This window comes from Salminus brasiliensis, chromosome 16, assembly GCF_030463535.1.
Source record: "Salminus brasiliensis chromosome 16, fSalBra1.hap2, whole genome shotgun sequence".
Lineage (NCBI taxonomy): Eukaryota > Metazoa > Chordata > Actinopteri > Characiformes > Bryconidae > Salminus > Salminus brasiliensis.
Window position 1 is genome coordinate 30,779,848 of NC_132893.1, and position 129,434 is coordinate 30,909,281.

Sequence of the window (129,434 nt, forward strand, 5' to 3'; positions counted from 1 at the left end):
CGAAAGAGAGAGAAAGTCTGAGAGAGAGAGAGAGAGAGAGAGAAGGAAAGTGGAAGAGTAAAAGAGAGTGTGAGAGAGTAAAAGAAAGAGTGACAGAAGGAAAGAGGAAGAATAACAGAGAAATAAAGGAAGAGAGGAAAAAGACAGGAGAGGAAAAGAAATAAAGTGGACGAGTGTAGCAATGGAAGACAACAATGGAAAAGAGTGAAAGAAACAGGCAGGACAAAAGAGAGACAGAGGAGGTGAGAGGAAGGAAGAAAGACAGAGAGAGAGAGAGAGTGAAAGAAAGAGGGGGCAAAAAAGAAAAGAAAAAAAAGGACAAAATAAATGAAGAAAGAAAGAAAGTAAGAAAGAAATGAAGGAAGACAGAAATAAAGAGGAAAAGAAAGGAAGGAAGAAAGAAAGAAAGATAGAAAGGAAAAAGAGGAGGAAAGAAAGGAAGGAAGAAAGAAATGAATGAAGAAAGAAAGAATAAACAATAAAGGAGGAAAGAAAGAAAGAAGAAAAAGAGGAGGAAAGAAAGTAAGGAAGAAATGAAGAAATGAAGGAAGAAAGAAAGGAAGAAAGAAAGAAAGAAAGAAAGAAAGTAAGGAAGAAACGAAGAAAGGAAGAAATAAAGAAAGGAAGAAATGGAGGGGGAAAGAAAGGAGGAAAGAAAGACATTCTTTAATTAAAAATTCTGAGACCCAAGGAAGAGAGAGTGAGGGTGAGAGTGAGGCAGTGAACCCCCCTGCTTTAATGCAGAGTTATGGAGGTGAAGTGGGCCCTGTGTGTTGGAGTTTTCCGTTTTCCTCTCCTGTTTTGTAGGTGGTGTATTGAGCGGAGGAATGTGGAGCCGTCTCATACCTTCACTGCTCTGGCAGCCCACCAGAAAGTGTTCCTCTGAACAAAGCTGCTCCCTCCTGCGAAGGCCCATTCTCCACCGCCGCTCATGTTTAAGAAGAGTGTTTACAACAGCCTCAATCAGCGCCCTCTCGGATTACTTGCCGCGCCATTTCTGTGGCCGTGTGACCCCGGGGACTGACGGAGAGAGAGAGGGGAGCGCTGCTGCCAAGAAACGATGCGAATGAATGGCTTTTTAATGCTCAGAACCTCAAACGAAACGGCCATATTTAATACTGCAGCATAACTCCAAAACAACCGTAGTTTAACTAATGGTCTCATGTACTTGGCAGGACTCAAACAATCAAAACCACACAGAAACTTTGTGGTTTTGATATTTTCCGGAATCCACTGGAATGTTATTTAGTTTGGATTTGACTGATCTGGATTTTGGAGCTCATTGATGGCCAATAACTCACTCCTGCCTGGAGGGTTAAGTGTTATGTCATGAACATCAGTTGGTATGAGGTAGAGAATAGCAATGCTGGAGATTTGTCATTCACACTTATGCAGCATTTCACCTTAAATTAGCAGCTTCCAAATTAGGTTGAATCTCCACTGACTTAGTTGTCTGTCCATGACAATGTATGCCTCTTGTCAAAGATACTCAGATTATCACGTCTTCTTACCACAGTGGGGTGCCAAAAATGTGGGTTGCCAAAACCTTTGCCCAAAAGAAGCTCAGCCAATACATTTGGCTAAAAGCTGTGTCCATAAACTTTTGACTAACTTGTGGGGTGCCAAAACCTCTGCACAAAAGATGGTTCATCCAAAAGCTCATCCAATATGTTTGGCTTAAAGAGCTGTGTCCACAAACTTGTGTCTAAAAAGTGGGTTGCCAAAACCTTTGCCCAAAAGATGGTTGGTGGAAAATCTCATCCAAAACATTTAGCTAATAGAGCTGTGTCCATAAACTTTTGTCTAAAATGGGGGTTGAGAAAACCTTTGCCCAAAAGATGTTTGGTCCAAAAGCTCACATGGGTGGAACATGGGCTAAGTGTGTTCCAGGTGGTCGTGGGCTTTCAGTGGATTTGTGCATACTTGTGCATACTGGGCTTTCCAAACAGGCCCCATCATTCTTTACAGCAGAATTCTTTATATCTCACATAGGTCCCATGTAGGCCCCGTATTCAGTGTACAACACTGGTGGGCATCCATATGTGGGGCCAACAAGGACCCAAGGACAAAATGTTCTTGTTCACAGTTGGACTTCCCATACAGACCCCACATGGACATTTAAGCTGGGCAGATAAGGAGCTTTCACAGGTGCCTAAAATGCCTGCACAGTACTGTATACCCGGGACCTTGTCCTGCACCATTGTTAGATAAAGAGATAATCAACAGGGGGCTCAGCGGTCTAATGAGCTTCCACTCTGGCTGGGGTGGGGGTTGCGAGTTTCAATCTCGAGTCATGGTGCTTTGCCATCATCAGCTAGAGTCTGAGAGAGCACAACTGGCTGTGCTCTCTCCAGGTGTGTAGATGGCGCTCTCTCCCCTCATCACTCTTAAGCGACGTGTTGGTCGCCACAGGCGTTTGTTAGCTGGTGCGGTGAAGCTGGGGACCCTACACATGAGCTTTCCTCCGAAAGTGTCAATTGCCTAGCAGTTTGAAAAGAGGCGGTGGCTGGATTCATGTGTATTCATGGCTGGATTCATGTGTATCGGAGGAGACGTGTGTTAAGTCCTTATAGTTACGAAGCTACGAGACATTATTTTTTTATGAGTGGTCATAATGTTTTGGCTTATCTGCATTTGTCTCAATTATATGGACAACAGGCCCGTTAAAGATCTTTGGCCCATCGTCCACAGTACCGATGCCCTGCTGAACCAGTGTGCAGAGCGCAGATGTGATGGCTGGCATTAGGCGCCTCCTGGATAGATAAATAAATAAATAAATAAATAAAAATAGTAAATAAACAACCTCCTCAAACCTGCTGACTTCACACTTTACTAACTGTTAAACGCGTAGCCTCTTATATCCGAGAGAACGAGAGCGGGCCAGTGAAAGAGAGAGAGAGAGAGAAAGAGAGACAGGTGGCTAGGCCCGTCTTCCCTTGCCCTCCTCTCCTTTTTGAACTTTCTTTCATTCTTTCACTCCATTCTGCTCTTTTTCTCGCACACCCATTCACTCCCTCCATTCTTCTCCCCTCTCCTCTTTTGTCCGCCCTGCTGAGCTTCGCCCTCCGCTCTATTCAGCTCCCAGACAGCCTCCATTGACTAGAGCCCCCTGCTCCCCCCTACATACACACACACACACCAGCCTGTCCCCACCTCACACACCCTGCACTAAGCAGCTGCTATGCTAATTACCCACTGATGGAGGGATGGGGGAATGAGAAAGAGAGAAAGAGAGAGAGAGGGAGGACTCGACTTCCTCATCTCCATATCATACTGCAATGGCAAAGCAGGAGAGTACGCATCTAGGCATACAAGGAGCACCACACACACACATACACCCACCCACAGGCTGCTTGGGGTTGTGTGTTGAGATTAAGCTTCTCTTTTGCCCTCTAGGCAAACTGTGTGTGTGTGTGGGTGGGTGTGTTTCACAGGAAGCCTAGCCACATACCTTCACTCTACCTGCCGACTAACACCTGCTGTCCTGAGCAGCTATTGAAGGGGAATTCCACCAAATTTCACAATTTTCACCTTTATTTCTTGGCTTGAGCATAAAAGTCATGGAGGGTAACTTGATGGGCACCATTCTGTAGGCATTTCCAGGCACTACAATCTCCCACGATACACTGGGAGATTGGAACATTTCAACCCCTTCATGACAGCCGTCTTTAGTACTTAGTAGAGCGCCCTTTGTTGTTGTGACCTTCTGCAAACATGATGCATAGCCAGACACCAGCATTCCTGAGCAATCTCAGCCCATTCCTCATTGGCAGTTTCCTTGGGTTTGCTGTTGGAACCGCCTTCTTCAAATCTTCAAATAATTTTCTATGGTTCAAGTCAGACGAATGTGATAACCACTCCCGAATCTTCCAGGACTTCTTCTAAAACCGGTCCTTGGTGGACTTTGAGGTATGTTTGAAGGTCCAATGATGCAGCTTCAAACTTCAGCCTCCTCACAGAAGGCATGACCTTTCCTTTTAGGCTTTCCTGATACTTCAGTGAATCAATCTTGCCTCCACATGCTGAAGGTTTCCATTGCCAAAGGAAGCAAAGTAGCCCCAGAGCATCACCGAGCTCTTTCGCTCCACAGAACAGAATCCCAAAACTTCTGTGGAGAAATGAAACCAAACTGGAGCTTTCCGAGCCCATGGATCAGCAGTATGTCTGGAGGGGGAACAATAATAAACCTAATTTGCAATAGAGGTTGAATCATTTCAGCAACAGTACACAAGCTAAATGTGGATCAAAATGCTTTCCCGAATATTTTTGTTATCAAGTAACAGACAGTAAAACGCAATGGAATTGGCAACGGCAACTCTGCTCATATAGGCAAATGATAGTTTTAAGCCACTGGATGCCGTGGGTTAGTTGAACAGTTGGTATAGGTTACTCAGCAACACAACAGACTGACTATCATTCAGGATTTAGTTCATGTGTTTATAGAGATTTTATACAATGGCTTTGAACATGACCACTTATGTTTATATTTGTTTATGTGACCCGTTCTGATGCATGTTGATGATGAGAAAGTGTCTGAATTCATTTGAATTCCTGCCGCTACTTAGCGAAGTAAACATGTCCTTAATATGTACATCATAAATATAGCAATTTTATTTACCAGCCAGAACCTCCTAATATTGTTGCTGTGAATCAAAAACTTTGTATATCTTTTTTTTTTTTTTACTTTTTGACATAATCTGCCAACTGTTCTGTACATTGTATCAGAATTACATGAATGGACCAATAGAATTGCTGTGACTTCTTTTTACACTGCCTCCTATTGAAAGTTAATGTGTTTTTCTTCTTTTTCTCCTGTAAAGCTGCAGGAATTGTGCACAACAGCGATCATATATAACGTCCAAGATGGTGAAATTGTGGCGAATCCAGATTTGACCATCTCTGTATGAGTGGTTTGGTGTAAAATGCTGCCTTCCAGAGTCGGAACTGTTTACAGTGGTGGGTGACTGGATCCAGTCGTCTGAAGAGTGTAATGCCTAAGACAGGTATTACACCAAATGGTCTGATTACACTGCCTGATGACTGCATGTGTGTGAATGTGAATGGGCAGCTTGTACCCTTTACTAGTCTACAATCTTCACTTTGTACTACTGTTTATATTTGCACTGACCATACCCAGATTTGTAATCTGCTGCATATGTCACTATATGTTTTAGGTCATTTCAGGGATCCATATACTTTCATTTTATACACTTAATAAGAACACTGCTGCATATGACACTTTACTTCTGATGTCAAAAATGTCTAAATGTCTAAATAGCTTAATAACACTTCAACTCCTACCTTCATCCAAATGAGTAAATTATCATTTCTTGCTTCATGTTATTTCATGTTTAATGTTTATTTAAACGTTTGGTGTCTATTTTGTGGCACCATGGAGCCAGGAGCTTTCTTGAAGGTTCCTCAAAGCACCTTAAGAAAGAGGTTCCTCCAAAAATTCAGTGACTGCTGAATGTTGCACCTTTATAAGTCACTCTTTACCTTTACCTCAACCAATCACAGGCCTCCACCTGTCTTTAAAACACCTTTACCTACACACCTATTTAGTTGCTTTCAGATGCTGACGTTTCGTCTTTTCCCTCTGTCCTCCCCACCGCCACCAGTTTGGTCCCTCTGACCTGTTGCCCAGGGGTTTGACTCAGCCCATGCCTTCTTTACCTTCTAAAGCTGCTTCCATATCTCTCAGCTTGTTAACAAATGCATGTGCACAGCTGCCCATGATTTGTCAAAGCCTGATGTGTATTTACTGCAGCGGAGTAAAAGTGAATTACACCCTTCCCACCTGTAGGGGGAGCCCAGGAGCAAAAATACAAGTGTTGCATAATGCTGCTTTACTGAAGTAGCCCTTTACAGGGTTTACAGGGTTTATAAATGCAATGTTTGTATTAAAAAGCTGCGGTCAGGAGTTGCTGCTGCAGCAGCAGGACTGCAGCCAGGCTATAGGGCTGCTTGGCCTCCATCCACACTGTACAGATCAGCGGTCAGACTGGAAGCGTCTGGTGTGTTTACTGTTCCTGCTTTACTAGATAAAGTGATTTACTGCAACCCGTGGTGGGGTCATAGCTCAGCATAGACAAACCGCTGACTAACAACATACACACACACACACACAAACACACACGCACGCAAATTCACACTCCCACACATATCTCAGCCACTGCAAAGTGTGAAGCTCAATGAGAGAAGCAGACACACACACCATGCCTTCATGCTCACTTCCCTTTTTAGGCTAGTATGTGTGTGTGTGTGTGTGTGTGTGTGTGTGTATGTGTGTGTGAAAGAGAGAGGGAGAGTTGCAAACAAAAGACTGGAACAGATCCGGGACTCAGCGTGAGAGAAGCGGGTGCATCAGTGTATGATTATGTGTGAGTGTGTGTGTGTGTGTGTGTGTGTGTGTGTGTGCTTGTGCGTGTGCAGCAGGCAGCTGGGGAGAAGACTCCTGTTCAGTTATTTAGTGACCCAGTGGCCCGCAGGGTGGGGCCACCCATGTGACATCTGCCTTTCTGTGTGAGGAGGGAGCTCCCATATGGAATACACACACACACAAACATATATGGTCTTGTAAGACTGTCATTGTGGAGTATTTCCACTGTAATACTGCAGCTAAATGATCCTCTGTTTAGCTCAGCAAACAAAAAGGAAATGTTGACAGTTTAAAAACAAACAAACAAACAAACATAAAATAAACTAAAAAAAAAAAAAATCATTTTAATAACATTTATTCATTAACAGACACTTTGATCTGAGGCGTACAGTACAAACAAATAAATAAACTCATTTAAATCCAATTATCTCCATGAAGACTAGTGGTCTCCATAGCAACAATCACAAAAAAGTCATGTTTCACAATCATGTTGGGGATGTTTGGTCCCCAGAAAGCGTTAAATACCTGCCCCAACACACACACACACACACACACACACACACACACACACACACACACACACACACACACACACACCCCATCACATGAGTGCACCCTCCTGCTGCCGGCTGCTTTTGTTTAGCCATTGTGTGTCTCACTCCGTCACTGTTAGCCTCATTCCTATACAGCCCATTAAGAGTGCATGTGTGTGTGTGTGTGTGTGTGCTTGTGTGTTCACAGGGCCAGTCTGGTCAGCGACGCGTTCGTGCAACAGGCTAAGATACTCCCCCATGATCATGCATAAATAATCAAACACACACACACACAAACACACACAGGCGTGTGGTTGGGGAGCAGGGTGCTTGTCACTGGGTCAGATTTTCTACACATGTCTATGACCTCTCCCAGCTGGACACACCAGTGTGTGTGTGTGTGTGTGGAGCATCTTATTTGTGGACACCATTCTAATAAATGCACTGGGCTAGTTTAAGCAGAACCCAAATGCACACACACACACACACACACACACACACACACAGCTCGTAGTCCCTATAGAGAAGTACTGCCAATAGAGTAGGACTCTCTGGAGCACCTAATACCAGACATGGGTATATATATATAATAGGCAACACCCCCTCATGGACAGCTATACATATGCATTTCTGGACAATCTGAGAGATCCAGAAGCAGCATCTGAAGGTAGAGAAGTATGTGGACTGAGGCGGTGGAGTAATGCTACAGGATTTTACAGTAATATGACTTGGGTTACACACGGTTCTGGAGAGAGAATGCAGTAGCAGTGTTCCGGCCCGGAGTGGGAATGACAGGGACATCATTCTTCCTGTTACAGTCAGTGGAGCATCAGCAGGAACTCCTCAGACTGTGAAAACTATGAAGACGCAATCTCAGCTTCCTACCAATGGAGGATATTTTAATATTATTAATATTGAGTAAATGAAAGCAGATTTTTTATGATCTGTCAGTAATAACACTCTTCTTTATCAGTGCTGAGTGTAATATGGGATCATGGCAGCATTAGAGAGACTCCTTCAGCTCCTTCAGCTCCTTCAGCTCTGTTCTCAAGCTGTGCAGAAGTGCTTCTCCAGCAGCAGCATCTACACACTGCAGTCACCCACGTTTCCCACCATGAGCACTGTACATCCCCCTGCTGCTCCACCTGTTGTGTGTGTGTGTGTGTGTACGTGTGTGTGTTGGGGAGTAATTATAGGGAATAAAGCGCTGCTTGTTGGGAGTGAAACTCTGGGTTTGAAATGAGAGGAGGATGAGTGTGTCTGACTGAACACTCTGAATAGAGCCATTCAACAAAGGCCTTACTGCAAGACTCTCACTCCTTATTGTCATCTCTCTCTCTCTCTCTCTCTTCATTTTTTTGCCTCTTTCTTTTCTCTCTCTTTACTCTTTTCATCTCCACTGCTTTCCATCTTTCTTTTCTCCCTGTTTGCCTCTCTCATTATTCTTTACTCTGTCATTTATACCTCCCCCCCCTCTCCCTCTCTCTCTCTCTCTCTCTCTCTCTCTCTCTCTCTCTCCCTCTTTCTATCTTTATTTTTTCTATTTTTCTATTATTCTATATTCCTACTTCCTTATACATGGTCCTCTTTGGTCTCACTCTCTTTCTCTTTCTTTTCATCTATACCTCTCTCTCTCTCTCTCTCTCTCTCTCTCTCTCTCTCTCTCTCTCTCTCCTCTTTCTTTTCATCTCTCTCTCTCTCTCTCTCTCTCTCTCTCTCTCTCTCTACCCTTTTGTCTCTCTCCTTTTTTCTTTCTAATCTCTCTTTCCTCTATACCCCTCTCTCACTTTCTCTTCCTCTCCCCACCTCGTCAAAAGGTGTGAGATGTCTGAGGGTAAGAGTGTATGTGAGTATGTTTGTGAGTGTGTGTGTGTGTGTGTGTCTGTGCGTGTGTTGGGGGGTCTGAAGTGAGGGATCCTAAAAGAGAACAAGGAGGGCAGGAGGAGAAAAGACCACCCCCCCCACACACCCTCTTTCTCTCTCCCCTCCCCCTCTCAGTCCTCCTCGTTCCAGCCAGTTGAAGATGAGGATGTTAACTGCTTGTGGGTTTTTGTGGATGGTGTTTAAGGGAAGCCGAACTGGCCGAACAGGCTGCGTAACCGACCGTGCAGCTCAACACAGCCCACTGAGGACATTTAGGACATTTCCCACCCTCTTTTCCACAGCCCTCCGCCACACCAGTGCAGTTCACTCTTTCCCTCTCAGCAGGCAGCGTAAATGCTCTCTTCTCAAGCAGCCCGAACGCCTGCCCCACTTTACTGCAGCTCGAGCACTCAGTGGTTACAGTGAAAGGAAGTCCCATAACCCGCAAAAGTCCCATGCTAAGAAATGAAAATTCATCTTGGCATTAGGTGTTTTTTGTTTATGAAATATTGTGTAATATTAGAATAATGATGACTAAAGTACCGTAATTATTGCAAATGGAGCTAGACTGCCTGATAAGTGGTATTTTGGGTGGAAATGGCTGGAAAAACATAGGTTTGATTCTTCCTCTTCTCAAAGCAGCTCAGCAACTGCATTAAAGGGCCCAAATAAGCTCTTGAGAACTGCACAACTGCTTAGTCTGAGTCACATTCATTTTTTAAAATAATTTCTTGCTTATTTTACCCCAGTTGGGAAGGTCAATTACCCAATCCTCGTTCATGTGAACTCCCTGTGCACACCTGTGCTGACCAACATCACACTAGGAGTGATGTGGGGAGGAAGTACCATCAACCCACCGCTGATAAAGCAAGGCCAATTGTGCTCTTTCAGACTCCAGCTGCTGATGACAAGCAGCATGACCCGGGATTCGAAGCAGCAATCTTCGGATCATAGAGGTAGAGCCTTAGTGCACTGGACCTTTTCCACAAATGAACATGTACAGCTGTCAATCAGGGGGCGCTCCAAGTGTAATTTGTATTTACAGCAGTGGAGTAAAAGCGGATCACATGCCCCGCCTGTAGGGGGAGCCCATGATGTAGCAACTGTACCTTAAAATAGCAGTTTAAGCGTCATGTTGATGCTCCATTGACTGTAACAGGGAGAATAGGAGCTATGGCATTCCCACTCCAGGCCGGAACGCCGCTACTGCACTATGGAACTTTGGTGGAGCTGAACGAGACCTCTCTCCAGAACTGTCATATTAGAGACATCTCTGCTCTGACCTCCCCCGAATCTGATCCATTCGTAATCTGATCACAATGTGTCCTGGCAGTGTTTACACCGGGCTTTTCATGCGGTCAAGTGAAATCCGAGCGTGATCCGATCACCACAAATGCATGTTTATCCCGGGTGTAAACAGGCTGTTTTCCTGGATCACCAGCACCATAAAGCAGTCTGAGCTATTCCGTTTCTCTACATTGAGCCATTTCACACCAAACTTCAACTCAGAATTCTTTTTTTTTTTTTTCTCGCATGTAATTGGTGAAATTCCACTTTTCTCAGGTGGCCTAAAACATCTGCAGATTTCGGCTCTGTGCACTCGTACTACCCTGATCCCAGCCGCGCACCTACAGAGGCTCCATCACCTCGATCTTATCAGCATGTACACACATACAATCACTACTGTCTCTGAAGCCCAATTCGGAGGGGATTAGTGTTATATGGAGAGGTGGGGTGATGTAGTTATGACCAGAGGTTCTTAGTGATTTTAGTCACTGTGTGCTCCCACGTCCCGATTCTAGTGTCTTGACCATAGGATCACTAGTTCGAATCCCGGTCATGCGGCCAGCCATTGACAGCCGGGGCCCTGAGAGAATGCAACTGGCCTTGCTCTCTCCTGGGCAGGTAGATGGCACATTGCTTGGTTTCTTAAAGGGACTGTCTACAAATGTCATTGCTTGGCTTCGTAAAGGGACTGTCTACAAATTACATTCATTGGTATCAGAGAGGGACCGTCTACTAAGTGATTTTGCTTGGATCATCTATGACCTGCATCAAAAAAGCAGTGTGTGGTGTGGTGTCAGAAACCACATAAGCAAGTGCATTAGAGATTACTGCCAGCAGCTATCTTTATGTGAATGTGTAGAGCTTAGTGGAGAAACCATGTGCTGTAGGTGTATCACCATATAAGCATTTCTTAAAAGGGAAATTCTGAGGCTGAGATGTTCCATGGAAATGCGTGTGTGTGAGAGTGTGTGTGTCTGTGTGTGTGTATTTGAAGGAGAAGTGAACCCTTCAATGAGCTGACGCACTTTGATCCTATCCAGTGGTCTGAATCTGTTTGAGTTACCAACCAACCCAATACACACACACACACACACACACACACACACACACACATACATACATTCCCCCTTGGCTCTCTACATATTTACACACCAGCCTTCTTCCCACAGCAAAGACGTACCACTAACCAGTCCCAGTCTCTCACACACACACACACACACACACACACACACACACACACACCAAAGACACTTTCGTTTCATTTACCCAAACCACAGCGCTGTGGGAACGGCCTACATTGCAGATTTGCAGGAGCTTCGTCCAGCTGGTAACTTCATCCAACCACACACGGCCTGTGAGAACTCAATTATGTTTTAACGCATTTGTGCTGGGTGTCTGAGTAATGGACAGACCACTGGAGTCACGCCTAATTTTTCCAGGAAACCCAAACATTGGGCTGGTTTGCCGTACCTGTGTGTGATTGTTGGGAGGGTTTCAGAACCGTCGCGCCAATTCAAAACCATGCACTTGGCTCGTCACTTCTTTAACACTGCATTACAGAACTCACCGCCAGAGTTCACCTTCTGCTTGCTGGGGAGTGTTAGGCTGGACTGTAGGAAGTAAAGGTAGCAGTGATGTTCCACAGTTTCACAAACTCTCCTGATCTCATGCTGATGCTCCACTGACTGTAACAGGGAGAATGGCATTTCTGTCAATCCCACTCCAGGCCTGAACACTGCTACTGCACTATGAGACTTTAGTGGAGCTGCACGAGACCTCTCTCCAGAACGGTGTAGCACTGTAATCAAGACATAATCAAGACATCCCACCTAGCAAACATTCATTTCAGGAAGGTTGCACCAAGCAACATCAATGGAGCAGCAAACTAGCAAACTAGTTCCTATATAACATTAGCTATGCTAATGAAAGAACGGCAGCTGGTAACTCGCCTCAGCTCGTCATGGGCAATAGAAAACTCACTGTAGTAAACACAGCAGCAGCACTGTCAGATTTTCGACCCTATAGGCCGGGTCTGTAGACAGGGGGATAGTGTTATTTCCTGTACTGAACACTCTGCCATGGAGCTGCAGGACACCACTTGGAACTGATGCACAATGAACGAAAACAGTCACCTGTACATCCCCCCTACAGAGAACTCTGATAGGTCTACCGGGCAAAAAGAGAGCCCAATCAGGATGCTCGCTACTGTCACACCTCCCTCCGTATCCATCGACCAGCTGAGCTCCAATTCTCAGAATCCCCCGTCTCATGATATCACCATCACGCTATCCAACTCAGCCAATTGCAGATCTGTCTCATCTGTTTGTAATCACTGTGTTTGTGTAAATAGCTGTTCGGCTACTTTCCTACTTTGCGAAGTATTGCCAGCCTTCCGTTGCTTACCGAGCATTTATCTGAGTTGACTGCCATCTCGTGTACTGACCTCTGCCTGTCTAGTCGCTCTCCATTTGTCCACTCTCTCTGTTTCTCTGGTTTTGACTCATTTGGCAAAACATTTCTTGGTTTCTGTCTTTGCCTGGCTTATGTCTTCCCTGTTAGCGCTGCGTTTTGATCTTTGCTTAGTTTGCATCTGGTTCATTTTCCAATTATCTTTATTGTCTCAAAAGGGTGCACAAGCGAGCCTGATATGCAGAATTCTCATTTCCCGTGATACCGTATGTATTTTTTTTTTTGCGGGTGTCAGGGTGTCATATCAATATGCGCGAGAACCCCGCGAGTTGCAGGAGAGGTGGGATGTTTGGTAACCCAGATCATATTTGTGTAAAATCCTGTAACATGTAATCTCTCCCTTCAGATGCCACTTCTGTATCTCTTAGTTTCTCTACGTGTGCAGCTGTCCATGAGGGGGTATTTATGGCAGTGGTGTAAAAGTGGATTACACTCCACACCTGTAGGGGGAGCCCAGCAGCAAAAAATACCAATTCTCACATAATGTAGGTAGATAGGGCTGCACAAACAATTTCTTCAGTGTGTCGAAGGCCCGTAGCCCAGTGCCTAAGGTGACAAGAAGACCTATTTATAGGCTTGACTGGCCCCAGTAGCACCGGGATATCGATAACAGGGTTGTGGGTTCGATTCCCGGGCTCTGCAAGCTGCCATTGTTGGGCCCTTGAGCTCCCCGGGCGCTGGAATCGGCTGCCCACCGCTCTGGGTGCGTGTGTACTCACTGCCCCTAGTTCACTAGTGTGTGTGTGTATGTGTTCACTACCACAGATGGGTTAAATGCGGAGGACACAGTGACAAATATGTGCACCTTTACCTTTACACTAGGAGGGCCCAAGTACTGTACACTGACAGACCCCAGGTGTATTTCCTCCCATTTTAACCAGGAACCGTGTTGTTAATTTTAGTTTTGTGGGAAAACACTTTAAGTGATGCTTTTGATGGTGTGGGTTTTTATACTTTGACTGATTTTCAAAAAAATATAAAACAAATTGCAATATATAGAATCATAAGCCCTGTAAGCTAATACACAGCATTACTAAAAACATGTGTGTTCTCTTACTGGGTGAGGGGGTGGGCTTAAGATAACCTTCTGGCCAAATTGAACAACCTCATTTACCAACTTTGGCCTGTGGGCCACACTGTGGGCAGCCCAGTTCTAATGCATCGCTCCATAGAACCACTTTTGCCATCCTTTTTAAAGAGAGGAGACTCAATCGTCTGGGACATGCTGGCTCTTTCTGCAAAGCCAAATGTTTGGAGTAAGACACTGAGTACACTCTATGTGTGTTTGTGTGTGTGTGTGTGTGTGTGTGTGTATTTGAGGTGAAGCATGGACAGAACTCTGCAGTGATTTCTATGTGCCTTAGTGGCTGAAGCAGTCTCTCAGCGTTAGTGTACGTGCAAGGATGAGGGTCCTGTTGGCGTCTGTCATTTTCTAGCCGTGCGTCTTTCACTGCTTTGTGCCGCTTTAGGAGAGAGTGTGTGAGTGTGTGTGTGTGTGTGTGAGCAGGTGATGTGGCCCTGGCCGGAAGGTCACAGAAAGCCGTCAGTTCCTTTTTCCTCTCCGGATATTCCCAGCATTCTCTTGCCAGTATCGGCGGCCGAGAACGCTGGGAATCTGCGGGGCAGGAAGCTGGACTGGGCCGCTGGGGCTCGGGGCAGAATCTCCCCCGTTTGCCCTGGTCTGGGAACAGTTGCCCTTACCCAAATCCTGACCTTAACCATTAGTGCACCAAACACTCAAGTGGTCTCAGATCAACAGCCTGAACCAGGGAGAGGAAAAGAGGAGGACAGAGGGCAGTTCTCGATTCAGTCAACACTGACCCCCGCTGGACACTGCTGCTATTACCATAACACTGAATGCAGCCTAGATTACCATAAAGTGTAGTGGATCACCTGGGACATACACTACATGGACAAAAGTATTGGGACACCTACTCATTCATTTCTTCTCAAATCAAGGGTATTAAAAAAAGAGTTTGTCCTGCTTTTGTTGGAGTAACTGTCTCTACTGCCCAGGGAAGATGACTTCCCACTAGATTTTGGAGGAGCATTGCTGTGAGGATTTGACTGCATTCAGCAACAAGAGCCTTAGTGAGGTCAGGATGTTGAATGATCACCACCAACGCCTCATCCCCAACTCATCCCAACCCGGTCAGGATTGTGGTAGGTCCAGAGTTGACCTGGAATCATTGGCCACAACCAACCTGGACAGGGTGCCAGTCCACCACATGGTACCACACCCATCCATTCACTCAGACGCTCACAGCTTGGGCCAATTTAGCGAAGCCAGTTCACCTACCTTGTGTTTTTGGGAGGTGGGACGTCCACACAGTCACAGGGAGAACACACGAAAGTCCTCAGAGACAGGGACTGGAGCAAGGAGCGAACCCATGACCCTAAACCTCTGGAGCTGCACTATGGTTCTTTGAGTGACACCATAGGAGAACCTCTATTGGTTCTGTAGAGAACTGTTGAGAGGTGTATATGTGACAAGCCTTTAAATGAAAGTGATGGTTCTTTAAACTTTTAGAAGATTCTTCAAATACCTCGGTCACATCTCTATGGCAGACATGGTTCTTTATGGAACCAAAAGAGGTTTTTCTACATCAAGAACTATTGCATGTAGCACGAGGGCACTGACACTTTCATATTATACAATTCCCTGAATCTTATATTCGCATATCAGGGGGTTTCTGATACAGTGAGAAGCATGTGGAGAATGTGGGTCTCTGTTTATTAGACCTTTGAATTATTGCAGAATTGCAGTTGCAATTGAATCAACAGAAATGGACATACAGCTCGGCTCCTGAATGAAGCTAATGAAGGTATCTGCTGTGTTCTGCTCGGTTTACTGGGAATGTTCTCCTGTGCTTTTAGTTCACCTTGAGAAAATCTTCATCACCTGAAATAACAGGAAAAACATCAGGGCATTAATGCACTCTATATGATCTTACTGTAGGACAATATGACACTTATTGGCCTTATATTGTTAAAAGGACCTTTTTCTTCAGACTTCAGATCACTCCCACCAGTGTTAAGCTGAACTGCATCACACAAGGCTATGTTGGGGTCTACCGGACCTACTGTCAGAATTTCCTCCACTCTCCACGTGACTTTTGATGGTTTAGGAAACTGTCCTCACTGACAGCCTGGCTTTATCTGCAGCATCTCTAGAGGAAAGACCTGCACTTTGAAGGGATATGCTGGTTGTCTGATTGCCTTCCTTTGTTATTAGCCTTACTCTGCTCATTACCTATTACTGCTTGAATGCACAGAGGGCTTTGAAGTGATCAGCAGAAATTAGGACGTCTGAATTCTTTGTACCAACTTTCAAAGCTTAATTGACTTCCTTTATTACTGAACAGCTGCAGGTTGTTAAGCAGTTAACCTGTTCAGAACTCTGGAACTGACAGTAATGTTTACCCATGGCAGTTCATCAGGTTCACTGGACTGGTAGCTTGTGTATCAGATAGAATATAGGCGTGTGTATGAGTGATCGGGTGGTCTGTTAGTGTGCATGCATTTACCGTTTTTCATCACTCCACAGTACTCCTCACACTCCTTCTGGGTGTAGAACTTGTTGCCGTTGCCCTTGCAGCCTCCATATTTAAAGGACACGCACTTGCCGCTGGACGAGTCAAAAGCCCACAGTTCTTGAGGAGTGTTGCAGGGGCCGGCATCCATCGGGAGTCTGCAGGCGGCTATGGTAGAAAGAACAGGAGTAAATGTCATATGTTACAAATACACACACTACATACACACACACACGCTCCTAATATTGCAATGGTCACAGAATAGACACACTAATGCCATGTCTCCCTCACCCTCAGTGCGGCAGGTCTGCAGACACTCCTTCTCTGTCTCAAAGTTGTTCTGGTTGCCCATACAGCCTCCAAACACGAACTGCTGGCAGGCCATGAGGGAGGAGTTATAGTGATAACGATGGATCATCCCGAAACATGGGCCTGAGTCTGGCTCAGCTGTGCAGGACTCTACACACACACACACACACACACACAGTACATACAGTAGTTGAATGTACAAATAATGTATTATATTATTATTTTACACATATACTATATATATATATTAGTACCTAGTTGTAATAATAATAATATATCCCACATGTATTATATGTTGAGGAGAAGGAGAACCATTCACCTGCTCCTCTAAACATGGGTGTATCATCAGCCGAACCTTCCTCTGGTGCTGGCAGAGCTGCTTCCCTCCTTGCCCTGGCCTTCACACACAGAGAATTATGGGATTGAGAGGTGAAAATGTGACTTCAGGAAAAACAGCTGACAGTTCAGTGAATAAAAGCCCTAGTCAGGGGTCATTAAAACTATAGCAATAAATACATCAGTCCCTGTGCATTACTGTGTTATTACCTGAGGCTGTGGGGCGGCCTGCTCCCCTGGAACACATTCACCTTAAAGAGAGAGGGAGAGAGGGAGAGAGAGAGAGAGAGAGAGAGAGGGGAGAAATAAAAAGATTGAAAGGCAGAGTGGTAATTTGTGTTTATAGGTCCTCTGTGTGTGTGTGTGTGTGTGTGTGTGTGTGTGTGTGTGTGTGTGTGCGTGCGCACCTTGGTTTATTTTAATGGAGATGGTGTCTGCACTCATTCCCTGCTCAGCCACCAGGGTCCTAAAATCATCTAATAGAGTGGGCCGCAGTTCCATTTTTCGACCTGCAGGGGGCGACAACAGAGCACAATAGAACAGAATTGAACAGAATAGAGCAGAATAGAACAGAATAGAGTAGAATAGAGCAGAATAGAACAGAATAGAGCAGAATAAAACAGAATAGAGTAGAATAGAACAGAATAGAACAGAATAGAGCAGAATAGAACAGAATAGAACAGAATAGATCAGAATAGAACAGAATAGAGTAGAATAGAACATAATAGAACAGAATAGAACATAATAGAGCAGAATAGAACAGAATAGAACAGAATTGAACAGAATAGAGCAGAATAGAACAGAATAGAGTAGAATAGAACAGAATAGAACAGAATAGAGCAGAATAGAACAGAATAGAGTAGAATAGAACAGAATAGAACAGAATAGAGTAGAATAGAACAGAATAGAGCAGAATAGAACAGAATAGAGCAGAATAGAGTAGAATAGAACAGAATAGAGCAGAATAGAACAGAATAGAACAGAATAGAGCAGAATAAAACAGAATAGAGTAGAATAGAACAGAATAGAACAGAATAGAGCAGAATAAAACAGAATAGAGTAGAATAGAACAGAATAAAACAGAATAGAGTAGAATAGAACAGAATAGAGTAGAATAGAACAGAATAAAACAGAATAGAGTAGAATAGAACAGAATAGAGCAGAATAGAACAGAATAGAACAGAATAGAACAGAATAGAGCAGAATAGAACAGAATAGAGTAGAATAGAACAGAATAGAACAGAATAGAGTAGAATAGAACAGAATAAAACAGAATAGAACAGAATAGAACAGAATAGAGTAGAATAGAACAGAATAAAACAGAATAGAGTAGAATAGAACAGAATAGAGCAGAATAGAACAGAATAGAACAGAATAGAACAGAATAGAGTAGAATAGAGCAGAATAGAACAGAATAGAACAGAATAGAACAGAATAGAGCAGAATAGAACAGAATAGAACAGAATAGAGTAGAATAGAACAGAATAGAACAGAATAGAGTAGAATAGAACAGAATAAAACAGAATAGAGTAGAATAGAACAGAATAGAGCAGAATAGAACAGAATAGAACAGAATAGAGTAGAATAGAACAGTGTAGAACAGAATAGAGCAGAATAGAACAGAATAGAACAGAATAGAGTAGAATAGAACAGAATAGAACAGAATAGAGCAGAATAGAACAGAATAGAACAGAATAGAGCAGAATAGAACAGAATAGAGTAGAATAGAACATAATAGAACAGAATAGAACATAATAGAACAGAATAGAACAGAATAGAGCAGAATAGAACAGAATAGAGCAGAATAGAACAGAATAGAGTAGAATAGAACAGAATAGAGTAGAATAGAGCAGAATAGAACATAATAGAGCAGAATAGAACAGAATAGAACATAATAGAGCAGAATAGAACAGAATAGAACATAATAGAACAGAATAGAACATAATAGAGCAGAATAGAGCAGATCAGAGCAAAATAGAGCATAATAGAACAGAATAGAACATAATAGAGCAGAATAGAGCAGATCAGAGCAAAATAGAGCATAATAGAAAAGAATAGAACAGAGTAGCGCAGAATAGAGTACAATAGAGCAGAACAGAATAAATCAGAACAGAATAGAGCAGAATAGAACAAAATAGAGCAGAATAGAATAAATCAGAATAGAATAAATCAGAATAAAATAGAGCGGAATAGAATAGATCAGAATAGAATAGATCAGAATAGAATAAATCAGAATAAAATAGAGCGGAATAGAATAGATCAGAATAGAATAGAGCAGAATAAAACAGAATAGAACATAACAGTAGAGTGGAATAGAGCAGAATAGATCGGAGTAGTGCAGAATAGAGTAGAATAGAATAGGTCAGAACAGAATAGAATAGAGAAGAAAAGAACATAATAGAGCAGAATATAAGTTAAATAGAGCAGAATAGAACATAATAGAATAGAATAGAGCATAATAGAACATAGTAGAGCAGAATAGAAGAGAGCAGGACAGAACTGAATACTGTAGAATGGAAATAAATAGAACTGCATGCTGTAGAATAGAACCAGGGAAAACAGGGGAGTATTGTTTAGTTCTCAGAGCAGTTCATACTGCACAAACCTGAGGAACAGCCTGTGAACAGAAATCTGCAGAACTGGAACCCAGAACTGAGACTGGACACCAGTGACCTGACACTGACCTTCACTACTACAACAGATTTGATCCCACCACAAACTGGAGCATCTCTGTAGAAAATCCCCCTGTGTGTGAACTGTATCTCTCACCGTAGAGTTTGATGGAGGTGGTCTTGTTCCCGCCTCGCTGCTGTTTCAGCATCACCACCAGAGCATACTCATCATAGTTGGTGTGAACTACATAGGCATCCACATCAGCTGACCACTCTGTATGGAAACAGGGCCAGCTGGGGTCAATAGCTCATTCAGTGCTTCTGCATTTCAGTTCATTTTGATCTATAAGGTAATTTTTGTTGCATTTTCAGCTTTTTTTTCCAAGTAGTTTTGGAGTGTATGGGAGAAAAGAGCTGCTTCAGCACTGCAGTATCTGACGGCTGTGCACTCACTGAGACTGTGGTAGTAGAATCGCCCTGGAGTCTCAGTCAGCTCGTAGTTACCAGTGATCAACTTGCACACTCCGTGCCTGCAAAAGAGAGTGCATTCAGTCTCACTGTCAGGGTGCAAGGACATAAGCTATAAAAAACAGGAAATGGTAAAATACAGGAAAAATATTAAATGAAAAATAAAGAGAATAAAATATATACAGACAATGCAGAAAATAAATAAAATGCAAATAAAATGAAAAAAATTATAAAACTTATAATAAATATAAAAATTTATAAATATTATAACTTATAAAAATAAAACTTATACAATTCTAAAATATATCAAATATATTTATATTTGATATATATAATATATTATACAATAAATAAATTATATATATAATCAACAATTTAAAAGCCAAAATATATCAAGACAAAGGCAGAAATTATAGGTAAAACAAAAACTTGTAACACAATATATAAAAAATATATAAAATTAAAAACAGAAAAATGCAGAAATTAATATAATTAAGATAATATACACACACACACACACACACACACACACATATATATATATATATATATATATATATATATATATATATATATATAATTAATAGAAATGAATACTATAATAAATAAATAATAATAATAAAAATATACTAAGAAAAAAAAATATATTACTGCAAAAAACATTTGTTTTTTTGAAAATAAAACTTGATTTGTCCTGCCTCACTTCACAGTCTTCATCTAAATAATTAAAACGCTTTAGAATAAAAAATGAAAACTTTATTAATAATGACGATGAGATGTAGAGATGAACCTCTTATCTTAAAAGGTTGAGAAGACAATATATTGATCACAATATATGATACTAACAGCATTATAGTCATGCAATTACTTATCCTCAATACTCTCCTGCTTTCAAAACATGAAATAAATATATATATTACATATTTGTTATTATTATTCATTTATATAAATATTAGTTTATAGTATTTACACACTGTATCTGTATTGCTGCATTATTACATTACTACTTTATGTATTATTGTTTTATTCAAATTAAATCCAGAAAATTGATTGATCTACAAGATATGCAAACTTTTTGTAGCTCGTCCACACAGTGTACTGGTGGTGTACATCTGATGCAATGAGTGTGTCCATGTCTGTGTGTATGAAAGAGAGAGAGTGAGCGAGAGAGGTGTACCTGGACATAATCCGCTTCATGCTGAGAGTGTTTGTGGAGGGGGTGCGCTGCAGCTCCAGGGAGCCGATGGGAGAATCTCCTTTGTACTTCTTCCTCCATGGGCAGTTGGAGGCCGAGGCAATGTCATACCACTTCCCCAAAAACTGCAGCAACACCAACCAACAAGTTTAGGGTTAGGAGGAGGGAGGGAGAAAGAGGGAAGACTCTTAACTGAGCCTCAGTCTAATGACTGAATCCTTCAGAGCAGCCTTTAAACCTAAGTCCAGCTCATTACTGTAGACCCAGAATGTACTTGTATGTGCGTATGTGTGTGTGTGTGTGTGTGTGTGTGTGTGTGTTGTGAAATTTTGGTGAGTGAACAGACACAGCCAGCGCTCTTTGATCGAGAGGTAAACTCTGCTGCTGTTTAGATACACACTGCTGGGGAAAAGAGCAGCTATTGATTAACGTGAAGATCAGATCCAGAATTTCTCCACAGAGGAAAGAGTCAATCAGGCACTCAGATCAGTGTTGTGTCAGACAGTGACGGCTTTGAAGGACTGTCGTTTGATTTGAACAGATAAAAGATTCACACACTCAGAAAAGGCCTAACAGTAAACAAACAGGACTGTATTAATCCCATTACGCCCCATTGCTCTCTACTACACACTGACTTAACTGTAACTGAACAGGAATTCTCAAGGTTGAGAAGTTGTTGTTCATGTGTTCAGCTTAGCAATTTATTAGCAATGTAATAAAAATGTAAAAATATACAGTTCATTGTCTGAGTGGACAAAGTGAACAAATTCTCTATAAATAAATCTAAACTGTTATAAAGATTTTAGCGCAAAAATTAAAAAGCATGATTCTCAGCATGACCATTACTTTTTAAGACATTAAATTAAGCAAATAAACAATATTATTGTTGTGTTTTTAATGTGACGTATGTACAATGTCTTTTTTTAATATTTTAATTCAATATTTGTGTAATTTTGTATAAATTGACATTGATATTAACATTTATTCTCTTTTCTTTCTATTTGTGTAATTCCTTCATTTTTTAGGCTTTTAACTTTTATAAATAGACAATATGGACAACAAACAAACAAACAAACAAAAAACAATGAAGTATAAAAAAACGTATTTTTACATTTTGAAAATATTTTTTGTAATTTATTTTCGGTTTATTTATTTCTTTTTTATGGTTTACCACAGTAACCATACACACAACAAAACAATAAATAATAATAAAAATCAATAACTTTATTAAAGTCTAAAGAACCCCCGCACAGTGTAAAGCTTCTATATTGATTGTGTTTCTTTTCCTTGAACACAAGCAAGCCAGAAAACCAGTGAAAAAGCTTTTATTAAGAGTGTTTAAAAGGTGTGATGAGCAAAGTTACTATCATTATTATTATTATTATTATGATAACTAGTTGTTATATAAAAATTAAAAAAAAAAATTTAATCTGCATGCAGGTTCTTACCCGGCTGAGGTCGAAGTTCTCCTGGGTTTGGAGGACCGGTTGTGAGGGCAGCGGACTGGCCTGTAACAGAGCCGCGCCAGCCAGCAAGAGAAACACCAGCACCCTCTTCATGTCTGTCTGACTCAGATCACACTGAGGCTGCAGTCTGCTTCAGTCAGCAGCACTATCCTCCCTCTCCTCCTCCACCTCCTCTTCTTCTTCTCGCAAAGGACATCGACCTGAGGGGCATGTGTGCTTTGGCCCCACCGAAAACGCCATCTAGAATCAGTCCCAGCAACCAAACAGAGCAAAGGTCTCCTTATCTATGTATCGACCGCTCTCTTCTGTGCCTTATTTGGCTGTTTATTTGGAGAACACTGGAGAAAACTGGTCACAAACTCAACATGCTTTACATAAACCCACCAGAGAGTGACGGGGTGAATCGAAGCGAAATGAGGCCCATTCTGTTGCTTTTGAGTTTACTGTATCTGCAATTGCACACAAATCTTAAAAAGCTCCAAAACAGCAACTTTACAGGAGAAGGAAAAAAACTTCCTAACTTTTAATGGAGGTCAATGTAAAAAGGTTTTATTCCAGGTCAGTCTGGAGCATTTCTATTGGTCCATTCCAGTAAAGGACAACCTTCAGATTGGCATCATGTCAAAAAGTGAAAAATGACAAAAATAGAGATATAAGGATATGAAGAGCTATGAAAGGGTCACATGATCAGCTGTAATAAAAAAGTTAACCCCTAGATTTTGATTGTTTTGATCGGAGGGAAGAGTGTCCTAGGTATGGATGCAGATTTTTATGTTACCGTGTATCTTTGCAGTTTGCTTCCACAAAAACTAAAACAGGGACAGTAATCTCACACAGTTTCAATCACAAATCCACCCTTACCCACTTCTTCTTGGTCAGGGTCACGGTGGGCCCAGGGCCTATCTGGAATCATTGGGCACAAGGCAGGGCACCAGGCCATCACAGGGAGTTTTAATCATATATAGAATTAGTCCAATTTAAAGACCATAAGAGTCTCATTGAGTTTCACAGCACAGAAGATCACTGATGGGTTTCATAGTTCAGTCGCAGTGGCTTATGTTCAGAAAGGTGGAACGTAGGTGGAATATAGGCTGAGTGGGATTATACGGCCCCCATTGTTACAGCCCAGTTTAGGACGCCATCTAAGACCCTTGTGTGCAACCCAGGTGGGGCCCAGGTTGAACCTATCCTGGTCCCATCACTGACCCTAATGGGCTTCCATATGTACAACCAACATGGAACCCATGGCTAACCATACAGGTCCCACATGAACATGTTCGTGGGGTTATTTTTGCCCCTGATGTAACAGCACTGCTACTGGAGTATGACACTAGGGTGCTGGAGTGGCCATTGTGTTAATCTGAGAGGGGACTGTGAGGAAGCGGTTATGATGTCTAAACAGCAACATTAGAGAGGGAAAAAGACTTCTTAACTTTCAGTGGAAGTCAATGGAAAATGATTTTATTCCAAGTCATTTTGAAGCATTTCTATTGGTCATCTTAAAATATCGATACAATGGAAATAACAACAGATTCACATTATGTCAAAACGTGAGTTTTTGCAAAAAGCTTCTCAGTTTCAAATTTTTCCAGTAAAGTATTTGCGAATCTTTTCAAAAAAATGCAGTTCTGCCTGTTTTTATCATTTGACTGTTTTAAAAATGACATTTTCCCAATTAATCTTCAAGCTTAGGGCTGTATCGCGAAGCTCATTGCTATCTTACACCCCTCCAACAGTCTATTTACATGTCTTCCACCTGCGTCATTTAAACAGCAATGCTGCTTGCAAATATGTCTACGCCGATGGGCGTGGTGGTCTCGAAATGAGGTGTGTTCAGGTACATTTTTGGCCTAGGTGCGCCAATTGCACACAAATCTTAAAAAGCTCCAAAACAGCAACTTTACAGGAGAAGGAAAAAACCTTCTTAACTTTTAATGGAGGTCAGTGTAAAAAGGTTTTATTCCAGGTCAGTCTGGAGCATTTCTATTGGTCCATTTATCATGAAATTCTAATACAAGCAGACGTCAACAGTCAGACATTCGTTGCTATCTTGGCAGTGAATTGTCAACACAGGTGCGTGCTGCCCAGCGCTCGTACACCCCTGCTTATTAAGTACACATGGGCACGCAGCAGTGCACAAACCCATAGCGCGGCCGGTCAGCAGCCATGCAAATGTTTACATCAATAATAAATAATATATCAGTAATATTAACAACATTATTCTAGCTCCAGCACGCCTTCCCAGACCATGCATCATTGTGCCATTGAAATAGCAATCCGCCAAAGTCAGCTCTTAAAGGTAATGGCAAGTGACATGCTGATTGGTTTATTGCAAAAACACATCCATGATTAATTAAGAGACTTCGTACATGCCATTTGTGTGCTTCGAGCCGTGTAAGGTGTACTTTTCCTCGTTACCATAGCAAAGACACCCCGACACGCCCGAAATCAAGCTGGACGGTGTGCGGTTGGTGGCTCACCAAAAGATCGCTAAAATAGGGCTTCTAAACTAAAAGGCCAAAAACGGGTTTAAGATATTTTCCCTTAACTCCCTTGCATAACAAATAATACACAAGCTGACACACACACACACACACACACTTATATACAGAAATCAAATAAAAAGAAATCCACACCAGTCAGAGGAACAATCAACTGTAATCAAACTCTTTCATTAGAAACAATCAGAAACTGATGATAAAACATGATATCATCAGCAGGGTTAGAGGACAATCCTAAGGATGTCAACTGATTATTAACTGATTATTAATGTGCATTTTTTAATTTTCTTTCATGATTATTTAGGACAAGAAAGCGTGAGCAGGGAAATTCCTTGCTGTAAAGTTGATTCGGGCTATTTAGCGTAGCATGTTTTCCAGATCAGCTGATGCACGGTGAGCTGCACCGCAATTCCGTAAGAATAACCTCAGGATAAACATGATCTTGCCCTGAAAAGATACACAACAAAGAATATTAGCACATTATCTGTATCTATGATGTGTTCAGGGTTATTGGGGACTGTGTGTATTAGCATGACTGAATATCAAATTTACCAGATTTACCAAAAATCGATCAATTCAATTCCCACACTTTGTTGCAGTTGAACCCTTTAGTATGTATTGTCTGTGCAATTGTCTGTGATTTTTTATATGTAATGTACTCTTAAAAATAAGCTGCAAACCTATGGAAAGTCTCAGTCAAGAAAAAAAAAAAAAAAAACAGTGATAAAGATTTTGCTCCCGATCATCCACACACCAAAGCTAAGTGACTTTAACCCTTACAAAGACCTGGATCTGATTTGAGGGAGCTGAAAGAAGCGTGTGGGCCCGAGTTTACAGAATGTATGATGACTATTGAGTTCTAGTGTTTGCTAGCAATGATAGCATTGTAGCTCCAGAACAATTTGGCCACCATATCTTGGCTGATCATCAGAGTCAGGATATTCATATTGGTCAGGTCTTCATATCTACTTGGCAATTAGGTAGAATTTGAACGATGTGTCTAGACGTGTGTAAAGAGTTTGTACTCACCTACTGGGCTGAGAGAGGACAGGTGTCTATAAAAACAGAAAAGAAAAAGGGGGGTTGAAGGGGTTAAATATAAGATATTACATACTATATTTGTTATATATGTATATATATATATATATATATATAAAATATATAAGACGTGTGTCCTCTCTTACCTGCCGGCGGTGGGGTCACAATGGACTCCTCAGGGAACCCCTGCTGCAGGGCGTACTTTTTGAACTTCTCAATCAGCTCTGGTCTCAGCTTCTGGGTACGGCCTAGAAAAGGATCGCAGGCATCAGAGTAGAGTTCACCACCTACTCACTATACACAAATATACCCCAATCAGCCATAACATTAATACCACTTCATCTACAGTCAAGGGGTCAAGGGGTGGGATTCAGTCAATTTTTGCAGGTGATGTGTTGGAAGCAGGTTAAAAGGGCAAGCGTATCTCCAAACATCAGACAGGTCTAGTGGGGTGTTACCGGTATGCAGTGGTCAGTACCTACCAAAATCTTTTTAAGAAAGGAACCACCTGTGAACCAGCAAAAGGGTCATGGGCATCTAAGGCTCCTTGATGTGATCAACGTAGGCCGCACCTCACACCTTACAGGGCTTAACGGATCTGCTACTAATGTCTTGGTGCTGCCACATACTACGGGACACCTTCAGAGGTCCTGTGGAGTCCAGGCCTGGAATGGGGGCCTACTCAATATTATGCAGGTGGTGTTAATGTAATGGCGTATGATTGGTGCAGGCAGCCTTTAGTGTCCATGCAGTGTCCACAGCCCTTGTAGAGCAGTAGACAGACACAGCTAACACTTCTGCATCCTTCTGGAAACGATTAGCTTACCGTACAGAGACACTTGGGAATATTCCCTGTTCATCTTCTTGTACTTGAAAAGCAAAGCATACTCGGTGTAGTTAGTCTCCACCACCGTCACATCCTTTATTATGTTGTGACCTGCAATAAAGCAACATCAGATTAACTACAGGTTCGGACTGGATCAGGCGTTGCCCTTCAACCACTTTCAGACTGACTGAGATTTTGATAGATTTTGTATGAGGTTCCTACAGATCCTGGAGACAGCATATCAGTATTGCAGTGTTTGGTGTGGCGTAGTGAGTAGTCAAGAAGTGTGAGCTGTCTTTACAGCAGTGGTGCAAAAGTGTACTACACTTCCTAACAGTAGAGGAAGCCAAATAGGGAAAAAAAAATACCAATTCTTACAGAATGTTGCTTTAGTCTTATACTAGATTCCCATCTCTACTCAAAAATATTACAATAAAAGTTGCTTCCAAACTTCCATATAACTCCTATTCTAGCTTTTCCATCTGTTGTGTTTTTTTGAGGTTCCACAAGTCTCAATTCTAGGGCCGCTCAAAAGGCAGATTAGTACTGACGTGTGCTGAAGTAGGTGAACACTCCAGGCACAGAAGTCTTCATATACGAGTACAGCTTGCTCTTGCAGCCATTGGATCTGCAGACAGACAGACAGACAGACAGACAAATGTTTACACACGTTTATGGCAGACAGGACAGTCAGCAGCACTGCAAATGCTGCAACAGCAGTCTTCAACTGCTTATGAGAGCACAAAGCTCCAATTCCACAAGTTGATCCGCCTACTGCGACCATTGTGGACATGCATGTGTCATAACTGCTCAGGTAGCCATATCTTCTGAACGCATCACCAGTAAGTCGTTTACCTGAACAGGACTGATCTCAAGACTTCAGTAGCTATAATCTAAGCTTCTACACTGTACTGAAAATGGGTTAATTGACAAGGTTCTCAAATCATAGAGAAGAACCTACAGGCATTCAGATGGTTCTTTAAGTTGAAATGGGTCTGTATAGAACTGTTGCCTTTTCAAATGAACACTCAAAGAACCCCCTCTTCTTAAAGGATTTTTTGGCACATCAATAATTCCTTTGAGAGCTGAAGAAGTGTGGGCCATATTCAGAATTCAGGGGTTTAGATCATGGATTAACATCGTATTAAAAAGGCTGACGCAATGTCTTGCTAAATAAATGTGGAATAAAACAAACAAACAGAAAAACACTCACTTCATTCTCCACACCGTCATATTGGCATCACCGTTCTCCTTAGGATCCACTCTTCCCATAATGACTCTGAGCGTGCTTTTGTACAGAACAAACGAGGGGGAATCATAGGCCAGGCCGACGCGGTACCACCTACCTCCAAACTGAAAACACACGCACACAGATGTTCAAAATACATACAGCTGTTTGCAATAAACCAATCAATCAAACAAGACTCATTTAAATAGCAAAGAGAGAATTCAACACAGAATATCACTTATAATGACGACGGCAATCTCAGAATTATTCAACTCCTTCATGACCAGAGTCTTTACTACTCAGTGAAGCTCCCTTCTGCGGTTATGACCTGTATATGTATGTCATTCATAGCCATACACCAGCTTCTGGCAGCGTTCCTGAGGAATTTTAGCCCATTCCTCATAGGCAGTTGCCTCCAGTTTACTAATATTCTTAGGTTTGCTGTGGCAACTGCCTTCTTCAAATCCCACCAGTGATTTTCTATGGAGTTCAAGTCAGACTCCAGAATCTTCCAGGACTTCTTAAAACCAAGTCTTGGTGGACTTTGAGGTATGCTTGGGATCACTGTCCTGAAAGAAGGTCCAATGACGTCCAAGCTTCAGCTTCCTTACAGAAGCTGGCATGACCTTTGAGCAGCATCACAGAGACACTGCCATGCTTCACTGTAGACAGGGTGTTCTTTTCATCTCCTCCAGACATACCGCTGATCCATAGGCCTGAAAAGTTCCAGAGAAGTTTTTTGGGATTCTGTTCTGTGGAGCGAGGAAACAAACCGGTGGTTGGTATGGCGCAACAGATAACACCACCACCTGCCATTGAGTTACAACAACACCATGTGGGAGACCAGGGTTCGATTCCCGGTCTGGGTGACTATGCTGCGTTACACCAATAAGAGTCCATGGGCAAGACTCTTAACACTACATTGGCCCTCCTCTGTAATACGAGTAACCTTGTCAGTCGCTCTGGATAAGAGCGTCAGCTAAATGCCATAAATGTAAATGTAAACCAAGAACTGTTCGGGCCTGTGGATCAGCGGTGTGTCTGGAAGAGGAGCCCATCTTTCCAGTCATGTAAAGATCTATCTACCTACTGTTCCTGTCCGCCCATCCATCTGTGCATCTGTCCATCCAGGTCTCTCTTACTGCATAAACCATTATGCATCTCACGATGATGGTTCAGTGGACCAGGGCTGGAGTTTGGACTCAGCGCTGTAGAAGTTTAGTGAAGCTCCAAGCAATCCAAACCTAACCTTACCTCATTTTCAACCTTGACCTTGACCATGAGGCGCCCCATGCTATGTAAAGGCCTTGTGTCTGTCTAGGCCTGAGAAACCTGCCGGAGAACCATCATCTCATTGTTGCAAAGCCACCTTTAGCCTGGCCCTCAGTTTAACTCTGTTTCTACTCCAACTGCAGCTGAAGCTTTCCTAATGTTCCACGACTAAAGATGGATTATTCCCAAATATGTGAAAATCAGAGGTCATTCTGTGGGAGAGGAAAATGACATCATATCTGTAATGCAACACTGCGTGAAAAACAGAACATGATAATGGCTTCCCAGCAGTTCTTGCTGAAGTTTCTCACACACACACATTTTGATGTCTTCATTATAATTTGACTCTCCACACTAGCCGCATAAACAACGACTCAGCAAAAAATTGCTGCCCTGTTCCAGACGGGCATGTCCAACAAGAAATAAACAAAAACAGACAAACAACTTTTCCGTGGGAAAGTCATTAAAATGACATTTTCTGTTCACATCCCCTTTGTAGAGGTGGAATGATAGACAATCTCAAGCTCAATATATTAATTGTATATTCGTTTTGGGATTATATATATATATATATATATATATATATATATATATATATATATATATATATATATATTTATATAATTTGTCAATTTTTTCTTTTTTTCTCCCAATTTGGTACTGCCAATTAACTCACCTGCTCATAACCACGGCACTAGCAATGCTCCCGACACTAGGAGCGTAAGAACCTAACCCATGTCTCCTCTGATACATGCAAAGCCAGTCACCAGGTAGCTGACGCACTCTGAGGAGAGCGCCGGGTCCCCAGCTCTACCGCTCCAGCTAACAGACGCCTCAACAACGCTTAACATTGATGAGGACAGAGAGCGTCATCTACCCACCTTTTAAAAAGGTGCACGTATTTGTCACGGCACTATGCACAGCGAAATGTGTCCTCCGCATTTTACCCATGTGTGGTAGTGAACACACACACACACCATAGCGGTGGGCAGTCAACTCCAGCACCCAGGGAGCAGAAAGGGTGAAGGACCTTGCTCAAGGGCCCAACAGTGGCAGCTTGCCAAGCCCAGGTTTCGAACCCACAACCCTGTCATCAATAGCTTGGAGCGCCAACACTGAGCCACCACTGCCCCGAGGAGTGCACCATGGAAAAGCAGCATGGCTCGGGATTTGAAGTCATGACCCCGGGTCATAGTGGCAGCGCACTGACCGCTGATATTTGTATGATGATTTTTATTATGAGTTCAAATGTCTTCATTCTTCTATAGAGCTCTAATTGTGTACTAAACAGCTCCCACCTTCCAAAAGCTCGACCTCTTAGGTATCATTTCTGAGCTGAGATGCTTCAGGAAACCGAACCCATTACTGGTTTGGCTCCGAAATATCTGAATCCGAATTTATCTCAAAGCTAAATATTGCAGTAGCATGTCCTGGCCCAGGTCCACACTGAGCAGTACTCTTAGAAAACAGTGACATTAACTTGTACAGTGACATGCAAAAGTTTGGGTGCAAAAGTTATGGTGAACAGTAGACGATGAAATGAAATGATTTCCAAATGGAGTTAATTTCACCACCGTTAGTTCAGATCTCACAATGTGATTGGCGTCAGGATTCCTGGTCTTGCTTCCCACATGGTTTATTGATCATGGTGAAGAAGCAGAGCTTTTTTTTCCTCTTTTAAATCAGACATCATGACAGCTGCCCGAGGGTCCTTGGGGAGGGAAATCAAGACAGGGGCTGTGGCTGAAACAGATCCCTACTCCCTTATTGAATTATGTTGTTGCACTTGATAGGGAGGGACTTTTTAGGTTAACAAGTAGTGGCAGAAACAAATATGAATTCTGAATCAGTGAAACATTTGAGCTAATAATAATAACAATAATAATAATATTAATATTATATCATCATACTACACAACATAAGCCTCCCATTAACAAACTACATGGGAAAATAAGCAGAATTACGGTGTCCGGTGGCTCGTAATCATCACTGTCTTATATGAGTCTTATCGCCTATATGGGATTATATGCTTCTATATGTGAGCTACAATGTTTACTATAAATTGTGAGTGCATTGTGGGAGATTATAGTGCCCTCAAAGCCAGTAGTGAGATAGTGCTCTAAAATGTGAATAGGGAGCCACATAGTCACAGCCACACTCCCAACACACTCCGTAAATATCAGTCCACCTGTAACCTAGCAACAACCAGGATACTTTTAATCTTGCCATAGGTGACAGTCACAGGCAACGAGAAGGAACGTCCAAAGAACTAGAACCACCTCCTAACAACTCGCAACGCAAGTGAGTGAACAGTGCAGCTGGTGGCGTGTGTGGACAGACCTACAGAGTGCAGGTTTGGAGGGATGACCCGTTTCTGTTTGGTGCTGATGTTCCACCTCAACAGAAACACCGTGGTGAAGACAGACATGGAGAATGAGGAGAAACGGAGCCGAAGAACAGAGAGCTGCATGGATCTCAGTGTTTTTGTTCTTGGGTTAGAGGAACCTTTTTTCTTCAGTGGTTTTTGTGTCTTTGATGTCTAAACATAAAAAAAATCAGGACGAGCAGAACTGTGGTATAGTAACACACTTGGTTATAGGCAAGAAAGGCGAACTGATATTTAGAGAGGGTCTGGTGAGCCGTTATAGTGAGATATTGGAACTCATAGAACGTCTCTCAGCCAATCACACTGCAAGGCTGGAACTAACTGTGGTAGAGTTATGCAAAAGTACATGAGAAGTTGTGCTAGACTGTGGATATAGGACCACAGCACATCTGCACAAATATCTCATGGTATACCACGACTTCTGGTGTATTATTGTGTAAACAGGAAACTATCTATCTATCTACACATAGATAGATAGATAGACAGACAGACAGACAGACAGACAGACAGACAGTAATTATTTTTATTATTTAATTAATATATATATATATATATATATATATATATATATATATATATATATATATATATATATATATATATATATATATATATATATATATATATTTTTTTTTTTTTTTTATAACTTATCTGGATATTTACTAACTAAATGGAGCAAACAGGAAAATACAAATTCAACAGAAATTACTTTACAAGATTTAATTGACAATATTTAAATACAGTAACGTCTAAAAAAGTCTATAAACTTTTTGAACTGTATCCCTGATAGACTCTTATTGTCTTATTGGTGAAAAGTCGTACAAAACAAAAATAATACGCCAATAAAAAAATAATATATATATATATATATTATTTACTATTATGGTCTCCATATTGACTTATGTTTAGTCGTATCTAAGCTTAGAGGTATCTTTTGAATTTTAGTCTATTTAAACTAGCTAAGGATATTTTTCTGAGGAAACAGTGAAGCATTTTTGTAAGCTGCTCTGGAATTTAGTTACTAAATTTTCAATAAAAATAAAAATTCTGCCTTTTTGGTTCAGCTAGCATGCTTTGTTTTTTTTGAGGTTTATCATTCGATTACACCCCACAATTATGTCCAAAAGAGAAGACCAGAGTCTAGTAAACTTCAGATTGGTAAATGTTGAAGACACTAAGAAGTTCCACTGCAGTTATTTGAGTTGCTTAATAGACTACAGTGAATTTTTGAGTGATTACCTCTGTACTTCTGCTAATTGTGAAAAGACCATTTTTTAGTTGAAGCAACAATCCTATTGATTAAGTGCAGGCTTAGACTATTCTTCCCTGCTTTCCAATGACCCCTTAAACCTTTAACCATCTAAAAAAAAAAGAGCATCAAGAAGCAGAAGTGACTAACAGAAGAGGGCACAATTTCACCCCCAGCATTTCTACACCAACACACAGATGAAGCTGAGGCTCCTCTCACCCGCTTGAGGTCAAAGTTCTTCTGCGCCTGGACGTTTCCATAGGAATCTCTCAGGAGCGCAGCCAAGGTGACGGTCACCAGGATGATCTTCATGTTGACAGGAGACATGCAGGAACCGAGCCAGGAAAACAGGCCTGATTGACTGGACTGAGCTCTGAGAGAGCTTGTGTAAGATGGTGCCAGGCTGAACAGCTCCGCCCCTGACCTGACTGGCCAATCAGAGACACGGACAGGCATCTAACAAGGTTACTTTTCATGGAAAGGTTGGTCAACATGGAAAAAGAAATGACTGTTCAAAGCACACTCAGCGGGTTTCCAGCATGTACTACTCATATTTCACCTTTCAGACACCTGTAGGTGATGGTCTGTTCAAGACAAGATGAACAACCACCAAAAAAACAATAAACACACACCCACCCGACGCCTTGTTTAAATTTTTTTTTATTAATATTGAAGTTCAGATGCCATGTCTTTTTTTTTTCTTCTCCAGAGCATGATTTACAGCTAAGTCTTCGAGACAAGAGGACTTCAGTGTGACACAGCACACCTCACACACCTCCCCCCCTACACACACACACACACACACACACATACACACATACACACACAGTGCACTATTTACTAACTGAGCCACCGGCCCAACACACTTTTTCCCTTCTCTGATCTACAACGGCATAAAGATGTTCCTGAGTACCAAACAGAAAACGAGGAATGGCCAACAAAAAAAAGGTGCATTAATGACCAGCAGACTGACTAGATGGTTCCCCTTTGAGAACTTTGAGACGATGCAGAAGGTTCTCGCTGGTTTGACTGCTTAGTACCTCACAAGCGGCTACCATGTAGAGTGCATAATTAGTCAGTGTCTGAATTAACCATCAATAAAGCAAGCCCTTCCTGTGACACCCCCTCAAAAATCAAGGGCTGATGATAGAACCACCACTTTCGGTTTCATAAGCGAACCAAAGTCTGCCGAAGAAGCTTTTACGAGTCTTAGGAAGCTTTACTCGATGCAAAGCTCTCCTTCTACTCACACATCTCCATTACCAACAGGGTTCTTTATGAAACCAAAAGTGGTTCTTCTAGGACATCCCTCAAAGAACCATTTGAAGCCCCCTATTTTGTGGAGTATGCGAAAAGGGGGAGTGCACAACAGCTGATTTCACTGGTGAATTTTCTTAAACGAAAACAAAAGATCTCCGTCTGCTACCTGAAAGGGACACTCCAGACAGACTAGGAAACCTCCTGCCCACCATCTCTTGATGTTTCCTGAAGGTGAGAGGAGGAACTTTTGGAAAACTAGCAAAGTAAAAATAAACGTTGGCTGAACAGGATAGTGTGGGGGTGTGTTGGGGGCTTGGGGTGGCACCAAACTCCACAACATGTGATTGGCCACCACAGAGGCGTCCCTACTGCAGCTTATTAAGATCAAGATGAAGATTAAGATCATCCAACAGTGCAACATACACATTTACACTAGCGACTAGGGGCTGTCAGATACAGTTAAATGAGGCCTCTGAACAAAAACAGTGTTTAACAGCCACAATTTGAGCCACAAAAAGTCACCTTTCAACACCCAGACAGGCTACATGTCTGGAAGGAAGCTGTAAGGAACAGCCTGGCCCCCCAAAATCCACCTCAAAGCAAACCAACCCAGTCTGATCAGAGTGTCCCTTTAGGTAGATGTCAAAAGTGAGCTTACTAAGCTCTGAATGCAGCTTCAGCAAGTCAATCCCTCCTTGGTCCTTAGCAAATAAAGCTAATATAAAAGAAAATACAGTGTCTTCTCAGAGCAAAACATAAATGTTGAGATGTAAATTACGTTTAAAATATCAAATACGACACAAATCAAACACCACCACATCGATACATCAGACTGAACTGAGAGCGAAGCAGCCATTCTGAGCTGTCAGTGTTAATGTGGTTTTGGTCAAATGAGGGGGAAACGGTACCCTCTGCAGGGTGACAGTGGTAACTGCACCCTGTTTTTTTTTCCCTTGGCCCACAGGTCCATTAAAAACACAGAACAGAAAAAGAAAAACACAGAAAAATACACACACACGTTCACACACACACTTATAGGCAGTCATACACAGCATCCTTCAGCCTAAAAGCAGTGGACTTGCAGCTGACAGTCTTAACATTCAGACAAATACAGTACTTACTGTAGAATATTTGAAATGTTGACAACTGAATGAGATGTGCGAACAGCTTATACAGTCTTTATTTCTGCAGCTTATGTTCACAGTTACATAAAGAAGAGAGGGGGGGGGGCGCAGCTGCAAGACTACTTCCTCTAAGACTTCATTTGTTGTTTAAACTGGATATCTGCGTAGGAGCTGCGCATCACTGCCACAGTCTTATCAACCCTCTTCAACTGCGTAAACGCTTCATAGGGAACGGACCAGCAGAAACGGTTTAACGGACAGCAAAGTCAATCACCATCCCATAAAAGCCTCCACTCCAGAAATACAGGATTTTGAGATATGTGGGTCTGGAGGGGAGCAAGCGTGTGCTTCTCAATAACCACGAGCCTCTGTCTGGAGTCAGGAGGTACGCTCAGAAGAGAGAGGCCTCAGCAAAGTCGCCAGGCATTGACTACTTGCCGTCATAGGACCGCATGTGCCCAGAAATGCACACAGGCATGTGCAAACACACACACACACACCCAGCTGAGGATGATGCTGATTAAACAGGCAGCAAACTGATGGCTCAGCATTCGGCCTCAAATCTACCTCAGGTGAGTTCATGAGTGTTTGCCCCCTCTCTGTTTCTCACACACACCCACAACAAATACAAGAGCAAGCCTAGAAACAAAAATGAGAGAGGAAAAAAAGGACAAACCAAGACACACTTAAGCAGAGCAATATAGGTCAACCCATTCCAGTGAGGAAGAACAAATCTTTTATAAAACAATTAAAATTACAAACTGAAAAACTGAAAAAAAAAAAAATCCTGCAAAATGCAGCGGAGTGTGCTAGGGGGATGGATACACTGGCTAAAACTAGGACTCGCTGGATATGAAAAAAGGACTGCTACCAATTGTAAGGGCCTAAAAATATAGATCTGATATCATCATGCCAAATATTTCCCATTTAATATTTCTATTTTAATTAAAATGTTAGAATTTTAGGCTATTTTAGGTTTTTCTGACGGATTGGGTCACATTTCTAACACTCAAACTCACAAAGTCTTAAAACAAATACACGTTTTCCACTTTTCCCCTCATTTTAATCAATAATTTCCATTGATTTTGCAGGTTATCTTCATATAGGGTGAATGAAACCTTTTTTTTAGTCCTTAAAAGTGAGCTTTAAAAGATGAGCCAAATTCCCAGTATTTTATGGCTGGGAATTCTGTTCACAGAACCTCAATATCAGCCGATATCATCAGCCATCAGGGATCTACTAAAGACAACACGTTCCAACTTAACGACCAGCGCATCTGCAGCCCTTGCTGGCCTTAAGTGCGAGGGCAAAGTATCAAAAAGCAGCCCTCTGGGCTCCTCCTGCTCACACAGAAACAACATAGCCAACCATCCTCTCTTTGTACTGAACTCTGAGTTAAATAAGAGCTCTGAACAAAAACAGTGACTCAGACTAACACCTAAGAGCAGTCACAAGAAGCCATTTCCTTACATGTGCACACACTCACACACACACACACACACAAACCCTCATACACATACAGATATAAATAAATTAACAACAGGCGTCATTATTGGAAACGGGGGAAAAGAAAAAAAAGGGGGGGGGGCAGATCAGGTCCGCTGCTTCTGCTCTCTTGGACAAATTCAGCTATCCATGTTTTCAGTCCCACAGTCTCTAATAAACACATGATCTTTTGGCTAATGAGAAGAGTAGCTTCTGGTTTCTAAATGGAGCTTTGGAGTAGGAGACAGACTGGATGGTGGACAGACTGAAAGTCTAGAGTGCTGATGGGAGAGAAAGGTGGGTTCTAATTACAATGAATAGAGCGGTCACACACCATGGGGTGGGGGGGGTGAGCGAAATTTGTGGATTAGGGGATTTGGAGAAATGCTGGGAGAGGAAATAAGACACAGAGTCCAAATGGAAAAATGCCAAAGGAAGGGGCTCAGCCAAACATGCGCAAACAATGACTCGGCATGTTTCCGACAAGCAGAGGGGACCTAGGAAGTGGACAAAGCAAGTGGGCAGAAGCTAGGAAGGATGGAAATGAGAAGCGAGGGGGTTTTGGAGAAGTGGATTGGGACCAGGCCTGTAAGACCAGGTGCTGAGCTCACAGTAAGGCACAGTGCTCTGTTTGTGTTGATCATTCATGATGCTGCAATTAAAACACAAAGATAAGTTGGGGTGGTCAGAATGACGGAGCAATTGTGTTCCCTTTCTTTGCTCTTTTTTGTTGTTGTTGTTGTTGTTTTCCTCGCCTTCGCTTTTTTCCAGAGTTTCGAGCTTGTTCAGCTAGGAGGGGATGCTGCTACGAAGATGGTGGAGGTGGTGTTCTTTAGCACCGGAGCGCTGCGCTTGTCTCGTGAGCCTCCATGCAAAGACATCGAGGAAAAATCCAGCACAAAAACAAAAGCGGCGTCTCCGAACGGACCGGAAGCCGACTCTCCGAGCCCACTCTGCACAATGCTACTGTACACCGCACGCACAATCCACAGTCCATGTGCTGCCTTACACGCCTCCAGATGCAGTGATTTCACACCGGAAAAAAGGAGAAGAACTGCCCTCTATGGCCAGGCACAGATTTGGCAAGCATACAACACATGATGTAGCACAGAGGCTCGATGTCATACAACACACACTGACTCATAAATAGATGGTAAGCTATTCTACAACTTAAATATATTTGGTGCACATACAGAAGTAAATAAATAGCATCGCCTGTGTCATTTTATGGCTGTCTACTGCTCTGCCAGGGCTGGATTGCTATTGCACGATAACCCATGCACTTTTGGTTACATCCTCAAACTCCGATGCTGAGCAGAAGCAGGGCTTTGAGGTGCCTTCAAGAAGACACTTGCTTTGAAACCCACATACTGAGTGGAAGTGAAGCGCCCTTTTTGTTCTTCGGTTGCTTATTTACCTTTTTTCCCCTCAAATCAACCACACGTTTTTGCGGGCCAGCAGCCATTGTGCAGATTAGGCAGAGGAGGAAAAGCTTCAGCGATTGACAAAAGTGTCCTTGTGCCGCTCCTTGTGATGCGCTCCCGGGTGCCAGAACGGATGAGCGGGACGGGGAACTTGAATGTGAGCTTGAATGCAGTCCTGCTGCCCCTCACTGTGGATGCTGAGGTAACGAGGGGCTGGGGCAGTGGAGGGGGGAGTTTTTTTCTCTTTGAGGGTGGGGTTGGGGGGGGTGGGCAGGGTTTTATATGATGGCGCGGGCGGGGCGGCAGTGGCCTCTCTCACAGTTTTTGCTTTCCTGAGACGATGGAGCGGTGGAGTTCTGCATTCAGCTTCACGAAGCATCCCTTAGTGCAGTCCAGGAAATACAGCCTGTCGGACACCACGGACGGGTCAAAGCCCTCCCGACGCATTTCCGTCTTCTGGAACTTGAAGGTCCCTGAGAGGGAGAGAGAGAGGGAGAGAGAGAGAGACGATGAGGTAAGGGCTTTGTAAGGGGACACGCCTTCAAAGTCAAACAGACAGACGAAAGGCTCATTTATGCTTAGTGTTAAATACGGATACGGACAAGGTTTCTGTCCGTACCTGGTGTTAATTTTGCCTGTATTTTATTCTATTAAATCTATATGAGCAGAGTGTAAAATGAACTTCAGCTTCTTGTTGTATATATTGCTGGTGTCAGCGTTCTACTTGAAGCACGGCATGAAGCTCCTCCTGTAGTGTGCGTTAGTCCTAATGCAGAGTTCACACCACGTGATTTTAGCCCTGATTTTCCGCTGGGGCTCCAAAATCGGCTCTAGTGAGATTATATATCATGTTAAATATCTGGACCTGTCATGTCATGGTGTCACGATCCAGCCAATGAAAATGCAAGGAGAAAAGAAAGCCAAGGAAGAAGCAAAAGGACTCCCTAAATCCAGGGATGGTCATCCCTGCTGCCTCGCATCCCAATGCACTTCTTCACTTATATTCTTATCTCTTTTTTTTTTTTTTAAAGCACACAAACTAATTTAACCGCTCGCTTCTTGCGGACGTCCACATCCATGTTTTACAAAATATAAACAAAAAACTTCTAGAGCAACTGGCAGATTCACATTATGTCAAAAATCTCCAACTTTCCTGTAGACATTTCTAACGTTTTATCTGAACCATTATTTATGAACTACATTAGTACACTTCATAATATGAAAAAAAAACACACTATAAACACTAAATGTGTGTTGGGGGAATTTCCAGCATTTCTTATATAAAAAAATGTCCAAATAATCGTTTACAATAGTGCACTCCGCTCCACTTCTAAGCAACCCCTGGAAAGTGCTCAGCGCAGGGGTCTCCCGGAATGTGTAGGATCCGAACACAGGAGTGTCTCACCTGTCTTGTTGACTTCCGGCAGGAAGCGCAGGAACACGGGACGTGCGTAGACAGGCAGGGCCTTCTCCAGCTCCCTGCTGAACTTCTCCAGATCGGTGGTGTTGTCTGGGTCTGCAATGGCTGCCATGCCAGCCTTACCCTCCGCACCTGGCGAGGAGTAGCAGGGAAGGAATTTTTGAAATGTTCAAACTGACAATCCTCAAGTGTACTTATGCTAAACAATGATCAGATATAATAAAACAACATTAAAACACGGTGCCGTGAGTTCAATCTTCCATATTTTTGTCTTCAGTCAGTTTTTATTATTCAGCCTAAATAATCAGACAGTTAAGATTTAACTATGCGCTTAATCGTTTTCTAATTAACGTCAATTAAACAGAATCACTCTTACAGGGCAACAGCAGAAATAGACAGGGGACAAACACACCCGCACACACACCCTTAACAGCAGTAACACTTGTCAAAAAGCCCAGCGGGCGCTGCAACAGATCTAAAAAGAGCTTAAATCAAGTAAGCAGGTCCTCAGAACAGAGCAGCAGCTGCTGAGTCACTCTGGATTAAAATGAAGCAGATCTGAATGGTAAGAGCACACACTCACCAAATCATTAGTCAGTCACTGATTCAGACCCGTGGAAATGTTTCACATTGCAAACTCGACCACAGAGCGTATGACGTCAGCGCTGAGCCATTCCTTTCAACAGCACTAATAACCTTTCCTCCACTCTCTCGGCGCTGTGTGGTGAAGGTGAGGGTTTCTTCTCAGAGCGCTCCTTATTCCTTTCCCAGGCTCTCCGCACCCACTACTGTCTAACGATGTTAAATTTTAACTGGACTAAAGCTTAATCTGACTAACTTTTGTGTATATCTAGCTGAAACTAGATTTAGGCTCAAAATGTAAAGATGCTCATGAAACAGTGACAGCTATATTTCTAAAAGAAAAGAATTTGAGTACAAAACTACAAGCTAATACATGAGGTCTCTTTTTTTCAAACTACACGTCTTACTGATTACCTAAATACCAAGTCGAGTCTGGATATCTGCATATCCGAACAGCCACGCCCACTCCTAACAGTTCCAGGCCCGAGTCCTGAAATAGTCCGATGGGATCCAGCTGGAGCAGCAGAGAGCTCAGCTGAGCTCAGCAGTGTTAAAGTGGCACAGTGCAGAGGCAAACGCCCAGCCATAATCACACACAATCCACAATACAGCATCACTGCAGCTCCAGCAGACTGCTGGATTGCTACGACTGCCAGCAGAGCCCACATTACACAACCCAGCCCTTCGCTCTGCTCCACACCCGGCTCATACTTCAGAGTAAAGACAGCTACGGAAAGATGTGTCAGATACGCTCACATCTAAACCAGCTTCGAACAGAGAGGGAGAGAAACTGCATGAATAGGAAAACTGTACACGGCTTAAAAAAAGGGAAACAAGAAAACTTGGTAAGAAAAAAAATAAAAATTATAAAAATTATAAAAATAATACAAGAAAAAGAAAAAATAAAAGAGTAAAAACAAACAAACAAAAAATAATAATAATAATAAAAGAAAAATATGAAAAAAAGAAAATGAGTTTTCTTTAATAAAAAATATAATAAAAAAAACATAATAAAATAGAAAAAATGAGAAGAAAAATAAAGAAAGAAGGAGGCACAATTAAAAAAAAAATCAGGGAGGAGAATAAGATATAAAACAAATAAAATGAAAAGAAAATAAGAAAAACAAAGAAATAATAAAATAGAATAATTAGAACAAATAGAAAATGTAAAGAATACATGGGAGAAAAGAAAGGAGAAATGAAGGAGAGAAATATAAAAGAAAAACTGGGAGATGGGGAAAAGCTAGAAAGAAAGAAAGACATTTAAGAAACACAAATAAACTAAAGCCGATGAGAGCAGAGAAGAAGGAGGAATCCTTGTACCTGGCACCTCCACACCGTACACCACCACGTCCTTCATGTCCAGCAGACGGCTCAGCGTGCCCTCCACCTCGGTGGTGGAGACGTTCTCTCCTTTCCAGCGGAACGTGTCTCCTGTGCGATCTCTAAAGTACATGTAGCCGCACTCGTCCATCACCAGCACATCTCCTGCAAAAGAGCAGTAATGTCATGTTATTCCTGTCCTCCTCTTTCTAACGGCTGCTGTTAGGTTCCAGGTGATTCTGACATGTTTGGAGTGCTGCTACTGTGAGATACTGTGAGATACTGTGAGATACTGCAAACTGTGGTATAAACAGTATTTCACAACAGCTCCAAACACGGCTCGCCCAACAGATCCTAAACATCATTTTTAATAACAGCTGTTTAGACTTTGAGTATATTTAGAAACACTCAGCTTCAGCTTTCTTCGGTATGAAGAGCAGCGTTCACCTAAAACACTGGTTTGACTCATCTTTGAGTCTAATTTGACTGGTTCTGCCTATTAATAAACCCAGGTCTTTTTGTGGGTGTGTGGCTGTGAAGAGCGTACCTGACAGGTAGGCGCTGTCTCCTTTCTTGAAGACACTCTGGGCAATCTTTTTATTGGTGGCGGTCTCGTTGACATAGCCATCAAAGCGTCTCAGGGGGTCATTCTGAATGATTCTGCCCACCAACTGACCAGGCTCACCTGTGGAGGGCGTGAAACACAAGTGAGAGAATGAGAGAAAGGTGGACCTTAAAAATAATGGCTACAATGTCCATAACTTGCATTTGCTTTTAGATTTATAATATACATTTTAAATGACTGTGAATGCAAGTGTGTGTGTGTGTGTGTTTGCATGTGCATTAGTGGGTTACATGTATCTGGATGCTAACCTGGACCACATGGTATACACACTCCATCAGGTCCTCTGATGAGCTCCATGGTCTCCTCATCCACTCTGACCAGTCGGATGGGGTACACATAGGGGAGGATTCGGCTGTTGAAGCCACAGGCACCAGTCTGTTTGGACCACAAACACACACTCAGTTACTGCCCAAATAGAGCTTCTTGGAGGGCGATGGTACTTTGCATAATTGTTTATTTGGGTTTATTCTAATGTTATATAGAGTTAATTACAGGTAGACACCCTCACTGACCACTAACTATGTATTTGGGTTTATTCTAATGTTATATAGAGTTAATTACAGGTAGACACACTCCCTGACCACTGACTATGTATTTGGGTTTATTCTAATGTTATATAGAGTTAATTACAGGTACCCTCACTGACCACTGACTATGTATTTGGGTTTATTCTAATGTTATATAGAGTTAATTACAGGTAGACACTCTCACTGGCCACTGACTATGTTCATTTGGGTTTATTCTAATGTTATATAGAGTTAATTACAGGTAGACACTCTCACTGGCCACTGACTATGTTCATTTGGGTTTATTCTAATGTTATATAGAGTTAATTACAGGTAGACACTCTCACTGACCACTGACTATGTTTATTTGGGTTTATTCTAATGTTATATAGAGTTAATTACAGGTAGACACTCTCACTGACCACTGACTATGTTTATTTGGGTTTATTCTAATTGTATATAGAGTTAATTACAGGTAGACACCCTCACTGACCACTGACTTTATATAACATTAGAATAAACCCAAATAAACAGAGTTAATTACAGGTAGACACACTCCCTGACCACTGACTTTATATAACATTAGAATAAACCCAAATAAACATAGAGTTAATTACAGGTGGACACTCTCACTCTCACTGACCACTGACTTTATGTTTTTTTTCTAATGTTATATAGAGTTTTACAGGTAGACACACTCCCTGACCACTGACTTTATATAACATTAGACTAAACCCACATAAACCTAGAGTTTTACAGGCAGACAGTAGTATTCCAGTAGTTTACAGTGTATTTCTGTATTTGGAACATCTAATAATACTGGATTTGACCAAAACCACTGCGCTCTTCTCTTCATGGTCAGGGTAACGTAACATAATATAATAAGACAAAACAACAATGCCTCATGACCAACGCAGAAGACGGTCTAGGATTTAAAGAAAGAGCAGAGGTCTGCAGGACCATTGACTGAGAACAGCCCTTCCGGAATATTCCGGACACCCAGAGCACAGCTAGGCTTCATTTGTCGCTCAGCGCAGAGAGAGAGCCCCTTCTCACTGAAATCACTACAGCCACTAAAGACATCCCCACATGTCCTCTTAAAAATGCATTAGCCAGCATCCGGAGATCAGCATGAGAGCAAGAGTGTGTGTGTGTGTATACACAGTGGCAGTAGAAAGTAAAGCAAATATGGAGATGAACAACAAATCTTCAGCATAAAGATTTCAAGATTTTTTTTTTTGCTGGTCTATTTCCATGCTCTTTTTTCTAATACATAAAAAAACGGCATGTACAAAGTTATGGCACATTCAATAAGCTATGATTTTCTGTGTCCAGTTGATACATTTGCTCATTTATTTTCACTTAGGAAAATAAGTTCCACATTATTTGATCAGGGATGCCCAAATATTCGCTTAAGACTGTGTGTGTGTGTGTGTGTGTGTGTGTGTGTGTGTGTATATATATATATATAAACATATGTGGACTCTTAAGGCAATGTGTGTGTGTGTGGGTGTGTATATATATATAAATAAACATATGTGGACTCTTAAGGCAATGTGTGTGTGTGTGTGTGTGTGTGTGTGTGTGTGTGTGTCTCACACATAGTGCTAATGGATTCTCTTCTATTTTGTTCTTAAGTGCTCTGGCTCAAGCTCCGCTCACCTTGTTGTTGAAGTTGCCGAGACTGCAGTTACACTCTGTGGCTCCGTAGAACTCTGCGATCTGCGGCACGTTGAAGCGCTGCATGAACTCCTCCCAGATAGACTGGCGGAGGCCGTTACCCAGCGCCATGCGAACACAGTGCTGCCGCTCTGCATCCCTAACCGGCTGGTTCAGCAGATACCGGCAGATCTCCCCGATGTACTGAACAATCTGCACACCGAGGGAAGAGGAAAGAGGGAGAATACAAAAATGTCCCATTACTGATAACTGACTGATAATTCAGTAACTGAAATCTACACTACATGGACAAAAGTATTGGGACACCTTATCATTCACTGTTTCTTCTGAGTTTGTTCTGCTTTTGTTGGGGGAACTGTCTCTACTGTCTCTCTAAGAAGGCTTTGTACTAGATTTTGGAGTGCACTGCTGTGAGGGTTTGATTGCATTCAGCAACAAGAGCATTGGGCAATCACCACCAACCTCAACCCCAGCACTCAACTGGGGGAAGAACTGTTCTCTGGAATGATGGTTGGTGCCCCATCCAGTACTTTTGGGAATGGGTGGAGCCATTCCCAAAAGTACTGGATGGGGCACCAACCATCATTCCAGAGAACAGTTCTTCCACAGCTCAATGCTGGGGGGCTTTCTACCCCTCTGGCCCATGTCTGGCATTAGGCAGCATGATGCCAGTAGGTTCATGTTTATCTGCTCCAGAGAGTCCTGTTGTATTAACAGTCCTTCTCTACAGGAACTTGACAAGCGGTGTGTGTGTATGTGTACATTTGCACATCTGTGTCAGTGCAAGTTTAAAGTAGCTGAATGCTTTCATTAGAAGGTGTGTGCACAAACTTTATGATATACAGTGATGATTTGATTGGATTTGACTGATTACTTCCTCAATTACATAGTAGCTTCACTGGTTACATTTTTGACCTACAGCAAAGGTCAATCTTCTACATGATGCAACTGCAGGTCGTCTTGTTTGTTTGCAACAGGGGTCACTTTAAATGTTTACCAGATTCATCTACTCTAACGCTACACCTAGTGTTGCATCTGATCTCGATTGTTGGCCTGTGTTGGTGTGTAAATGTCTCCTTAACTGGGGGGGGGGGGTCAGAACAGTCAGGAGTCAGACAGAAGCCGCCAGATCTGACAAACTCAATGTGGCACGTTTCTGTCTGCCCTTTGGAATCCTATCACCAATAATCAATCAAAACTACAGGATTGGCTGCCGTGGTCACAGCACAACACTGCTTCTCTTAAACGGTGATTTTATAGGAGGAATATTCTTAGCTGTGAAGCATGTTACTGTACAAACACTCTGTGGACAGCGGCAACGTGCTCCTACAGGTTCGACACTCACAGTGCAGTTGTATTTGATGCAGTCGTCCCAGAATTTTGACGCTGAGAACTTCTTCTTGATGACAACGGTCATACCATGAATCAGGCACTGACCAACACCCACAATGTTACCTGGAACACAGAACAAAAAACCTTAGAGCTAAAAAACACAAGGCATGTAACGGTCCTCACACACTAGGCTTCATTTCAGTTACATGGATATGTCACTGATTCACTTTAAGGGCATGCAGGAGGGCACTACTCCCAAGATTTAGAGCTAATATTACAATTTAATATTGCTATTGTCATGAAAAAGAAAAACCATAATATATCCAAAATGGCAACTTAACATTAAAAGGATAACTTTAACTTTCAATGGAAGTCAATGGAGAACGATTTTAATTCCATTAAAATTTTGGAGAATTTCTATTGGTCCGTTTGTCATAACATTTTGGCACAATTTTAAGTTTTAATGTCAGAAAGTAAAAAAGGTAGCAAAGGCAAAAATGGAGATACAGGGATTTTGTCTGGCTGTGATGAAATGCAATGCTATACCCTTCTTCTGGAGAGGTAACCACCTCGCCCTTGACCGGCTGAACAGGGTATGTTAGATTTAGGTTGAAACTGACCTGCAGGAAGGTACGCTATTATGTCAAAATGTTTGTGGACACCCATTCTAATGGTTGCATTCAGCAACCTATTGCATCTAATGCAAATGCACACACACACAGCCTGTCTAGTCCTACTGTCGCCATGCCCAATGCCAAGCATGGGCTAGAGGGGCACAGACCAGCATGGAGCTGTGGAGCAGTGGAACTGTGTTTTCTTTGGAATGATGGCTGTTGCTCCATCCAAAACTTTTGGAAGGGGCGCGTTGGGGTGTTGATCATCCAACATCCTGATCTCACAAACACTCCTGTCACTGAATGCAATTAAATCCCCAGAGCAAAGAGCTCCCAAATCTAGTAGAAAGCCTTTTTGCCTGGACAGTAGAGACAATCACTCCAACAAAAGCAGGATAAGCTCTTTTACTTTTTTAATACCCTTGATTATAGAAGAAACAATGAATGAGCAGGTGTCCAAAAACTATTGTCCATACAGTGTAGCTCTCCTGGAGGAGGGTTGGAGACCACCAATTTACAGACTTGGCTATTCCAACATGAAAGATTCATGTTCACATGATTAATGATGATCAAACTCTACACACTATGGTCATCAGACATGCTAATTAAAAACACCTCTGCAGTTCCTTTGAAGAAATAGACCTGGCCTAAAGCCAGGACCGCTCACTGTTTTGAACCACTGTGGTGTAGCTTCCACACATCAGAAAGCGCTTAGCTCCGCGAATACAACAGCCTGCGTCAATGTTCAGGTGGACAAGTGCATTATGGAGGCTACCGGATTTACAGGTGGCACAAAGAAGAATCATGATTTGAATGTGTTTGAATGGGGAAACCTTGTGGTCAGCAGTTTCAATGGCTCAATTAGGAGTCTGCAGTGCAGCCTTCAGTCTCGCTAATGGATCAGAGATTGTTAGATTAGACTAGTGCACAACAGGACTGGTGCTCAAACCTACTCTGAACTAAAATGGACATGAAAGACACATAGGATAGAGCAGCTGAGGTAATCACAGGAAGTGCCATCGCTTACTCCCCCACCGCAGCGTTTCTTAAGCAGGAAATGCACAGAATCGGAGGCAGCATCTCACCTGCTGAGTGGTAAAGTGGGAGGCAGTCGTACAGCACGTCGTCCGACCTCATCCCAAATCCATAATACACCAGAGCAGCCATGCGGTAGTATCTGCAGAAAAAACCCAAAGAGAAGAAGATTGAGAGTCATGATGAGAAATCAACAGAGGTCCATCAAGAGAAATCAAGATGAAATAATAATTTTCTTGTGTTTTAAAATTTCTATTTATTTCTATACACCATTGCATTTATATTTAGGAACGTCCCAATCTGATCTACCCTTATTTCAGTTATTCGTCTGATTCTGTTGTGAGCCTTGTTTCTTTTCTGGGCTCTATCCATGTTGGTGCAAGAGGCTTCATAAACAGACACAACCTGTAGCAGTGAGACGTGTTTTCAGATGTGTGGACGTGTTGACTGGGTTTGAACTAGTCACCCGACCATCATATAAAATCGCAGTGCATGCACAGCATGGATGTGGTGATTTCACCATATGTATTTCAAGCAGTTCACAAAACAAAGGTCATCTGTTCTTAAGAAGGTAATCCACAAAACAATAAACAAGATCATTCATATATATATATATTTTACAAACTGATTTGTAGACTTGAGCAGATGTATTTTCTATGACAACACAAAGATCAGATCGGAATCTGGGTGACAGAAAACAACTGCATCAGGATATCCCTATTCTACAGTCTGCCAAGAGAAAAGAGGAGAAGAAATGAGAAGTGAAGAGAAGAGAGGAGAGAAAAGAAAAATAACAGAAGAGAAGAACAGAGGAGTGCAGAGGAGAAGAAAGGAGAGAACAGAACAGATGGAGAGAAATGAGCAGAGAGAAACGAAAAGAACAAGAGAAGAGAAAAGAATAGAGGAGAAAAGACAACAGAGGAGAAGATAAGAGAGGAGAAGATAAGAGAGGAGATGAGACAATAAGAGAGGAGAACAGAGGAGAAGATAAGAGAGGAGATGAGACGATAAGAGAGGAGAACAGAGGAGAAGATAAGAGAACAGAAGATAAGAGATGAGAAGATAAGAGGAGAACAGAGGAGAAGATAAGAGAGGAGATGAGACGATAAGAGAGGAGAACAGAGGAGAAGATAAGAGAGGAGAACAGAGGAGAATATAAGAGAACAGAAGATAAGAGATGAGAAGATAAGAGACGAGAAGATAAGAGACGAGAAGATAAGAAGATAAGAGAGGAGAACAGAGGAGAAGATGAGAGGAGAAGATAAGAGAGGAGAACAGAGGAGAAGATAAGAGAGGAGAACAGAGGAGAAGAGAGAAGAAATGAGGAAAGGAGAAATTGAGAAAGCAAAAGAAGAGAGAAAGAAGAGAGCCGACAGTCTGCTTACCTGCTGTGCACTACAATAGCAGCTTTTGGCATTCCAGTGGTTCCAGATGTGTAAATGTAGAAAAGACGATCTAGAGGTAAAAGGAAGAAAAACAGGAATGTTCAGAATGTATTCGGTCATATGGGCCTTTTCTCCACCTGGTTTCTTAAACGGGATCTGAGTTACCTGTGAATCCGCGCTGTGGTTGGCTGGGCTTGTGCGTGGGGGCGCTCTCTATAAGCGGCTCGAGGCACTCTGTTCCCTCAGGAACACGTTTGGGATCCCAGTCTCCAGAACAGAACAGCTTCACCGTCTTCCCCATAGAGCTGTGCACTTCACACATCGCTGAGAGAGAGAGAGAGAAAGAGAGAGATAGAGATAGATAGATAGATAGATAGAGAGAGAGACACACAAGATGAATAAAATAATAACAGAGGATCATATTTATTATTTATTAGTAAAAAGAAAAGCTGTCCACAACACTGCAGACTGTAGTAAGCAAATTCAATCTTCACAACTACCCCGCCTTGCTACGTACTCTCAGGGTGAAGGTGAAAAGACAGAAATAGAGAAAGAGAGAGAAAGAGAGAGAGAGAGAAAGAGAGAGAGAAAGAGAGAGAGAAATAACATATCCAGCACAGTCGGAACATCTCAGTAAGACGAACAGGCCCAACAATAAAACGCCTGGCTCTGCTAAATCCATAATGGAAGCTGCTGACTCAATCCAGCCTGCTTTTCCATGCACGGTCTCCAATTACTGAAAGGCCAACAGGATGAACACATCTACTCATCACACTGCAGTGCTGCTGCCGCATGTCGGGCTTTCACCATCACCACCACCACCTTTCGCCTAAACTGACTACAACTCAGATGACCATCATATTACAACATACAAAAAAAAGCCTCGTTTTCCAGCACGCTGTCTATTTTCATTCCAGAGACTTTTACTCATGTTCACCTTTGGCCAAGTTTCACTTCCCATTCATATTACTAGCCTGTTAATTTCTCAAGCACTTACGCAACAGGGCATGCTTCCCTGACTACGAGTGCTGTGTAGTAAATGAGGTTTACTTACTGTACAAAACTGGTCTGCCAGCTAAATTCCAATCGGCCTCCACCCATTTCCTTACTGACTTCACAAGACTTTCTCAATCAATCTAGCTATAGTGGGAGGATCTGATGCCAGTTAAGGAGGGTCACACTACTGCAGTATAGTATAGATTTGATCTGATTGCAAAAAGCCTTGCAAAATATTAGGGGACAGATCAATTTATTGGTTGGCCGATAAAAAATATCACTACATATATATATATATTATTTTACAGCATTTTCGTAATTTCATCCTTTTCCTCATGTTGTTTCAGGATGAAATGGATCACAAAAAGTTTAGAAGTAGAGGTGACTAATGTTCACAACTGATAATCAGGTCAATAAAGCATGGTTTACTTAAAACTACTAAAATACGCAATTAACATTTCACTGTACATGGGTTCTAAATGAATAAATTCTAATCTAATGTCTAACTTTATATATAGATGGGTTACTTGGCAGCACAAAATTAGGAGAAATAGGGAACATTTTGACAAATTATAAACATATTATATATATATTTTTTTTACATTTACATTTAAAGCATTTAGCAGACGCCGTACCTAAACCTCTAAAATCTACAATTTTTGCTGCCCGGAATTGCCTCGGAAGAAAGTGCCGGGAGAGAGCGCCACACATGAGCATGCCCAGAAGGATGAGAGCACCATCTACCCACCTGGAGAGACCAATTGTGATCTCTCTGAGTCTGGCTGCCGATGGCAAAGGATCAGGATTTAAACTCACAACCTCCAGGGCCACAGTGGTAGCACATTAAACCGCTGAGCCACTCTGAGCCTCTTGTAACTCACAATTACACAGGCTGATTATCTTTTAGCAGAAATCTGTAGCCCCCTATAGGCAGTATTGACCCTAAATGTAAATAAATTGTGAAGTAGTTCTGGGCGATATGAGCGTAAATCAATATCATGATTAATTGAACATATCACCTTGATCATGGTTATGATTATATAAGCTGCTTGAGGTGCTCAGTTGGTTCTGTAGTTCTCCTCGGTGTTGCTTCCATGTAGCAGACTAGAAGGGGCGGAGTCACGTGATTACACGTGTAGTAGTGTGCTGTTAAGGGGGTGGTCCATGAATACTTGTGGTACATGGGGAAAGTTAATAATAAAAAAATCAACATGGATAAGATTACGTCAATTAGAGGTTCTGAATGTTGGCCTTTAACTGATTTTTGATTAACTACCTAGCCCTACCGTCCAGCCTATATTTGTGAAGTCTAAAAACCTGGGCTGCTACAAATCGAATGCCATTATTAATCTAACTCTTCAAGGACGGATAAGAACTTGTTGGTATGCTCACAGAATACATAATGGTCCATTTCCCAGACAAGGATTAAGCCTAGACCTGGACTACATTTTACTTTGAATGGACAATCGCCATTCAGAATGCTCTGCAGTTGTAGTAGGCTTACTAAACTAAACTCTTCTGGAGATCTCCAGAAGTAGCCGCTATAACGTTCTCCTGCTGGCCTCTCACCATCGGTCAGCTCGCTGCCGAATATCACAGCCTTGGAGTTGGAGATGTTGACACAGTGCACCAGGGCTTCCAGTCGCAGGTTGAAGTTGATGAGAGCCGCCTCCACACCAATTTTGGCCATGCCCAGCCACAGCCCCACGTACTGCGAGCGGTTCTCCATGAACAGGGCCACGACGTCGCCCTCCCTGAAGCCGCGCTGGTAGAGCAGGTTGGCCACGCGATTTGAATACTCATCCAGCTGGTTGAAGCTCCACTTCTCGCCAGTCCCCTCAAAGATCAGCGCCGTCTTGTCACCATATTTCTTAACCGTCTCTGCGAAGATCCTGGGCATGGTGTTACGTTGGCGCAAGTGTCGCTTTACGTTGAGCTTCACCTTCAGCAGCACACCGGCCGCGCTGCGGAAGACAAACAAGCCAATCAGATTAGAGGCTGGGGATATTGGAACAGGACAATAAAACAGGCAGATCTCAGCACACTAAGGTCCAGTTTACATCTGGTATGAACATCTGTTAATAAAGCTCACAGTGAGACGTACTGCAGGTCACACCTGCCATTTCCATGTGTTCTGAATGCATCTGCAGTAAATACCTGCGATCACACTGAATTTTCATTTATGGTATTTGGCAGACAGTCATATCATGGATTTCTTTACTCTTGTGTTTTGTTTTTTTTGATGTGGTGTACAAACTACATACAGCGTTCCTTTCCTGCTACTTACGGCCCAAATATGGAACCTAACCTGCATCACAACACCACATTTACATTCAGTATATCTGCCTACTCAACCTATGGCAGTTTAAAGGAGCATTTCAGCCTTGGCTGCATTTGAACGGGACAGAATACAGGCAGCCAATCAGAACAGAGGACAGAAAGAACATTTGCATTTAAGGCATGAACAGAGGTTAGAAAGTGGTTTCATACAGATTACTGATGGCTGTTTTGGTACATAAAATAATACAACGTGAATTTGAGCCTTTAATATTTTGGTACAGAGGTAGATGAACGTAGGGTAAGAAGTTTACTTAAAGGACTCGTCAAGGGATGCGCTATGGTCATACGCATGAAGGTGGTTTGTGTGACTGGATCACATTGGGTTTAAGAGACTCATTGGATCCTGTTCACATCTGTACTAAGAGCTGTCCTTCACCCTGGACAAGGGCTAATGCAGGTGAATACATTTACATTTACACTGATGGCATTTAGCTGACTTAGCTTATCCAGAGCGACTTACAAGGTGACTCGTATTACAGAGGCGGGGCAATGTAGTGTTAGGAGTCTTGCCCAAGGACTCTTATAGGTGTAGCGCAGCATAGTGACCCAGACCGGGAATCGAACCCCAGTCTCCTACATGGTGGCCGGTAGTGCTGTTATCTGTACTGCTAACACTTTTCTTTACCCTAACTGGGCAACTCAACTGAGCGGTCACACGTGCTTTTCAGGGTGACACAGATATACACTTTATTGTCAGGTTTCGGCCATCCAACAAAAATACAATAATTAGTTGGTATCGAACCTGAAATTTGATCTGTTTTATGTCAACTTTTCATGTAGCTTGAAGTAAATGTCAGAAGAACTGCCTCACACGCACACAACACACCTGCGTTAAGGATGAGCTAATCCAAATAAAAGACGTTTACCAAGCTTCAAAAAGGTCAAGGATGGAATTTGAATATTTTTTGGGCCAAAGAAAGCTCATTTATACAGCTGATCATAGCTCAAAGCTCTCCCTCCCTCTCTCACACTTTTCTAACGCATCTACTACAGAGCCAACTAGGTGGCACACCAAGTCTTACATGACCACAGATTTGGTGGTGAAAGGGAAGTGGTGGGTGCGTGCACTCCCACATGATGGTGAACCAAAGCAGAGACCTCTGACCCAGAATGGCGGCCTCAGCTCCACTAACTGCAACTGTTTATCTTTGTAGATCTTCCTCCGTCCGCAGAGATAATCAAACAGACACAAACCAGCTCTGATTGGAAAACGCAAATGAATAATCTGACCTCATTTTGCTGAGAAAGTATGTGAGAAACCATATGAGCTAAAATTTACTTAAATTAATTTACTTAAATCCAGGCAAATATTTGCATTTGATATAAAAAGTATTGAAAACTATGCAAATTCAATGCAAATCACAATATAACCATTTTTACTCTGTTAAAGGAGTAAACAGGTCAGACCTGCTGGGGTTCTCCTGAGCAAATCTACTGGGGGCACTGTCGCCATTGAGCCACTCAGGGTCTGTAGTACTGGAAAGGGTCGTCAAACTGGCTTGAGGGAATCAATCCCCTTTATCACAGAAACGGCCAATAGCTGAGGGATGACGCCCAAGTGGCTAGAAAGTCCCTAGTGCTTACAGACAGGGTCTCCGGTTAATACACTATATGGACGAAAGTATTGGGACACCTACACGTTTCACCTACAGGAGCTTCCAAGACATCTCAATCGAGATCAGCACTCAGCCCTGACCCTGCTCTGTAGCTTTACGTGGTCGGACTCTTCCTGGCCCCTAAACGCTTCCACTGTTCAATAATAACACCACTCACAGCTGATTAAGGAAGATCTAGGAGGGAGGAAATTTCACCAGCTGACTTGTTGGTGCAGCGGTGACTCCTATTACATACAGAACCACGCTGGAGTTCAGTGAAGTCTTTAGTACCATTAATTCTTTCACTAATGTGTGTAAGAAAGGCAGACTGCATGGCTAGGGGCTTGTTTTTATACACCTGTGGCAACAGGACTGAATAAAACAACGGCTGACTGACCTAACTAATAAAACGTCTTTCCCTTCTAAGACTGGAGATGATCTAATTACTAGCATGCAGCTGATAAGAGCAACCTTCACAGTCCACGCTGTCCCAATCTTGCGTCACAATTTATTGTTTGACAAAGTACCGTTACACCCTTATAGTTCCACCACGTGTGCGCGGTCATGTCTGTACACTTGTGCACACTTACTGCAAATCTCGGCCGATGGTTTTCATGAACACCCGGAAGGACTTCCATCCTCCAGTGCCGAAGAAGAAGATGAGAGCGGCCGGAAGGACCTGCAGCCAAGGCAAGCCGAGGAGCAGCCTGAATACGAAGAGCAGGGCTGTGGAACATGCCAGCCGCAACATCCTACAAAGGAAAACCACATAAACACACAGTTAGGAGGGAATCAGACCACCTGCATCCACAATAATGCCTACGAACAACAACTCTGAGGTCAGTGGATATGCAAAAGAGGTTTTAGGCACCTAAGCACATTATTGTAAGTCTCTCAGCAGTTTTCTTTACTCTAGATCTCATTAGAACAGATGCAGGTAAACAAAACACATTCTGAAGAAAGTAGTGAGATCTTGTCAGTGAGCTAGTCTGAAGAACAGAGCTCAGTTCCTCCAGGCTTCTCCTGGACTCCCCCCAGTCCAGCCAGCACAGCGTAGATGTGTTCAACTCCATCTTCAGCAGCAGCAGCAGCAGCAGCTCACCTGATTCACCATCATTAAGCCCAGATTGATCAAACCAGGTGTATATAATATAATTTTTTATTTAATATATAATTTATTTAATATATAATTAAATAGGACTGATTACACTCTTTGTAACGAAACATGCAGATAATCAGGGCTCCTTAAGCACTGACGATATTCACAATACACTCATAAAGGCATATTGTGTACTCCCATAACAAAATGTATCATGATACGATAAAATATTGTCATATACAGCTCTAAAACCAGGTGTTGGAGGAGAACTCCAAATAATACTCGGCCCCATCCACCCATATCTGGAGGTTTCTGTCTGCATTTTGGCTCCCGTCTAGATGAAACTGCTGTCCTGTCTGTAAATTATATGTAGAGTAACTGTATATTGTTAATACTGGAGAGACACTAACAGCCGGAACAAATTCCCTGTGTGTGTGTGTGTGTGTGTGTGTGTGTGTGTGTGTGTGTGTGAACATACTTGGCCAATAAATCTGATTCTGATTCTTGGCTACACAACGCATCCATATTTCTGTCTGAATCTCAAATACCTCCTTAGTCCCTATATAGTGAACTACACAAGTCATAAAACTACACCATCTACGTGCAGAGAGGCACTAGATTTCAGATTTTGACTTATAAATAAATGTAACTACTGCTCTACTACAGACAGACAAAGCTCTGATTAGATCCATCATCTCCAGACTAGTGTAGTTCACTACATAAGGAGCGGTGTGCAACTTGGGATTAAACCTCTGTGTTTTCTTCTTCCTTATTTGCGGTGTTTTGGTGTCTCTCTTTATCAGGTACTGTCACCCCATACAGGGCTGGGATGCACCAGCAAGCGGTTCCGTCGGACGGAAATCTTTTCAAAAACAGAGGGAGGAAAATCTCAGTATAAATAAAAAGAAATATGCGGACACGTGTGGAGAGAGTCGTAGACTTCCTCGAGGACAGCTTTGGAGACGTTTTAATGAACATAGTGATGTAAAACCATGAGTTTTTGTGTGAATGACTTCTGTCTTTGGGGTTTATTCTAATATTAGTGTTTTACTGATGAGAAACACACACTTACTGACTAGATAAGGAGCTTTTCATTCTAATCTAAGGTGCATTTTACGCACACGCACACGCACACAATGAATGAAAAACACTTATGTTGTCCACTGATTAGATGCACTGTACTAAACCAGGACAAATAAATACATACATACATACATACATACATACATACATACATTAAAGAAAACTAAGTTTGGGCCTGATCATAAAATAAGACACTATTAGGCCAGCAGACACCAACCTATGAACTTTGACCTGCATTATAAACTCATCAGGACAAGGAGCAACAGTCAAGGAGCGCTCCTCGCTCTCATAAATTAAAGATCAGGCCGTCAACAGATACTCCTTAGTGAGGATAAGATTGCAGAGGCCTCAAGGCCACCATATTCCAATAAAACATTTACAGCTTAATCTCCTAAAATGCATCTAGAAATGCATGACCCACCCCCTACAATAATATCTGCATATCGCTGCTGACCAATGGAAAACATGCATTTCCATGCATTATGGCAGTTTTTAGTTTCCCCCATGGTTGGAACCCTGTAGCTGCTCGGTGCACAGGGTCAATAATTCTGGATGAATGGACGAATAGAGATTCTCTAAATGACTCTAAATAATCTCTTATTTTTGACTTCCAGGCAAAGTTAAGGCCATTTTCCCTTCTCCTGTAAAGTCACCATTTTGGAGATACAGGTTTTTCATTGGACAGCGACGATATGCACTATATTGCATTTGTGACCGAGTGGGCTGAGGTCCTCGGTCAGCTGCTGTGAAGCATATGCAGCTTCTATCCACTGGCTCTTGTTTTTCTTCTTTGCGGACTCGTATAACTGATAAACTATATGGACAAAAGTATTGGGACACCTGCTCCTTCATTGTTTCTTCTGAAATCAAGGGAATTACAAAAAAACTGCTTTTGTTGGAGTAACCGTCTCTACTGTCCGGAGAAGAAGGCTCTCTACTAGATTTTGGAGAAGAATTGCTGTGAGGATTTTACTGCATTCAGCGACAAGAGCTTTAGTGAGGTGAGGATGTTAGTGAGGTGAGCATGGTGCTAACAGGTTCATGGTAATCTGCTCCAGAGAGTCCTATTCTATCAGCAGTACTTCTCGACAGGGTCTAGACAAGCTGTGTGTGCGTGTGTGTTTGTGTGCATTCGCACATCTGTATCAGCAATAGGTGCAAGTTAAAGTAGATGAATGTGTTTATTAGAAGGAGTGTCCACAAACATTTGGCATAAATGTGTCTTTTTATGATCCGGGCAGATGTTCAGCGTTCCAGATCAGAAAAGTGGATCTTGTTGGAACATGTTATCATGATATTGTTGATTATAGTGATAATGATGATGATGATGGACATATCATCGCGTCACACACCCTTAGTTTTACTTCTATTAAGGCAATTGCTATTCTTCAATGCGTGAGTGATGTGTCTGCATTCCCTATTTGATCCGTTTCTGTCAGACATGGAGTCACTCCAGCTTTGACACAGGAACAAAATGTTTACTTGGTCAGTCTGGACATCCTGCCCGGCCGCATAAACATAAACACTAGCACGAGGCCTGCAAACCGGACGGCTCCTTTGAATCGACCCTGATGAAAACACAGCCACATTACAGTATGGAAAGCAACACATTTTTTTATGCACTGAATTTCATCTCACCCAAGACCCAAGACTTTGTACCCTTTGGGTGCATTTGCAGGACCACAGGAGAGAGGTACTAGTGAAAATTGGTCTGTATTACAGTACAGCACTGGCTAAAGCTGTGCATATACTCCTTATAGCAGTTTTGGGGCCACGCGGCTATACTGATTTCTAATGTAAAGGGGTATTTCAAGGTATTTCTCCATGTGATCAGCTGAGCATGAGCTGAAAACACCAATTAAAAACACATTACACTAAATAAACAGTAGATTTCTAGCATCTGCTCTAATTAACAATATCGCCATAGTGTTTAAATGTTCCCTTTGGTGGCATCTGAAGGAAAGAGAACAGAACCAAACCTCCAAGAATGACTAAATCCCTGTCGGGATTGTACATGGTCAGAAAAAGGATACTGTCCAGGCACATTGTTGCTTCTCAGGGTACAAACTGTATGAAATGTAACCACAAAGGTACATTATGGTCCTTCAGGGCTACATTCACTTAAAATGTGCATGTTTGTTTAACTGTTTAATTAGCTCAACTGTTTTTAATGAATAAGAAAAGACCTGAAGTCAGGATAAAGTCTACGGGAGCGTACGAGTATGGTGCAGCTATGTTCCCTGACTACTGTCTACTAAGGTACTGAAGATGGACCCTGGAGGGTGCCACCCTAATATGAATTTGGTGCATTATTTTAGCATGGATTCCACTTAATAACTTAAATATTATGACCCTCTGATGTACTTTGAAAATATGATACTGTGCTTAGTACTGAGGAATAAATCACCCACATGCAACATGGGACTCAACTCTGGGATATTACTGTCCACTGTTTACCTTGTAAATCTAAAATGTTGTGTGCTTTACACATGACACCCCCACCTGACAGTAAGGTGAAATGAAAGTCATTAACTAGCTGCTTCAGAATACTTCAAAAACCTAGTTTAAACAATATACACACTATGGACAAAAGTATTGGGACACCTGATTCAACCCCATTCATTGTTTCTCCTGAAATCAAGGGTACGAGTGTATCCTGCTTATGTTAGAGTAACTACACAGTCCAGAGAAGGCGGCTGGGCTGTGAGGATTTGATTGCATTAGGCAACAAAGGCCTTAGTGAGGTCAGCATGTTGAATCATCACCACCCCAACTCACCCCAAAAGTACTGGATGGAGCCCCACCATCATTCCCAAGTTCTTCCACTGCTCCACAGCTCAATGCTGGGGGGCGTTATACCCCTCTAGCCCGCTACTGGCTTCATAGTGCCGCATAGTGCCAATAGGTTCATGTTTATCTGCTCCAGAGAGTCCTATTCTATTAGAAATCCTACAGATAACACTAATAATTCTCCACAGGGACATGCCAAGGGGTGTGCAACCTAAAGTAGCTGAATGCATTCATTAGAAGGGGTGTCCACAAACATTTGGACAAAAAAAAAAAAAGAGCCTAGCTCTACCTCATATCCAGTGACAGTGGGCCCTTTACAGCTTCCCCAAGGGTCCACGCACAGCATGCGATGATGAGGGGAATCCTGCCTGCCTGCAATGCACGAGGGGGTGGGGTGTGGGGGGGGGGGGGGATTCCATACGCCCACCTACACCCACTAGCATCTCTTACATCTACAACGTTAAGCCATTTATGCTCACAAAGCACTTGGCTCTTCGTGTTTAGAGACGCTTCAGACCATTTGCATGCCTCATTATGCTCGCCTGCCGTGATGCACAGCAGCCACCCTCACCCCCATCAGCCATACTGCCCTAGTGTAGTACTGCAGCAGTTAATGCAGCCTGGAGAACAGGGGCTAGCTAACCCACACCAGCCATGTGCGCCACCACACAGCCTAGCACTGACCGAATAAGGCGATTTAACTTAGCAGCCATCAAACTGCTTTATAGCTTTATTTATTCCCACCCTGTGACTTCATCTCCCTGAGGGTTTGACTCGGGCCAGGCCAGGTGCGCTGCTGTTAGCTGCTTGTGCGTAATGCTGAATTACACCCATTATTATAATAATAATAGTAGTAGTGGTAGATTAGCCGATGCTGGGCTGGCTTGGGCTGCAGGGGGTCCCATTAGCTGATCTGGTCAGGAGAAGCCCTAAACGTGATTGGCACGGAGATAGATAGATAAGTAAGGCCTGGAAATAAATGCACAACGACATCCTCCTTGCAGCCGGCGAGCTCCTCTCCTCTCCTCTCCTCACGCATGGACAAGGTTGTGGGGAGGACAGCCGAGAGAGACCCCGGCTGCGTCCAAAAATAAATAAAACCACACAATAGCGCACTACACAGTGTGCCAGAGTAGTGTCCCGTTCCTTCTTGGTGTATATAATACGATTATTATCATACAGTACGGGCTCGAGCGCATCCACTGCCTTCATTTCACGCGGACAACACGATGCCGGAAACGGAGCAGCTCATAGAAAGGAAACGGAGCAAACGCCGCAAGTGATGAGCTTCACCTACCTCGTTTTCCGTGTCCGCAGTCACTGACTAGTGCGTATGGTGGCAGATACTGCCTCAATCCCACCTTGATCGGCTTTAGAAGAGAAACCTCCTCCCGTTTTCCCGTTTACACACACACATACACACACGCGCGCGCCGGTGGTGCTGCTGCACTGCCTTGCCTCCCTCGCCTCCCTCTGCTCCCTCTGCTTTGTTATTAAAATGTGGATCCGCTTAAACTGCACACCGCCTTTCAGTTCATCCTTCCGTTCAACATCCCCCGTCACCCTTCCACTATCTCCATTTTAACGACGCTCTAATTCATATGACCTTATAATTTTCTTACCCCTCCCTACAGGCTGCCGATAAGCGCTTCGATTGACGGGCGCCGCAGCCAATCGCCTGCGAGAACGCGACCGAGCGCAATGACGTGAGGAAAAGGGAGGCGGGGCTTCCCGCGAACACTGAAGGAAATTGCGGCCCGGGGTGACGCGATTCAGTGTAAGAGTCGATTCTTTGAAACAGGCCGTTTTAAAGGATGCATAAGCGAGTCGAGCGAGTCAACGATTCACAATTCAGCTGATTTTAAAACAGGCACTACAGGAGGTAGCAGCAAAAAAATAAAAAGAATTGGCAATAGAATAAGACTCTCTGGAGCAGATAAATATATATGAACCTATTGGCCATGCCTAAAACGCCAGGTGTGGGCTAGAGGGGTATGAAGCCCCCCCACAGCTTTGAGCTGTGGGGCAGTGGAACTACTATGTTCTCTGGAATGATGGTTGGTGCTTCATCCATTATCACTGTCACCGAATGTCAGTCAATCAAATCCTCACAGCAATGCTCTAAAAATCATAGAAAGCAGTGGAGACTACTGTTACTCCACCAAAAGCAGGATGCTGGGGTTTTGCACACCTCTAGCGGTCACTTAACATTGGGCATGGTGACCATAGGTTTATGTGTGGGGTATAACACCCCTCAGCACTGGGCTCTGGAGTCCAGTAAGGTGGACTGGACTGGCCTGAATGCTCTTTGCATTGATGCAAGCTGTGTGTGTGTGTTAGCTTAATTCACTAATTAGGGGTGTCTAAATACTTTTGATTACTGACACTAATTATTGAAAAAGTATTAAAATACCCCAGCCTGACAGTTGTAAATATTGTAGAATTTGATTCAGCTGGACTTGTGAATCGGTTCGACTGATTCATAGAAAAGAACCGGAGCAAAAGAATGAATCGTTCACGCGTCGATGAGAGAGAGAGAGAGAGAGAGAGAGAGAGAGAGAGAGAGAGAGAGAGAGAGAGAGAGAGAGAGAGAGAGAGAGAGCGAGAGAAAGAGAGAAAGAGAGAGAGAGAGAGAGAGAGAGAGAGAGCGAGAGAAAGAGAGAAAGAGAGAGAGAGAGAGAGAGAGAGATAGCACGGCAGCTGCGGAACCGGGAGGAGAGCTTAGACAGGGGAAAAAATAAAAGGAGAGCCGCTGGGGTGGGGAGATGCGTACAGTCGCGCCACACCAACACGTGTTCCTACGCGTCAAGTCTGCGCAAGCGCAAAGAGCTGCGCAATTAGACCCCTGAAAAAACGCCTGTACAAGAACTACTACCAGGGTGATGGTTTAAAACATCTGCTTTTCAATTTATTAACCAGCTGTGTTTGCTATAATACACACTGTAGGTGCAACTGTACCTAGAATACATGAATTATTCATTATTTGTGTTGTAAACTGTGATGTAAAAAGCTGTTTAAAAGCCTGGATGAAGATAAAGTCTGCTGTTTAAGATTTGTTTTATTCAGTGCATATAGTGGAAGTGTTTTTGGTGCTACACTATACATACAAAAGTATTCAGACACATAGAAAATCATACATACATACATAGAAAAGCATTGCCGATATAAGACGTGCAAAAAAGTACATGCAAAAGTCTGTAGTCACCATGCCCAACGCCAGCCAGTAGATAGAAGGATATGAAGCCCCGCAGCACTGGGAGCACTGGCCTGTAGAACAGTGGAACTGACTTCTGTACGGTGCTATAGGTCCACAGCCTCTATAGCATCTATATATCCCTCTCTCATATATATATATATATATATATATATATATATATATATATATATATATACACATACATACATATAGCTAGAGTTCTGGGGGGCTTCGAGCTGAGGGGCCACAAAGCCAGAGCCCCCCTTGCCAGGTAGAGGTTGAGTATAACCGGACCATCAGGAGGAGCAGGGGCAGTGGGGGGGTGCGAGTGCAAGGAGAAGGGAGAGGAGCAATTTTATGGAGAGGAGGAGTTTGGGTTTGTATGTGTGTGTGTGTGTATATATATATATATATATATATATATATATATATATATATATATAAATATAAATAAATAAAATGAAGAACCTTTAACCTGACAAAGAAGCCATTTACCCTAGCTATGTTTTTTCGGATTGTGATGGTTCTATACAAAACCACTGTCTAGAGAACCTTTCCTTCAGACAACTGGACTCCATTAATCAACCAAATCTTACAAACCTAGTGCTCCAGATTTGCCGTTTCAACTTTTTGACATAATGCAAATCCGATGGTTTTTCTGGCAGCCGAAGGTCACTGTGCTTAAACTGACTGAAGGTTTCACTTCAGTAAAGAAACGTTGAAATTTCATTTCTTTCCAGCAGTATTTGCACGTTATTTAAACATGGTTAGTCTTTCTGTGTGGTGAAAGTCAGGCGTGACCCTGCTCAAAGAAAAACCTTTGTGGATGTGGATGTGTGTGTGTGTGTGTGAGACGCTGGCATTTGGAAGGGCTTTGATTAAAGAGAATGTTTTTTTTGTCTAGACAAAAGATAACAGCGAGATATCACTTCAGCCAAGTGGGGGCCATTTCTGCAAAGGCCGCTATAATTTAAACAGACGTTATCAGTCTGTTCCACATATTGGGCCATATAATCCACATTCATACCCACCACATTTATTATCAGTAACACACACTGCTTTTAGATGGGGTTTATTGTTTAGATAGAGGCAATAATGAACAAAAGGGCCACGTTTTAATTGTGACTGTACAATTACATGTGGTGAAAGTAGGAGGCAGTAAAACTTTAGAATGAAAACATAACAAATGCAACTTAGTTTAACAAAAGCACAATTTGTCTGATATGCCACATATTACAACATCAGGAAAAACAAACAAACAGTTAAATAGTTCAAGAGCTACTTTTTAAACTGTTGCAGTTAATACTGGAAATGACTCCAAATTCACAACTTTCAGGTGTTTATTTCAATAATCTAACATTACATTCACATTGTTTTTGCCAACATTTCAATTATTGTACTGACTTAAGTATTACTGAATTAAATATTGCGTTAAATCCATTACACATTGTGTACAATGACAAGTAATTACATTTTCTGCTGTGTATATATAAATATTACATATTACACACAAACACTATTTTTTTTAGATAAATCTTATTGTATTGAGGATTGTAATACTATAATACAGTTGGTATCAGTATTAAACAATAACACACACGGATTCCTGTATTAAAGTAAAAATGTCAATCTGCAATTTTAGTTGATTAAATATGGAGATTTAATCACTCTGAAACTCGCTAGTTGTCACTCAGTCTTGGACAATGAAGGCCGTTTCAGTGGGCGTGTTTATGGGTGTTGCCTTTGCTGCGTAAAATTCCTTCTAAGTGAGTGGGCCAACCATCACTATTCATTTCTTTCCCCACACCTAGTATTGGTTATTCCTGTTCTTAGGGTTAACTGAACCACTCCCAAAGATGCTCAGAGTATCCTGACCTGATCGTAGGAACATTACATGTACATGTGTCCGTCTGCGCACGCACACTGATCAGCCATTACATTAATACCGCTCACAGGAGTTTCTTCATCTACAGTGGCATCTGTCAAGGGATGGACGTGTTAAAAGCAGGAAAAATGGGCAAGCATACGAATCCGAGCCACTTTGACAAGAACCAAAATTGTGATGGTTAGACGGGTCTTGTGGGTTGTTCCTGGTATGCAGTGGTCAGTAAAAGTGCAGTAAAAGTGGTCCAACAAAGGACAACTGGTAAACCAGCGACAGAGTCATAGGCACTGAAGACTCATTGATGCAATCCACAATTTACAGGACTTAAAGGATCTGCTGCCATGTACCACAGGACACCTTTAGAGGTCAATGCCTCAAATGGTCAGATATGTTGTGGCAGCACAAGGGGGACCTACTTAAGATTAGGCATGTGGTCTTAAATGTTATGACTGAAAGCGAAACAATTAGGCTTAAAAAATAGAGCCCAATTAACTTCGGAATAGCTTTCCTGGGCTCACAGATGTAAACATATTTGATGTAGAAATCACTATCCTTTCAATTACTTTTGGTTTTACCTGACTGCCTTAACACTGTGAATCCATTCAACATCAAATAGTTAATTAACAGACCAATAATCTGTGCAAGTAACACTTAACAGCCATTTACAACTGCTGTACACATTCCACATTTCACCTGTACCCTGGCTTATCCTCCAGAGACAGCACTGCTAACACTATGCTCCCTCACCCACAGCTTCTATCAGTCGTCCAGATCCATGTCGAATTGGCTGTACAAGTCGCGTGTGGTCACTCCACGCAGCCCGGCTACAACAAAAAGACACAGAAGATCAGTTGTGTTGACACACAGTGGAAAACTGTGACACGGCACTAGTCTGCTCTCGCTCGCTACTGCTCGCTCTCGCCCCCAGGCCAGCTGAAGTCATGCTCTAGCTGCTGTACAGAGGGCGTTCGGCAGGCCTGGCATCTAAAAGGAGCCCTTTATGTAGAGAATGCAAGTCTAATACAGCAGAGTACCATTATTATGGTCCTTACATTACAGCCCTTATATTGGCTAGTGCTGTGTGTACATAATCTGTATAGGCCGGTACAGGCTAGTGTTGTGTATACAGACATGTGTGGGTTGCAATACAATAACTTCTCTAGTGTTAAATGACCTATTATAGTCTCTGGTGGATATAATGCACTGTTTAACTGTCATGTAGTCTAATTTTTATTTCATAGACTTGTAAATTTGCCAAGAGTTTTGCAATGTTTCCAGCAAATGGATGATTAAAAAAACTGCTTGTTTATAGGAAATAGCTCTTAAAGAGATGACTGTTTTGCGATGTCTGTTTAACCACATACGTGTATATTGAGTTTTGTAGTGGTGCACCTCAATCAGATTGTGTTTAATTAGGGTAGACACACAGGGTTGATTCCCAAGCAGAGATTAAGCCTAGTTCTGGACTACGCTGAGATTGTAGCAGTGAAAGAAAATGCTGATGCTTAAACAACCTTATTATCACCAGAATACATAAAAAAATAATGTATTTTATTTACCTTTTACCAAATATTAGAATGCAAATTGGGCTTCATTAACAGAACAGTCAGGATGAACAACATAAGCAGGATGAGTAAGTCAGTGTGAGTAAAGTGTATGTAAAACACTCAGCCACAGCTGTTGACTGACCATTCAAAAAGTATGATGTCCAAAAGACATCAAAAAGTCCACGTATTCAGAAAAACATCTGATTCAAAGCATGTCCTGAGTCAGATTATTTTGCCCCTCGATCCAATCAGAGTATCAACAGATACTGATCTGATCTTTCTGTATGTATAAATAATTCAGTCCCACATTTTAGATAAGATGAGATGCTAATTAATACACTCAGTAAAATCAGTTACAGAACGCATTAATGGATGCAAAGGGGTCATGATGTTTGAACATAGCACTGGTTATATTTCTCTATAAAAGGTGTGTAAGCCACTTATGAGAAGAACTGGCTTTGTTTAACCCCTTACACTCAATGAACTATTAACCGGTAACTACATGCAAAGCAATGCAAACTGGGGGAAAAAGCCAGGAACCAATGGTGGTTCTGAAGAGCATAAGAGGTCAAGGGCAACAGGCAACAGTAGTTAAAGCCACTGGACAGAATCTGAAGGAATGACCTCCTGCTAGAGAACCCCAGAAGCTCCTAATATATAAATCTATAATATATATATATAATATATAATATATCTAAAACTCCCATCAAAAAGACAGACAAGCAGATGAAGCTCACCCCTACAGCAGCCTTACCCAATTTGCCTAGAAGAGTCTGTCCGATGTCCTTGATGTCATTGTATTCATGCAGCAGATCAATGTGCTGATCCAGCTCCTCGACAGCAATGCCTCTGTAGTGACAACAGCATAAAAGAAACCAATCAATGGTTGATCCAATCAGATAAATCCTAAAGATTGCTGATGAGATACAGCCATCATACGATGTTAACCTTTTCTATATTCATTTCCAACGACTGTATAGCTACTATTGTGTGTATAACTGTGGTGTCAGGGCTGTTTAAATGGAAATATCATACACATACTTTGGTTTGTGACAGAACTCCTGTACATAAAGTACCACATTTGCCCATGACAGTCCATCAATGGAGTTAATGATACACGTATTCACACAGAAAATTGCTTGTAAACGGACCATTATCTGGATGTTCCTTCTGGGTATCTACACACACACACACAAAACTTACTCATTTTCTAAAAGTGCAATCTCTGAGCCCATCTCTGCTAGTTTCATCTGTAGGTCTTTGATGTCTTCCTCAATACAGGCTGCAGAGCTCGTTGTGTTGGAAGCCTGAACCTATTAAAAGCACAGAGAAGAGATTTTCTTGTTAAGGCCGGTTGTAAACTACTCTTCCTTTAATAAAACATTCAATTAAGCTCTAAATTTATACAAATAATTAAACTTACTGGAGATTTGAAGCTGGAATTCACTTTCTTTGATCCGGAATAGGGGGTCCTGTCCAAGAAAAAAAAATACGGGAATCAGTCATTAAGGCCTGGAGTCAAGTCTAAACGCAAGTGTACAGAGTTTCCTGTGTGATATTAGAAAGACAGCCCTCTGTCCCTGCTTAACAAAATCATCCCCGTCTCTGTCAATCAATGGAAAGGGGCAACCATTAGAAAGGCAGTGTGTATGGGACCGGTAGGACTGCATTCATTTACAAAGTGTGCAGATATGAGCGCACTCGCTCTCCAAGCACAATGTGTGAGTTAATCTCTATCCACCACCAAAAGAATACACTAAAGACAAAAGTATTGGGACACCTGCTCATTCATCGTTTCTTCTCAAATCAAGGGCATTAAAGAGTTCATACTGCTTTTGTTGGAGTAACTGTCTCTACTGCCCGGGGAAGAAGACTTTCTACTAGATTGTGGGGGAGGATAGCTGTAAGGATTTGATTGCATTCAGGGACAAGAGTGTTGGTGGTGTCAGGAGGATGTATGATCACCACCCCAACTCCACCATCACCAACCATCATTTCAGAGAACACAGTTCCACAGCTCAATGCTGGGGGGCTTTATACCCCTCTAGCCCACGCCTGGCGTTAGACATGGTGTAAATGAACAGTGTATGGTAGAGAACTAATTGGGTATTTTTACTGAAGGACATGGGCTCGGGTTTGGCTCATTCATTGAAAGATTCCCAAACTCGAAGCTAACTATTTCTAATATAAAGTGTCTATGGTCTGTACAGTGCCCTTAGCTAACTAACTAACTAACTGGCCAACTAACTAGCTAGCTAACTAACTAACTGGCCAGCTAGCTAACTAACTAACTGGCCAGCTAACTAACGAAGTAACTGGCCAGCTAACTTACTAAGTAACTGGCCAGCTAACTAACTGGCCAGCTAACTAACTGGCCAGCTAACTAACTAACTGGCCAGCTAACTTACTAAGTAACTGGCCAGCTAACTAACTGGCCAGCTAACTAACTAACTGGCCAGCTAACTAGCTAACTAACTAACTGGCCAGCTAACTAGCTAACTAACTAACTGGCCAGCTAACTAACTAGCTAGCTAGCTAACTAACTGGCCAGCTAACTAACCAGCTAACTAACTGGCCAGCTAACTAACTAACTGGCCAGCTAGCTAACTAACTGGCCAGCTAGCTAACTAACTAACTGGCCAGCTAACTAACTAGCTAACTAACTGGCCAGCTAACTAACTAACTAGCTAGCTAACTAACTGGCCAGCTACCTAACTAACTAACTAACTGGCCAGCTAACTAACTAACTGGCCAGCTAACTAACTGGCCAGCTAACCAGCTAACTAACTAACTGGCCAGCTAAATAGCTAACTAACTAACTGGCCAGCTAACTAGCTAACTAACTGGCCAGATAACTAGCTAACTAACTGGCCAGATAACTAACTAACTGGCCAGCTAACTAACTAACTGGCCAGCTAGCTAACTAACTAACTGGCCAGCTAGCTAACTGGCCAGCTAACTAACTAACTGGCCAGCTAGCTAACTAACTAACTGGCCAGCTAACTAGCTAACTAACTGGCCAGATAACTAACTAACTAGCTAGCTAGCTAACTAACTGGCCAGCTAGCTAACTGGCCAGCTAACTAACTGGCCAGCTAACTAACTAACTGGCCAGCTAACTAGCTAACTAACTGGCCAGCTAACTAGCTAACTAACTGGCCAGATAACTAACTAACTAGCTAGCTAACTAACTGGCCAGATAACTAACTAACTGGCCAGCTAACTAACTAACTGGCCAGCTAACTAGCTAACTAACTGGCCAGCTAACTAGCTAACTAACTGGCCAGCTAACTAACTAACTGGCCAGCTAGCTAACTAACTAACTGGCCAGCTAACTAACTAACTAACTGGCCAGCTAACTAACTAACTGGCCAGCTAGCTAACTAACTAACTGGCCAGCTAACTAACTAACTAACTGGCCATCTAACTAACTAACTAACTGGTCAGCTAACTAGCTAACTAACTGGCCAGATAACTAACTAACTAGCTAGCTAACTAACTGGCCAGCTAACTAACTAACTGGCCAGCTAACTAGCTAACTAACTGGCCAGCTAGCTAACTAACTAACTGGCCAGCTAACTAACTAACTGGCCAGCTAGCTAACTAACTAACTGGCCAGCTAACTAGCTAACTAACTGGCCAGATAACTAACTAGCTAGCTAACTAACTGGCCAGCTAACTAACTAACTGGCCAGCTAACTAACTAACTGGCCAGCTAACTAGCTAACTAACTGGCCAGCTAACTAACTAACTGGCCAGCTAGCTAACTAACTAACTGGCCAGCTAGCTAACTAACTAACTGGCCAGCTAACTAACTAACTGGCCAGCTAACTAACTGGCCAGCTAACTAACTAACTGGCCAGCTAGCTAACTAACTAACTGGCCAGCTAACTAACTAACTAACTGGCCAGCTAACTAACTAACTGGCCAGCTAACTAACTAACTAACTGGCCAGCTAACTAGCTAACTAACTGGCCAGCTAACTAGCTGGCCAGATAACTAACTAACTAGCTAGCTAACTAACTGGCCAGCTAACTAACTAACTGGCCAGCTAACTAACTAACTGGCCAGCTAACTAGCTGGCCAGCTAACTAACTAACTGGCCAGCTAGCTAACTAACTGGCCAGCTAACTAACTAACTGGCCAGCTAACTAACTAACTGGCCAGCTAACTAGCTGGCCAGCTAACTAACTAACTGGCCAGCTAACTAACTAACTGGCCAGCTAACTAACTAGCTAGCTAGCTAACTAACTGGCCAGCTAACTAACCAGCTAACTAACTGGCCAGCTAACTAACTAACTGGCCAGCTAGCTAACTAACTGGCCAGCTAGCTAACTAACTAACTGGCCAGCTAACTAACTAGCTAACTAACTGGCCAGCTAACTAACTAACTAGCTAGCTAACTAACTGGCCAGCTACCTAACTAACTAACTAACTGGCCAGCTAACTAACTAACTGGCCAGCTAACTAACTGGCCAGCTAACCAGCTAACTAACTAACTGGCCAGCTAAATAGCTAACTAACTAACTGGCCAGCTAACTAGCTAACTAACTGGCCAGATAACTAGCTAACTAACTGGCCAGATAACTAACTAACTGGCCAGCTAACTAACTAACTGGCCAGCTAGCTAACTAACTAACTGGCCAGCTAGCTAACTGGCCAGCTAACTAACTAACTGGCCAGCTAGCTAACTAACTAACTGGCCAGCTAACTAGCTAACTAACTGGCCAGATAACTAACTAACTAGCTAGCTAGCTAACTAACTGGCCAGCTAGCTAACTGGCCAGCTAACTAACTGGCCAGCTAACTAACTAACTGGCCAGCTAACTAGCTAACTAACTGGCCAGCTAACTAGCTAACTAACTGGCCAGATAACTAACTAACTAGCTAGCTAACTAACTGGCCAGATAACTAACTAACTGGCCAGCTAACTAACTAACTGGCCAGCTAACTAGCTAACTAACTGGCCAGCTAACTAGCTAACTAACTGGCCAGCTAACTAACTAACTGGCCAGCTAGCTAACTAACTAACTGGCCAGCTAACTAACTAACTAACTGGCCAGCTAACTAACTAACTGGCCAGCTAGCTAACTAACTAACTGGCCAGCTAACTAACTAACTAACTGGCCATCTAACTAACTAACTAACTGGTCAGCTAACTAGCTAACTAACTGGCCAGATAACTAACTAACTAGCTAGCTAACTAACTGGCCAGCTAACTAACTAACTGGCCAGCTAACTAGCTAACTAACTGGCCAGCTAGCTAACTAACTAACTGGCCAGCTAACTAACTAACTGGCCAGCTAGCTAACTAACTAACTGGCCAGCTAACTAGCTAACTAACTGGCCAGATAACTAACTAGCTAGCTAACTAACTGGCCAGCTAACTAACTAACTGGCCAGCTAACTAACTAACTGGCCAGCTAACTAGCTAACTAACTGGCCAGCTAACTAACTAACTGGCCAGCTAGCTAACTAACTAACTGGCCAGCTAGCTAACTAACTAACTGGCCAGCTAACTAACTAACTGGCCAGCTAACTAACTGGCCAGCTAACTAACTAACTGGCCAGCTAGCTAACTAACTAACTGGCCAGCTAACTAACTAACTAACTGGCCAGCTAACTAACTAACTGGCCAGCTAACTAACTAACTAACTGGCCAGCTAACTAGCTAACTAACTGGCCAGCTAACTAGCTGGCCAGATAACTAACTAACTAGCTAGCTAACTAACTGGCCAGCTAACTAACTAACTGGCCAGCTAACTAACTAACTGGCCAGCTAACTAGCTGGCCAGCTAACTAACTAACTGGCCAGCTAGCTAACTAACTGGCCAGCTAACTAACTAACTAACTGGCCAGCTAACTAACTAACTGGCCAGCTAACTAACTGGCTAACTAGCTAACTAGCTAACCTCCCACCCAGACGTTTGTTTACCTTTGTCTTGAGGCTAACGCCGCTGCGCCTCTCTGCGGAGTAAACTTCAACGGCGTCTCCTCGACAGAACCAGCCTGTACATCCTGAGACGTACCTGAATCCATCTGCACTAATTACACCCGACTAAATGAGTCTGTTGAGTATTTTCTTAATTAACGACGATAAATAAACCTTTAATAGACGAGAAGTCCATTAGCCCAACAGCTTACCCAAACGTTTTAGCGCGCCTCGCTTTGGAACGGTAGACGTCACTCTCGGCGACATATTTCATTGGATGTTACGGAAATGGGGGCGGGGCTTTTAAAATGATTACAATTTATTTACGCCTTATTTTATATATTTATACATTTTTGCACATACTGGATGAGTAATTAATCAAAACCTGAAAAGTGCAACTTTTTCTTTCCGATTTAAATTATTTTTAATTAATTATTTTTCAGCATAGATTATTTATTAGTTATATTGCCGAACTGAACAAATGTATTAACGTTTGATTTTGTATTTGTAAATAAATAAAAATATAATCAGTCTTTATTCTCATCAGAATATATTACTAAAATATTTCACTAAAATTATGGTCTGCAGTTGCGGTAATATTTCTTGAAATTTCCCCAATTAATGTGCGACATAAGCATAAGTATTGCTCAGTTGAACATTGTGATTATGATATTTATACTCCTCTGCACTTTAAAAAAACAAAGAACATTACCTTCTCACACCAAGGAAATTAAGTTTCACTGCAATAAGAGCAGACTTTTATTCTACCGGAATTTAAGCTTTTAATTTGCAACCCATGCAATTCTCCGCTCCACCAGCAGATGGTAGAGCAAACTAAGGAAACGTCACCACATGAAAGAGACCAGAGAAGAGCTCAATTTTAAATACAAATATTACATAATTAATAATCTCAATAATTTTTCTGTTCTTATTAGACTGACATTTTTACTAAAGCCTCTAAACTTCAAACAGATGGACATTTACTTTAGTAAAAGTGTTGTTTCCCCCCAAAGAGAACAGCTCAATGGTGATTCTTCCCAGTTGTCCACCAAGGTCAATAGACGTTGTTATCAGCCAACATCATATTCCCGTAAACGTTTTTAGATATTTAGTAGTGAGGTATGGTTATCAAAACCTAATGTCTACTACAGTACATAATGTTAACCTCCACAGAGTGTGAAATTCTAACGTTGTCAGACCTCCATCATATGCTTTTGACCTTAAGTCATGGTGCTCGGTACCCAAAATTCAGCGTCTGTCGACAGTCCCATATATTAGTCATAGCATAAAACCAGATTAAATGGAAGGAACCATTTTCTAATTTGAGCACAACTATTCAGTTTATTTTTTTAACTCTCACACCAGTTAATTTTAACAACTGCAACAGCTGCAGTTAACACATCTGCTTTAGTGTGTGAAAGAGGAATCCTGTGCTTAAACATGCTTTACTCACTTCTCCCTTCAATTCCAGCATTTGACTTCCCTTAAAAAGCCTCGCAAACACATGCCACATCTCCGAGGTCTCAGAGAGAAGGCGACTGTGGCTGATCACAGGCTAAGGCACGGCCTTAGAATCCACTTCACATGGGAAGGCCTGTAACGGATCCCTTCAGCTGCTTTTTAATAGATAAGCTTGCTACTTTTCATCTGCGTCTACGTCTTTCACCTTAAAGGCATGCTGCCGGTCACCCCAGGCACACGTTTGATGATCCAGGCTTTAGCAGGCTTACAGTGGAGGTTTGTAGGGCATGTTAGAGCCTTTCTTCACATTAGAACCAGCAGCACACAGTGCACAGTCTCCTTGCCGATGGTGAAGTGGCCACAGGCCGTGTTGCAGTTGTTGACTGCATTGCCAGAGCCAGTGATAAGCTGTCCGGGTGGTAAATTGCAGAAAATATCCCGAGCATTTATCATCTGTGAATAAGCTCTCATTAGGTAACCGCCAATTAAAGACGTGCCTCAGCTCTGAAATGTGGGTATGAGGCTCTGAATGGCTTATTTATATTTTCTCAACGTACAGAGGACAAATCCTACAGCCAAGGACAAAAAGGGTTCTTTGCACAATGCCATAAGAGATCTCCTTTTAATGGATCTCCTTTTTCACATAATGTTTAAAGAGCCTTCATATAAAATGAAAAGATGAAGGTTTATGCCACCTTTAAGGCTTTTCACACTCACAAATACCAGACCTGCTTCCTTAGAGGACCAAAAGTGGTTCTGTGGCATCACTCCAAATGTATTCATTTGACCATAATTAGAATAAACATCTCGTCTCAAATTTATCAACCTCCTCAGAGTAAGAACGCTTGTCTGGGATCCCTTAGGCCTTTTACATATCAGGGAATGGGGCTACATAGGCTGACTAGGCCTATCCTTACTCTGAGACTTGATAATCTATGGGCCCTTATTAGCCTTCACTTTTAAACCGTTCTTGATGTTTTCCCACAGGACGTCTGTGCTGGAAATAGAACATCACATCTGTTAACATGCTTTAAAACTCAATACTGAGACTACTGAGATGGAGGCAGATGGGAACTTGAGTGTGCTCTTCAGGCCAAATAGTGATGCAAGGCCAGTTAAGGATGAGGTTGTACACAAAGTCTAATGCCCCTCCAGCTGGCGTTTGGCATTTAGGGTCATTTCATGCCAACTCAGGCTATGGCATGTCTGGTGACATCATGGATTTCCATGAAAAAAAAAAAATCAGACAAAAACTACCTTAAAATATCACAACTGTTCCCCATCTCAAATTTTTTATGTTTGTATTTCTTATTGTACTGCTTGCAGAAAAAAGAATTAAACACTAAATTAAATTAAATAATGTTTTTAACTGACTTAAAAAGGACAACTCAAAGATGAAATATCGCACGATTTGACGTAACAATCAACAAATGAGTTGGTTATAATTAAACACTAATAATAGGTCACAATAATATTTTACTTATAATCAACTCAAATAATTTGTTAAAACTTTATTATAATAAAAATATGATTTATTCGAGCCTCTTCTTATGCACTTATCTTCCTTGTCAGGGTCACAGTGGGCCCAGAGCCTACCTGGAATGACTGGCCACAAGGCAGGAATGATTCCTGGACAGAACGCCAGTCCATCACAGGGTACCACATACACCCACACACTCACACCTAGGGGCAATTTAGCACAGTCAACAGTGATTTGAGTGGTTCTTTGAGTGTTGCCATAGAAGAACCACTTTTGGTTCCTTAAAGAACCATTTTTGTAACAGAGATTTAAATTGAGAAAGAACCTTTACATCAAGGGAAGTTGTTTAGGTTGTTGAAAGGTTCTTCAGACTCACACATCTCTATGACAAGCATGTTTTTATAGAACCAACAGTGGTTCTTCTTTGTAGCACCTTTATTTTTAAGAGTGTGCGGTGGGAGGAAACCCACAGTGACACAGAGAAAACACGCCACACTCCTCACAGACAGTCAGAGAGTCTGGAGAGAGGACTGAAGGGCTGCCTGCTGCGCCTGCATGCAATATTTGGAGTTACACCATAAACTGTAGGCCAGCTGTATTTTCCCTGTATTTTCTCAAAATGCACTAATAACATAAAAAAATGCAGATGGTTTAGTAGATCTTCATAGATTTTAATTGATCTTCATAGTTTAATAATAATAAAGGACATATACGACCAGAAGAGCAGTGAATGTAAACCCTATAGTGAACTCTAGGAATATAAATAGAAAAACACTGGATTTCCAAAGGTTTAGGGACAGGGACCACACCCCAAACTCCATGTGCTGAACATACTTCGCACCCACCTCCTCCCAATCTCCTCCTTTTTCTCCATCACTTACCACAGGAAAGCCAATCGGGACTCCCGGGACTCACTCGCAAACAGCATTTTATTGCATTTAAATTATCACCTAATTATTTTCTCCTGGAAATCCATAACATGACCAGACAGGCCCTCGGTGAGTTGGTGTCAAATGACTCCTTACAGGCTTCTGCTTCCAGACATTTCGTTTGACTGGCAATGCTCATCAATGATGAGTACCCTTAACATGATTAGGTGGGGCTAACTGGCTGTAGACTGAATATGTGGTTATATGTACATGTTGATTTTTGTGTCATCATAGAAACAATACATTCAAATGGCCTGTTTTTGCAGCTGAGTTTCCGTAAAGACTGTAAACTTAAAAATTTTATGAGGAATATGAGAAAAATGTGAGAAAAATATGAGGAAAAGTTCAGTTGTCCATGAGAAGGGCCCTCCAATGGACTCCAAACACACTAGCATTAATCAACGTCCACAAAACTGGCCCTTAGTGCACCTCGGGACACCTACCTGAGATCAGCCCTCCAGATGTGAGCCATGAGGAGCTACCCACTGACTGTCTGAGAGTCTAAGGCCGTGAGCAAGCATTCACATGACACATCTGTGTAGCAGATCTGACCTTCAGAAGGTTATTGAATATGACAGACACTTCAGGAGCGGGTGACAGCGCTGTAACTGAGCCTGCGAAACGCATTTCAGCACCAGCAGCACAGGGAGCTGTCTGATCACGCTCGGCTGACCGCTATCAAAGGAAGGAGAAATTCTACTAAGAGAGACAGAGGGTAGAGAGAGAGAGAGAGAGAGAGAGAGAGAGAGAAAGAAATATGAAAAAGAAGGAATTTGCCCTATTCTGCCAGCTCTCTGGAGCCATCCTTTATTCATGCGCTCCCCACGAGGAGTGCTACAGGAATGGGCAGGATGAAAGATTCACAGCCGCCCATCTCACACACATGGGGTAATGGGTCTGGAGAGGGCTCTCTTGCGTCCGTGAGAATCCTGCCTGTGCATATGTGTGTGTGTAGGCATCTTGCACCAAAGGCTGAGGCACCTCACTTGCAGACATCAAGCCAGGTTCCTTAAATGGTTCTAGGAAAACGTTCTTCATTCCCTAGAATTCAGCAGGCCTTTACTGTTACAGCACCTTCAAGACTGATGTAAGATAAATGAGCTCCATTCTGATTGGCTATCCTGTATTGCGCCTCATTGAAAAAGCACTCAGAGCTGAAACACTCCTCAGAACTGTAGTATGAGTGGGTGGGGCTAAACTGGGCATAGATACATTCTATGGACAAAAGTATTGGGACACTCCTCTTAACCATTGAATTGGGGGCCAGCTCCTTATTAATGCCTATGGGTTCAGAATTGGATGCCATAAAAACTCCTGTCAAAAACTCCTGATGTCATGTGCAGGTGTCCCAATACTTTTGACCACATAGTGTATGTAAATAAGCTGGTTTTCGCAGCTTAGAAAGTGGATAGTGAAAGTGGATTTGTGGTGATGGAGAGCGCAACAATGGCACAGTATAGAGGGGCTGTAATGGCTTGACTTTCTAACCTTGTTTACACCAAAAAAGCAAATATTAAATCATAAATCATAAAATCACATGACTAAATCATGAGCATGAGCCAAGCATGTCATTACACTGCCATGTTTATCACAGAAACCTGGTAAACATGGTACTACAGATTTGCCTGTTGCATTAGCATCAAGCTAACAGTGGTGCATTCATTGGAGATAGTTGAAGCTTATAAGAGACATTTAAGGAACGTATTCTCAGCTCTGGATGTTATGCTGGAGGTTGACTCCTTCAGTAAAGCTTCGAACCCAGAGCCTGTCTCTGAATTTCACTGTTAGACTAATGCTAAATGCCTAACTTACTCTGGAAAGGACAGACAGGCAGCTGAGTGGGGGTTAAATCGAGCAGAACATCCAAACAGCTGGTAGAATCACATGCCTTTGAGAATAGGAAACACCAGAGAACGTGTAGCGCGGAGAACCGAGAACTGAATGGGTCAATATGGAGCCTTTGTGCAGAACCCTAATTTGCAAATTATTCATGGTTTTTATGCACTCAGGGTCTCAACACGGAGCAGCACGGCACGGTTTAACTCTAATTATAGGGCTTTTTAACACTGGCTTAAGAACATTCAAGACATCAGGGAGCATTAGCACTCCATGCACTGATCAGCCCACCAGCTAATCAGCACTCAGTAGCCCCAAAGCTATCGTCTATCTGCCCAAAGTCGCTGTGATGTAGAAAAACTATGAACATGCTTGTAAGTTTTCATTGATTTTTCATTGATTGGCTGGAGTCACCGGTCTTATCCGCAGTCGTCTGACTGCAGGTTTTCATTCCTTTCATTCCAGCCAAGCAGAAGCACTCTTGAGTCCACTTATTTAATCAGCTGGGCTCAGTCTTCAAATCATTGATTAGTTACATAAGTTGTGCTCCAGTTTGACCCCAGTTCATGGCATTATTGGCTCCTATTTGGCATTTTTCTTTTTTAAGAATGTGGCTTCGCTGGGTTGTGATCTTTCGTATATAGTCGCTGTTCAACTGTCAGCAAGAAATCATCTTAACTAAGTCATTTTCAAGCATTTCTATTGGTCCATTAATTGGAATTGACATTTTGACGCAATGACAAGCACAACTGTCAGATCCATAATATGCTGAAAAGTGAAAAAAAATGGAGATACAAGGTTTTTGCATGACAGTGACACCACGTTAAGTCTTAAGTCATGTTAAGTGGTTCTTGGTTGTGGTCTTGGAGTTCCATTGTTCTGCATGTTGTAGTGTGTGTGCTCCAACACATCCAGGGCTTGTTCTTTACATAATTTGCTGTAGGGGGCTCAGCATTGAGCCCCACTGTGTTAAACGATTATGAACATGGTGTACCTGTAGGGATAATACAGGGCTGCCAAAAACATTTTTGGACACCAGTCATGCATTGGCTTATTGACCTCATCTGGCGTAAACAAAAAAATGTGAAAATGAGATTTTTCATCATTTCACCATGAAATAAACAACTGATACTCTTTAACTTTCTGTATTATTTAACTTTCTTTACTTTTTTGTTATTATAAATATTCTGTTTCTCTCTTTTTATATTGATATTTATGTCGGCAAATGGAGGAACTGCAAAGTAAGAATTTCATTCTTCAGTGTAACTGCTTGTTTCTGCTGTGCACATGACAATAAACGCTTGAATCTTGAATCTATTACCAGAACAAAAAAAAAAACCTAGGCCTTCATCACTGTTGCTTAATTATTATCCTTAAGCTGTATTTAAGCTTGCAGCATGATAAAATACCAAATGGAAAAAAATAAGTCAGCTTTTCATTTTATATAATGGTGAAATATGGACACATCCCAGATTATGTGCCTCACGACTGCGGCAAAGCTTGCGAAGGTCTTCCCGTTCCTGAAACTGTGCAGGTGCATTCTGCAGGAAGGTCTTAGCAGGCTGTATGAGTGTGTGTCTATCTTAAGCCTGGTCTGCCTCCTGGGTCAAGCTCCTCCATCTCTAGCTTCATGTATAACTCACCAGCTATGCACTTTCCCTTTCTTAGAGTGCTTATTGGGTGCCAGTGTTTGGGTCTCGGCAGTGAGAAAAGTGTAACTAATGGACAGACGGAGTCTCGGCTGCAGTCAGAAGAACTTAAAGTCCAGTCTGCAGCACTGCATGTTTGAGCATTTTCTCTTCACTTTATTCAGCCTGTCGGTTAATTAATGCACTCTGGTACACTTAAGGACATCAGCTTTAATTAAAGCCATAGTTTAGCCTCTGGTCTCTGGACTCTGGTTGCAAATTTGATAACATGGCAGGGTATAGAACGGCAATGGGAATGGAAGCAGGGTGTCCATGTTTTCTACAGTCATTGATAGTGTCTGTTAATGGCTAAAATCCCACCCTTCGACAAAAAGCACCAATCAGCTTGCTGGTTGCGTCATGACAAGACAAGACAACCATATTCGCCATTTGCGTTGGACAGAGATGGAATTTGGCCTACGCCTTTAACCCATCCGTGCAGTGAACACACACACATATCCACTAGTGAGCAAACACACACAGTGACAGTGAGCACACATGCCCGAAACAGTGGGCAGCCATTGCTGCAGTACCCAGCAGTGGAGCAGGGATGGTTAAGAGCCTTGCTCAAGGGCCCAACAGTGGCAGCTAGCCGAGCCCGGGCATTGAACCCACAACCCTGTCATCAACAGCCCGGTGCTGTACCTGAATAACCTGAATAACTGCCAAAGATGCAAAGATGGCCGTAGAGTGAACAGACTTGCCTATGAGGACTGAAACACACAAATCTCAGTGCAGGGTTTTGAGATGAAGAAGTGTTAGAGCTGGTAAGCAAGGCTTACCTTTTAGCCTAGCACTACTGGGGTGAGTGGTGCTTTCCTTGGTGGCACTTTTTCCTGGTGGTGCTTCCTGAGATAGCTAGCTTTAGCTTTTAGCCTAGCACAGATACGCATTGAGTTCCCCTGGGTGCCATCTGGGCAAGCCGTGGTCATGAGGCCTAGTTTGTGAAGGAACCCATTTTCCTATAACTAACTATGGTCTGGAAGTGACAGACATGCTCTCCACCATATTCTGCTGATGTGGCCACTAGGTTTGACCAGTGCCAAGCCTGTGATGTAACAGTTTTGGGGTTTTGGATTTGGCTTGTTTTGCAGCTCTATTTTAGTTGTGGATTTTCTTCTGGAGGAAGAAACAACAGTGCTTGAGGTTCACCCTTTCTGCTGGTTCACGTTTCTTTTCTGTGCTGACCTGAGCTCAGTTTTCTGGCTCTCCACTAAGGTTTGGACGGCAGTGATGAGCAGGAAGGATGAAATTCTTCTCTGAATCTACAGTGCATTCCTGCTACCCCATAATGGCCTCCCCTTCTGCATCTTAACACCACATCCCCCATATTACTGCCAAAGAGCATAAAACACACGGCCTGGCACACCTTCTTCACTCTGAAGTGGAGAGAGAGAACGAAAGACAGGCAGAAAGGCAGCACTCCTGGGACAGTAAGGTACATCTGGAAGAGGAATAACTCAAGGCTTGTCATAAAACATCGATACTCCTAAGGTCTGGCTGCGCGAGCAGGATGCAGAGGAGCCGATTACAGCTTTAAATTATTCATCCCCGCTACCCCTGACTCCATATTTTATTGCAGGTTCAGGTCTGACATTACATTCATCTAGCATGCTGTACACACATGCACACACACACACACATCACACACATGCTCACACAAGGGTCACAAGGGGGCTAATTTATAGTGTCTTCAATCTTGCTGCATGTTTCACTGGGTGACATGAGCAACTGAGATGTGAAATTTTAGCAAGTCATGATGCAAGTAGTTCTGGGGAAGGTATGACATACAGTGTCATCACCAATGTTTGGCTCACAGTTTTCTACACACAAAAAATTCAAGGTAAATTTGTTGGCATAAAGATCTGGAACATACCTGAAAATCCACCATGGACTACCTGAAGCTTTTTGGAATGGCCCTTACATTTGTCAATTGGCCCAGGGTTTTGTCCCAGTATTCCCTCGTATCCTCTGCACCCTCAAAGCAAGCCTTGATTGTTACTTCTAAATGAATTAAACAAATATTACTTCTTCAGTTGGTTAATTTTCTGCCTCAGTGTTAGAAACACATACAATACTACAGATTCTACAGACAATGAGGACAGTTAAATTACATATTTACAAAAATGTACTAATATATTAGTAAGATACATTATTTAGTTTATTTAAATGTGTATTTAAATGTAGTTAAACTTGAGGTTTTGAGTTATATATAAAGTTATGGTTATATATTCTATGCAAATTATGCAAATGGTTGGGCGCTCTTGGCCAAGTATCACCTTTTGCCATTTTTTAAAATGGACTTTTTATACATTTTTTAACAATTACTTTTTTTCATTTTTTTAACAATGCCATTTTTAAAATAGAATTGTTATTAATTTTTTAAATAATGACATTTTTTAAATATAATTTTTTTTCATTTTTTTAACAATGCCATGTTTAAAATAATATATATTCATTGTTTTAACAATGACATTTTTTAAAATAGAATTTTTATTCATTTGTTTAACAATGACATTTTTAAAAATAGAATTTTTATTCATTTTTTTAACAATGCCATTTCAAATAGAATTTTTATTAATTTTTATCAATGCCATTTTTTAAAATAATTTTTATTCATTTTTTTTAACAATGCCATTTTTTTAAATAGAATTTTTATTCATTTTTTTAACAATGACATTTTTTAAAATAGAATTTTATTCATTTTTTTTAACAATGCCATTTTAAAAATCATTTTTATTCATTTTTTTTAACAATGCCATTTTAAATAGAATTTTTATTCATTTTTAACAATGCCATTTTAAATAGAATTTTTATTCATTTTGTTTTAACAATGACATTTTTAAAATAGACTTTTTATGCATTTTTTAACAATTACTTTTTTTCATTTTTTTTACAATGCCATTTTTAAAATAGAATTGTTATTAATTTTTTTAATAATGACATTTTTTTAAATTATTTTTTAAATAATAATGGCTTTCCTATGGTCTGTGTGTGAAACTGGATCACCCCCAGCAGGTGAGTATATTGGAATAATGGTATACATTTATTGGTGGGTTTTATTGTATTGTAAGCATCCCTTTGACTATCTTGACTAGTTTGGCTAACTTGGCTCAGTAGTCAGGTGAGCTATTTTCATTACACTCAGCATTACAGACTACGCTAAAGCACTGGTTATCTACCTGAGCTCTACAAACTCAGGGAAGTTTAATGATTGGACGTCTGCATGAATAAAGTCTTTTGAAACTATTGTTACCAAGGCAACCGGCATGGAGGCTTATCAAAAATACAAATCCTCATAGAGCAGCCTGAATGTACAGACAGTGAACATGCCGCTACATACACTCAGCGGCACATTGTGTTGACCACTGCTGAAGATCTTATACGAGCAGTTCAGTACGCTGGTCAGTCTTCTCTTCATGGTGCTCGTCTGTACTCCTTGAAACTCCTTGAAACTTGTAAAAAGTCGTACTGTCTGGATGATTACCATCCAGCAACAGAGTCATAGTAGACACCTAACGCTCACTGATGCACATGGAGGCCTCCCCCACAGCTTACAGGACTTAAAGCATCTGCCGCTAATATCTTGGTGCCAGATACCACAGGACACCTCCAGAGGTCTTGTGAAGTCTATGCCTTAAATGCTCAGATTTGTTGTGGCGCCACAATATAAGGCAGGGGATGTTATAGTCCATATGGTCAATATCCACCAATCAGACATAAAGTTTAAAACCGTGTGCCTAATATTAGAGCTCTGACCCCTCGACCTGTCATGACCTTCTCAGCAGTTTGTACTGCAGTGGCTCTGTTGGATCACACCAGACAGCATAGCCCTTGCTCTCCACAAGCATCAATGGGCCCTGGGTGCCCATGACCCTCTCGCTGGTTCATTTTTAGTAGGTGCTGACTACAGCATTAATGCCGTGGTCAGCACCTACTAAAAATGAACCAGCGACAGGGTCATGGGCACCTGTATATCTTATCTCTTACCTGATTCTGCATGAATTGGCCTTTACAGGTCCTGAGTGTTGGCTATAAGTGACAAATGCTTTAATAGCTGTTTCCCTGCTCTCCTTGCCTGTGGCTAAACCACCCAAAGTTCAAACGCCGGTCAGATGTGATTACTACTGCCATGTAGATACGAATAAGTAAGGCCATCAGAGAACCACAAACAAGGCAATAAAAATGTGGAAATTCATTTGGCCACATTAACTGTGATGGGTTCTTGTAATTGGCTCATTAATCCAACATCTCTATCAAGGCTTAATGAACAACATATTACATTCAAATAGAATTAGATTGGCTGTAAGACCTGGCCAGAGTAGGTGGTTTCAAACCCTTCTCCCTCCAGCAGATTTCTATTTGGCACAAACCCTGAGAATCTGAGAAAAGCCCATTGTGTTATTTTTATTAAATTAAACAATACATACATGACATACTGTATATGATATTATGCCATTGGACCATCATAACAGTCTCCGCAAAAGAAGAGCTCAAACTGGAAGCGAAAGCCAGGGAGGGCAAACAGGGATCTGGGCCTGGTTAAAAGCTAACATTAGGAAACTCTAGCTTTTACCAGCTCTTCTCTCAATCGTCCACTCCCTCGAAAACAAACTGGACTACCTCAGAGGAACCAAATTGGAGCTAAACACACATCAGAAAGGAAGAAAGCCAAACCTGGGGAAGCAAGTGGGGGCTACTCTTCAGCTAGCTAAGTACAACAGCACATCCAGCTGAAAGGACACAGCGAGAGGTTGGTGGCACTATCCATTAAGACTGTTGGGAATATCTTTGATGTTTTTTTGCTACAGTGTAAAAACTATGCTAGTTAATATGGGAGTTCTGTGAAGCACCATCAGTGTAAACCAGCCAATCAAATCCGAGCTTATTGTTTTTTTTCCATAAAGACCTCAGTAGAGTTAGCGTGTTTTTATTTTGAGGTAAAATAACAGGGTGGTAAATAGCTATATAAAACTGTGTCTGAGCATTTTTCACCCCAACCACATTCACAAACTTACTGTTTATACATCAAATAACTTAAAAATACTTAAATACTCAGTAAATCGTCGCTCTCAGAAAAAAAAGGTAAACTTTTGCTAAGCTCATTGTTATGTTACACCCCACCAACAGTCTATTTTCACGCCTTCCGTCTGAAAGTTTAATTAGTCAAGTCAAGTCAACGCTGGCCCACAAAGCCCAGAAAGGACCAGCCCCTCTGTACTTGATGGCAATGGTCAAAAGACGATCTGCACCAAGAGTACTTCAAGTACGGCTCGGCTTGACCCGCCATCCCTCAAAATCCACGGAAGACGAGCGTCCAGGCTTTTTTCTGTCCTGGCACCAAAGTGGTGGAACAAGCTTCCCCTGTGTGTCCCCTGGGAGTCCAACGCTCGCTGTCTTCAAACGCAGACTGAAGACTGAAGACTGAAGACCCACCCACTTGGGCTAATAGCAGAGTGTTCACCCTATTGACTTGTGTTTAGTAGTGTCTAAACTTAGAGGTATCTTTGAATTTTTTGAACCCTATTCTAACTAGCTGAGGTTTTTCTTGGGTAAATAGCAAAGCACTTTTGTAAGTCACTCTGGATAAGAGCGTTTGCTAAATGCCTTAAATGTAAATGTAAATGTAAATGAACTGTTCTGATCATAATCATAATCATAATCAAATAATCATGGTGTAGTAGAACTTAATGTAGTCATGGCAGTGATGGTCAGAGTAATGATAGTTAATAGTGGTGATATTAATAGTGGCAGAAAGTTCAGAGTCCGTTTAGGTTTTAACATGGTTATTAAACAGGTAGGAGGGTGTGCTGCTGGTCTGGCATGGTTGGTTTTGGGGGCGGGGCCTGCTGTTTGGACTGGTAGGTGGCAGCTGGTCTGACGCAGGTAGAGGGGACCTCAGCGTGATATCTTTCAGCAGGTCGGGCTGGGTGACCATTTACTCAGAGAAGGTAAAAAGACGGGGTTAGTTCTGAGAGGATTTTATAGAGAACAGAGAATGTTGAGCAGTATCAGAGTGTGTCTGACGACTCTGGCAGGTTGACTATAACAGCCTCATTAAAAGGAGAGAGCCAGAAGGTAACACAGACACAGGAGCACCCTGAAACGCCCTGAAAAAATGATCAACAGTGCTTGTGAATATATCTATGCAGATGGGCGAAGTGGTCTCCAAATGAGGTGTGTTCAGGTATATTTCGGGTGTATTGCTGTGTATCTTGGCAACGGAAAACACAGGAGGTGCATCACTGACTGAAAACAACCTAGGCAGCCCTCAACAGTTGGACGTTTGTTGCTATCTTGGCAGCAAAATGTCAACAACACAGGCGCGTGCAGACCAATGCGCATACACCCCTGCATAAACCCATAGCATGTGGCAGTTGGCAGCTATGCAAACTTTTACATCAACGATTAACAAAAAATATATAAAATATAAAAATAAAATGTAACATTATTCTAGAGGCGAGATGCTCCACCGCTTCAGCATGCCTTCCCAGGCCGTGCGGATGCACCATAGCTATCCGCCAAAGTTGGACCGCACCTAGCTCTTACAGGGGATGGCAAGTGGCATACTGATTGGTTTATTGCATTTATTGATTCATTAAGAGACTTAGTACATTCCTTTTGCGTGTTTCGAACCATGCAAGGCGTACTTTTCCTTGTTGTTACGATAGCAAAGACATGCTGACACGCCCTAAATCAAGCTGGGCGATGCACCGTTGGCGGCTTGCCTAAAGGTTAGCTGAATTCGCTTAAATAGAGCCCCTGAACTTTCAATGGCATTTTGGAGCATTACTATTGGTCAAGTCATCATAATATTTTGACACAATGTAAACAACCACTGGCAGATTCTCATTACGTCAAAAAGTAAAAAACGCCATAAATGGAGATACAAGTTTTTTGTCCGACAGTAACAAAATGCATTCTTTGGCACCTTTAGAATGGAAAATATTTGCAGATACTAAAGTGCATTAATTTTTGAATTATTATTTTGAAAACCTTGTTGTCATTCACCCATCTACATCTTTGCTAATGCAAATTTTGCTTTGCATGTGACTCAAAACAGGGCAAATAATTTTCACCAATTTTATTATCAACACTGTGTTCATAGTTGTACAGGTTAAAATATGACGACATGTTTTGCATCACTTTCTGCTTAGAACATGAAAACAGAGTGTCTAAAAGCTGAAAACAAAATACGGCAATAAAATACTAATGCAGAAAAAATAGAACACAATAATAATAATCATAATCATAATAAATGAATTGTGTTACGTTATAGCTTACCTTGCACAAAAATATATATGTGTGTGTGCGTGTAAGTGTGTGTGTTTGGGATAGCAGAGACTTAAAATACTTTAAGGACACACAGCATAACTACATGGTGATCGCAGAGGTCAAAAGCATCACCATTCGGACCTTGTGTGTCCACTACAGAGAAATACCAACGCCACTGCAAAAGCAAAGGGACTGAAAACGCTAAAAGAAAGAGAGTGTTTCTGTAACTCCATCATCAGTGCCATCATACAAAAGAAGCCTGTCTGCTTTCGAAGCTCTGCCCATATTCACGCTAATCAGGCTGTAATATCAGTGATGTCAAAGAAGAGCAAAACAAAGAAGAGCGAAAAAGGTGGAGGTCCATACGTCTGGCAAATAGTATACCATTCTCAGTCCAACAAGCAAAGGGTAGAAAGAGCAAATGTAGCCCTTGTAATCCGAGTCCAACTGTGCCTGAAGCCTGCGCAAGCTTCACACGATGGGTCACATTAGCATCAGCCATTGAATAAATCCTGTGAATGACATCGATGGCTGCAGATGTCTATTCCGACACATGAATGCAGGTGGAAAAATGGTCTGGCCCAGTTAACGCAGCAGAACTAACTGAAAGGTTCTAATAGGATGAATCCCAGCCGGCCAGAAACATTTATAGACGTTGTTATCTTTTGAATGTAGGTCATGGCATCAGGTTACCAAAATTCAACGTCAGGACAACGTCCAGTGCCAGCGATAATTTAACATAAAAGCTGACGATATTCTGATGGTGTTAAGTTGTGATGTTAAGTAACCAAAATCCAACGTCTACCAAACATCGTATGCCAACATGTTATTGGCGTAAAACATGAACGTTTAGTTGCGAGGTGTGGTGACCAAATCCCAACATCTACCGAACTTCTGAAACATTTTTACACCATGACTCAAATCAACGTCTGTCTAACATTTGGGATTTCCCAAATAACATGCCCATGTGGGGCCTGTATGAGTAGCCCAACTGGGAACCAGACAGTTCTGTCCACAGGTTCTATGTTGGCCCCACATATGGATGCCCACCAGGGTCAGTGATGGGCAGGGGCACTTCTCAGGACCTGTGACTGACAGAGGCCCTAAAAATACATTAATTAAGCATTTTGGCAGAATTCTTAGTGCTGTGGGGCCCACCGTAAAATCTTTTCATATGGCCCAAAATCCCTGGCAGCGCTCTTGGTGATGGGACCATGAGGGGTTAAACATGGGTCCGATCTGGGTTGTACACTGCACATGGGGCCTAGATGAGATCCATGTGAGATTAAGTTGGGGTGTAACGATGGGGCCCTTTGGGAAGCCCAACTAGTTCGCAGTAATCACAGATGTACAAACCCACAAGCCCATGCCTACCTGGAACCCACCTAGCCCATGTTTAACATGTTAGCTGGGTTCTAACCAAAATGTATTGTCTGACCATCGCTGGGTTTGTCTGTATTGTCTGACCATCGCTCAATTCAATTTTTTTTTTTTAAATGTAATATCCTTCTGACGTCATGACGTTGATGTGCCTGCTGGGATGTATAAAAGAGCATCTACCTGCATCTAGAACAGCACATTGAGTGGGGCTTTTTTATGATAAGGATAAACAATAAAGCTTTTTAAAAAATCATTATTTCATTGTTTTGATTCTGAGCAGTTGCATTATACATACTTTAAATATTTCATTTTCATTTACATCAAGTTATTAAACCATATTATTGCAGCTCTCATGGAGCTTTCAGTACAGCTTGGATCTATCTTTGTGTTTAAGCCAGATTGGTGTTTGGTGGTTTCTACCATTTCAATGTAAATACACTTTACTTAAGCCACACACTGACAATACAAAAAAATTAAAGTTGGATTATATATTCAAAATCAAACTTTTGACTGTGTCTGGTGGTCTTCCTTTAAAAAAAAATCATATGGCAAGACAGACTCTCCAAAGCCCTTTTTCTAAGATGCTGCTTAATATGTATGTGTTATTTTTGACCAGAGAATCCACTGTTGCTTTGCTTTCTCCACCATCACCAACCTGCAGGCCAGTCAGTAAGCTAGAGACTGAAAAAATGGGTCAGTCAAGACTGTTATTCAGAGTGTTCGCATGTTCAGAATCCCCCATCTTGCCTTCCGGACATCAGTCTGGCTCTCAGAAATGTCAGAGATCCATCAGGTCCTGGTATATAGTGCTGCTGTGCTCTGTTGAGCATCCATGGGCCACTCCTTTCCACATATTTACCATATAGTTTGTGTGCCCAACCCGAAACAGAGCGATCATGCTAGCCTGAGGGCGCAGGCTAGCTGCCAGCACCGCTAGACGTCAGTGCTGATGCTGCAGCTGCGGGTGAACATCTCCCTCATGGTGATGGAGCGGTTGAGGTTGAGCTTGTGGTAGTTGGGCAGCGGGGTGGGCAGCTCCAGGTCCTGTTGCTGAATGCTGCGGTAGCTGAGTCGCTCGCCGCCGTTCCGCAGGCCGTCCGGCTGCTGGAGGTAGAACGGCATGTCGTAGTGCGTGCAGGACGGGCAGAACGTCTGAGAGCGGGTCAGCTTGCGGGCCGGGGGCGGTGTGAAGAGGGCAGGGCCATTGGGGGTGGCCGTCACTGGGACTGTGGCCGCCAGGATGTTGTGATTGGAGTGCACGGGCGGCAGGCGGGATGTGACGGCAAAGTCGGGCTCCTCCTCCTCCGACTCGGACTCCTCCTTCTTACAGCAATAATACTGGGAGAGAGGGAACAGGAAACAGGCAAAGTTTAGTGGGGCGAGCTGCAAGTGGGGCTGCTACATATAGTCTACTACTGTCTACTGTCTACTGTACACACAGTATATATCAGTGATGTAAGTAATGTAGCTACAGTTTTAGCTCCATAGCACACTGTAGCACTTTCTTACTGCTCCACCAGCAGCAGCACGTCTACTTTTAATACAGGGTGAGTGGATTAAAGGACTTTTAATGAGAACAGGGCAAGTCTATGGGAAAAAGTAAGATAAGAGCAAGTCCTCATTTGTAGTGAATAATGAGGGCTGTCATTGTGTTGGTTGGTTCGCCCTAATTTAAGTCCACTGGTCTAGAAACAGGTACTGTTTCGGGGTGCTAATGATAAAAAAGATGTCACACCAACTTTATGTCTGTGTCATAGGGCAAAGGCCTGCCAGTGTGGCACACATTAAACTAGGTCAAACTAATAAAGTCCATGGAATCGGGGACAAGGCCGGGAAGAAAAAAAGGATGAAAGCATGTCTGAAAGGGATGGGACCTGTAGGTCGATCTAATTACGTGATTATTGAGCATTAGTGCTTGGGTCCTATGTGCATCAACTGAATTACATCTTAGATATCTTATTAGTTAAATGCTGCCTTGTCTGTGACCTACAAACATGCATGTCTGCTTCGCTCTCGTGCATCCTGATGGTTCAGATTCACCAATACAGGAGAACATGCCGTGTTCTATCAGCATGATCACAGCAGGGATACGGTGTCGCCGTTGGAGAGCGCAAACGTGAGCTGACTGCTCGATTATGGAGGCCACAAGAGATACTGTAAATGTTTGTGACAGCTAGCCACTTCCTTAAGACGGCAAGTGGTGAAAAGTAAAGACGCTACCGTGGGATGAGAGAGAGAAGGGCACTTATATGCCCAGCTGGAAGGAAGAAGCGCCCTAAAACACGGCTTTACACTTTCACCACAACAAGGTGAAGATGGTTTTACATGCAGCTTCAATGGGGCAATGGCAAGAGAGAGAGAAGAAAGAGCGAGAGCAGGAGAGAGCCAAAAAATGTGCATGTCCATGTATGCATAGGTCAATTCAAAGCATACATTATATATACATACTCTGTGTGGACAAAAGTATTGGGACACCATCCAAAATCAAGGATCGAAATAAAAAAAAAATCTAAGCATTGCAGTGAGGATCTGATTGCATCCTGCGACAAGAGCATTAGTGAGGACAGGATGTTGCATGGTTAGAAACACCGTAGCAACCCTCTAAAATAAAGCAGCCATCTGCCTACACCACAGCAACTCATTAATAACCGAACTACCATAACAGCTGGTTAAAAAGACACCACCCTAGCAACCACCTAAAATATAGCAACCACCAAGTATATGACAACACACACAATTGTGCCAGCAATAATTTTCATTATTGAAAAATAATGAATATATATATATATATATATAGTTTGTTTTGTATTGTTTTTTTATTATTATTTTTTAAAGTTATGTGGAAACACTTTATGCATTTAAAACACATAACTATACACATCTTTTTATGTTTACTGGGTTTATCTTATTATTGGGAACTTACCTGCAGCCTACAGTAGCACAGCACAGCAATGATGCACAGTAAGATTACTGTAGCTAGAATCCCGCCTGTGATTACCACTGTCCCGGCTGTCATTCGAAAAGCTCTCCATCAACACCCTGAGCGAGAGAGAGAGAGAGAGAGAGAGAGTATAAGAACATCATCCTTAACATTTTCCCAACTGAATGTAAACGTAATTTACTTTATTAGTAATGTAACTACAGAACAGAATCATTATACACTGATCAGTCATAACATTAACACCACCTGCCTAATATCGTGTAGGTCCCCCTTGAGCTGCCAAAACTGACCCGTTCTGACCTGTCAAGGTATTGATTCTACAAGACACATTAACTCTTTTATGTTTTTTTTTTTTCAGTTTGTTCTTAATAAGGTCTTCTGTGGGATCGGACCAGACGACCTTCAGTGACCCTGTGGCTCGTTTACCGGTTATCCTTCTTTTGGTAGGACTCTTGGTCGGTACTGACCATAGCACACCAAAAAACAAAACAAAACACAAGACACTGCATGCCAGTAAAATCCCACAAGAACTGCCTAAAGTTTTGGAGATGTTCTGACCCAGTTGTCTAGCCATTATAATTTGATTCTAGTCAAAGTGGCTCTGAATTGACTGTTCACTTCCCTAAATGCTGCCTAATATGTAAATTCCACCCCTTGACTTAGTGATGGCTAGACCACTGGGTCAGAACATCCTCAAAACTTGATTGGGATTTTACTGGCATGCAGTGGTCAGAACCAACCGAAAGTGCTCCAAAGAAGGACAACCAGTGAAGCGACGTCAGGGTATGAGCACCTAAGGCTCACTAAAGGACATAAAGGATCAGACAAGGGTGACCTACTCAATATTAGGCAGGTGGTGCTAAAGTTACTGCTAAAGATTGCTGTACATTACAAATAGTAAAGAATAACGAAGAATCAAGTCAAGACAGTGCTGAGCTGAGCGAGAGGGATGAGAGAGGAAAGAAGAAAGAAAAGGAGCTGATGAGATCACAAGTAACCTTCCCTGCCACCACTAAACCTTCAGCAAGCTGTTGAACCCTGCTGACTTCAATCAAACGCGTCAAAAGAATAAGCTACGGCTGTTTTATCCTGCCTAACATCGGCCGCATCTATGACCTGAATATGGCCAAAATGGTCACATTTAGAGAAATGATGGAGTGAAATGGGCAGAACAAATGAGAGAGAGAGAGAGAGAGAGAGAGAGAGAGGAAGGTAGAATAAAGAAACCATGATGCCAGAGGGCCAGAAAGCCGGTGTCAGATAGAAGGTTTTGCTGTGACTGAGAAGACTGATAACGAACAGAGGCGGCAGATTAAACAGAGGGCAAAAAGAGGTCAAGGCACAGTGTGGTGGATGGTGGAGTGATGGAGTGATACGGGTTCGAGCAGATAAAGCCATAAAAACAGAAGATAAGTGGTTACAGTGGAACAGATGGATGAATTAGTGGTGCCTTGCTCACACTGGGCAGGTGTAACCTTCAACCTAGACAGAGGCAGGCTGCCCCAAGGCCAAGATACGCTCCACTTTAGATCAGCTCAATACTATATCACAAATACTACATCACAATGAGGCAAATACTATATCACAATATTTAATAACTTTTAGACTTTTGCGCTACACAATATTTATCACGATACATGTAAATCACAGACTACAAACATCAATCAAATACAATCATCACATCAAACAGTAGCGACAGATTTATCTGATTAAACCAGTATAATTACACTGTTTGTAATGAAACCTGCACTAACAGTATCCTTGATATTCTTAGAAAAGCTTATTGTTATCACCATAACTAAATTTATCATGATACAATAAAATATTGTCATATTGTCCAGCTCTATGTACAACGTCATGTAGCATTCTGGCTTTCATAGGGATGCTCCACTGACTGTAACAGGGAGCATAGCATCACTATCATTCCCACTCCAGGCTCGGCATGCTGCTGACTGCACTGCATGTTACTTCGGAGAGGGTTGGCAGGAGAGTGCTCATGAGAACTGTGTAACACTGTATAACCAGAGTCATATTTATGTGAAATCACTGTAATATCACTGTACCGCCTCAGTCCACATGCTTCTTTTAATTTCAGGACAGTTCTATGTCTCTCAGAAATCAAGAAAAGCGTGTAAGCGTGTCCAAGCAGGTAGAAAGAGCTAGAATTTTTTGCATAATTCTGTTAGAAATAGTGTTTTAAAGGGTGTTTGTACCCTTTAAAAGTACCATATTATACAATGAATAGCTTTTGAACAAATGTGATTGGCTGAGACTTTCCGACAATTTATTTGTGTATAATAATTTATTAAGTATAACAATGCAACAGAAAATAGCTACAAAAAAATTAAATAAAATATGTATTTTTATATCAGAAAATGAAAGGAAAAATATTCTATTATATATCTATTATATATATTATATATTCTATTATATATGTATACATGTATAAATACATATAATAATACACATATATAACAATAATAATAAGAGGGGGCAGGTACATGGATGACTACATTTGTATGGGCTGAGATTTTTTTTTGCTGGGATAGTGCAGACCTACACCATTACATTAATAAGAAATATTATGTTATGGAAATATCATACCCGCTGGTGGGCTGAAAGTGTTATTATATAGTATATAACCTCTATTACCAATAAGTATAGACCCAACAATTTGTACAGAAGTCCCTGTAGTTGCTGAATAATACACCTTAGTATGTCATAAGCCTTATTTGTGACCATGCAAGCACCGTAACCCCAAATACAGTATATCAGTAGAGTATTTTTTGAGTAATGTACCAGTGCAGATTAAAATGCTGCATTCTGTTTGAGCTTGGATGCCAGATTTTTTCCAATAGGAAATTTCAACTAGAAACAGACCCTCACAACTTGGATTTCCTATTTGGAGTGTCGGGAGAGCCTCAGCAACCCTGAGTTGAAGTTGGCGGCACTGCACAACAACAGTAGTAAAAGCAGCAGTATTACACGGTTTATCAGCACTTCTACCTATTTGCGCCTCATTAAATCAGTTGTAAACTCAGTACTGTCCAACGTCTATCTGTGGACGTGTTTCCCTGCTGTTTGGATGCGCCAGGTCCTGTGTAATAATGTGCTGTTATCAAGTGCTAGTGCTAACAGCATTGTCCCAAACCTGGGACATAAAAATTGGGACATATTTAGGTTAGATTCACCATAAAACACCAGTTTGTTGTCAAACCAGTCGTGGTGAACTCTGAAGTCTTTATCTAACTTGTTTAGAAATAGTGTTCAATTATCAGAACTCGGTCAACTCACGTATGACGTCATTCCCAGCTCCGACAGCGTTTTAATTGTGATACTTTAATATACCGATATTTCTTTACACCCCTATTACTGGCCCAATTTGGCAGACAAATTATGAATCTGGCAACCAGCAAATGAACCAGCACCATTTTTCTAGCTGCCATAGTGTCCCTGCAGCTTAAAATCCCCTGTGCTTTCCAGCTGTTTGATCCAGTATCAGTATGCATGTATACTGACTGCTTTCAGACTGCTATAGCAGTTTCCTAACTAGGTTAGGTTGCCCTCCATTCTTTAGGCTGCTACTTCGGGCCATGTCTTTATGGCTCCTGATGATTTGGGAAGACTGTAAGAGAGGGTGGAGAACTGGGCTGCAGTTCGGGTGGCTTCTGCTTTATGGTATGGAAGCCAGTCACATGTCCTTGTCGCAGACACGTGAACAAGGCAGGGATGGAATTTATAGGACGTTAGATTAGGAAGGAGGGGCTTCAGGCCCTTCAAGTTTCTCTGCCTAAAATATAGTAGTTATTTAATCACTCTACTTTTGTAAAGGTTGAACGACCCTTCCACAATGAAGAAAATGGATGAGGTAGAGGGTGGTGAAATATGGTTGAGGATTGCTAGCGACCCACAGGATGGACACAATAGGCTAGAGTTGCAGAATTGTTGCTGAAGATGGCATTTTGCCGTGTGAAAGGCTGTAGAAAGTGTGCATGTGTCAGCGCCCTAGGAGACTTCACACTGACTGCTCCTCTGCTGACTGCTCTGCTCCTGCTCGGGGACTTGTTAGCTCAGATACAAACTCACTTTGCCTCAGTGCTTTATGATGTCTCTCTTGTGTTTATGAGCACTTCTCAGCTCCTATATGATGTTATCCGTACGACCAAGTCTGATTCCTTCAGAGGGGAAAGAAGCAGAAGACAGTAACCACAGTACAGGAACTTGTTAGTTCAGACATATACTGCTCCATTCTTGGTGTGTTGTAAAGTGCTGTGTGTTTATGAGATGTTCTAAGCTGCTTCTGCACATTGCCTTGTTTTTGCCCTCATTCCTGAGTGCAATTTTCCAACTACTGCACGTGTCCACTGAGGTGGCATAGAGATACAGATACAGGAACATACAGTCATGTGACATGAAAACTGAAGAAATGTCTTTAAACATCATTTATTGATATTACTACTTAAACTTTCTAAAGTTTCTGAATCAGGTGCAGAACAGCAGCTGCAGACGATTAGAACATGGTTAGAGAGGATCCTGGAGGAGCCTGTCTTATTTAAACCTCAACGCAGATATTCAGTCTGGTTTGCTCTTGATTGGTAAAGGTAATGTTATAACCATGGCCAGATCCAAAGAGCTCTCCAAACAGGCCTTCAGAAAGAAGATTGTAGATGCAGGTGAGTCTGGGAAAGTGGGTTAAAAAGATCTCAGAACAATCAGAACTCAGCCGTTCCACTGTCCGCTAAATCATTGCCACCATGGCCAGGTCAGACCGTCCTAGCAAGTTCAGCCGTAAGATGAGTAAAGTGAAGACCACAAGACGAGTAAAGAAGTCTCCAACAGTCCTAATATGTCATCACGGGACCTACAGGTAGCTCTTGCTGTAGTTGTTTTCAAAGTCGTTGCATCTGCCATCAGTAAAGAGACCAAGCGCATTTTCATGGGAAGAGTGCAAGGAGGAATCCATGGAACCATGTCTGGTAAAATGGTTCTTCAAATACACAATATCTCCAAATGTTTGTGGACGCCCCCTCTAATGAATGCACTCAGCAAGTTTAAGTCGCTACCCCTTGCTGACACATGTTGCTTGATTAATCCCTGTAGAAAAGTACTCTCTGAAGCAGATAAACATCATCAGAATCAGAGTAAGAATCAGAATCAGAATGTTTTTATTGTTATATATAATTATATATAAGGAATTTTACTTGGTGTGGTCTAAAGAACAGACTGGTAACAAGTATTACACTAAGATAAAAATACACTAAACAATAAATCAAATAAGAATAATAAGTTTAGTAAAGTTAAGTTAAGTTAGTTTAGTTAAGTTTAGTACTAAAAGTAATAAATAGCTGTAAAAAAACCTATTATGTACAAATATAATGATATAAACATTTTCAGAAAGTGAACATCGGTACAGCTGTGCTAATAATCATAATGCAAATGTTATGCATGTTATGGATCAGTACTGTGTGGCAGTGAAGTCCAGTTTGGTTCAGAGATATTTAGAAGCTCAGTTAGGGTTATAGATTTTAGTATGAGGCGTCCATTGTGGTTTAGGAGCACTACAGATCTGGGAAAAAAGCTGTTGTGCATGAACCTATTGGCATCATGCCTAATGCCACGCATGGGCTAGAAGGCTATGAAGGTGGTGTGGTGTTGTGGTAATCACTGACGCTCTTGTCACTGAAGTTTATCACAGTGGCGCCCTGGTGTACGCTGGTTAATGCTCCAGTACACATTTACTGTCCTTTTCTTTCTGAGACTAATATTAGCATTCTGTTGTGGCTTTCTGTTCCTCTGCCTTTCAAACAGCTTCTACGCCCCTGTCTGGCTGTTCCTGTTTTCTGATGATGGATTTTCCTCTGATAGGCTGGTCTGCTTGTGTTTTTCCACCATTCCTGGAAAACCCTAGACAAAGCTGCTCTGCACATGCATACTAATGGCTATGGTTTCCCAACATTAACACCCCAGTCAGGGTGCTTTCAGGCCTGAAGTACTTCTGAACATGCTGATGTACACATTAAATCAAATCAAATCAAATCAAATGTATTTGTACAGTGCTTTTTACAATTGCTGTTGTCACAAAGCAGCTTTACAGGAACCAGTAAGAGGACAAGAGGTCAACAAAACATAAAAACCTAAAACGCCTGGTGAGAAAACCAAAGGTGACAGTGGCAAGGAATAAAAAACCTTCCTCAGAGCTGGAGGAAGAAACCTCTGGTTGGAACTACTTACTACTTATTAACTAATTTTATAATAAAAAGTCACCGTGCCACCACATGAGACTGTTCTTCTGCTCAGGTGTGCAGATATCATCATATTCCATTATTCAGAATAATGAAAGTAATGATGGTTAATGGTGGTAATAATAATGATAGTGCAAAGAGTTCCAATAGGTTCCAACCAAACATCAGCAGAACAAACCCTCAATGAAAAAAAGAGGAATCCACTCCTTTAGAAACGAGAACCATTGTAAACATCTGCTGGACAAGAACTCTTAGAAGCTCTTAGCTAGGTTATTATTGCATTGCTTAATGGGGAACACATGAATAACCAAAACTTCAGAAGAATAACACTTAGTTCTGCAGCCCTGACTATGATTGAAAGCTAAGGGCTGAGATTTTAAGGGCAAAAGGGTTCTATATAGTACTGATAGGGGGTTCTCTGACACCACCTAACCAGACAAAGGACAATGGCTCTATGTATATATACACTACATGGATAGAAAGTATTGGGACACCTGCTTGTTCACTGTTTCTTCTGAAATCAAGGGTATTAAAGAAGAGTTTGTCCTGCTTTTGTTGGAGTAACTGTCTCTACTGTCCAGAGAAGAAGGCTTCCTGCTAGATTTTGAAGGAGCATTGCTGTGAGGATTTGATTGCATTCAGCAACAAAGAGCATTAGTGAGGTCAGGATGTTGGATGATCACCACCCCACCACCTCTTCCCAAACCAACTCCCCAACTCATCCAAAAGTACTGGATGGAGCATCATCCATAATTCCACTGAACACAGTTCTTCCACTGCTCCACAGCTCAATACTGAGGGGCTATATACCCCCCTTGCCCACGCCTGGCATTAGGCAGCATGGTGCCAATAAGTTAGAGTTTATCTGCCCCAGAGAGCTAAGTACTCTGTTGGTAGTACTTCAACACAGGGACTAGACAAGCTGTGTGTGTGTGTGCATTTGCAGTCTGTGTCAGCAATGGGTGCAGCCTTAAGTAGCTGACTGCATTCGTTAGATGGGGTGTCCACAAACATTTGGACATATATCGTTTTTTATATTGAAAAAAGTCTTTTTTTAAAGACACACACTGAATAACTTACCCGTATTATTGTGCTCACTATGTGCATTCTTAAAAATGGGTGATTTGTAGATTTCTTTAGATAGTAAGTGTAATACAAAACGTATCTGAAGCTGCTTGGGTAAATGTAATCTTACAGAGCAACAAAGCTCTTTCATTTCATCATCGTCTCAAATGTTGTCTACTGTAATACCAACTGAATTTAGCCTGAAGTGTGCTTAAACCGCAGGACGTGCGTCCTAGTTTTGTCTGATCTTAGGAGTATAACTGAATGTCTCTGATCAAGACAAATGGGCTATTCTTATTATTCTATTAAAGAAGACTGAGGTGATATAACACATGAAAGCATATTGCTAATATCCTTTAAACATCACCAATGTGAGACTTCCATATCTGACACAAGGGTCTACAATAAATGGCGAAGGCACACTTATGCATGATAGTCTGGTTTGTCTTTTACAAATGAGACTTTTGTGCGTGAGTGTCTTCCTCTTTATTGTTGCCCCTCCCTCCTTTGTCCTCTTTTGTTTTGGAAGGGCCTGTGGCTGTTCGTGAGGGGCATCTGTCTGCGCCAATCAGCATCGCTGTCCGCGGGTAACTTGTACCTGCCCAGAGGAATCGAATTAAGGCAATCTAATCTGATTCGTTCGGGGCCCAAATGTAATCAATAGTTCTAGGTTGGAAATGAAACAGGACTGTTGGGTTTTATTAGATCCTGAGAAGATCTACTGTGCATGGACGGGAAGGGCCTGCTAAACAATCCTCCGCTTGAGTTGAGAACAAGCCTAAAGCTGTATTTACCCCATATAGACAACAAACCAGCAGTATATATTCCATTCAAGCAACCCTGTTACATTTACCCCGTTCAGACAACAACCCTGTTACATTTACTCCATTCAAAAAACCCTGTTACATTTACTCCATTCAAAAAACCCTGTTACATCTACCTCATTCAAACAACACTGTTACATTTACCCCATTCAAACAACCCTGTTACATTTACCCCATTCAAACAACCCTGTTACATTTACCTCATTCAAAAAAACCTGTTACATTTACTCCATTCAAACAACCCTGTTACATTTACTCCATTCAAACAACCCTGTTACATTTACTCCATTCATATAACCCTGTTACATTTACTCCATTTAAACAACCCTGTTACATTTACTCCATTCAAACAACCCTGTTACATTAACTCAATTCTAATAACAACCAGTTTGGTCAGTGTCCCTGTAAATAAGGTTGGACCTAACATGGAAAAAAGATCTGGCAGTTCCTCTTGGATTTATTAATCGTGCAGATTTGAGAGCGGCGGAAAAGGAAAATTAAAAATGCACATGCACAATACACCTCTCTCCAGACTCCAGCATTTACATTCCTCTCATGGTAAGTCATTAGGGCTCACTTCCAGGCAAAACGGGACTGTTTAATATGAACAGACCTCTGAAGGAGCTTTTCATGCTTCACTCTGTTCATTAATATTCATTTATAAACATCTACGGTTATTATTGTTTAGATTTTGCATGGAAATATTTCTCTCTCCACAAAAGTAAGAAGCTAAATAATCAAACTAGACATTTTATAATCATTTATAATCCCTACAAAATGACATCATAGCCAACCATGTTACACTGCTTTTAGCCGGTGTTCTCTATTTTTACAAATGTTCCTTTTCACCACTTGTGGCTATAGAGATGAATGGGTTTCTAATGGGTACCATTTAAAGATAGGGCGTTCGTTATGTTCTTAATGTGCACACACACATTAGTGTTACTATATGCAGTGAGAACCACTGTTGATTATTTTATTATTGTATCTGAGCAGTGCTACATTCACCTTAACCTTTACTTTAACCCTAACCCAACTAACCCCAATCTTAACACTTAACACTGCATTCGTGTTGAAAAGAGCCACTTCAGGACGTCCTCACTTCGCCTAATATTTGAGGTTGTCCTATCATTGAGAGGACAGTTGGTTCTCACAAAGATAGTAGTACAAGAACACACACGCTCTCACACATTCATAGCTCGATGAACCCAAACAGGTCATTTATTACAATGAGGCCGGCAGATGCAGCGTGCCTCTCCCACCTCCCTGCATGGAGAACTTAATTAGATCCCTGTGTGAGGAATGTGTTGCTGTAGCTCAACATGTAGCTTCAATTATTTATCACACACACACACATATCTACACACACACACACACACACAATTCCTGACTACAGTAGCCTTGTTAAACAACAGTGGAGAAACACTGTCGGCCAAAGACAAGCATGTTTACAGACAGAACAGTGACTCCTGAGACGAGACATTCTCACACACACACACACACACACACACATATATATACACACAATCAACCATACACATCTCCCCGATGTGCTGGGTGAAGACACACGTCTCAGTGAAACATGGCAGAGAACACAAACAAGGCCATCTCTGGCTGTTGTGTGCGGAGAAGGTGCAGTAATACAGCCTGACAGCCGACAGCAACACGGCTGGGCAAAAGCCACAATGCGAGTCATCTGTGTCTCCGTTAGCAACGCCGATTCTCACCGGCCGTAACTCTTGTGCGATGATGAGTGAAGCTGGAATAACCTCCATCCCTACATGCCCTGCATCTTTCTGATGGTTATTGATTTCGTAGAATACAGACGTGATGCACAGCATTTACCTGAGTCACTCGGATTAACATTAATAGCATACCAAGGCTTTGAGGAAATACCTGCCTTTCCAAATGACTGATAGTGTACCACTCTCAGACATGAGCTGTGAGGGATGTGCTCCATGTGGCTGACTCTGAGTTTTACAGTTTTACAGGGCCAAAAGAACCTGGGGCCAAATTCACAAAAGCTTTCCTGAGAGAAAACGTACGAAGAATCTTAAAGTTCATGAGACTGGGCCTCATTCTCCAGCACCTTCCTAAATATTTTTAAGTCCTAACAAAAAGTCTAGGTCAGATTCATGGAGTAGTTTAAAGCACAGAATTCTTCACAGCTCTGCTCTTATAGTGATGAACGCCATTGTCCCCCTAAACTGAACAAATCCCAGTAAGAAAACTTGGTGAATATCAGAATTTTGAGAAAGCTCCATAAATGTTTAGGATTTAGGAAAAAAATTTTAAGGAACGGTTGGTGAATAAAGCTCACTGTTCTTAAGTGCAATTTTTGAAAAGAAAAAAAAAACTTCAGAAGAAGAATATTATCTTATTTTTTTCTGTTCATTTTTCATTATACACTTAACCCTCCAGTTGTGTTGCAGGTCAAGCTGAAGTTTAAAAATACAGGGAAAATATTGTAATAATTTTTGAAAAATGATTAATTGAATGTGTTAATATTATGTATGTTGATATATATATCAGCTTATATAAGCTTCAATGGGTAAAATATGACATTTAGACCAAAACTTTGGCCTTTTTTGTGAAAGGTAAACCATAACCCTTAGGGAATGAGAATTTATGAATTTATGGAGAAAACATTCCTTTTAATGATTTTTCGGTTCAAATTTGGACCAAAACTGAGGCCATTTGTCATTAGTAAACCATGATCTGTAAGGGATGACAATTTTAATGAAACTAAATATTGATTACACTTGTATTAATTGATCTAACAATAATGTTTATCTACTTTTAGATTGTTAGACATGGTTAAACATGGCTGAATTTGATATGGGAACATTACTATTGCTGTTCCTTATAGATACACATAACAGGACGTTTAAATCCACAGTGTATTTGAACCACCGCCACCATGTTTGACAAATGATTCTTCATACTCAGGTCACTTTTGGTTTCATCTGTTCATAGAATCTGGTTCCACAACTGGACATATCTACATACACAAACTGGACCCTCACTCACTACAATACACAACCATGGCTCATGGAAAACACACTACGGACAATAATGAAAATATTTCTTTTTAACTCACACAAACACTCACATACAGATAAATATGTACATATGTATATATATATATATATATATATATATATATATATATATATATATATATACACACACACACACAGACACGCACTATTTCATCTCTGTATATATATTTGTATATTTGTATTCTGTATTTTTTTTTGCTTATATTTCTATATTTTCATATTTTTATATTTTATTCTTTAACTTAAATGTAACTTATTCTATTTTTATTTTCTTCATTTTTATTTTATTTTTCTTTTGCACTTTTGCACTTTACTTCATTAAGTTAAGGTTTAGTTAAGTTTAAATGTAGATTTTTATTGTATAGCAGACTGTCATAAAAAGCATTTCACTGCAAGTTATACTGTGTATGACTATGTATGTGACAAATAAAATTTGATTTGATTTGATTTTTTGGACACCCTTTTTAGATGTATAGTCTTATGTCTAGACCTTTCTGTTAAAAACAACAAAACAGGCTGTTAAATAATAAGGAATGAAGTCTGGAAAGTGGACACATAGAAACTAATCGTAAAAAGTTGACCTAAAGGAAAAAGTCAAATATAAGGCAGGTGTGGGATATGGGGTCTTTAACAGACATAGCATTTCCATACACTGACATGTCCATCCTGTGGGTAAAACCTATTAACTGGGCAGGTGTAGTTTCGATTAAGTTGTGGTTTAGATCAAATTTATTATAATAACTGATATACCCACATGCTCCCAGTCTTTCATAGCTAGTCTAATACGAATTGCACACAACAAAAATTTCACATTTGGTGATTTTGCCCAATATCCTGTAAACCTGATCCAGCCTCACAACAGCTGCTATGATAGAACACATCTGTGGGCAGAGTCTGTCCTTCCTTTGTGCGTGACAGTTATAGATATCATAAAATGTAGACGTGATGCATAATACAACACCAGCAAACGCAGCATTTACATTCGACTTCCTACCGTTGACTCAGGTTAATATTAATAACACACTGAGGCAGTTGAAATATATGCCCTTACAGTCCCACTGTGATTCAACATCAAGGTCCTTTCCAGTGAGCCTGTATTACATGGATTAAATTCAGCTTTGTAGCAAAGTTCATTCACGATGACTGCTGATGTGGCAGTGTGGAAAGAAATTTGGCTATTTGATCGCAGAGCTCATAGCTCTCAATAATGGCTCGCTTATTCAGCCGCTGTCTTCCAGGCTTTTGTATACAGAGAGTTAGGCCTTGTCCACACTAATGTGAATGGATTTGAGAATGCACAGAAATGGCATTTTCCATCACCAGAAGTGCAACAGAGTACTGCTCTTGTGTTGTAGGATAGATTGGGGGTGGGGGTGGGTAGGGGGTTGGACAGCTTTTGCATATATGGCAGCCTAAAGCAACTTCCCACCCCCAACCTCAAACAAAGTCATTTGTATGAAAAACTGAAAATTACTGTGTGCTTAACTTTGATCATTTCTATATAAAGAAAAATTATAGAAATGTATATATTATAATGTATAAATGATAGAATATTATAAATTCCATATAAATGGATTTTATGTATTATACAGAAAATAAACCCATAGTTACTATGGTATATACATATTTTTCCTACAGACATATTTACAGATATATTTGTGCCAACATCATAAATTACCCAAACAAAGCATATCAATGTGTAAGCAAACACAAAAACCATAATTCCATCATTCCCATATAAGAAAACTTTATGTATTATGCAAACAAATAATAAATAATACTGGAATGTAAATATATTTAAATATATTATTTATTATATATATATTATATTTTTGCCAATATCATAAACTAGCCAAAATAAATAATATAAATGATCATATATATTTAAATATTTTATAAACTAACCCTCCCCCCCAAAAAAAAGCATATTAATTTGTAAGCAATATATATATATATATATATATATATATATATATATATATATATATATATAATATATTTTATACAAAAAATATTTTTTCATAAAAATAGATTTTCATAATTGCTATATAAAAAAACTTAGACCTCTGCTATGGTAGACCTCTACGGTGGTAGACCTCTGCTATGGTAGACCTCTACTGTGGTAGACCTCCACTGTGTTAGACCTCTGCTATGGTAGACCTCTACTGTGTTAGACCTCTACTGTGGAAGATGTCTGCTGTGTTAGACCTCTGCTGTGGTAGACCTCTGCTGTGTTAGACCTCTACTGTGGTAGACCTCTGCTGTGGTAGACCTCTACTGTGTTAGACCTCTACTGTGGAAGATGTCTGCTGTGTTAGACCTCTACTGTGTTAGACCTCTGCTATGGTAGACCTATACTGTGTTAGACCTCTACTGTGGAAGATGTCTGCTGTGTTAGACCTCTGCTGTGGTAGACCTCTGCTGTGTTAGACCTCTACTGTGGTAGACCTCTGCTGTGGTAGACCTCTACTGTGGGAGACATCTGCTGTGGTAGACCTCTGCTGTGGTAGACCTCTACTGTGTTAGACCTCTGCTGTGGTAGACCTTCACTGTGGTAGACCTCTGCTGTGGTAGACCTCTACTATGTTAGACCTACACTGTGGTAGACCTCTACTGTGGTAGACATCTGCTGTGGTAGACATCTGCTGTGGTAGACCTCTACTGTGGTAGACATCTGCTGTGGTAGATCTCTACTGTGGTAGACCTCTGCTGTGGTAGATCTCTACTGTGGTAGACCTCTGCTGTGGTAGACCTCTACTGTGGTAGACCTTCACTGTGGTAGACCTCCGCTGTGTTAGACCTCCGCTGTGGTAGACCTCTACTATGTTAGACCTCTACTGTGGTAAACCTCCACTGTGGTAGACCTTCACTGTGGTAGACCTCTGCTGTGGTAGACCTTCACTGTGGTAGACCTTCACTGTGGTAGACCTCCGCTGTGTTAGACCTCTGCTGTGGTAGACCTCTACTATGTTAGACCTCTACTGTGGTAAACCTCCACTGTGGTAGACCTTCACTGTGGTAGACCTTCACTGTGGTAGACCTCCGCTGTGTTAGACCTCCGCTGTGGTAGACCTCCGCTGTGGTAGACCTCTACTGTGTTAGACCTCTACTGTGGGAGACCTCTGCTGTGGTAGACCTCTGCTGTGGTAGACCTCTGCTGTGGTAGATCAGTCATGGAAAATGTGTTAAAAATGGGAATGTGGGCCAGAAACTCTGACACGAAACCAGCCTTTCAAATGGGCCTGTATTAATGAGGACAAGGCTTCAGTGTTATTATTTGAGATGTTTGCTTACTTGTTCTTTTAATTGACTTTGCTAATGGCGGATGATGTACTATATTCAGCCAGGCTATTCTCCACATGACTAAGCCTGTGTCCTTCAGTAGGAGAACCAGAGGGCAGCAGCTTTAGTACAGAAGACACTCAGCACAAAGTCCATGAGTAAGATATAGCAGTTCATCTCAGTGTGAAAAGATCTGGGTCTTTCTCCACAAAAGCCTACCGACTTTGTTAAATTTTACATTCGCTGCTATTATTATTACAACCATCATCATTACTTCTGTTATTCTTACCATCTCTACTATGAATAGATCAGCACACCTGAGCAGAAGAACAGTCTCATGCAGTGGTAGGGTGGCCCTAGGGTGACATGGTAGAAATACTATATCACCATATTTAAAGACATTTTTCATGATATTCATCACGATACATGTGATCATACACTAAATACACCAGTATCGACAGCTTCTACTAAACTACTATTAAACTACTATTCAGAGACTCTTCTGTACTGACTACAGTGATTTATACTCAACATCTGCTGCTCTTCATCTAATTAAACCAGTCTAATTACACTGTTTGTAATTATACCTGCAGTTGATCAGTGTTTATTGAGCACTGACAATATCCTCGATATGCTTAGTCAAACATATTGTGTATCACGATAAAAAAATGTCTCGCAATTCGATAAAATGTTGGCATATTGCCCAGCTCTAATGGGTCCCCCATGTGAGTCTTAGTTCCTCCCAAGGTTTCGTCCTCCAGCTCTTTTCCTGACCCTGTTGTATTGTCCCATTACTGGATTCCTGTAAAGCTGCTTTGTGACAACAGCAGTTATACAAGCAAATCGGATATACATATACACAGCGTTTAGCCATAACATTAGCACCACTGACAAGTGAAGTGGTAAATTAAAAAAGGAATAAAAATCTACAGTGGCATCTGTCAAGGGGTGGGATCGTCATACTAGCCAGCAAGTGAACAGTCAGTTATTGAAGGTGATGTGTTAAAAGCAGGAAAAATGGGCAAGCCTAAAATTCTGAAGAAGAGCCAAACTGTGACGTCTAGACGACTAGGTCAGAACATCTCCAAAACATCAGGCAGGTCTTGTGGGGGTTTTCTTGTGGGGTATGAAGAACTCAGTACCCACCAAAAGTGCTCCAAGAAGGATAACTGGTAAACCAGGTCATGGTTACCTAATGCCAACCATATAAAACCAATTTGGCACCGAAGATGTGACCCATGGAGGCCTCACCTCACAACCCACAGGACATAAAATATCTGCTGCTAACGTCTTGGTGTCAGATACCACACAGGACACCTTCAGAGGTCTTGTGGAGCCCATGGCTTGAATAATTAGATCTGTTGTGGTAGGCTTTGGGGGGGGGGGGGGGTACTCAATATTACACAGTGTTGAAACAAAATCTCATATGTTTTAATAGAATTTTCAATGGAAATCAATGTATATTTCTTTATTCTAAATTATTTTAAAGCATACTGGTCCATTCACCATGAAATTTGGACACAATATAGAAAACAACTACCTTTATCACATTGAAATAATACTTTCTATTGGCCAAAAGTATTTAAATATCATAGAATTATATTCAAATGCTTTCTGTTGGCCAATAATGGTCTTATAAAAGATCATGAATATGTATTAATACATAAACAATAATATCTGATATTTTTGATAAAGATAGAGAAGAGAGAGAGAGAGAGAAAGAGAGGAGAGAGAAAGAGAGTGAGAGAGAGAAAGACTGAGAGAATTAGAGAGGAGAGAGAGGAGAGAGAGAAAGAGAGAGAGAGGAGAGAGACAGAGAAGAGATAAGAGAGGAGAGAGAGAGAGAAGAAAGACTGAAATGTGGTCTTAAAAAAGATATAAAAGATATATATATATATATATATATGTATTTTATATCTTACAAATATATTTGTATTATATTTGCATATATTTGTAAATATGTATTAATACATAAACAATAATATCTGAAGTCTGAAACATGATGACTGGCCTACTAATAATATGAAAGTTGTGAAGGTGCCCAGCACAGCATGAGCATATTAGAATAATCTTAGATACTCATCAGCAACCATACTGGTTTTGAAGACTGTGTGTGTGTGTGTGTGTGTGTGTGTGTGTGTGTGTGTGTAAAAATGTTCAGTATTCAAATGGACGTACACTGATTGCATTTACACTTAAGGGGTCTTCCGAGTGTCTACAAAGACCCACATGTCACTGCGTTCATCTGCAGCAGACGCATTCAGTTCTGAAGGACGGCGGAAAGGGATGAATAATTGCTTGCATAACCATATGGCCTCAGAAAAGGCCTGACTACCTGCTTACACATTGCATACGGAGAACAACACGCCTATAAAGTTCTGCCTCATTACTTAGTCATACACCACAGCCAGTAAGAGCAGTTTTAGGTAAGACCATGAAACACAGCTTTGCTTTCTCTGTATCTCATGCATAATCCGGCTATTTGTGGCTGCCAGCAAATACTGCGTTACCCATAGCAACTCTACAGCATCTGAGGTAAGCACAGTTCAGCATGCCAGAGTAGGATGGATATGTGTGTGTGTGTGTGTGTGTGTAGACAGACAAGATAATATCCAGTTCCACATGACTACAGTGAGAGATTGTATTTTCACCACAGTCAGCTCCAGTCTGCTGCAGTTTGTATCCACCTCCCTTTCCACTGCTTTTAGCAGCCAATGTCACACTTCAGAAATATTGATCGAATTTTAATGAAACCCTTTTTCCAATAAATTCTATTGATTTTCAGATCAAAAAAAAAAGTTATAGTACTGTGCAAAAGGTATAGATGTACAGTATATGTATATACAGTAAAATGCCATGTAAATATAGATATATAGGCTGTGAAATAAGGATGTCTCGATCCGATCCAGGCATATTTTAATGGATCAGGTGTTGGCTATTTTAATCCTGATCCTGTTCCGAGTCTTTGTTTGAACCACGGTGTTAAGAGCGCCATCTGGTGTCCTCAAGACGCCATCAACGGTCATTATAGCCTAGCCGGCAGCAGCAGTGCGGACATTCTCAGAATATAAATAAAAGAGTTGAGGTTCTGCAGTGTGGAGCTATTTTACAGAGCAACATAAAAACAGACCATAATATCTGACCCTTTCATAAAACTATCACTAAAATGCTCTGTTTTACCAGCGGGAGAACTGGAGAACCTACTATAAACCAGTTATTACACACCAACAACCACAGATATCAGTCCAGAGTGTGTACCACTACACACACACAGGAAGTGATCAGACAAATGAAGTACAAAAGTACTGCTGAAGTTCTGAGTAGCTTGTAGAACTGCAGAACCTTGGTCCCCCCAGAATCTGTCAGCATAGGAGCTGAAGTTTCTCACACTGTGTTCTTCTCGGTTTGATGTCTGATTGGTCTTAAATAACCCTCATGAGTCAGAGGTGTGACCTTCAGCTTTTATATAACATCAAAATGTTGCTTGAGTTCACAGAACTTGCTCAAACCCTCCTCCTCCTCTTCCCCCCCACACACTAACAAGCATTGTTTAAACACCAATAACCTGCTAGATTAGTAGATCAGTATTTCCAGTAGTTACATCTAAATAAGGTGTTCAGTTCATTAGCTTCCTCTCGTTTTATCACTCGCTGTAGTTATTTTTGCACTTCTTTGTTTTCCTCTGAAAGGTCAGCTTAAGCTGAATGAGGTCACTGCATAATCATCAGTGCTAAACGAACATGAACATGAGTTCATTTTATTCCTGCAGAGTTCAAATTGTTCCAGCTGAACCCAGTGGGAGTTAATTGAGGCCTGGTGAATCTACTGTAACAGCAGTAATGTCCGTTTCTCTCCACCACATCATTTTAACTTCTCATTTATCTACAATATAGAACCGCACGGCCTTGAGCGGAAATGAGATTTGACTGTTGACGAAAAAAACTCATGCATATTACATCTTCATACTGACTCTGGACTCCTCAAATTCATTACGTTTGGCCATCAGAGCCACAACGACTGTCTGTACGCTCCCTCAAACGCGGAGTCCAGTCACAGACTCTAAACATCCCAAACAAACAGACAAAACTTAAAAAGCAAAGTCGACTAAGTGGAATTAAGAGAGATTAAGAGAAATAGAGAGAGAGAGAGAGAGAGAGAGAGAGAGAGAGAGAGAGAGAGAGAAAGACTGAGAGAGAGAGAGAAAGAGGAAGACTGAAAGAAAAACTGAGAAAAAAAAGAGAGGAAAGAGGAAAGAGAGAGAGAGAGTGAGAGAGAGAGAGAGAGGGAGGGAGAGAGAGAGAGAAAGACTGAGAGAAAGAGAGAGGAGAAAACAAACAGACATCCCAAACAAACAGACAATACTCAAAAAGCCCTTTTTTCTAAAGCAAAGTCGACTGAGTGGAATTAAGAGAGATTAAGAGAAATAGAGAGAGAGAGAGAGAGAGAGAGAGAGAGAGAGAGAGAGAGAGAGAAAGACTGAGAGAAAGAGAGAGGAGAAAGAGGAAAGAGAGAGAGAGAGAGAGAGAGAGAGAAACTGGGAGAAAGAGAGAGGAGAAAGAGGAAAGAAAGAGAGAGAGAGAGAGAGAGAGAGAGAGAGAGAGAGAGAGAGAGAGAAAGACTGAGAGAAAGACAAGGAGAGAGAGGGGAGAGAGAACGGCAGATACAAAGAAAATAGAGAGAAAAGTCTGAGAGAAATAGAGACGAAATATTGAGAGTGACAGATAAGAGAGAAGTGAAAAGAGAGAGGAGTAAGAAAGAGAAAGCGAGAGAAGAGAGACAGAGACAGCAGGGACAGAAGGACAGTAAGAGAGAGAGGGAGAATGAGGAAAGACAAACGAGAAGAAAGGGAAAGAGGAGGAGGAGAATGAGAAAAAGCAGTGGAGGGGGAGGAAGTGAGAGAGGTGAGAAAGATGAGAGAGGTGCGAGAAGAGAGAGAACAGCAGACAAGAGAGGGAGAGCAAAGAAGAAAAAGGTCAAATGAGAGAAAGAAAACGAGAAAGGAGAGAAAGAGGAGGAGAGCGAGTGTAATAGACGCACAGCACACGAGAGAAAAACAAGGGCTGCGCGAGAGTAAAAAGAGATTGAGAGAATGACAGAGCGAGAATGTGAGGGTCAAAGTGAAAAAAAAAACAGAAAGTAGAAGAGAGGGGTAGAAAAAGAGAGAGCGAGAGAAAGTGGGGAGAAAGAAAGCGCGAGAGATTACTGAGAGAGGCAGAAAGTAAGAGAGCTAGATAGAGAGAAAGAGAGAGAGAAGAGGAGAAACAGAGGGAAAGATAGAAAGAAAGAGACAGAGAGAGAAAGAGAAGAGCGAGAATGTGAGAGAGCGCGAGAGCGTGAGAGACAGAAGAGAAAGGTTCAGATAGAGTCAGAGTAGGTTTGTGTGTCCAGAAGGAGAATATGCATCATTCTACAAGCTCCCGTCTCTCCTGGGGAGATGAAGGGATGAGTGGACGAGTGAATGTGACAACAGACAGCAGAATGTCAGGAGGGAGGGACAGACTCGCCCTCGTGAGACAAAGCGAAAGAGGCACGAAGACGAGCCTCAACCGAAGAGAGAAAGACAGGGAGAAAGTTAGCAGTTAGCCAGCTACAGCTCTGCTGTACGCCGCCGCTCTGGCCGTCGATGTATTCTGATTTATGTGTGGTTAAATTATGCAAATCATTCTGACACATGTCTGAAATTACATGCATGATTATGTATGTAGGCTAGATAAATCCTATTTAGCTCCTTTGCGTGCGCAACCGCGGAATTCGCTTTTTAATTATTTAATTAGCCTTTAATTATGCATAACTGTGCTTAACTTCTATTTATTATGATCTGTAGGCTAAATGATATACCCTTTATCAAAGGATGGCACAGCCTGCGGACACCCAGCTGTGATAAGCCTGCTGTAAGTTCCGCTTCCTGCCTATTTAACCACACAAAGTAGACCTGACATCATCTCTGGTTTTTAGCTCTTGTTCCCCGCTGATATTTCTCATTAGCCGTAGCTTTTATGTTGCGGTATGTGCTGTTCGTATGCTAGACTTACGGGTGTGTTTAACTTTTTGGAAAACCTGCTACGTGCTACAGAAACAAACACCATAAAAGTTCAATATCATTTTCAATAGCATAGTCTAACTGCTATGAGCCAGCTGTTTAGTAGCACAACAGTAAGCTAAGTGCTGTAAGCTAACTGTTCAATAGCATAGAAGTAAGCTAAGTGCTGTAAGCTAACTGTTCAATAGCATAGAAGTAGGCTAAGTGCTGTAAGCTAACTGTTCAATAAAACAGAAGTAAGCTAAGTGCTGTAAGCTAACTGTTTAGTAGCATAGAAGTAAACTAAGTGATGTAAGCTAACTGTTTAATAGAGTAGAAGTAGGCTAAGTGATGTAAGCTAACTAATAGAGTAGACGTAAACTAAGTGATGTAAGCTAACTGTTCAATAGCATAGAAGTAGGCTAAGTGATGTAAGCTAACTGTTTAATAGCATAAAAATAGGCTAACTGCTATGAGCCAGCTGTCCAATAGCACAACAGTAGGCCAAGTGTTGTAAGCTAACTATTCAACGGCATAATAGCACAACAGTGGGCTAACCACTATCAGCTAACTGTATAATAGCACAACAGTGGGCTAACCACTATCAGCTAACTGTATAATAGCACAACAGTGGGCTAACCCCTATAAGCTAACTGTATAATAGCGCAACAGTGGGCTAACCACTATAAGCTAACTGTATAATAGCACAACAGTGGGCTAACCCCTATAAGCTAACTGTATAATAGCACAACAGTGGGCTAACCACTATCAGCTAACTGTATAATAGCACAACAGTGGGCTAACCACTATCAGCTAACTGTATAATAGCACAACAGTGGGCTAACCCCTATAAGCTAACTGTATAATAGCGCAACAGTGGGCTAACCACTATAAGCTAACTGTATAATAGCGCAACAGTGGGCTAACCACTATAAGCTAACTGTATAATAGCGCAACAGTGGGCTAACCACTATCAGCTAACTGTATAATAGCACAACAGTGGGCTAACCACTATCAGCTAACTGTATAATAGCACAACAGTGGGCTAACCACTATCAGCTAACTGTATAATAGCACAACAGTGGGCTAACCACTATAAGCTAACTGTATAATAGCACAACTGTAGGCTAACTGCTATCAGCTAACTGTATAATAGCACAACAGTGGGCTAACCACTATAAGCTAACTGTATAATAGCACAACTGTAGGCTAACTGCTATCAGCTAACTGTACAATAGCACAACAGTGGGCTAACTGCTATCAGCTAACTGTACAATAGCACAACAGTGGGCTAACCACTATAAGCTAACTGTATAATAGCACAACTGTAGGCTAACTGCTATCAGCTAACTGTATAATAGCACAACTGTAGGCTAACTGCTATCAGCTAACTGTACAATAGCACAACAGTAGGCTAACTGCTATCAGCTAACATCGCTAGTTCTTTCAACTCTCACGACTTCCATGATGATCCTGGCGATGCTCAGAAAAGGCCGACATCACAGCAAGTAACAATATGATCAAATAGTTATTTATTAAAATAAATATTGCCCACCTTTATTATAATAATCAGATGCTGTTCAATCTATACACACATTTCATGCTTTAATAACTCCATCCAAATCTGAGACCCCCACACCCCCCACCCGTCTCCACCCGTCCTCACACTAATGTAGAATTAATATGCAGGTGTAATGGATGCGGGTGGGGAGGTCACTCTCTCGCTGAAATCTCTTTGAGCGAACAAAGGCCACTCACAGATCACACGGTTCGGGTTGGCGCAACCTTTACCCTGCAAAGACACCCTGAGCTCAAAACGACGTCCTCGTCGCCGTGGCAACAGGAGAACAGGTGTCCCGCTCCAGTCATTCGCACCCACGCTCGCCGTGATCCAGCCTTGTGTGCGCGCATTCCAAGCACGCAACGCAATCCAGCACTGTAAAGGTTGGGTCATCAGTTACAGCTGTCAGCGGGCTGTAGAGCGGCAGGGTTTCAGTCATTTGCATCCAGCAGGCCGAAGCTACGGTCTGAGTCAGGAACGGCATTACTGTAACCGGATTACAGCCAAAACTACATCATTTACAGGTGGGCAGCAGCTACCGGATCTCTGTAGCGCAGCGTCGTCTCTGTAGCGCGGCACACAAAAATATTGGGACAGAAGTATTGGGACACCTGCTTTCCTCCAAAATCAAGCGTATTAAAACAAAGGGCTTATCCGGCTTTTGTTGGAGTAACTGTCTCAACTGTCTCAACTGTCCAGGGAGGCAAGGCTTTGGACTAGATTTTGGAGGAACATTGCTGTGAGGTTTTGATTGCATTCAGAGACAAGATTGTTGGTGAGGTCAGGATGCTGGATGACTTCAATGTATTGAATGGAGCACCACCATCATTCCAGACAACACAGCTCTACTGCTCCACAGCTCAATTCGGGGTGGGGCTTTATATCCCTCTAGCCCACACAAAAGCATCTTTATGTGTGTACCGTTCGATACCGAAGAGCCCAACAGTATCCTCGGAAGCAATGTCTTCTGTCAAATCGCCAAACCCTTTTATTAGGGTTACTTTAAACATGTTCTTTGCCCAGGAAAGTCCATAAGTGCTTTGTAAGCAGCCTTAAAGTGGGAGAGGCAGAGAAAATAAGCTTGTGATCTGAAGCACAGGGATTTGAGCCAGTAGCCGTATTGGTGAGCAGTATTTTACACATACATTAGAAGCTAGCACCTCTCGCTCTGCAGTGTCTCTTTCACTGCCCCGGCACAAATTGCATCCATGCTGACGTATACACGTACACACACCCATGCCCGCATACTCCTCCACAGCCTACAGAGGCAGGGATATGAAAAAATGAATAAATTAGAGCTGCTCTCTGACATTTAGCGGAGTAAATGGTCTGTTAGTGTTGCCGTGATGCTAATATTCATATGTTTAAGTTTGAGTGCACATGGTCGCATAAGTAAGAGGTGATTGCTTATGTGAGTTTGTGTTGGTGTCTCAATGAGGGGTATTTAAATACATAACTGTTATATGTAATACTAATGGAACACATGATTTTATATATTATTATTACATACTTAAGTACTTATGGTATGTATAATAAATATGGAATATAGTAGGATGACATATAGGGTATAGTGTGTATATTAAATATATGCAATACATATGGGATATAGTGTTTTTGCATATACCCCATATGGACAAAAGTATTGGGACACCTGCTCACTTATTGTTTTTTCTGAAATCAAGGGTATTAAAAAAGGGCTTATCCTGCGTGTGTTGGGGTAACTGTCTCTTCTGTCCAGGGAATGTTTCTACTAGAGTTTGGAGGAACATTGCGGTGAGGATTTGATCGCATTCAGCGACAAGAGTGTTAGTGAGGTCAGGATGTTGGATGATCACCACCCCAATTAATCCCACACTTATCCCAAAAGTACTGGATGGAGCACCGACCATCATTCCAGAGAACACAGTTCTTCCACTGCTCCACAGCTCAATACTGTGCTATACCCCTACTGTGCCAGTAGGTTTATGTTTATTTGCTCCAGAGAGCTCTATTCTATCGGCTGTACTTCTCTACAGGGACTAGACAAACTGTGTGTGTGCATTTGCTCAACTGTGTCAGCATTAGAAGGGTGTCCACAAACTTTTGGACATGTATACAGGTTGCTACCAATAATGTATAGATTGTATAAAAACAAGAATCTGTGTGTTACAAATTCACATTCAGCAGGAGTGCTGCAAATTCACTGTACAAACATCTTCCCAAATCTGACTTTTTGAGAAAATGAAGTCTCGAAGCCGTGTGGTTTGATAATCATATTACACAGCCTTGTCCTCTAAATGACCGCACTGTGTCTCGGTGTCTTCTGGCCAGCTTCACAACCGCAAAGTGATTTAGACACTTGCCTGGTCTGTGAACGAAACCTAAAACGGGGCTCAACCCTCTCTGGGTAAGAGTGCTGATCTCAGGTCATTTTTCTCTTTCATGTTGGAATGAACACAGCCATCATTAGAAGTGCAGCTGATCCTAGCTTAGCGCTCTTTCTTTGAAGGCGTCTGTGTGGATATGTGCCCAGGGATCATGAGGAGAACACATCACATATGGGCTTTCTGTAAAGACTGAGTCATTCCCTCTGTTCTGTCCCAGTAGAGGTGCTGTGATTAACATCTCAAGATGTTCCCCAAATCTCTGCCCAAATCTGCTCCACTCTGCAGCCCTTCTGCAGCCTCTGACTGTAAATGGCACTCACAGTGTGACGGCTGAGCCTAAAGCTTTTGGACTTTTGTCAAAATGTCTGTATTTGTATCTGTTCACCCTTACAGGAATCACATGTGGTTAATATGTGATGATGGGATAATGCAGAACAGAGTGTTTCTACATGTCAAATCTGGGCAAGCCTGGTTTTGCTGGACCTCTATTGCATAACATCAATGGCGTTTAAACAATAAGTAGGTTGGGACCAAAATATCTGCTCTTAATTGTGAAAATGTGGCAATGTGGTAATTCCATCTGTCTGGCAATCCGATGGACGAGTCTGGGTTTGGCGGTTGCCAGGAGAATGGTATTTATCTGACTGCATTGTGCCAAGAGTAAAGTTTGGTGGAGGGGGGATCATGGTGTGGGGTTGTTTTACAGGAGTTGGGTTCGGCCTCTTAATGCTTCTGTATACCAAGAGATTTTGATCAATTTCATGCTCCCAACTTTGCGGGAACAGTTTGGGGACGGCCCCTTCCTGTTCCAACATGACTGCGCACCAGTGCACAAAGCAAGGTCAATAAACTTATGGATGAGCAAGTTTGGTGAACTTGACTGAGTCTTGACCTCAACCCGACGGAACAGGTTTGGGAGCGGAGACTGTGAGCCAGGTCTTCTTGTCCAACATCAGTGTCTGACCTCACAAATTAGCTTCTGGAAAAATGTCAGCAATCCCCATAAACACTCCTAAACCTTGTGGAAATTCATATTAAACCCTATGGATTAAGAATGGGATGTCACTCAGGTTCATATGCATGCAAAGGCAGGCAAAGTGAATACTTTTGGCAATACAGTGTATGAAAACACTCCTTCATTGCCCAGCATAGTTTTTGTGTGCTTATGTTAATAGTGGGTGGTATGGCCAGTAATTTATATTATTATGGCCAGTATTATTATATACTATATCAAATTTATTTTTCTACTGCCCTGGTACAGATCATGATACAGTGCATTAATACATATTTTTATTTGTTACAATGCTAATCAGCAACAAGTGCTAAATACTGTTTTACTGAGGTTGGCTTCTTACTCACCAGTTGAATTTTCCATTCCTCATTAAACAGACCACCATCAACTCATCCATGAAGTAAACACACATACACACTAGTGAACATACACAGACAGTGATATAGTGAGCACACATGCCCAAAGCAGTGGGCAACTGTTGCTGCAGCGCCCGGGGAGCAGAGAGGGTTAAGGGCCTTGCTAAACCCACATATCTCCCATCCTGATTTATTTATTCAACTTGAATTTTACATTAAATAATAAAGTCTAATTCACAGCAAACCTGGGAAATCTGTCTGGAAACCATAGCAACTGCCTAACAACACCCAAGCAACCACTAAACAACACCATAGCAAATGCCTGAAATAGCATTGCAATCACTTTGCAACATTGTAGCACGTAGCAATATCATAGCAACCACCTAGTAAAATTTAGGAATGCCACAGTAACCTCTTGGGATACCATATCAACACTGTACCACCCATCTCACAAATACTTAGCAATATCAAAGCAACCACCTGCAATACCACAGCAAAAACTTAGCAAAGCCATGGGACCACTTAGCAGCACCATAGCAACCACTTAGCAACCATTAAGGAACTCCACAGTAACAACCTAGGATACCACAGCAACACTGTAGCACCTATTTCACACTTAGCAAAACCACAGCAACCACCTATCAACATTAAAGCAACCACCTGCGATACCATAAAACCACTTAGCAACACCATAGTAACCACCTGGGATACTAGAAAAATTCAGTGCCTCCTTCAGAAAACGCACTTTTCTGTTATGTTTATAATGGAATAATCTATCAACTAATGTTTACCTAATAAATATTTTGATAATCAATCTGTACATCTGTGCAACAAGCGGTTTCTTCTCCAGTGGTCTTCACGAGCCAGACCTCTGACTACCATCACTACCATACCAGCAGTGCTCCCACTGCCCTCATCTTACAGTGCATGTATCTGCATCCCTCCACCAGCCCTCCCTCCCAGGCTTCACTGCCTGGACGTTTGTCTTTGAACGTCTGAAGCTGTGAAGCTGCAGCTCAGCCCCTCCCTGGCTTAAGCCGAGCAAACGTCCTGCTGGGCAATAACGCTGCTGCTTCTGTTCATGATTGCTCAGGGACCACCTTCACTGCTTCTGGACTCAATTTAGCAGCTGTAAGCAAAGCTGAACATGAGCCAAAAAAACAAAATCCCAGTTCTGGTTAGAAGCTGTATTAATGGAAGCTGAAATGTGCAGGTGGTCTTATGCAGCTAAAACATTAGCTGGCGGGATCTCGGGGGAGAGGCAAGCGGACATGTTGTTCTTGTGGTCCAGACATGCCGGTGGGCTTCTTTTCCTTTTTCCTTTTTTTTTGGAACTGCTTTGCTGATGGTGGCATGGCCTTGTGGAAGCAGGGATGGCAATTGGTTCTCCAACGGTGGGAGGAGAGTGTGGGTGTGTGAGAGTGTTTATTTATGTGTGTGTACATGCGTTGAATCAGGGGTTATATGGGGGAGGGGAAAGGAAGGACTGGAGGAGGGGTACATGGCGAAGGACATGAATGAAGGACTTGAGGGGGGAGTGGTGCTGCTGCTGGCCATAGCAATGGGGATGGTGGGCTCAGAGAGGCTGTCAGAAATATGCAGTAAAGACAGATTTAAAGCGCTCTGTGAACTTCTCACCCGAAACACACATCTACCAACACTCTTCATTCCATCTGTCTGTAATTTGCACATACATTAAATGGACAAAAGTATTGGGACACCTCTGCTCATTTAGTGTTCCTTCCGAAATCATGGGTCTTAAAAGATTTGATCCTGCTTTTGGTGGAGTAGCTGTCTTTACTGTCCAGGGAGGAAGCCTTTCTGCTAGATTTTGGAAGAGCATTGATGTGAGGATTTGATTGCATTCAGTGACAAGAGTGTTAGCAAAGTCAGAGTGTTGGATGAGGGGATGGAGTACTGGATGGAGAACCACCATCATTCCAGAGAACACAATTCTACTGCTCCACAGCTTAAGGTGCATGAAGAGATATGTGCATGAAGAAGAAGTGAAAGAAGTCAATGGAAAGGTTCTTTACCAATTTAAAGGTTCTTCACATCATCAATTATTTAGCGATTAGGTAATCACTGTTTGGAAGGAGAACCACTGCGCATTGAGCTGGGCAGCAGTGGAGCTGTGTTCTCTGAAATGATGGTTGGTGCTTCATTCAGTACTTTTGGGATGAGTTGCGGAGTTGGAGATGAGATGGGGTTGATGATCATCCAGCATCCTGACCTCACTAATACACTAATACACTAATCCACACAGCAATGCTCCTCCAAAATCTAGTAGAAAGCCTTCTTCTCTGGTCAGTAGAGACAGATACTCCAACAAAAGCAGGACAATCTCTTTTTAATACTCTTGATTTCAGAAGAAACAATGATGAATGAGTAGGCGTCCCAATACTTCTGTCCAATTTAGTGTACGTGCAAATTGCAGATAGATGGAACAGTAGAGACAGTAGAAAGTCTTGTTTTCCCACATGTAGCAGCTAGACTCAAACTAGAGGCTCCTCTGAAGCAGTTGTTATGGAAATGGTAGCTTGTCTCTGAGTGAGAGATATGATAGTGGCCTTTAGAGAGAAGGAGGATGGAGATGTGGAGGAATCTCATTTTCACAGTTTCGCCTTCTTCTAAGGGCGACGCTTTGTAATAGGCTGACTTTTGTCTTTTGTTACCATCATTCAACGGAATGGGGGCAGCATACAATTAGCATGCATGACAGAGAGAGGAAGAGAGAGGACGAGAGAGAGAGAAAGAAACATGTAGAGAAGCTGAGGGGGGATGGTAAAGAAAAGAGGATGGAAAGTGATGGGAGGAAGGAGGAAGAGAATTCGTTAACATGATTATTGAGGGAATGCCCATCCCCCAGTGTCACGTCCACAGCTCATAACTTACTCAGTGGATTGGAGGAACCCCTGACCTCTCAAGAGTTTAGGGAAATAAAGGCATCGCAGTGATTCAGTGCACAGGAAATCAAGTATCAGCCAATCAGAAATCACTAAGCCTCTGGTTAGCTGTCTTTGAATAGTGATTCTGTACCAGTCAGGATCTAAACCTGGATCTTGTTCCCAGTTCAGAGGCTTACGGTCATCACAAGAACCCTTCGAGTATCAATCAAAAAAAGTCGTTGTACGTTTAGATTCTGTAATATTTCTGAATACACTATGTGTCCAAATGTTTGTGGACACCCCATCTAATGAAAGCATTCATCTACCTTAAGCTGCACCCATTGCTGATACAGATGTGCAAATGCACACTCGCACACAGCTTGTCTAATCCCTGTAAAGAAGTACTGTCAATAGAGCAGATAAACATGAACCTGTTGGCACCATGCCTAACGCCAGGGTGGGCTAGAGGGGTATTAAGCCCCCCGACAGCTTTGAGCCGTGGAATGGTGGTTGGTGCTTCATCCTTCATCAATACTTCTGGAAAGAGTTGGGGATGAGGTGTTGGTGGTGATCATCCAACATCCTGACCTCACCAACGTTCTTCTCGCTGAATGCCATCAAATCCTCACAGCAATGCTGTTCCAAAATCTAGTTTAAACCTTGCCTGAACAGTAGAGTCAGTCACTCCAACAAAAGCTGGATAGACTCTTTTAATACCCTTGATTTTGGAAGAAAGACGGAATTAGCAGGTGTCCCAATACTTTTGTCCTTGAGGTGTAGCATGAGGTGCAGAAGCCAATATGTCCTTAATGGCCTTAAAAAGCCACAGAACAGTTCTCAGAACAGTTATGGGTCCTGTGGAAAGTATTCTTCCAGCAAGGGAACGTGCCTTCTTCTAAAAGGCAGTGAAATTGACGGGTGCTGGTCTCTCACACTCTGTCTATTCTGTCGGTGTGCCAGAAGATATTTTGACATTTTGACACCTCTCTGCAACCGGTTTGCAGTTTTCCAGGTTTAAAAAACAAGTATCGCCAATATAATAGGACTCTCTGAAGCATAAAAAACACTGGCAACCTATTGTCAACATCCCTAATGCCAGGCGTGGGCTAGAGGGATATGAAGTCCCCCAACATTGAGCTGTGGAGCAGTGGAACTCTAGAACCCTATAACCACACTGGAAGCCTGTAGGAACTTATCAGGAGTGTAGACCCACGAGTAGATCCAAGCGAGTTCTTGGACAGGACTCCTAATGCTACATTCTCCTACATGTGTCACACGAAGTGTAAGCACTTTAGACAAATGTCATAAATGTAGGAGAAATGAGAAACAGGGTACTCACACCCTCAGCAACACATACAATGCATGGACAAAAGTATTGGGACACCTGCTCATTCATATTTCTTCTGAAATCAAGGGTATAGAAAGGTGTTTATCCTACTTTTGTTAGAGTAACTGTTTCTACTGTCCAGGGAGGAAGGCTTTTTACAAGATTTTGGAACAGCATTGCTGTGAGGATTTGATTGCATTCAGCAACAAGACTGTTAGTGGTGCTGGATGATCACCACCCCACCCCACCTCATCCCCAACTCCCCAACTCATCCCAATTAAAGTATTGGATGGGGCACTGTCCATCATTCCAGAGAACACAGCTCAATGCTGGGGGATGTATACCCCTCTAGCATATGACTAGCATTAGGCATCATCCCTACAGGTGTAATATAGATAATATACATAGTTTGCCTTTAGGGTACAGTTCTGACCCTTACGAAGCATCTTGTTAGAACCACGTAGGTTGCTTTTCCATTCCTCGTACACTCTAGACTAACAGAAAGGTTATTCATGCTCACACATCACACTCTATCATAAACATGGTTCTTTATGGAACCAAGTGTGGTTCTTCTATGGCATCCCTCAAAGAACCATTTGAAGCCCCCTTTATTTTTAAGAGTTTTACCTTGGGGAGCCAGTACTGCACCCGTACACCCCCCCACCCCCCCCAGTTTTACCCAACATTGTAGTGAAGTTCAGAGAAGCAGCGAAAGTTCAGCCCCCTTCAGCACCACGGACAGCGACGTATTGGCAAGGCCATTAGATTATATGGGCAATGCATGCAATGCTGTGTGCCCACAGGGTACCAGGGTATCGACGTGCCTCTGGGTGAGGGATTCTGCCTCTGAAACTTACCTTCACGAACCGTTTGAATGGTGTCAGATCACATGGACGTGAAGCTCGACCGAGCAGGAGATGGAGCCGCGTCAGCAGACCAGTGCCTGAGCTTCACTTCACCCGGGTGAACTGTAACAGGAGCCTTCAGGAGGAGTTGTGCAGCTGTCCACAAATGACTTCAACATGAGGCGCGAGCCACTGGAGTGGGATTGAACGGGGATGCTGCTGGCTGGCACTCTATCGCGCGACTACGTATGGAAAGAAACCAAACCACTGGGAATTCTGGGCATGGTGCGTGCCTTAAACCAGCACTCCTGCTTGTATATCCATTGGTGCACCGCTTGCCTTTAAGGTTCCTCGTGCAAAAATAACAACTCGCCACTTTTACGCCCCAGAAGAAATTCCGCGTGCGTCGTTTCCAAAAACTTCAGCCAAATCGTCGCACTTCCCGCTTTCAGGAATCTGACGCTTTGCTCGCAAACAGAGAGCCTTGCAGAGGACGCGAGCGCGCGTCAGCCTCAGTGCAGCAGAGAGCCGGGAATGGCTAGTCCCTTTCCTCCTCCTCCTCCTCCTCCTCCTCCTGCTCCTGCTCTTCCTCCTCCTCCTCTTCCTCCCTCCTTCACGAGCAAAACCTCGAGGCTCCTGCTGTTACTCCTGCGCCCCCGGCTGCTGCGCGCTGCCTCTCTCCAGTGGTCGTGGCTTGGCCAGCACCAGTGACGTAGCCATAAATTTTCTCCACCAAGAGGGAGTTTACACACTTCCGGTCACTGGTGATGCCCCAGACCCCAGGGGTGGGGGGTGAAGTGGTGCTATGGGTTACTGGAACTCACATCTTCATCTAATATGCATTATAAATACGGTACTGTGCAAAACCAGTGCAGTTACTGTAATATACTGTAATGCTACACCAATCAGCCATAACATTAGGACCATAGTCTTGATAGGTGAAGTGAATAACATTGGCCCGCTTTTCCACTGCAGGGCCGAACGATTCGGAGCATGAAGGGTAATCGTTCGGTGACTTTTCCACATAGGGCACGGTTCGGCCTGGAACGCTCACAAACCGGGCTGGGCCTGGTTTTCTCAGCACGGTTAGCTAACCGTACTTGGGGCCACAGAACCATTCAGTGGGAGAGCCTAATGACATAGGGATCCGCTGATCCCTTGGCTCTATATCTGAGATATCTGGTGATCTGGGGTGTTTTGTCCAACATCGCTGGCACCAACATCGCAACAGCGGTGTATAACTATCTGTTAGCCTAGTGCTAACTGTCTGCCAAATTCATCACACACTAGTGTAACATTATGTTGCACTACATCAGGAAAATGACCTTCTTGGCCAGGTTTGAGACGAGCATGAAGATTACACAATGCTAACAGATGAATTACAGCTTCAGTGATATAGAATATGACCTGATCTAAGGGTGGTCCTGTGGGGTCCTGATCATTGAGGAACAGGGTGAAAGGAGGCTAACAAAGTATGTCAGAATCTCAGAATCAGAATCAGATTCTCTTTATTTCACCAAGTATGTTACACATACAAGGAATTTGTCTTGGTGAGGGCAACACGTATGACAAGTAACAAAAACACAGAACACAGATTATTTACAGTATTACACTAAGGGAAAATTACACTAAACAATAAGTAGGGTAGGGGATAAATTAAAAAAGCAAAAAGTACTAAAGGTAACAAAGAGCTGAAGAAGCTGAGAGATGTGAAACAGATTTAGTTGAAAAAATATTATATATAGAAAGTTACAGATGACCTGAATATTTACAGAAAGAGAACATCTGTACAGGTGTGCAAATAGTCATAGTGCAAATAGTCATAGTGCAAATAGCTGTTCAGTCCGGTTTGGTTGTACAGTTCAGTTGTATGTTTTGAGGTTTACAGTGGGAGGTGTCCACTGTGGTTGAGGAGCGCTACAGCTCTGGGGAAGAAGCTGTTAGCATGACGTGTTGTGCTGGTTTTGATGGACCGCAGTCTTCTACCAGAGGGGAGTGTCTGGAAGAGGAGGTGTCCAGGATGTGAGGGGTCAGATGTAATTTTGCCAGCACGCTTCCTCACCCTGCTGGTGTAGATCTGCTGAAGTGATGGCAGGTTACATCCAATGATCCTCTCTGCTGTCTTGATGATGCGCTGGAGTTCTTTGAAGCTCTTTCTTGTGAGGTGGAGGAACCAAACCAGATAGTTATGGAGGCTGTGAGAATGGACTCGTGTCATGATCGCTGTGTAGAACTGGATCATCAGGGTCTGTGGCAGGTTGAATTTCTTGAGCTGTCTCAAGAAGAACATTCGTTGTTGAGCTTTCTTGATGATGGAGATGGTGTTTTTCTCCCATTTCAAGTCTCTGGAGATGGTGGTGTCCAGGAACTTGAGTGACTCCACCATGGATACTGCAGTGTTGTTGATGTGGAGGGGGGGAAGGGGGGGTGGATTGCGTCGGAAGTCCACCACCATCTCTACAGTCTTTCCTGTGTTTAGCAGCAGGTGGTTGTTGCAGCACCAGGACACCAGCTGCTCAATTTCCTTTCTGTAAGCAGACTCATCACCGTTGGCTATGAGGCCCACCAGAGTGGAGTCATCTGCAAATTTCAGGATCTTTACAGCTGGATCTTTGGAGACACAGTCATTAGTGTAGAGGCTGAAGAGAAGAACACAACCCTGTGGGACTCCAGTACTGAGTGTCCGGAGGTCTGAAGTGTGCTTCCCCAGCCGCACCTGCTGTCTCCTGTCTGTCAGAAAATCCACGATCCACCGACACATGGAGTCTGGCACTGACAGCTGGGAGAGTTTGGCCTGAAGAAGCTGCGGCACAACAGTGTTAAAGGCCGAGCTAAAGTCCACAAACAAAACCCTAGCATAGTTTCCATGGCTGTCGAGATGTTGCAGGATAAAGTGTAGGGTCAGGTTGACCACATCGTCGACAGACGTGCAAGGGGTCCAGCAGGGGGTCTGTGATGGACTTCAGCTGGGCTAGGATCAGGCGTTCAAAGACCTTCATGACTACAGAGGACAGGGTGACAGGCCTGTAGTCATTCAGTCCAGTGATGGTGGATTTCTTGGGAACTGGAATGATGGTGGAGGTTTTGAAGCAGGCTGGAACAGAGCAGAGTTTCAGTGATCTGTTAAAAATGGCTGTAAACACTGGAGCTAGTTGGTCACAGCAGTGTAGAGAAACAGATGGACCACAGTCTGCAATTATTGAACTATACAGTGCTCCTAAATGGGTAGTGGAGCTGATATATATATATATATATATATATATATATATATATATATATATATATATATATATATATGTGTGTGTGTGTGTGTGTGTGTGTGTGTGTGTGTAAATCGTGTTGGTTGCCCGGTGACGTTGCCTTGGTGGCAGTTCAAAATGAGGTGGTGGCTGGTTGCACATGTGTCAGAGGAGGCATGTGTCAGTCCTCATCCTCCCAGTGTCAGGAGCATTACATGTAATGGGGAGGGGGGTAGTGGGTTGGGTAGTTGGACAGTAGGGTTGGATCTAAAATTGGGGAGAAAAAAACCCCAAATAAACAAAAAACAAGACAAAATCATTAAGATTCTTCAGTTCGAAACTGTGTGGGAGCTTCTAAATAAGGTATTTAACAGGAGAGGGTTTCTGGAGGGGTACTTCTATATATATACATACATACATATGAAGACTTTAGATGCTCACATAGTCATCCCACTATGTGGAGGTCACACTGAATTTAGACTGGGTTGGGTGTAGAGGACTAATCTCAAGAAGAATGGGACACACAATATCCAGTGCATAGCTTAGATGTCATCATTTAAAGGAGATGTGACCTTTAGCATCATAAACCGAGGTGGGGGTGGGGAGGGGTCATCAACAGCACAAAGGCTCTAGACCTTTGACCCTGTAAAAATGGGATAAATAAGGTAACTGACATCATAAACTCAGAGTATTCAGTTCCTCTAATAAACCATTTAAACGTGTTTGAATAGCTCTAATAAACGAGAGCTGATGTTCAAATCGGTTTAATTTGTCCAAATGTTTGTGGACATCCCTTCTAATTAATGTATTTGGCTACTTTAAGTAGTACATATTGATGACACAGATGTGCAAACACACACACACGCATACACACACACACAGCTTGTCTAGTCCCTGCACTGCCAATAGAATAGGACTGTCTTGATGAATCTATGACATTGTTTAACATTTAATATTTAGAAACTGTATGGACATTGGAGGCAGTTCAAAATGAGGTGGTGGCTGGTTGCGCATGTGTCAGAGGAGGCATGTGTCAGTCCTCACCCTCCCAGTGTCAGGAGCATTACATGTGATAGGGGGGGAATAGTGGGTTGGATAGTTGGCTAAAACTATCTATCTAAAATTGGGGAAAAAAACCCCCAAATAAACAAAAACAAGACCCTCCAAAAGTTCCTCAATGATTTTATTCTTTAATAATGAGTGAGTCTTATTCTCCAACAAATACAGGATAAACTCTGTTTTTATACCCTTGATTTCAGAAGAAACAGTGAATGAGCAGGTGTCCCAATACTTTAGTCCATACAGTTGTTACATATTAAACAATAATAAAAGCATTACACACAAAACAAAATTGCAATTTTTTAGTAGTATTTGCAATACTAAAGGAACTAGAGAAGCTGTGTGTGTGTGTGTGTGTGTAAGAGAGAGAGAGATCTGTGTCAGTTATTGGGTGCAACTTAAAGTAGCTGAATGCATTCATTAGACATGGTGTCCACAAACATTTGGACATATAGCCGAACATGTATGAATATTTAACACTGTGTCACTCTCATAGAAATGTAATGACCCATGCAGTGACATGTCTTATGTTGGCTTGTCCTGAAGGGGGCGTCTTATAGTCGTCCTCCAGTGGGTGTGTCTTCTAGTGAGCATTTCTTGTATGGGGTCTGCAGTGTGATGTGTGTGTGTGTGTGTGTTCTACAGGGCACAGATGGACACTGAATCCAGTCTATATGAGACTCACAAAAACCAACCACACAGTCAAACAGAACTGCTGTTAATTAACAGGGATGTGTGTGTGTGTGCACAGGCAGTGTGTTGTGTAGTCAGTGGGCTACACAAAAGGTTATAGTGGGTTCAGGCTGCTGTTGTGAAATGCAGTAAAACGCTCTGTAAGTCATTCTCTCATTTCTCATTGATGGCTGTTTCCTGAGTGGCCGTTTGATGGAACCAGCGGGGCGTTTATGGGCAGCACTGCGGGCATAACTCTCTACTGGAGCCACGGACATAGAGACTCCCTCTCTCTCTCACTCTCTCTCTCTCTCAAACACACACCTCCCTTTCTCTCTTGCTTTCTTTAACACTATATGTCCAAATGTTTGTGGACACCCCTACTAATAAATGCATTCAGCTACTTTAAGTTGCACCCATTGCTGATACGGATGTGCAAATGCACACACACACAGCTTGTCTAGTCCCTGGAGAGAAGTACTGCCCATAGAATATGACTCTCTGGAGCAGATAAACATGAACCTACTGGCACCATACTTGGGGTGGGGTTGTGATCATCAATGCTCAGCAATGCTCCTTTAAAATGTAGTAGCCTTCCCTGGACAGTAGAGAAACAACGAATGAGCCTGTGTCCCAATACTTTTGTCCCTATGGCCTATGGCTTTCTCACTGTACATCTCTCTTTCTCTCTTTCTCTCTTGCTTAACCCCTTTACTGTAAATTATAGTACATAAAACTAAAGGGACGCACCCAGGTGTCCTTGCACTGTCACCACCTTCCTGTTGCTCTCATTTTGGGAAATGTAGTCCCCACACTGAGCTAAATACACACACAGTCAGAGTGCTTTCAAACAGCCGGCTCAGACAGTCAGTGCCTGTTCTCCTTGAAGCTGATAACAGTGAGAGTGAGGCTGTAATGAAGGCCGAACTCAAAGGCTTTCCAGCAGGAGCTGGACAGAGGCCAACTCGAGCAGTAGCCCATCTGCAGGCCAGCTGAATGGTATCGCTCAGCGTGGTAATAACCGGTGTGTAACACACAAAGCAAGCCCACTGCTACACGATGAGTCTTTGCGGATTGGCACGAGGTGGAGCAGACATTTGGAAACAGCATCCATGATTTATCCAGTATGAAGCGCCGCTCTCATCAACGTGGAGTCAGTCTAACAGAGAACCAATACGGGTCAAATTTACCTAAGAACCTTTTTCCTTGTGTGTTCTCTGAAAAAGAGCGTTCTTTAAGGGTTCTTTAAGGGTTCTTTAGTAAATGCAACCAGGCTTTAATGAAACCATGATGCCTCAAAGAAGCAGCAGAAGGCTTGAATGGTTCTTTGCCTGGTTAAATAGTCTTTCTCTATGATGGAGAACTTACATGGTTCTTTAAAGAGTCCTAAAGGGTAACACCATTGTTCCATCTCAGTATATATACTCTACATGGTCAAAAGTATTGGCACGCCTGCTCATTCATTGTTTATTCTGAATTTAAGAGTATCAAAAACAGTTTATCCTGCTTTTGTTGGAGTAACTGTCTCTACTGTCCAGGGAAGAAGGCTTTCTACTGGATTCTGAATTTTGCATTGCTTTGAGGATTTGATTGCATTCAGCAGCAAGAGCATTAGTGAGGTCAAGATGTTGGTTGATCACCACCCCACCCTTCCTCATCCTCAACTCCCCAATTTAAAATCCCAGAAGCACTGGATGGAGCACAAAAGAACACAGCTCTTCCACTGCTCCAGAGTTCAATGCTGTGAGGCTTTATAACCCTTTAGCCCACGCCAAGCATTAAGCATGGTGCCATGGAGCCATGGTCATAATGTATTGGGCGAACTTATCTACATGCACTAGACACACACCTGTAGAGAAGTACAGCCAATAGAATAGGACTCTCTGGAGCAGATAAACATGAACCTACTGGCACCATGCTGCCTATTGCCAGACGTGGGCTAGAAGGGTATAAAGCCCCCCAGCATTGAGCTGTGGAGCAGTGGAGGAACTGTGTTCTCTGGAATGATGGATATTGGGATGAGTTGGGAAGTTGGGGATAAGGTGGGGTGGTGGTCATCCGTCACATTGACCTCACTGACACTCTTGTTCCAAAATCTAGTAATTAAAGTTACCCTTGATTCCTTGATTTCGAAAACAAGAAACAATGAATGAGCAGGTGTCCCAATACTTTTGCCCATTTAGTATATCTCCACCTCTTTTTAAAATCAGTGTATTTTTATACAGGATATGATCTTTAGTTTGTGTGTGTGTGTGGGGGGTGGGGGGTGGGGGTGGGTGCAGTGCAGTGGGAGACCCAAAGATCACACTCAAGCGCACAGAATCTGAAAGAACAACAAATTTGATTCCTCAAAGCTCTTCTCAGCAGAATGAGGTTTAAATATTAATAAAAGTGAAAATCAATAAAGAAAGGATGAATGGACAAAGCGCTGAGTGGCACTGCAGAGCGGGAGTCCTGTATCGGACAGAGCTGAATATGCATGAGCCTCGTTCCACAAAGCCTTGCTCAAAGAAATGAAACACGGAGGGGTTTAGTCAGTGCTTCACTGAACACCTCCTCCTCCTCCTCCTCCTTCTCCTCATCTCCCTCCCAACTCTCTCCTTCTCCCTGTTCTTTTCTTTCATCTCTCCATCTCAGTTCATTTCCTCCACCTTTTTGCTGCTTCAGGTTAATTGAAGCACTACAGGACGTCCGATGAGAACTTGTGCGCAGGACGTCACTGTGGGTGTAAATCAGCCGGCAGGAGCGGAAATATCCGCTCAGTGGTTTAATAAATCGTGTGGTTAAGTGATTGCAAGCACACATCACATCAACAACCGAGCAGCTGAACATCTCACAACCTGACCTTGCTGATAAACTAGGAGGATAGAGGATCTCCCTATTTGTGCCTCTCTGCTACTGGGGCACTGGCAATTTCATTAGCTGTCTTTATGCCTTCTGATTGGGTGAAAGTTAATGAGTAATCTGATAGGAGAAACCATTAAATGGGGAGGTCCTCTTCTCTATCTTTCCATATCTTTATCTCATTATATCTCTCCACCCTTTTCATATTCCCCTATCTCCATCTCAATCTAAATCTGTCTCTCCGACCTTTCTATTTGCCTATTCCTCCATCCTAATCAATCTCTTCCATCTTCATTTCATAGGTTCACCTCTTTCTATATCTTTACCCTTCCATTTCCCCATCCCTCCATCTTATTCTACCGCTCCATCCTTTTGTAGCTCTCCTTCTTATTCTGTAGCTTTACTGCTTTCTATTTCTCCATGTCCCTTTTAATCTGTCTCCCCACCTTTTTATTTCTCCCTCCCTCCATCCCAACCTATCTCTCCACCTATTATTATTTCCTCATACCCCTATCCCAACCTATCTCTCCACCTCTTTCTGTTTCTTCATCCCTCCATTCTAAACTATCT

The 129,434-nt window shown here is 42.1% G+C and overlaps 5 protein-coding genes across 6 annotated transcripts; all 5 read right to left on the minus strand.

The window, feature by feature from the left end:
- Nucleotides 1-15,364: 15,364 nt before the first annotated feature.
- ambp (alpha-1-microglobulin/bikunin precursor) lies at nucleotides 15,365-22,546 on the minus strand. Of its 2 annotated transcripts, none has more exons than XM_072658649.1 (10): nucleotides 22,436-22,546; nucleotides 20,970-21,112; nucleotides 19,778-19,854; nucleotides 19,482-19,598; nucleotides 17,120-17,221; nucleotides 16,923-16,963; nucleotides 16,696-16,774; nucleotides 16,359-16,526; nucleotides 16,062-16,235; nucleotides 15,365-15,436 (listed from the first exon to the last, which is right to left on the minus strand). In XM_072658649.1, the coding sequence occupies exons 1-10, from the start codon at nucleotides 22,544-22,546 to the stop codon at nucleotides 15,408-15,410; spliced, it is 1,041 nt and encodes a 346-aa protein (XP_072514750.1). In that variant the 3' UTR covers nucleotides 15,365-15,407. The 2 variants fall into 2 exon arrangements, with proteins under 2 accessions (XP_072514750.1, XP_072514751.1); XM_072658650.1 differs by having other exon boundaries at nucleotides 16,696-16,769; nucleotides 16,912-16,963.
- Nucleotides 22,547-25,092: 2,546 nt separating this feature from the next.
- ptgdsa (prostaglandin D2 synthase a) lies at nucleotides 25,093-33,326 on the minus strand. Its single transcript, XM_072658651.1, has 7 exons — nucleotides 33,173-33,326; nucleotides 28,032-28,171; nucleotides 27,370-27,446; nucleotides 26,819-26,929; nucleotides 26,139-26,240; nucleotides 25,984-26,009; nucleotides 25,093-25,401 (listed from the first exon to the last, which is right to left on the minus strand). Exons 1-6 carry the CDS (start codon nucleotides 33,278-33,280, stop codon nucleotides 25,984-25,986), a joined length of 564 nt encoding a protein of 187 aa, XP_072514752.1. The 5' UTR covers nucleotides 33,281-33,326; the 3' UTR covers nucleotides 25,093-25,401.
- Nucleotides 33,327-33,602: 276 nt separating this feature from the next.
- On the minus strand, nucleotides 33,603-60,270 carry slc27a4 (solute carrier family 27 member 4). Its single transcript, XM_072658666.1, has 13 exons — nucleotides 59,949-60,270; nucleotides 54,270-54,431; nucleotides 51,314-51,708; nucleotides 48,914-49,072; nucleotides 48,749-48,818; nucleotides 47,414-47,505; nucleotides 45,728-45,837; nucleotides 44,365-44,574; nucleotides 42,445-42,571; nucleotides 42,119-42,256; nucleotides 41,572-41,736; nucleotides 39,652-39,798; nucleotides 33,603-38,719 (listed from the first exon to the last, which is right to left on the minus strand). Exons 2-13 carry the CDS (start codon nucleotides 54,428-54,430, stop codon nucleotides 38,562-38,564), a joined length of 1,932 nt encoding a protein of 643 aa, XP_072514767.1. The 5' UTR covers nucleotide 54,431; nucleotides 59,949-60,270; the 3' UTR covers nucleotides 33,603-38,561.
- Nucleotides 60,271-62,903: 2,633 nt separating this feature from the next.
- On the minus strand, nucleotides 62,904-71,411 carry swi5 (SWI5 homologous recombination repair protein). Its single transcript, XM_072659041.1, has 5 exons — nucleotides 71,215-71,411; nucleotides 66,703-66,751; nucleotides 66,483-66,592; nucleotides 66,034-66,128; nucleotides 62,904-64,556 (listed from the first exon to the last, which is right to left on the minus strand). Exons 1-5 carry the CDS (start codon nucleotides 71,316-71,318, stop codon nucleotides 64,492-64,494), a joined length of 423 nt encoding a protein of 140 aa, XP_072515142.1. The 5' UTR covers nucleotides 71,319-71,411; the 3' UTR covers nucleotides 62,904-64,491.
- A 14,263-nt stretch (nucleotides 71,412-85,674) lies between these two features.
- On the minus strand, nucleotides 85,675-121,655 carry fam163ba (family with sequence similarity 163 member B, genome duplicate a). The gene is made up of 3 exons (XM_072658544.1): nucleotides 121,063-121,655; nucleotides 90,184-90,299; nucleotides 85,675-88,598 (listed from the first exon to the last, which is right to left on the minus strand). Exons 2-3 carry the CDS (start codon nucleotides 90,274-90,276, stop codon nucleotides 88,194-88,196), a joined length of 498 nt encoding a protein of 165 aa, XP_072514645.1. The 5' UTR covers nucleotides 90,277-90,299; nucleotides 121,063-121,655; the 3' UTR covers nucleotides 85,675-88,193.
- Between the last annotated feature and the right edge of the window lie 7,779 nt (nucleotides 121,656-129,434).

Coding starts and splice junctions, on each gene's coding strand:
- slc27a4 (XM_072658666.1), bottom strand. CDS start 54,430: ATGTTGCGGCTGGCATGTTCCACAGCCCTGCTCTTCGTATTCAGGCTG. Junction 49,073..51,313: donor CGGCAGCGAGCTGACCGATG/GTGAGAGGCCAG, acceptor TCTCTCTCTCAG/CGATGTGTGAAGTGCACAGC. Junction 39,799..41,571: donor GTACGGTGTGGAGGTGCCAG/GTACAAGGATTC, acceptor ACTCCTCGCCAG/GTGCGGAGGGTAAGGCTGGC.
- ambp (XM_072658650.1), bottom strand. CDS start 22,546: ATGAAGAGGGTGCTGGTGTTTCTCTTGCTGGCTGGCGCGGCTCTGTTA. Junction 21,113..22,435: donor AGAACTTCGACCTCAGCCGG/GTAAGAACCTGC, acceptor GTGTTGCTGCAG/TTTTTGGGGAAGTGGTATGA. Junction 17,222..19,481: donor CACCTCCATCAAACTCTACG/GTGAGAGATACA, acceptor CGCCCCCTGCAG/GTCGAAAAATGGAACTGCGG.
- fam163ba (XM_072658544.1), bottom strand. CDS start 90,276: ATGACAGCCGGGACAGTGGTAATCACAGGCGGGATTCTAGCTACAGTA. Junction 88,599..90,183: donor TGTGCTACTGTAGGCTGCAG/GTAAGTTCCCAA, acceptor CCTCTCTCCCAG/TATTATTGCTGTAAGAAGGA.
- ptgdsa (XM_072658651.1), bottom strand. CDS start 33,280: ATGTCTCCTGTCAACATGAAGATCATCCTGGTGACCGTCACCTTGGCT. Junction 27,447..28,031: donor ATGACGGTGTGGAGAATGAA/GTGAGTGTTTTT, acceptor GTCTGTCTGCAG/ATCCAATGGCTGCAAGAGCA. Junction 26,241..26,818: donor TTCCCAAGTGTCTCTGTACG/GTAAGCTAATCG, acceptor ATCCTTTTCTAG/GCCGTACCCAGAAGCTGAGA.
- swi5 (XM_072659041.1), bottom strand. CDS start 71,318: ATGGATTCAGGTACGTCTCAGGATGTACAGGCTGGTTCTGTCGAGGAG. Junction 66,752..71,214: donor GCGTTAGCCTCAAGACAAAG/GTAAACAAACGT, acceptor TTTCTTGGACAG/GACCCCCTATTCCGGATCAA. Junction 64,557..66,033: donor GACTCTTCTAGGCAAATTGG/GTAAGGCTGCTG, acceptor TTTTTGTTGTAG/CCGGGCTGCGTGGAGTGACC.